General features: G+C 39.6%; 3 protein-coding genes across 4 annotated transcripts; 2 read left to right on the forward strand and 1 right to left on the reverse strand.

The window, feature by feature from the left end:
* The first annotated feature begins 11,860 nt into the window (after positions 1–11,860).
* On the forward strand, positions 11,861–76,360 carry nrde2 (NRDE-2, necessary for RNA interference, domain containing). Its single transcript, XM_039741070.1, has 14 exons — positions 11,861–11,972; positions 19,627–19,720; positions 25,179–25,394; positions 32,097–32,240; positions 35,706–36,183; positions 38,799–39,204; positions 50,173–50,306; positions 55,348–55,471; positions 59,961–60,139; positions 61,383–61,769; positions 64,877–65,808; positions 65,989–66,127; positions 66,897–66,968; positions 75,610–76,360. The coding sequence occupies exons 1-14, from the start codon at positions 11,903–11,905 to the stop codon at positions 75,733–75,735; spliced, it is 3,501 nt and encodes a 1,166-aa protein (XP_039597004.1). The 5' UTR covers positions 11,861–11,902; the 3' UTR covers positions 75,736–76,360.
* A 3,729-nt stretch (positions 76,361–80,089) lies between these two features.
* On the forward strand, positions 80,090–100,056 carry LOC120518379 (epithelial cell adhesion molecule-like). Of its 2 annotated transcripts, none has more exons than XM_039741161.1 (9): positions 80,090–80,197; positions 83,163–83,333; positions 84,562–84,805; positions 87,789–87,860; positions 90,767–90,830; positions 92,174–92,272; positions 92,867–93,049; positions 97,345–97,404; positions 99,811–100,056. In XM_039741161.1, exons 1-9 carry the CDS (start codon positions 80,173–80,175, stop codon positions 99,868–99,870), a joined length of 978 nt encoding a protein of 325 aa, XP_039597095.1. In that variant the 5' UTR covers positions 80,090–80,172; the 3' UTR covers positions 99,871–100,056. The 2 variants fall into 2 exon arrangements, with proteins under 2 accessions (XP_039597095.1, XP_039597094.1); XM_039741160.1 differs by lacking the exon at positions 80,090–80,197 and adding an exon at positions 80,261–80,340.
* A 954-nt stretch (positions 100,057–101,010) lies between these two features.
* On the reverse strand, positions 101,011–116,728 carry LOC120518378 (26S proteasome regulatory subunit 4). Its single transcript, XM_039741159.1, has 11 exons — positions 116,643–116,728; positions 115,335–115,388; positions 114,993–115,089; positions 110,974–111,098; positions 110,698–110,883; positions 107,671–107,799; positions 106,010–106,106; positions 105,671–105,860; positions 103,384–103,535; positions 103,144–103,298; positions 101,011–101,355 (listed from the first exon to the last, which is right to left on the reverse strand). Exons 1-11 carry the CDS (start codon positions 116,643–116,645, stop codon positions 101,221–101,223), a joined length of 1,323 nt encoding a protein of 440 aa, XP_039597093.1. The 5' UTR covers positions 116,646–116,728; the 3' UTR covers positions 101,011–101,220.
* Positions 116,729–144,179: the final 27,451 nt, after the last annotated feature.

The following is a 144,179-nucleotide window of genomic DNA, read 5'->3' on the forward strand; positions in this document are numbered from 1 at the left end:
ATTTATAATTTTCTTGGGTTCAGTTTAATAACATTCTGTGTGGGAAATACAAGTCAAAACAATTTTTATGTTGAAATAGACTTGTTCGCTTATTATATATTATTATATATATTGCCCAATAAAGCAGGAAAGTATTTGGTACTGGTTGTACAAGGTAGGAACTCATTCCTTAAAGGGAATAAAATTACAAATGAACTTTAAAAAGCAACTGAAAGGCAAAATCTACTGGTGCCATCTTACATGTGTTTGATTGACACAGCCTATATTTGGCTGGTTATAGTGCAATCCTGCAGTGTTGCGTTGTGCAGGATGAAGGTCTGTTTGCTGTAATCTGTTACTTATGCAGTCTGAGGCGTGTTGTGAATTGAAAATAATGTGGGCTTTATTTGTATAGAAAAATAGTATCAACCACCAACCATGTAAACCTAGTGCCACCTTGCTAAATTTGTCCTAGTGCCAACTTTACTTTGCAGTCATTTCCATACTGTAATTTTCACAGCCACTGTTAATTGGAGCCAGGATGTCAAAAAAGTCCTGTTTGCAGCATATTTGTACTTTATTAATTAACTTAAAAATACTAATGCAATTCAAAATGTAATTCTTTCCTGCAGTGCATATCAGATAATAAGGGTTTCAAGTAACATAGTATCTTGAACTCTGACTGAATGTTAAGTAGGCAAAGTCAGAGCTGAAATTACAACTGTTAGTGCTTTAGAGTGTATCTAATGTGTATAGTCTGTAATATTTGTCCAATTATTAGGTACATCTACGTAGAGAAAAGGGTAAAAATAGGCACATAAAAACAGAAATGCAACATCTGATTTCTAGGTGATCCCAAACTTTTCCCTGTTTTGACTGTTTTTGTCTTAAGGTGCTTGTTTCTCAGACTACACACCCATCCATCCATTTTCCAACCCGCTGAATCCGAACACAGGGTCACGGGGGGTCTGCTGGAGCCAATCCCAGCCAACACAGGGCACAAGGCAGGAACCAATCCTGGGCAGGGTGCCAACCCACCGCAGGACACACACAAACACACCCACACACCAAGTGTCCTTATCCTGTTATGGAGTTGTACGTCTAGGCCTTCCTTTTCTTTTTCTATGCTGGTTACATCGAGTTTGTTCTCTTCTCTCAAGACAGGAATAGACACCTCTGTATTAAATCTTCGGTTTCTTGGTATGGAATAACCTTTATATTGCAAAACAACAATAGACTGACATGTCTGAGAGAACTGTTTTCATTTTGGCATTTATTTTAACCAAGAAGTGAACTTTAGGAATGCCAGTATCTTGCAACCCAAGGAAAGACAGTGCACTTTATTGAACAGAATATCAAGTTTCAGCAGTGCTAACATAATTACAAAGAAAGGTTCATTAATAACCACAGTTAGCCTTAACACATGACTGGTTGAGCTAAGAGAGTTTACCATTAAAACACTGGCTGCTGAAAAATGGGACTTTGCAGGCATATTTGAATAATAAATCAGCCATTTGCAACATTAGTAATGTGTCAATATTTTAAAATCAATTTAATGGTACCATGATAAAAAAAGTTTATTTTTTATTTGGATGTTATTTAATGAACTTAGCAATATACAGTGGTACCTCGGTATACGTCCTTAATCTGTTCCAGATCCTTTGACTTATACCAAACAGGACGTATACCAAACGAATTTTTCCCATAAGAAATAACAGGAAAATGATTAATCCGTTCCCATGAAAAAAAATCCTATTGTTATTGGCATATTATACATTAATGAGGTTGTATAAAATAATTTAAACACTGCTTAATACTAAAAATACATAAATACTAAAGCAATTAGATGAAATAAATGAAAATTTAACCTCACTTTACTTTTTAATAACGTCTTTGTTTTTCACAATCGTAGATACCGTCGTTCTCTGCATACGATATGCAGCAGCCAAGTCCCGGATACGCATGCCACCTTCATGCTTTTCAACAATCAATTCAAATTTATGCGAAAATACACAAAATCACGTGAAAATTCACAGAGAGTTATCGTGCGTACTGACGCTCATGGGCAGTCGTGGCTTTGTCTCAAGAGAGGTAAACAAGGGTAGCGCACGGTATTCTAGCATGCGAGTTGTATTCCATACAAAGGTCGTATACCAAGCAAAATTTTTCACGTCCAAACAGGACGTATACCAAGTTGGACTTATTCCAAAGCGGACGTATACCAAGGTACCACTGTAGTTCAAATTGTTGAAGTGAAATTAAAATAAAATAAGTTGTATACACAGTTGTGCCCATAGGTTTACATACCCTTACAGAATTTGTAAGGTGTGTATCATACTTTAAAGAAAAGATAACTGGCAAAAAGGGTTTCTTTTACATTTAATGGAATCCAACTTAAACTGTAAGGCATTACAGAATAGCACAACTATTAAACAAAACATAGTAATTAGGACAGTTATGAGATGGTCTCTGTTTAAACGTTTGCATACCCTTAGTTCTTAATAGTTTATTGCCCCTTTAATATCAATAATGGCCTGCCATCTTTTGCAATAGTTGTGGACGAGGCTCTTGATTTTCTCACGTGGCAGAGCTGCCCATTCTTCTTGGTGAAAAGCCTCCTGGCCCTGTAAATTCTTGGGTAGTCTTGCATGAACTGCACATTTAATATCTCCCCAAAGTAGCTGAATGAAATTGAGGTCAGGAGACTGATGGCCACTCCAGCACCTTCACACTTTTCTGCTGTAGCCACCAAAGGGTCAATTTGGCCTTGTGTTTTGGATCATTGTCATGTTGGAAGACTCAAGTGCATCCCATACGCAGCTTCTGGAGTGATGAATGCAAGTTGTCCTCCAATATTATCAGATAACTTGCCATCAGCTTTCACTAAGTTACCTGTGCCACTGTAGCTCACACACTCCCAGAACATTAGAGATCCACCTCCATGCTTAACAGTAGAGATGATGTACTTTTTGCCATGGGCCTTCTTGCATCCTCTCCAAACATGGCATTTATGGTCCATAAAGTTCAATTTTGGTCTCATCTTTGTTCCAGATCCAGTTTTGAGGCTTGTCTAGATGCTTTTTGGCATATGGTAAGTGGACTATTTTGTGGCATTGGCACAGTAAAGGCTTTTTTCTTGCAGTTCAACTGTGTAGCCCATTTTTGTTCTTGAAACAGCAATACACCTTGGTTGTAGAGAAGCCCATATTTCAGCCTAAGTGGTTTGTGGGTTTTTCTTAGTAGCTCGACAAATTATCCCGGCAGTTGTGGCTGAAATCTTGGTTGGTCTACCTGATCATGGCCTGTAACAACATAACTTGTGGTTCTTGCAGTTCCTTTGACAGTTCTTTTGCTTTCTCCATGGTTTGGTATCCAGCAAAGTCAATGCAACTCTGCATGAATTTAAATTTGACTATTTATACACAGATATTACAATCAAAGAGGTTACAGGTGTGGATACTCTCCCTTAATTTGAACCTGTGTGTGTCAACTTTTGTGTATATTATCAGCTCCAACATTCAAGGGTATGTAAACTTTTGATCCGGCCCATTATACCATTATGATTTAAAGAGGGCACACAAAAAAATTTTGTCCTAATAGATTGCTTCGCCTGAGCTCACTTCCTAATTAAAAGGAAATCTTTCTGCATGATTTTCCAAACAATGGGCAATATTTCGCAAATTCTGCAAGGGTATGTAAACTTATGAGTACAACTCTATATAACAAAAAACAAGTAAAAACTGAAAAGTTGAGAGTGTATATGTATTAAGGAATTGTTCTGTGTATTGTATTGTATTGACCCCCTACTTTTGACACCCACTGCACGCCCAACCTACCTGGAAAGGGGTCTCTCTTTGAACTGCCTTTCCCGAGGTTTCTTCCATTTTTCCCTACAAGGTTTTTATTGGGAGTTTTTCCTTGTCTTCTCAGAGAGTCAAGGCTGGGGGGCTGTCAAAAGGCAGGGCCTGTTAAAGCCCATTGCGGCACTTTCTGAGTGATTTTGGGCTATACAAAAATAAACTGTATTGTATTGTATTGTATTATTAATCCCCTTTGCTATGAAATACCCAAGTAAGATCTGGTCCAACAAATTAAATTCAGAAGTCACATAATTATTTGATTAGGGTCCACCTGTGTGCATTCAAAGTGTCACATGATGTCTGTATTCAGCCCTCTGACTCTGCAACACCAATAAGCAATTAACATGAAGACCACGGAGCACTTCAAACAGGTCAGAGACAAAGTTATGGAGAAATGTAGATCAGGGTTTGGGTTATAAAAAAAATCCCAAACTTTGAAAATCCCACACAGCACCATTAAATCCATTATAATAAAATGGAAAGAATATGGCACCACTACAACCTGACAAGAGAACTCACAAACCAGGCAAGGAGGACATTAATTTGAGAAGCAAAAACGACATCAAGGATAACACTGAAGGAGCTGCAAAGATCCACAGTGGAGACGGGAGTATCTGTCCGTAGGACCACTTTAAGCTGTACATTCCATAGAATGGGGCTATATGGAAGAGTGGCAAGAAAACTGGTCAAGACTGAAGGAGAAATGGATGGCACTAAACACAGGGTAATTCTAGAGGAACACCTGTTTCAATCTACCAGAGATTTGAGGCGAGGATGATGGTTCATCTTCCAACAGAACAATGACCCTAAATATACTGCTAAAGCTACAGTGGTTTAAAGGGAATCAATTAAATGTCTTGGAATGGCTGAGTCAAAACTCAGACCTCAGTCCAACTGAGAACCTGTAGCATAACCTAAAGATGGCTATACACCAACACAGCCCATCTAACTTGAAGGAACTGGAGCAGTCTGGCCTTGAGGAATCGGGGAAACTCCCAGTGGTGAGGTGTGCTAAGCTAAGAGAGACATTACACAAGAGTCATGCAGTTGAAATTGCAGTAAAAGGGGGCCCTACTAAGTATGACTTCAGGGGCGAGTACCTACACACACCCATGATTTCTTTTTTTTTATCATTGTTTGTGTCACAATAAAAAATATTTTGCGCCTTAAAAGTGGTAGTCATGTTGTGTGAATCAGTTTTAATTCCAGGTTGTAATGCAACAAAACAGCACAAACATTGAGAGGGATAAATACTTCACAAGGCACTGTATATGCAGAATGAAGAATCTAGTTGGTTATGAAAGAAGTAAAATCTGTTTACATCATCATTTAGTGCCTGGATGTTAGCCTTCCTTTTTTGTCTTTATTTCCACATTTAACATCCATTCATCCATTACCCAACCCGCTATATCCTAACTACAGGGTAACGGGGGTCTGCTAGAGCCAATCCCAGCCAACACAGGGCGCAAGGCAGGAAGCAAACCCCGGGCAGGGTGCCAGCCCACTGCAGGGCATGCGCACACACACACCCACCCACACACACACACAAACTAGGGACAAATTAGGATCGCCAATGCACCTAACCTGCATGTCTTTGAACTGTGGGAGGAAACCCACGCATACACGAGGAGAACATGCAAACTCCACGCAGTGGGAGCACTACCCACTGCGCCACCGTGCCGCCCCAACATTTAACAATACTGCAGTTATAGTCAGTAAAGCATGATGACAATATTCATAATCAGTTCATCCAGCCATCCATTCATTTTCTAACACTTTTAACCATATTTAGGGATTTAAGAAACTGGTGATTGCTTATCTGGGCGGTTTTGGGTACAAGACAGGAATTCATTTGAAAGGTACACTTAACTACACATGGCCAATAAACTTAACATGCATGTCAGGAAAATGAATTATTTGTAAAAAAATAAAAAAAAAAAAAGGCCAGCGCAGACATAGGGAGAATGTGCAAACACCATAGACAGGGTTTGAGACCAAATGTCAAACCTTGGATTTTTAAGTTGAGGCAGCAGCACTAACCACTGAGCCAGTATGAAAAGAATAATAAACATCTGGAATAGTCAGGATCATTTAACATTCTGTTGTCTTTTCTCTCCTTGGTGACTTTTATTCAATTTGTGTATGTATTTGTGTTAGTCAAGCATTATTTTATACTAGCCAACCCGCGGCGTACCATACACCGCATAATCAGGCCGGTATTTTAATGATTTTTAAGCACAGGGAGAAAAGTAACATTTGAAAAATCGGTAATGTAATAAATCAGCAAGAAAAGCAACATTGTAACAATGCATGGAACGAACCAACACACAATTGTCCGTGACTGAAAACTGGCAGACCGCCATCGCGCCTTCTCCTGCCAGATCAAAGGATGGGGGTGTACGGCGCTCAGTGTGGAACGGGAGGAGAGGAGAAGGACGTCCATTCAGCTCCCTCCGTCATGCTAGTCTGCTGATTTCTCGTTCAGTATGCACTGCCCGCTCATGTGCCCACCTCCAACTCGTCACTTGAGTCGTTGTCGTCTTTACACAGTCCAGATGCACCTGTGACTCACGTAGACGTCTCATTGCTCTGTGCGGTTTTGGCTGCTTTTCTATATATAATCCACCAAGACACCCGACCACGGTAGTAGCGAGGTGGGAGGGGGGTGTGCACAAAGGGTACGGACGCAACCATTGGGCGCGTATGAGTCACACTTAGTGGGAATTCCATGGTTTGCAGCCTGAATGGGGTTCAACGGCTTACACACGCTCAATCTCATGCATAATTACTTACTGAACGCAAAACACTTCTGGAAAGACATGGTTGTCTAAAACGGGTTGGTGTGAGAATACAACAGTAAGTGAATGAAAAGATGGAACTCTGGAGAGAGCAAAATACAACACAATAGTGAACCAGCGGCATAACAAACGCCGCATAATTATTTATTGATGGTTGAACACTCCTGGAAAGACACGGTTGTCTAAAAAGGGAGGGTTTGAGGATGCAACAGAAAGTGAATGAAAAGATGGAACTCTTTAGAGAGCAACATATAATTGTTCGTGAGTGAAGAAGACGCATGTTTGTCGCGGATGCGAATTGCTGTATGTAGCGTGTAAAACAGTTTGCTATGGTGCACGCGGTCGTAACCGTCATAGCCGAAAACTCGGTTTTTAAAGACTGCTTACTTCATTGTGTTTTAACGTCAGTTGTAAAGGATTGTTTTAAGGATCCCATGGGATACCCCTCGCAAACTGTTTTACACGCTGCATATGGCGACTCACCTCTATGCCTCTATGAACAGTCAACGTGGCTCGGAGGTGCATGAAGCCTCTACGACAGATGAATATAAATGACGCCGTTCTTTCTGTGTCGTCGAGTCCGAGTTGGTGGCCGTGGCTCTGCGAGTTGTCGTCGTATCCAATGGTCTTGGAGTTGGTGAACGTGGCTCCTCCCTGCGTGCGCCATAGGTGTCTTACTTGTTGGCAGCTTAATGAATCCACGCCCCTTCCAGCGTGCTTTCCATGGGTGTCTTGCCTTAGTGAATTATATATATATAGATAGATAGATAGTGCCCTTGAAAATGTAAAGAAACCAGTCAGCCTATGAAGCTACAAAAAACTGTGTGCATGAAGCTTTTAAGTTGGATGTCCACGCACCTCTCTTTATAATGCCCTGGTTTATTTATTTTTGATTATTATGGACAAATAAAAAATAAGAGCAACCTGCAGAGGCACAGTTCCTAAAGAAAAGACTGTTAAAAATGAGCTGCAAACTGTAAAAAAACTGTTAAAAAAAGACGTTTGTTTTATGGCATAAGTATTTTTCATGCTCAGAATATTTTGGACTGAAAAATGACAGTGTTCTTCATTCTTAACATTAGCTGAGGTGGAAACAACCCAAAATCAAGTATTTGCTACACGTTTTACTTTGATCAATGCAATGTCCCTCATGGCCTTCCAATGTCGCCACAACTGTGTGCCTGCCAGACACGCCTTGTGCTCACATGGCTGTTGTGTTATTGTCAGCCATGCTACGTGGCCGTGACACTGCTCACCGTGCCAATGGGCCAAAGCCCTATAACATGGCCAAGTTAGCCTGCATGCCCAATTCAAGGGTTGTGGTATACATATCACAGCATATGCTCCCGAATGAGACCAAGATCAAGGATCAAGGCCCAGTGGTTCATGAGTTTCTGCATAACAGACAACCCTTAGCATTTTATATATAAATATAGATAGACTGATGAATTTGGGGTTGCCAGATCTCCCTTATATACAGGACACGTCCCATCTTCTTATACTGTATAATACGCTATCGTGGCTGTTCGTTTGTCTGTCCAGGATTTTAAATCACCTGTAGCTCGCAAACCATTTCACCTATTGACCTGAAATTTGGTACACATATACTACGTGACATCTACTATCCGCTTTCAGGGTGATGATTGACCTCCAAGGTTATTCCTCTTTTTATTTCTATTTTATTGTATTGTAGAATCAACTCTCGGCGGCGCATGCGTACAGGCACCGTTCTCATTGCTACCACCTTCGCCATCACTTCCACTACCGCTTCATATCTTAAATCATTCTTGAGGCAGATTGAAGACTTAAGTGCCAGCAAAAGTGAAAAATAAAGAAAATACGTACTAAGTAATTGCAACACAAAAACTGACTTAATCAGTTTTAACGCAAAAAGATGCTGACAAAAGAAGAGAAGAAGCGGGCTGCTAGGGTGGAGAAAATGAGCTGCTCAGGAAGCAGCAAGCGCATCAACCTCTGAGCAAATGAATGCTAAACGTACAGAGAAAGAGGATGAAAACTATAAGTCAAGTGTATTCATTGTACGTTATCGTGCAGAATGCCGTTACTGGTATTTGATCATTTTGTCCTCTGTCCCGCACAGACCTTTCAGGGACACCCAAATGTCCCGTATTTAGTTCATTTTCAAATTTCGTAGTAAAAATATGTTTTTATTACCTTCTTACGGTACTTAGTTGTAACTTTATAAGTAATTATACTTTCCTTTTACAGATTCTCTTGATGAACATAACCCAAATGTAACGAGGAAACTCGTGTTTGCTGCCTATTTGCAATTTGTTCAGTTGCTCTGGTTGGCTGAGGACTGCGACACTCTTACCGTTCTGCTCTCCTTCTGTGCAGTTCTGAATCAGCATTGCAACATGCAGTGACTGTCAACAAAGTGTGTTGTTACTACTTTCCACAGCCCACTTTATTTCTAACTGTCTATATTAAATAATAATATTTCTTTGTTGTCTGCATAAATATTTTCAAATGGTTTCACTTTAAAAGAATTTTTATTTAGCTTGTATTAAATTATTTTCAAATGATTTACTTGTGTTTTCCTCATAACCCATTAAAATCCTTACTTTATGTTTTTAACTTATGTCTCTACTTTTATATAATATATTGGTCTGGGTGTGTAGGGGGCATGTATAAATTTATACACTGCATCTGGAAAGTATTCACAGCGCATCACTTTTTCCACATTTTGTTATGTTACAGCCTTATTCCAAAATGGATTAAATTCATTTTTTCATTCAGAATTCTACACACAACACCCCATAATGACAACGTGAAAAAAGTTTACTTGAGATTTTTGCAAATTTATTAAAAATAAAAAAATTGAGAAATCACATGTCCATAAGTATTCACAGCCTTTGCCATGAAGCTCCAAATTGAGCTCAGGTCCATCCTGTTTCTCCTTGAGATGTTTAATTGGAGTCCACCTGTGGTAAATTCAGTTGACTAGACATGATTTGGAAAGGCACACACCTGTCTATAGAAGGTCCCACAGTTGACAGTTCATGTCAGAGCACAAACCAAGCATGAAGTCAAAGGAATTGTCTGTAGACCTCCGAGACAGGATTGTCTCGAGGCACAAATCTGGGGACGGCTACAGAAAAATTTCTGCTGCTTTGAAGGTCCCAGTGAGCACAGTGGCCTCCATCATCCGTAAGTGGAAGAAGTTCGAAACCACCAGGACTCTTCCTAGAACTGGCCGGCCATCTAAACTGAGCGATCGGTGGAAAAGGGCCTTAGTCAGGGAGGTGACCAACAACCCAATGGTCACTCTGTCAGAGCTCCAGAGGTCCTCTGTGGAGAGAGGAGAACCTTCCAGAAGGACAACCATCTCTGCAGCAATCCACCAATCAGGCCAGACGGTAGCCTTTCCTTAGTAAAAGGCACATGGCAGTCCGCCTGGAGTTTGCAAAAAGGCACCTGAAGGACTCTCAGACCATTAAAAACAAAATTCTGTGGTCTGATGTGACAAAAATTTAAACTCTTTGTTGTGAATGCCAGGCGTCACGTTTGGAGGAAACCTGGTACCGCTCATCACCAGGCCAATACCATCCCTACAGTGAAGCATGGTGGTGGCAGCATCATTCTGTGGGGATGTTTTTAGCGGCAGGAACTGGGAGACTAGTCAGGATAAAGGGAAAGATGACTGCAGCAATATACAGAGACATCCTGGATGAAAACCTGCTCCAGAGCGCTCTTGACCTCAGACTGGGGTGATGGTTCATCTTTCAGCAGGACAACGACCCTAAGCACACAGCCAAGATATCAAAGGAGTGGCTTCAGGACAACTCTGTAAATGTCCTTGAGTGGCCCAGCCAGATCCCAGACTTGAATCTGATTGAACATCTCTGGAGAGATCTTAAAATGGCTGTGCACCGACGCTTCCCATCCAACCTGATGGAGCTTGAGAGGTGCTGCAAAGAGGAATGGGCGAAACTGGCCAAGGATAGGTGTGCCAAGCTTGTGGCATCATATTCAAAAAGACTTGAGGCTGGAATTGCTGCCAAAGGTGCATCGACAAAGTATTGAGCAAAGGCTGTGAATACTTATGTACATGTGATTTCTCAGTTTTTATTTTTTATAAATTTGCAAAAATCTCAAGTAAACTTTTTTCACGTTGTCATTATGGGGTGTTGTGTGTAGAATTCTGAGGAAAAAAATGAATGTAATCCATTTTGGAATAAGGCTGTAACATAACAAAATGTGGAAAAAGTGATGCGCTGTGAATACTTTCCAGATGCAGTGTGTATGTATATGTGTGTGTGTATATATATATAACATACTATATATATATATATATATATATATATATATATATATATTATATACATATATATATATCATAATGTTATATACTGTATATGTATATATATATATATATATATATATATATAGAGAGAGAGATTTTAAGAGTGTCCCTTATTTCCAAATTTCTAATCTGGCAACCCTTGCTGAAGTACTATTTGGGTTTCTGGTTTACTACATAAGTGTTTAAAGGCGGGACTATATTGTCAACTTATATTAATATTGGCCAAATATTATGTACATTTTCCATCATGAAAGCTCTTTTGCTCTGTTTTTGCCGAATATGCGAAATGTACGTGAAAAGGATAAGATTTTCCGCAAACAAAAAAGCCATAAAAACTTTATAAGTCTGTAGTGAATTCAAGGCATTTTATAATGTTTATATCTATTTGAAATTGGTATCTTGTTACGTTGTATCCCCCGGTAATTTGCTTTTTTACAGACATGCAGGTTCGGTGCATTGACGATTCTAAATTGTCCCGTGTGTGTGCTGGGTGTTTGTGTGTTTGCGTGCCCTGCGATGGGCTGGCACCCTGCCCGGGATTTGTTTCCTGCCTTGCGCCCTGTGTTGGCTGGGTTTGGCTCCAGCAGACCCCCGTAACCCTGTAGTTAGGATATAGCGGGTTGTATGATGGATGGATTTAAATTGTATTTGCAACTGTTTTGTTTTTTCTCACTATAAAAATAAAAAACAGAAAACACTGACTTGGACCCAAATCTCGTGTTTCTAAGGAAACCTCACTAAGCACCACCGCCTACGTATCTGTCAATTTACATTTCTAACGCCCTACTTTTTCAAGTCTTACATTTTTAAGTCATATTGTCCAAGCGATCCCTAAACTACAAAACCAAACTTCCGCCCCGACTCGAGAGCGTTCTTGTGGTCGCGGTATTATGACGTAATCGGCGTCGGCCGTGTCGCTGTTGGATGGAAAACACAACATGGCGCTGTTTCCAGCCTTTGCAACTGAAGCTTGTGATTCAAATGTCAGCAAAGAAATAGCCACGAAAGGTAAAACTCAGACACGTTTAAACATTGTTTTTAGAGGCTGTACATATTCGAGTTTGCAGAAAGATCGGCATGGCACAGACGTAGAAGTTTTTTTTTTTTAAATAAAAACGGTAAACGGAGCTCCCATTTTCTTAAAAGTGAAATTGAACAGTAAGCTTAGCACTTCGAATGGATTTTGTGCAATTCTTGCCATTTTAAGTATTTGCAACTTTTTTAAGCGATAGCTTCTATGGTTAAGACCTTGCAGTGCAGCGGAATCGTTATTTTTACTGACATGTTTTACTTTCAGTACATGTATTTATATCAAACACGCTCGCTCCTAAGTGTCTTGGTTATACATCTTAACGTTTAACGTTCTGTTTATAGGTTTGAACCGTCAAATTTGATCGCAACCTTGAAACAGTGAACAATCCAAATGTTACGTTTATCAGTTGCTTAGACATGAATAACCACATCCTCATGACTTTCCTCCTCAACCCAGGAGGATCCAGGCTCCTGTACGTTTGTATCGTGCTGTGCTCTAGTGGATATTACATTCGTTTATAGATGTGAAATGGTATTTCTCAGACGGTACCTTTTGGTATTGCAATCGTTTTAAATTCTCAAGTTTAGACAGATTAGTGTGGGTTTAAACATTTCGTTATGACATGTCTTAAACTGAATTCATCAGCTTTTCCTTAATTGTATATATTTTAGTTTTCATTATTTAAAATCTAGCTGGTTAAACTGTTGAAACTATGATAAGGAAAATTCAGAAACAGGGCATCCTCTGTTTTTGGCTTTCAGCAGCCCATACGTGTGTATAGTAGGCTTTCATGATGATACACAACCATTATTTCACTCCGGTCACTGCAAAAAAAAACTTCACACTGTTCATTCGAACTGGTGTGGTGCTGAGGTGTCAGCCGCTGCACGACTGCGCTCTGATCCTAAATTGGGGGACCCTGAGGTGGTTCGTCGTGTGACTTGATCCCAAGTAGTAAACAGCATCCCAAGTCATTTAAACAGGTGCGCAAATTTACAAACGTATTACGGTTAGAGCACTGTCTGGTTAAGTGACTTGCTCAGAATGACGCAATGAGTACAGGTGCCGGTCATAAAATTAGAATATCATGACAAAGTTGATTTATTTCAGTAATTCCATTCAAAAAGTGAAACTTGCACATTAGATTCATTCATTACACACAGACTGATGTATTTCAAATGTTTATTTCTTTTAATTTTGATGATTATAACTGACAACTAATGAAAGTCCCAAATTCAGTATCTCAGAAAATTAGAATATCAATTAAGACCAATGCAAAAAAAAGGATTTTTATAAATGTTGGCCAACTGAAAGGTATGAACATGAAAAGTATGAGCATGTACAGCACTCACTATTTAGTTGGGGCTCCTTTGGGCTGGATTACTGCAGCAATGCGCCGTGGCATGGAGTCGATCAGTCTGTGGCACTGCTCAGGTGTTATGAGAGCCCATGTTGCTCTGATAGTGGCCTTCAGCTCTTCTGAATTGTTGGGTCTGGCGTATTGCATCTTCCTCTTCACAATACCCCTTAGATTTTCTATGGGGTTAAGGTCAGGCGAGTTTGCTGGCCAATCAAGAACAGGGATACCATGGTCCTTAAACCAGGTACTGGTAGCTTTGGCACTTTGTGCAGGTGCCAGGTCCTGTTGGAAAATGAAATCTGCATCTCCATAAAGTTCTTCAGCAGCAGGAAGCATGAAGTGCTCTAAAACTTCCTGGTAGACGGCTGCGTCGACCTTGGACCTCAGAAAACACAATGGACCAACACCAGCAGATGACATGGCACCCCAAACCATCACTGACTGTGGAAACTTTACACTGGACCTCAAGCAACGTGGATTCTGTGCCTCTCCTCTCTTCCTCCAGACTCTGGGACCTTGATTTCCAAAGGAAATGCAAAATTTACTTTCATCAGAGAACATAACTTTGGACCACTCAGCAGCAGTCCAGTCCTTTTTGTCTTTAGCCCAGGCGAGACGCTTCTGACACTGTCTCTTGTTCAAGAGTGGCTTGACACAAGGAATGCGACAGCTGAAACCCATGTCTTGCATACGTCTGTGCGTGGTGGTTCTTGAAGCACTGACTCCAGCTGCAGTCCACTCTTTGTGAATCTCCCCCACAGTTTTGAATGGGTTTTGTTTCACAATCCTCTCCAGGGTGCGGTTATCCCTATTGCTTGTACACTTTTTTCTACCACATCTTGTCCTTCCCTTCGCCTCTCTATTAATGTGCTTGGACACAGAGCTCTGAACAGCCAGCCTCTTTAGCAATGACCTTTTGTGTCTTGCCCTCCTTGTTCAAGGTGTCAATGGTCGTCTTTTGGACAACTGTCAAGTCAGCAGTCTTCCCCATGATTGTGTAGCCTACAGAACTAGACTGAGAGACCATTTAAAGGCTTTTGCAGGTGTTTTGAGTTAATTACCTGATTAGAGTGAGTGTGGCACCAGGTGTCTTCAATATTGAACCTTTTCACAATATTTTAATTTTCCGAGATACTGAATTTGGGACTTTCATTAGTTATAATCATCAAAATTAAAAGAAATAAACATTTGAAATACATCAGTCTGTGTGTAATGAATGAATCTAATATACAAGTTTCACTTTTTGAATGGAATTACTGAAATAAATCAACTTTGTCATGATATTCTAATTTTATGACCGGCACCTGTAAGTGGTGGGCATGGAACCAGTAAATCCTGTGGCTTAAAGTTCATTTACTTAGGTATACCAAACTGCCTGTCTAACACGCTGCACAGAAACAGGAAAGTCATGCCTGAGTGCAGTCTACAATTTCATCAAATGGCATTTCCACCCAAGTGTAAATGGATATTTATTTTTCAAGTATATTGTATCTGTAAATGTTCGTGTTTTTCATTGATTCACTTTTGTGCTTAACTTTATGGAACCTGACTATATTTTGGCAACATGTATAGAACCTAATAAACCCAGTGTGAAGTTATGCTTAGAATTGTCATGGAAGCTCTGATATGAGAAAAATGTCAGTAGGCAAGCCACTCACATTACAGTGAAATATAGCTCAACCATAGCATTGTGAAGGACATCTCTGACCCCTCCATTGGTCTCTTTCTGTCCCAGTTTTATCTGGAAGAAGGTAATGTCACATCCAAGTCAGTTTTGCCAGGTTCAGCAACGGCTTCTTGGCCTTGACTGTCTATACCAGGGGTCCTCAATCACGGTCCTTGAGGGCTGCAGGTTTTTGCTCCAGCCCAATTGCTTAATAAGAAGCACATACTGCTCAAGTAACACTTCCACTTCACTTTAGTTGTCTCGCTCGTTAAGATTTTGAACCCTTATTGCTTATTTTAGTCTTAAACAGCTGTATTCTTGGTTTTTAATTGCTCCTAATTAGCAATAAGATGCAAATGACAAAAGAAACCATCATTTCTCCATTGAACTTGTTACCATTTACACCAGTGTGTATTTATCATGCACTATTGGGTTTAATGAAATACTTGGAAGGAAAGTGAAGAGAAAAAAAGTGAAGGACTTACTCATCCATTTTAGCCTTCAAATCATTTGGATGATATCCTTAAAAAGGAGAACAAAATCTAGGATATGAGAATGACCTGACATAGCAGAGTTAAAGCACTAACAAGCCATGCGATTAAAGTATCGGCAAGAATTGCTTTCTAATTAAGCAACCAGGTTAGAACAAAAACCTGCAGCCACTGCGGCCCTCCAGAACTGTGATTGAGGACCCCTGGTCTAGACTCCTGAGTTCTGTGCTTTGCTCAGATTTGCTCCTAGTAGCTTGTTTATATACATTTGTTACAATTGTTACTATTGTTGGTTTTATTATTAGCTGCTGTTATTATGCATTTATTGCCATCTTTCTCAAATTTATACTTTATCTGTTCACTTAATTATGTTTTTTTTTTTAATCTATTTATAGTATAGTACAGTTTTTTTTTTTTTTTACCTCTCTTGCACTTGTCCTCTGTTTACGTATCCTAGACCTGGGAAATGTGGTTTCATTTCACTGTGTGCTGCGATATTGTGTATGTATTTTAAGACAATAGAGCCACTTGACTTGACAATCTGTCCATCTTTGACACTACTGCTTCCAGTGTTAAAAGTACTCCAGCAGCTGCTTTTTGAAATCTTAAAATGACCACCATGTAGTCCATTCTTCACCACATTTCATCTGTACCACTCACTTTCAATCAGGAAATTCACATGAGGTTAAGCATGTTTGGGCCCAGCCTGTACTTAGATGGGAGACTATGTAGGAAAAACTTTAAGTCACTTCTGGAAGAGGTGTTGGCGAGGTCATCAGGGGGTGCTTACCCTGTTGTCTGTGCATGGATCCCAATTCCCCAGTGCAGTGATGGGAATGACTTTGCTGTAAAAACTGGCACTGGCCAGTGTCCTGACACTCTGTACTCAATAAAAGATTTCTGGGCATTAAAAAGATAAATAGGAGTTCGGTGACAGAATGTGAATACATTAGATAATAACCTAACTTAACTCAGAATTGGTTTAAGTGATTTCAAGAATATTTTATGTTACATCCATATAGCATAACATTCTTAAACCTGCTTAATTGAATTCAGGAGTAAGTACAAAGTCCATCCCGAAAAACCCATGGACAAAGTAATAGCCTATCACAGGACCAACGTTGACATGTACAGTATATGCATACTGAAACACAAAATAAGTTTAATTTTGAATCACCAATCAGCCTGCCAGGCACATCTTTGGGGATATGGGAGGAATTTCAATTAATGTAGACTTGAGCAGTACATATAAACTCAATAAGGACAATTAACTAGCACAGGATTCAAACCCAGCACTGTGTCAGTGAAGTGGCAGCACTAACCATGGCAGCAGCCATGCTTCTTTTCTCATGTACAGTATCTGTAATCTGTTTTGGTACAGTACTTTGGATTCAGATCCTCAACTGCTGAATGTTAATTTATCACTAAACGATGGGAGTTAAGATTAGAGTATATAAAGACAGAAAGTTGTTTGGTATCCTTTCTATTGAGAGCCATGTCAGTGTAGCTTTAGAACGTTTTAGCAACACTTTGCTTTCGAAGCAGATGTGCATGGTGAGTCAAACAAATCAACCAGAGTTATTTGTTGAGTAAGCAGGAAGGTTTTTATTGGGCCAGATTCCCAACAAACTCAAATTATTTGCAGGTACAGCATTCAGTGGACTACTCTGTAGAAAATCTCAATGGCCATTATTTATTGATGCTTCTGAGTTTAAAAAAAAAAACAAAATTCAAGCAAGGCATTTTGAGATGAACACAGTGGTACCATAGCTGTTTCACACTGCTTGTGTGAATAAATTACACTTGCTTTGCGTAATATGTATTTTTCTTGCTAACTTGTCAGTCCCCAACTCCTCCAAAATAGCATACCTGTACAGAAAATTAGCCTGGAGTTAAATTAACCAGCATCCTTTTCAGTTTTAATAATCCATGTCACATTCTTTTTTGGGCAGTGACAGAGATACTTAAGCCATTGATGGCACTGCTGCACACACTTATTTCCCTTATAGGAGAAGCTGTTCAGAGAGCACAACACTTTTTTCAAATGGAGTGTCTCACTGCTTGGATAAGGTGTTACAGCCAGTACCAGTGGCAGTATACCATTGACACTGGCTACAACAATATTTTTTTATCAGTATACATTTTCGAAATCTCATGTATTTTCTTCTTAGCTGTTTGAAAGGCTGCAGTCTTTTGCAAATGCTGAAAACTGTGAAATGATGTTTGCGGACACTGGTCAGCAGAAGCAGCAGCAGCAGCGGTGGTGATTGAATGATCCAAGCCGAAGTTTATCTTGTCACTCTTGTTTCCATTCATACATTCAGTCTGACTGCAGCAAAGTTGCTATTTTGGATGGAGGTGTCACAATTGCATTAGTACATCCTCTTCCTTGCTTGTGTCCTCTAAATGATATGTTGCAAAAACATTCTTCTGTAGGCCATCTACCACGTTGTACCCCACTACAGATGAGATTGTCAGGATGCTAATTTGCATTTTGTGAATTAAAATATGTTCCAATTTGTACATTTCTGCTACAGAAGCATTTAAACTTCTAGTGTGATTAAATTAAATGCGTTTACTGCCTATCCTTATACAATTGGAATACAAGTGTATAGCATGTTTACAATATGTTTGATTACTTGTTTCAAATCCTCGGCAAAGAAAAGTTAGCCTCCGATGTAAGTAATCGATCATTGACTGCCATTGATATCACTAATCAATACAAGCCTACTAGGTACTAAGGAAGAAACTGTTAGTCTTCTCCTGGTAAAATATCTCTTAACACAACAAAAGGCTTCAAAACAGCATTCATGGACTCAAAAACACTAATAACTTGCCATGTGAGAGTAGGTGTCCTTTTGCCATCAGATGTAACATGCCTGATGGCTGGTGCCTGTTCCACGGCACCTAAACATTTTATCCTAACATGAACTTGTCACTGTTAACGTCTCCAAAACTGAACAGTGACGTACCAGCTTGGCACTCCTTTTTCTTTTGGAGTCATTTCCTAGATCTGGAAATCATTTTTTTTTTTTCCTTAAGCATGTCCAAGAAAGCATTTGCAGATCATCGTCTGAAAGCAAAAATTATATTTTGGGTCTAGGGTAGAAGAATTGCCACGATGATATTGCCATATTGCTCAGGCCTACATAAAACATTGACATTGAATTGGATGTTTTAAGCACACAAAAGACCAAGTGAAAAAAATAATATGGTAAACCATGCACAGTTTCCAACTCTGCTGTGTTCTGTGCGTGGTGGACTCCTTTACTGAGCTCAGTAAGCATTTAAACTTACCAATGCATGGTGTTGCTCCTGGCTTGTGCTGCACCTAGGGCTTGAAGTAGGCTAATACGCTGTTTTTGGTTTGCTAACTGGAGCGTTAAGGCACATTGTGGTCTAACCTCCAAGTTGACACCCCAATTCTATACAATTTTGGGTGTATATCAACTCTAGGGCCTCTCAGTCACCCTGTTGTTCAAAGTACTGTATATAGGCAACATTAATAATCCAAGAGGGACAGCCAACCATTTATCCCTAAATACTGAAATACTAAAATGGCCTTTCCTAATGGATTCCTACTGTTTGGCTAGTGCTGACTAGCCCTTATTTATACTGTTTTCCAAGTATTTTCATGCAGAGGGTGTCATAGACTGTGTTATATTCCCTGTGGACATTCTCTCTGCAGTACAGTGAAAACCATTTATTGAGAGGCTTTTAACTGTAATGAACATTATTAGTTGCATATACATTTTACTAGTAGATATAACTTCAATGAAATTTTTCTGATAATGGTAAAAGTAGCTGGCATGGGTGCACACGGTATTTTTAATGCCTGATATTTATAAATCATTTATGTATCTTTGAAATTTTTATTTAACCTTTGTAGCTGTGTGAGCCTCCTGCAGTTTTAGAAAATTAGAAAGAAATTATACTTAGTATGAAGATGATCATGAGCTGTAAATTGGTTTCTTTAAATGTTTCAAGTGATTGTCATAGTAGTTTTAAGATGTGTTTTAATTTTTTTTTTGCTTTGTTTTAATCTTGTAAGTGGTTTAAATAGCCCACAGAGCTAATTGCTATTGATTTTATGCTCTTCCCTCTGCCTGCAGGGTTGGACTGGCTAAGCAATCAGAGTTTCCGCAATGAAGATCCTTTAACACTGCACCAACTAAGCATTAAAAAAGAGGAGCATGCTACACAGAGGTCAGTTCAGTCCATTTTGGTAAACAAGTACAGTAATTATTAACCCAGTTCTTGTTACAGTTCATTGTGATTAGAGAAGTACTGTAAGGGATTAAATAATATATTTTTTAAAACAATATTTTATTCTTAACACTAAAACCCAACTTGAGGTTCAGATAAATAAAACATATGTCACAGATTTGGGTTTATTTGTGAACACTACATGATCAGAATGATTACATTGAAACTGTAGTCTGCAAATGAAAGCATAAGATTGCTAAAATAAGATTTAAATATGCTTAATTAGGTATAATGTAAGATGTTGAGACAGATTGGATTTTCTTACTGTAAGTATGAGTGAGTGTACCTCTACCGCAGTTCTACTGAAAGGAAAGTAGTGAATCATCAAGTTACTGTGATGTAAATGCTGACTGCAGTATTCTTGACATTTATTTATTTAGTTTTTTCTCTGGACATTTTGCTAATGCTAGCATGGCAGTTAGCCTATCATGTACAAGAAAATCAACAAATGATAGTGCAGTATATACAGTTTGCATATTGTGCAAAATTATGTTTGCTTTTTTCAGTGAAGAAATTTGAGAATGGAAATGTCAGTTTTGAAAAATTTATTTTCAAATTTATTTATTAGTATTTTAAAAGTTTAATAATATGATTATAAGTAGTAGTATAAACATAGTAGAATAAAATTTTGATTAAATATGTGCTTATTGACCACACTTTCACCTTGGAACCTGGCTGCCAAAAAATTACTCAGATAATTAGTACTGTAAGCAGAGAAACATAAAATTCTTACTGCCTTACTCAGAATATTAAGAAAGTGCAATCACTTTCAAGAATTCAATTAAATGGAAGGCTGGATATAGTATACACAGAATTCAGACTCTGAAGAGGGAAGTAGTCTGTAAACCACATACAGTAGGAATACCAAAGTTGCTTTTTTCACTTAATTTTTTTATCGGTCTTTATGTGTGATAATTGTTATAAAATATATTCTGAATGTTTTGAAATAACAAAATTCATCTTTCTAAAAAGAGTTCCGCACATTGAGCATGGGAAAGGCACCAAATAAATAAAATTGATAATGATGATTATTAATATTATTATTATTATTATTTTAACAACCTGTATTAGCAGTTTAGTCAGTCGTAAACCCAACTTTCACTTAACCAAGTATATATGCACATGCAAAGTCATTCATGAAGGCAATGTTTGTAAACTTAATTTAGCTGACATTTATAAAGTATGATGAGGCATATTAAGAATAAAGTACCAGTAATTATTCTGTGGTAGTTATCTCAAGGAAAAAGAGAAGTAGCTGTTTCAACAAATTTATTCAGCCTTTTACTTGTTTGTCATAAGTGAGCATTTTGTATTGTACTTAAAGAAAATAATACAAGTTTAAGGTGAGCAACATTTTTCTTTTAAGCACATTTTATTTGCTTAGGTTTTTCCAACATGGTGACAACTGCAATCCATTGATACAAATGTAAAAGGTTTTTCTATGTGTTTAAACAATTCTGTATCTAAAAGTGCCTACATTATGTATTTAGTAATGTGTACATTTTTAATTGCATTTTACCTGTGAGCATATTGCAGCACTCTCAGTCTGTACTTGGTGAAGTCTGATATACAAAAATAAAATCAGAGTTGGTAGTGCATGTCAAGATAAGCAGTGACTTTCCAAAAATGGCTCTAACAATAAACATGGCCTAGCAGAGAGACCAAAAGCCATATAATCTAATCTGCTGTTCATCAGAAGTGTTAGCTATTGATGCCTCTCGGCACCCTGCCTGGCACATATTATTATTTCACTGTACATAATGTAGCATTCCTATTTCATTCAGTGCAATTCTTTGCATATCATTGTGTTTTACAATGCTTGTTTTGCTTACAGTTTTAGATTCCATAAGATGCAGATGGCATTCTATTGTTACCAAGACAGTTATCTGCTTCATATAAAGAATGTTGAAATTTAGCCTTTATATGATTTTTTTTAAACAAGTGTTTAGTCATATTTTCTTTGGGTGTTGTAAGTGCATAGAAATTAGTTATTTCCTCTGTAATATTAACATATGGTATAACATATGTTCTTATTTTATTAGAAGTTTATTTGCAGAGTTGGTCCTTTTAATAAAGGTCATAAAAAGGCATTTTATTTTTAATTTACTGATATTTGTCACGGAAGCAACATGATTAATTTAAAGGAATCATTTAAGTGCTATGTAAATTGATGAAGTGTGGTATTGAATTCATTTATCAGAATTATTAAAAACATCCAAATCCTAAATTTATAATAATAGAAAAAGCATTTCTTTCACTATCATACTCTGTACTGTCCTGTTGTAATTCTCTTTTTGTTTTATTTTCTTGTACAGTTGTTTAAATTTACTTTTAGTGTAAATATATTTCCTTGAGAAACGCCTCTTGAATCAGCTAAGATGGAGTGGTGCTATTTACATAATCCCAAAATATGAAAATGTTCAATAAGCATTTTCCTCCTTTGTAATGGAAACTTAGATATTTATGAAAGCAGGTGACGCTATTGCTTAATTTCTTTTTAAGAAAAGGGGGCAAAATGTTTTTACCAGAGAAAATATTAACTCTTTTATTGGTTGTTGGTTGAGTAAAAGTTCATAATGCAATTTTTTAGCATTCATATGTAATATTAAAACTAAGATATGTACTTTGCAACGTTATTTTTCCTTAGATAAGAAAATATTACCTTACTGCCGAGTCTGAGATTTGAGAAAACTGATGGCCAAAGTAGCACTTAACAAACATGGCCGAGTAAAACGTTGGTAGTACTAAAGAATTACTGATATGAATTATGTACGAGTTAGTGGTCTTTTAAATACCTTCTGATTTGAAAAATTCTTCAATTCAGTCCTCTTTTTTTATCAACTGTACATTGTATAATTTTAAATATCTGTTTTTTCAATCTTGGTAGCAGAATATTGCAATGTTTTGCACTATTTTCTCACAACTCCAGAGTGCTGAGTTAACATACACCTGGTCACCTTCTGTATGACGTATGCATTTTCACTCAATTTTTACATAGATTCTTTTACTACTGTGATTTTAATCTTGTGATTTAACTGCCTAATTGTTACTCAGGTTAATTGGCAACACTAAATTGAAATGCTGTATGGGTATGTGAGTAGGCCTTTGCCACATCATAATTTCTACTATAACACTGGTATAAATGTTTATGTGATAAAAAGTGTCATTTTATGATATCAATAATATAGTGACATGATGCATTTATATTCCCTAGCACGCACAACAACAATACAGGCCCAAGCATCTCCGAGAGCAGGAACGGCGTGTCAGCCTCTGATAATGATTTAGTATCTTAAAAGGGAGCTATTTCAATAGTATGGAAGTGGTTTGGCTACAAGAGGTCAGACCTCCAACAAAGCGCAATACTTTGCAAAATATGCAAGAAAACTATTTAGGCGTGGAAACGCAACAAACTTGTTTCACCACTTGAAGCAAAAACACACCGTCCAGTATGACCAGGCAGTGAAGGCATGTGAAGGAGACACTAGCAGCTGGTGTTGTGTGGCCAAAAAGTTTAAAAAAAAATGACTCAACTGAGAATTGCTGGAGCAATCACTAGTCAAGGCAGAGACTGAAGCAGTTATATACTTCTGGGCAGTGGGTGGTTTTCAAATGGTGTGAAGAGAGAGAGCGTGAGCAGAAAGAATGGAGCAAGGCCAGAGGATAATGTGAGAGGGCAGATGGTGTAGAGGGAGACAGTCCTCCAAGAACTCTGTCAAGATCACTTGCACAAAGTGCAGGGACTTGCAGGCAGATAAAGGTACATGGCTGAAAAGATGCGGGATAGATGGATGATGTTACCTTCCCGTAAGGAAGAAGAGGTAGTTACACCAGAGAGACACCATTTGTGCGTCTAGCGAGAGAGGGAAGACTCACAAGTGGATCAATTGAAGCTGGAGGACAAGAAGCGATGCCCAGGTCATCTTAATAACATGAGATACCCGGGAAGCGAAAGAGAACACTCACTCCACAAGGGAGAGATGCTAACAGGGACTTGCCAAGTTAGGAAGACTTCTGTTTGGGAACCAAGCGTTTGGCGAACAGAGTGTTTTAATGGGACAGTTGGAAGACGAATTATTGTGGTAACACAGCGTGCAGCTTGGACTTCGCACCACCAATATTTGTATCCTCTACTGTTATGTTTTAACAGACTTTAGAGTGTGAACTGTGTGGTCTTTTTGAAAAAGGGTTTCACTCCTGATACTTTTTTAGATTTATACTTACTTTTATCTTCTTGGTGGCTTTTGTATTGTTAGGTGTAATGCAAGCCACTGTTGTTTTTCCTGAAATTCCGGCAGTGTTTTTCAATTTAAATTTCAATTTAAAAAACCTTTGTACTATTACCTTTAAATTATAAAGGTTAAGATCTAGTTTAATCATTGTATTATTTACAGTATATTATTAAACTTTTTAGCCCTTTAAAATAAGTTCTAAAGTTCCCTGACTCTTAATAAAACTGGGTGGCGTAGCTGGAAATTTTAACTGTGTTTAGGTTAGTTTACCTATAAGTGTGACCTAGACACCCGTCACATAATCTAAAGCTCTGACTGTGATGTTTGTGTCAGCAGGATGACTAATTAACTCTTAAAATGTTTACTTGTACAGTTCCTCATTTCATGATATATCCATTTTGTGTTTACACAAGAAATTAGAGACAATGCAACAGTTCCAGCATTGATATTCTTCCTGAGGCCACTGTTAATTAAGTTTTGACAGAATTTTTACTGGTTTTATAAACCGTGAGTATCTACATTTTGACTGAAGGTTTGTTTGGATTGCTATGGTTTGTTTACATTTGATGTCAGTTGTGTTAGGTGACAGTATTGTGCAAACTCCTGAAGAGTTACAAGGTTAAGTTACTCTAGCTATTTTTATTATTAAACTAAAGTGTTAAGCAGTTATGTTATCAATTTACTTAAGATTTCGAGAGAAAACACTACCTAGGCTACGTTTGCACTTACATTTGACTTATGCTATGTCACTGCTATTGCACTATGATGCTGCTGGTACTTTGTAGCAGTAGATTCACACTTTGAATTAGGTAGTCTGTCATCAATGGAAAATGCCATTCATTTTGTTTGCATTATAAAATGCTGCTTCCTGGAAGCTGCAATCACCGGTAAAACATTGTTCAGTATTTTTTTTATATGGTCATAAATTTCCTTGAACTATTGTAATAAGATTTTGAGGTTATATTTCCCACCACTATATGTGAGGATGCCCTATAGCTGGCAAACTTTGAATGGCTGAATCTCATTGCTATCAAGCATGGACCCCTTAAGTTTGTATCTGGAAAATAAATGGACGTGTTTTCATTCTTGTATTGTGTGTTTATTGGGTTATTTACTGTAAATGCATATTAAATGGAGAGTGCAAACTCATCTATGTTTTATTGTAGTTTTTCTTTGGAGCAGCTGAAAGAAGAAAATAGTGAAGAAACCAAAATAAAATCAAAGAAGAAGAAAAAGGACAAAAAGAAGAAAGAGAAAAAAAAGTATAAGAAGAAAGCCCAAAGGCATTCAGATAGCAGCTGGTCAGATTCTGATTCTGCCGATCTCTCTGGTGATCATCTCAGCAATTATGCAAAGTGTAAGAAAGAGCTTGAAAGTGCAAGGTATGAAGTTTACTAATTAATACCTAACTACAGCGTAAATTATATAATACCTTCTAAAATTTTTCTTTTGCTCTTCATCAATATAGGTAAAATGATATTGAATTAACTAGCATTAAAAATAATTTAACAGAATTTGTAAATGTAAATTTGTAAAAAACACATCATTCTTTAAACTTGTTCAACAATTCTTTACTAATCAACATTGTGTATTGTACTTTTCATTGTGATATAACACTGAAACACAATGAACAACTATCTGAATTTGTATCCAGCATTTTTTTTTTTTTTTGCACAGTTCACGGAAGTTGGGACATAATGTTTTTTTTACTGGTGTTTGCATTAATTGCTTCTGTAGTTTTACAGGTGTCCAATTGCTAAACTTGGCAGAACTGTAGAGATTCAAGTGTAATCTGCTCTGCCCATGTTCTTTAAGAGTGTTTGATTCATTTGGTTTTTCACAGTGCTAAAGGGAAGATAGATCTTAAGATGCACGTAGTTTGCAAGCATTGTTATGAAAATCAACTACTCTAGCAAACTACAATCTAGGGTTGTCTCTCCCCTTCAGGTCTACTTTTTTCCTAATTGGGATAGACAGGTATGAGAACTTTGTGTAGACGAAACTTTGAGTGAAGTCACTCATCATTTTACAGTAATCCCTCGCTATATCGCCCTTCGACTTTCGCGGCTTCACTCTATTGCGGATTTTATATGTAAGCATATCTAAATATATAACGCAGATTTTTTGGTGCTTCGGGGGTTTCTGCGGAAAATTTACTTCTGGTACATGCTTCCTCAGTTGGTTTGCCCAGTTGATTTTATACAAGGGACGCTATTGGTGGATGGCTGAGAAACTTCCCAATCAGAGCACGCATTTAAGTTCCTGTGTGCTGACTGGCTCAGCACAGGAGCGCCGAATTTGATTCCACTGCATTAACCAGGAAGTCTCATCTCGCTCATTCAGCATCAACGTGTTTCGCTGTATAAAGAGTTAATTGTTGTGTTTATCTTTGTGCACAGTCAAGCCCTTCGTTATGGCTCCAAAACGATCTGCTCCTGCTACTGCTTCAGGAGCCGTGCCCAGGCGCCAACGGAAGATGCTAACAATTGCTGAAAAGGTAAAAGGTTTGGATATGTTGAAGTAAGGAAACAGCTACACTGCTGCAGGACGCCATTACGGCATCAATGAGTCCATGATTCTTTTTATTTAAAAAGGAGGAAAAGAATATAAGATCTACGCCCGCAGTGTCCTTTAACTTGGGCGCAAAACGAGTTGTAAGTGGATGTAATAAGGCGGTAGTCCGGAAGGAATCTGCTTTAGGGATTTGGATTGAAGACTGCCGGAAGAACAACAACGGCGGTACTACACAATCGCCTGAAGAGGCTCCTTTAGAAGAGCTGTAACGCTCTCCTTTGTTGTGCACTAAAATTAAACTCCTTGTTATCGGACAAGTCGTCATGTCATTGTCATGGTGAGTACCCATAACTAATTTTCTACGTACTTAGTACATGTACATATGTTTATTGTAACTGTACACACATTTTATACAATTTTTCTTGCATTGCAGGTATTTATTGCCGGTGACCTGTCTGTCTTAATGGCTGTAACATATGTGATATCGGAGATGCTCTACAGTATCTTTAAAATAACATTTTGGTTTTATGTACAGCATTTACATGTTATAGATTTTTCACTTATTTTTATATTACCTAATCAATTACAATATGTTTAAAACTGTATTACGTATTAAATAAAACTCCTCAATGATATACGATGACATATGTTTGTGAGTAGTATATAAACAGTGTGTACATACATAATTTCAACGAATCTTACCTAATAACTAAGAGAATATAAAGGGTTTATGCTGTATAACTGTGCAGGGAATATTTATAAACAGTGTGGGAGAGTTTAAAAGGGCTTAAAATGTATAAAAATAACCATACAAACATATGGTTTCTACTTCGCGGATTTTCACCTATCGCGGGGGGTTCTGGAACGCAACCCCCGCGATCGAGGAGGGATTACTGTGTTCTGTATGATTCACACATGTATTACATCCTGGAACAAATACTGAGAAGGCACATTAGTGGTCTAATAATATGTGCATCAGAAAGGAATTTGCATTTAAGTAGTCATATGAATTACAAATACACATTTGTATATGTTGAAATTGTATTTTTTAAATATTAAACATTCTAATCTCAGTTCTTGGAAGAAAGCCCAAGGAATCACACAGAACTATCATAGCCTGTGTTCCTGTTAAGTACCAAAACAGAATATTCTCCAGGTTACTGTGAAGACTGTTGAAATATTTGAAATCAAAATTAAAATGAAGATCTAAAAGAAAATTGGAGTCAGAATTTTTTCTTGTAATGTGAAAAAGGTTGCAACATTTTTTCCTACCATTTTATGATTTCATTGTTGCTTCAAGTCTGATTAAAAAAAGGAATAATAAAATTGTGGTATATTGTAGAACTGAACCTGCATACTTAATAAAATACAAAATATTAAAATTTATTATTGATATGTATCATGATAACATTGTACTGTTTTGTTCCTTGCAGTTTCTTCCCCTACTGTTTATTAATACTAGTTATTTATGTGTATTTTTTGTGTTTGGAGTACAATCAAGTTAAATGATATGTATTTTGCTGATTATGGCATAGTTTATTTGCCCTGGAAATTTATATTCTTAAGTGATGTATTATTTGTAAATTTAAAAAAAAAAAAAAAAGTGTCTCCCATTTCAGCTTACAACAGCTGTCAGTATTTCTGAGTGATTATTCACGTTTTGATGTTAAACATGTATCAGAAAAGTATCTACCAATTTTGGAAAAGTAAAACATATTTTTGTGCTTCTATCCACGGATTGTTGTTACTTGTTTTATGAATGGTGCATTTGTAAACTTATTTTGATAGAGATTCAAGCACTTAGGCTGTAATTTTCTCCACATGAATGTTAATCATTTTAGACATTTAGAAAAACTAGGGGGCTCTGCCCCCTGCTCGATTTGCTCGCCAACCCCTGTGCGGGCCCTATGCTTATTATTTCCTGGATCTGCCGCTTATGACGAATCGTGCTGTGCTTTTGGATAAACACGAATATCAACTCTGTCTTTGATATCTCCGTCTTTCAAAACTATTATCGCTGAAAATTCATCACATGTCGGTTTATTATATATGCGAGCGTGATCTTTCAGATTCATATAGAAATCCAAGAAAACATTCTTTGTCCATGTTTTTCTGATAAATTTCATGTAAAGTGCGATAATTTTGGATGTATGGATTTGTATCCATTATTGGCTGTAGAATTTCTAATACGGCTGATTTGATTCAATGTTGCATCACTTCTCCGTGATCATAAATATAAACCTGACCGAATTGTGGTTTCTTCGACATTAAATTTGTAGTAGCTTTAATTGTTGCACGACTACAGATTCTCATATATGGTCCTAAATTATGTAAAGCAACGTTTTGAGCATTGAGTGACGCAAATGCAAACAGATTATTGTAGATTTGAATATTTTGCCTGTAGTGTTTGTGGATTTCTCTTTCACCAAATAATACATCTTTTATTTCTCGTGGATACACCTCTTAATTGGGAAGAAACACTACTTTTCCCTGATGGAAACACGAATTAGGTGATCTACAAGTCTCCGACTTAAACTTTAAAGCCGAACAACACCTACATACTTTTGTCATATCACCTATGTCTATATATTCGATCTCTTTTAACTAATAATTTCTGTTTGTTAGCGCTAATGCGATCTTTACTATCAGTTTTTTGAGACGTTCAAATTTTAGTACTTAAATAATCTCAAACCTGCTCTGCATATGTATCATGCCAGCATTTTTGAATCTCTTTATGATGTTCTATTTTGTCTTCTACTCTTTGTCTTTTCTTCTTCTTCTCTTTGTCTTTTATTTCTGCCCCTGCTTAGACCTGTTAGGGTTTCAATTCCACTTGGTCTGGGCTGATTATAACTTTCCATATTTTCTGAATTTGCACTTAGATTATTATTATTCTTTTTTGAATTCTTTTCTCTCCAACGCTTTTAGGCCTCTTTTCGACGCACTGCCCTTTCTTCTTCGCTTAGTCGTTGATGTTTCATGTAGAACGTATAAAATTATTGTCCAGATAAAGACTACATCAAAGGAAATGAATAAATTGTATGTCTTGCATTAAAATGAGGAAAACATAAAAATGTATAAGAGCTGAGAGCACAGGAACTGTATCTGACAATAGTATTAACATGAATGAGTGATGAGTAGACTGTGGGCGTGGTTAAATCTCTTGGCACAAAGTCTCGTCTCGCTGGACTTGAATTATCTCTTTGAAAAAGTCTCGTCCCAAGATTTTTTTTATATAATAGAGAGATAAGCTATAATTTTATATCATTGATAAGTCCATATGAACCATTTTTGTTAAGCCCAATCTGTATAATAACAATATGATAGTGAAAATCTGCAGCAGATTAAAGATGTGTGAGAAACAATTGATACAGTGACAGGAAATTTACAGTGTGAAGCTTCAGTTAGGATAAGGGTTTGGTGGTACATATAGTTTTGTATAATGAAAAATAATCGCAAGTATAAACTAATGCCATAGCTGCAGGTAGTGTAATTAACACAGACATGTCTGGGATGAGTCTGTTTTGATGGCGATGATTTTGCAGCAATCATAATCAACAAAATTATACTGTACTGTACTTTTTTTTCTCAAATGTATGGGTTATTTATGATTTCTTTGAATATTTCAAGAAAGAAATTATTTTGTACTATTCTTGTGGGGTGAAAAAAGGGAAAGGTTGTCCACATATTACAAACTTAATTATATAACTATGTCCTCCTTAGAAATTTAAAAACATATTTATACCAGAAAATAGAGGTATATGTTTTGTCAATATAGCACACCCCCTAGTGTATGAAAGATACACTAGGGGTGTGCGATATTGACAAAAATGATATCTCTATATCCTGGTATTTTGTTTATTAATAAGTAGAGGATATTGCATCCTCCAGAACTGTGTTTGTAAAAGTCTTGTATTGTACTAGCTCTGGCTCACTCTTTCTAATAGGATTTTAACTGTTAAATACTAATGATTTTCATGTAAACAACATATTTAAAGAAATACTCCACCCAAAGGAATTTGTTTTAAATGCTACTTACCCCATATGATCTGTAGCGGTGGCCGAGAAAAAATTTTAATCTCATGCTTTTGTGAAGAAATTAAAGTCATCATTCCCACATCACTGTGATTTGAATTGTAAGAGCTGCCTTTCCTCCTCATTCACTGATGAAGAAAAATGTCTTTCATTTTTTAGTTTGAGAAATATCTTGTGGGCTTTCATGGATTCTCATTTATTAACATTAGATTGAGGAGCACACCTTGGTTGGAGTTGCATGTGTCTGTATTTACTAACAATAGATTCAATTGAAGAGTACAAGTGTTCAGTCCTCCAGATTTATTAACAATGGAGAACAGCATGGATCAGTGACATGCTCTGCCTGCCTGGGAATGTGCTGCTCTAAAAAAATGCCTTGCCTTGCCTGATTCTTGCAGACTATCAAAATTTTTTATGGGTCTTTGCCAGTCCAAGGACTGGCAGTTGGGAAACATTGCTATAGAGGAGTCCTTTCCTCTTAAGTGCACTCTCGCTCGTTACAGACAGTCTGCTTGTGTTTCTCTCCCATCGCAGCCTAGTCACTATTTCAGGGCAAGAAGGCACAATGGACATCTCTGGCATATTCTTCCCCCAGTTTCATAAAAGACATGTTCTTTTCCTAATTTAATCATGCTGTTCATATGGATATATAAAAGGGAGTGCACCTTGTGCAGCGTGTACTGAAGCAGGGAGTTTATTTTTGTCCCTTACATTTTCGCATCGCTTCCATCCTGCAGGGTGTTTCTGTTTTAAGTGCTGAACTAAACTGGATGTGCTGCCACTTTTATTGAGTATCAACTTTTTGCAAACTTTGCTTTTTATATGACTTTATTCAACATCCATTCTTGCATCTTCAAACCAATTTCAGACATCTGACTTAATATTACAACCCTTCTTTGGAACAAACTTATTCTAAGCAAAGCGTAGCTCATCATATTCTTTGCAGTAATATATTTTGATTCTACACATGTGACCAGCTGATCAAACTAAGGTTTGCTTGACCGTTTAACTGTACCAATTAAAAAAACATTATTTTCTTGTTGGATATCACTTTAAAACATTTATTTAAATTGAACAATTTAATAAAAAAAATCCCCAACCCTAGCTTGTGCCAATGATTTTTTCAGACTATTTTAAACATTTAAGTAAAATTAAACATTTTTAAATTAGGCCAAATACATGCCTAAATCCTTGGCAAGCATAACGTTAATCTTCATCTCAGGTGACTGCACTGTAAGTCATTAGAATGTCATCTTGACCTTCTGGCAGTTACCAATGGACTTGTGGTGTTACTAGCCAACAGATGGATAGACTAAGTTTAGCTTTTACTTCATAGATTTTTATTTATTTATTCTCATTCTTATATTGGTTGTTTGTTTGTGAAATAATTCTCTGTATTATTTTGTTCAAATTATGAGTTTTATTTATTATGCTTTTAAAATATATTTACGCAAATCACATGCATTTCAATACATGTTTCACTCATTACATGTTCCTATGTAGTGTTCTTATCTTCCTGTTCTCTTTATTTCAAGGAAACCTGAACCAAATGCCATTCAGAGTCACTTTCTTTGGCTTGATGACTTGCAGCAACCTACAGACCAATATTTCTGCATTGATAGGAAAGGAGATCCAGCCAACAGGGAATATGACTCCTTGTATAGAGGAGATATTGCCAGGTAAGTATTATGTGCAGTTTGGATATACTGTAGCTCAAGACTCTTTGTTATCTTCTGTAATGAAATCATTTATTATTTCCTTTGTAGAGAAAATAGTTTTACCTGGACTAAGTTTTCTAGTAAATATTTATTGCAATGGAATAGTAATAGATTATACTTTACTTTTTACACTATATAAAAATATCGTTTTAAACTTTTATTATTTGTTTTATTATGACTATGATATTTAACTTTTTTTTCTCTTCCTGTGTAAAACCTTTAAAGTACTTTTCTATTTACAGGTCCAGAGGGTAGCGCCACATGCTACAGTTTATGCTCATTATAAATTTACATATAATATAAAACTGAACAGATAGTGTCATCAATCTCCTGCACCAATAATGTAACCGTAACTATTTACATTATTTTAATTGGAGTTCTTTATAATGTCAATTTCCATCTGTCTGTCCATCTTAAACATATTCACATACAGAAGTCAATTCTGTCAGAAAAATATAATATTCCTTCAAATGTGATATTAAAGATTTATTGTGGTTCTCTTCATTTATGTAGACTGAGAACTTTCACTAACCAAGTAAAACATAGCACTTGAAGTTCATTAAAGATAGCAGAGAAATCAAAAAATGTTAATATCTGCAGATATTTTTATTTTCCTAAGTACAATGTATAGCCCAGATTGAGTGAAGATGCCAAACATGCAGTGCATTTTTATCCTTCTTAACTTTGAATTCTCTTATCTGTTAAGTAAATGTTCAAAGGTTATGACATGGTATTAGAGCGGAAACACTTGTATTCTTTTGATATTGTTTGTGTGCAGTGGTGTTAAGTGACTAGTGATTAGGCTGGTATCATTTTAATATTTAAGATTTACACAAATGACTTCTTTGGACATATGCTGACTAAATTTTAAAGTGATAAATAACAGTCTTTATGTTGATAAAAAGGACTTTTTTCAGTTGATATATCTATCATATGTAAATCACTGGACAGAGGCTATTGAAGTTGAATCAGTACCACTGATCTGACAGTTTACTAGATTCTTTATTCTGTTTATCCACTCCTATGAAACAAGTTAACCATTTTTAAGGAATTTATAGGAATCCCCAATATGAGGCTGAATCTTACAGATACAGCTACCTGGCTAATGGTCTTTGTTGCAATTTTGACCTTTGTAACAGAGATACAAATATAAAATTTGCTCTTCATGTTCAATATCATTTCCCTTTTGCATGGGATCTGACTCTAGCCCTAATGTGTTAATATCTTCCCCTCGGTGCAGGTCTACAAGAAGCCTAACTGGCTGGACAAAAGGATAACATGTTGAATCGGGTGGCTGGTATTGCTTTTATCAATGGTGCAGTCACAATACTTTGAACACTAATGAAATATTTAATACTGGACTGCTGGTAGGAGCTGATTCAAAGGTTTCTGTGAAATGGAATAACTGTGCTGCTGTGTTGTACCAGGAGGGTGCTGGATAAACACTGTGGGGTGTGAGACTGACAAATCAGTCCTCTTTAGTTTATAAGATGTAGTGGAGGGATTACTGAAAATTTTTAATACCGAGGCACAGTGAGCCATAACACATTAAGTAGAACGAGTAAGGATTTTTTAAAGTAATGCTGTTCATATTTGTTGTAAGGTTTTAAAATGCTTTTTGTCAATTATGTTTAAATTTATATCTTATGCTGTTTCCCACACAGATCTACATTTAAATTGTATTTCAGCATCCCTGAAATTGATCTTGTTTACCTGAGAAGTAAATGGAACACATATTTTATTGGGATCTGTTGGTTTAAATGCAGAATTGGTAGGGGACAGTGGAAAGTAATGGAATGAATTTGGGAGAAAGAGTGATCGAGGTCTGATTCCACAGATACATAGTTATTGTTCCAGCATGCAGTATAATTTTTATCTAACACTGATTAAGATAGCAGAGGATTGCAGTTATACAGATCAAAATCATGTCTTGGGCTGGCTTTTATTATCTAAAGCAGGGGTTCTTAAACTCGGTCCTGGGGAACTCCCATGGCTGCAGGTTTTTGTTCTCACCAGCCTCTGTTTTTAATTGGACACCTGGGCTAATTAAATGAACTGTTGTTTCCCACATTCCCTGTTTTGGGAACAATATACAAATTCTAAAACTAAGTTTGGTAAAAAAAAAAAAGTATTAAAATGTACTAAGCAGTTATATGTATTTTTTTAACAGTATTTTCATCTTGATTGTCATTCTACTTTTCTAGGTGTTCTAACTGTTTAATTAACCTGTCATTTACTACTTTGTGGGGCTGACGCTTAAGTAGGTGTAGCCTTTCACGACTGAGTGTTGTTTGCTTGGGTTTCTGCTTTGCTTGTTTTTAATTGTCATTATTAAGATTCAATGAAGGGAGCAAACTGCACAGAGAAAGGACGAAATATAATAAAAAGAGAGTTAAGCATTTAAATCCATAGCAAAAAAAGAAATATTTCCAAGTTTCTTATAAATGTAAAAATCATGCTGCTGTGCTTTTCTGAATGTAGAATAAAAGATAATACCAGCTAATTAAATGAGATCAGTGCTATCAGGTGTTGTCACTGATTAGGAATCCGGTTGGAACAAAAACCTGCAGCCACGGGGGTCTCCTAGGACCGAGTTTGAGAACCTCTGATCTAAAGAAAGTAATGAAATAAGTGGACACATGAGTAGAGGAGAGCAAGTGCCAAGGATTATACAGGTCGCCAAAGGTCGAATACACTCTGGGTTACCTTGAACATGAATAAAATAGATGGTAGGCAGTCCATTTTTTCCATATCATTGGAGCCAGAGCAGTAGTGACTGCTTTATCATTCATTTAGACATTAATGCCAGCACAGACTGGTGCACTGTCACAGTACACTGACATTTTTACTTTCATGCCTTACCAACATACCATGGGTAACCTTTTCTGCTGCCTTAATTAAGAAGAATAAGTTAAAATATATAACTCCATTTTATGATACAATGTGTTGTGGAGAAAGAATGAGAGCTTGTTTGTGTGTGTGTGTTTTTAAATAGTATTGTTCAGTTGATATTCAGTATAACATAGTTTAAAGATGTATCTTCTCTCTCCTTCTTGGTTGATGAAAAAGGATTTGAAGTGATATAAGGGCTCAGCAATAGGGAACCGTGGGTGTGACTTTGGAATTACAAAGTTTTTATAGAAGGTCACTGGTGGTCATTAAGTAGATGTAGTCACAAAAACCTTTGTTAGGTAAATCGGGACTGTAAGGGCTGTTATTTCCTTTCATAAGTAAATTTTAAATAAACTATCACCTAATAAAAATTGGTTTGACAGAAATGTTTGAAGGGTGCTATGATGCACACTTACTGAACAGGTGGACTGAATATTAAATGCTTGTTTTAAATGTTTTATGATGGTGGCATAGACATCTAAACATTAATATTTGTTGAGAAAATGACAGTTGTTTTTCCTTGGTACATTTTAGATACAAAAGGAAAGGGCAGTCTTGCCTTGGTCTAAACCCAAAGAAACAGTGTATAACATGGTCAGATTCTACATCTGTGAAGAAAAAAAATGAGAAAAAACCTGATCGATATTTCTCAAAGGCTGCCTCTCTAATTATCGGTACTGAGGGGGTTATGGTTAACTATAGCGGAAGTGTGCAAAGCAGTGACCCTACTGCATTCACCAGTGATTTCATGGAAGTTCCAGGTGTTAAAGAGGAGGACACTACAGCTTCTTGCGCTCCTTTATGGCTCAACCCCTTAGGAATTTATGATGCATCTACTACACTCTGGTTACAAGGGAAGGGGCAGCAAAAGAATGAGAACCAAAGTATTGGATCACAACAGAGTGGTGAAAAAATAAATACCGCTGTGGCTTCTAAAGTTGAAGAGTTCAACAAGAAGCTAAGAGAAAACCCAGAGGATATCCAGGCATGGCTGGAGTTTGTCAATTTTCAGGTACTGGGATTTGCATTTATATTGAAATAATCTTTGACTGATTGAAAATGTATTTCCTCTGTTCTGTGAGTGTTTTTGCATTATTTGCAGAGTCCTTTTACATCAGTTCTGCAACATTTATATTTTGCATTGTTGCTGTTGGAAGCAATTTGAGTTTGTGTTTGATTCTTTGTGCTTTTCCTGATAATTTACATGAAATCCTTCACAATGAGGTTCTTTTTAGGGGAAACTAGAATACAGTAAAGAATTGAAATGAATAAGTACAATGTAAAAACTAACACAAGTAAAAATAATTTTACAGTACTGGCATGCATTTACAAGAGCTTGGATTGTGTTTGTTGAAATGCATTTAAACTAGCAAAGCTTTTGTACAATAAACATTGTAAAGCTGATTTCACACAGTTATTTCTGGAAGAACAGATATAGAATGACAGACTGAAAATGGATTACTGTTTACAATTGGTATAGCAAAGCTAGAATGAGATTTGCATTTAAATTTTCACCTTTTATTGATATCTGTTTTCTGTTACTCTGTGTCTTATTAGCCAAATTAATTCAACTGTCATTCACTGTGGTGCATCAATAAAATGTGAAAACTTATAAGGGGGTGAATACTTTTTATAGACACCGTAGGTTTAACCAAGTATTTTGGATGCTAGTTTAGTACTTATCCCAAGATGGAAAATGTAGATATTTAGAGAGGCTCAATAAGTAAATACATACTGCAAATAATAAATATTATAACAAACAACAACCACCCCTCTCAAATACACACCTAAATTACTAAAAACAAAGAAAGTGTTTAACTTAGATAAAGATAAAAGGGCAGTGACAGTCACAGTGAAGCATTTTAAAGCTGTATTCCCATTAGGGATGAAGAAGCCCCAGTACTGTTTGTTAAAACGCTTCTGCTGAATAATTAGTCGGCTGAAAATACTAAGTGATAGTGAGCCAGAGAGAGGATATGCAGCTTTATAAGTTAGAAGCAGAGTTTTCATTTTTAACTTGAAGAAAGAACCATTGAAGTGAAGGATTTGCAGTAATCAAGACAAGAGATATTACCAGCAGTATATCAATTTGACCCAAAAGTTTCTGCCACATACAGCAACAACCACTGATGGGATACTTTGACAGTGTTTAACGAAGAGCGAACCTTTCTGAATTGTATTATTGCATATCCTGTAGAAAGCACGCGTGTAGCAATAATTTGAAGGAAAACTGCTTAATTTAAGTGCTGATTTCATGAAGGCAACAAGTGTGTTGAACTTGTTAATGGGTATTGTTCATTGGAGTGTGTTGTTTTTTTTAATGTGTATTCATTTGGGTGTCTTCATTGTATGCATGAAATCTGAAGTTGTATTGTCACTACTCATTCAAAGAAAATACTAATGCATTGGATTTTTCTGAATATTTGTTTTTAATAAATGTCACATCTCAGTAACCTATACTTATAAGCTTTATTTGGCTCCATGGTAGGCATTTGTTCAGTTAATTCAGCCATGATAATGTGTATACTGAAACTATATGAATGCAGTTGTCGTCACTGTATTGGAAAGAGGAGATGCAGGTTAGAAGATTTTAGGTTTTCTACACCTACCGAAGGTTTCAACCTAAGTGAAGATTTTTTTCTTTGTACTTGATTGAATATGTAGCAGTTTTTGATAAGTTCTTTTTTGCAAATGTTTTAGTCCAGTGTTTCCCAACCTCGGTCCTGTGGCCCCACTGTGGCTGCAGGTTTTTGTTCCAACCAGATTACTAATCAGTGACAACACCTGACAGCACTGAGCTCCTTAATTAGCTGGATTTTTTTTTTTCTTTTATTTGACATTCAGAAAAGCATAGCAGCATGATTTTTACATTTATAAGACATTTATAAATATTTCTGGCTTTTACTATAGATTGAAATGCTTAACTCTCTTTTGTTGATTTCATTATACTTTGCCCTTTATCTGTGCAGTTTTCCCCGTTTGTTGTATCTTAATAATGACAATTTAAAACGAGCAGAGCAGACACCCAGGCAAACAACACTAAATAATCAAAGGCTGCAGCTACTTTAGAGTCAACCCACTAGTTAGCAAATAATGGATTAATTAAACAATTAGAACACCTTGAAAAGTAGAATAGAAATCCAGATGAAAATACTGTTAAAAAGAAAAAAAATACATTATTCCTATATAACTGCTTGGTACATTTATATATATATATATATATATATATATATATATATATATATATATATATATATATATATATATATATATATATATATATATATTTAGCAAACTTAGTTTTCTAATTTCTATATTGTTCCCTAAACACAGAACTTGGGAAATATCAGTTCACTTAATTAGCCCAGGAGTTCAATTAAAAACAGAAGCTGGTTGGAACAAAAACCTGCAGCCACTGGGGGTCCCCAGGACCGAATTTGGAAAAACACTGTTTTAGTCTAAGGCTAAATTATAAAGTTTTAAATTTTTACATTTGGCGAATTACAATGTTTTGCAAGTTGACAAGCTTTTCAGGAACAATTTAACTTAACATTATGCTTAAAATATGCTACATTTAAATGATTGTAATAATTTTTTATTTGTTTTACAATCCTTTCAATTTAACAGGATAAACTGATGGCGGGACCTAGTCCATTCTGTGCTGCAGAGAGTGACTTAGAAGGGCGGAAGAAATCCCTAAAGTTCATTATTGAGAAGAAAATCTCTATGTTGGATCGAGCTATTGAGAGCAACCCAAGCAGTGTGGAGCTCAAGTTAGCCAGACTGGAGCTTTTCAAGGAATTATGGGAACCATCTGCTTTGCTCAAAGAGTGGCAGAAGCTTGTCTTCTTACACCCAAATAACACAGAATTATGGAAGAAATATTTGCTGTTCTGTCAAAGTCAGTTCAGCACCTTTACTGTGTCAAAAGTGAATAGCATATATGGAAAATGCCTCAAGACGCTTGCAGCAGTTCATGACGGTTGCATGGTGTCACATCCTGCATTACCAGATACAGAAGAAGCATTACTAGGTATGTCTATCTAAACAAAGTAAATATTAGTTTTGAATTTTATATTACTAGTACTAATGTAATAGTTCAGTTGAATTTAAAATGAGCATTAATGGAAATCTCAACACGTTTCTGTTGGTTTATTTGAAGTCATTAAAAAGTAACCTCTTTTTTCATTAGGATAATATCCAAATAGGATTGTTGTTTAACTCTTTGAGGGCTGAATATTTTTCCAAAAACTACATTTTCTGAAAAGCACACAAAGCACTAGTTTCACACATAAATCAACATAAAACGTCAGTCTGTTGCTACTTGCTGTGGCTGCTGTTGGTGCCTGTTTGGCATCTCTGGCAGCAGTTGCTCCACAGGGTTGGCTCGATGGTCAGCAAGAATGCATGGTGGGCTGGCTACCTCTCTATCTTCGCACAGCAGGTGGGCGGCGGTGGCAATCATAATGTGATGCAATATGATAAACAGCGTATCAGTTTTCCGCTTAATAAATTGGGATATCTTTTGCTATCGGATCCGTTTCTTCTTTGACAGAAGCCTGATAAACCACTTTAATCTGCAGTATACAAAAACTTTCCTTAAAAGAAAGTATAGAGCTGTTAGGTTTCTATTCACATTTATTCAAATGAATTGCAGAAACACATCATTCAATACTTGTCTACTAACAACAAAAAAACTTAGGGTCGAAAGGCATATACTATAAGAATATGCCACAAGTGAATGTCAATAAAGTGTTTTATTTTAAAATGTCATGCTGCTCTTCCAAAATAAATAAAGAAAAAATCATCACTCTTATGATGCTGTTTGAGAAGCACTTTAATATTTTTCAATAAGCACGTTTACCAAGTACTGCAAATGGATCATGAGGAGAATACTTGATGATGTTGCCTATTTATGAGTTAGAGTGTGCCTGTTTTCTCCCTTAAAAATAATAGCAGACATTTTTTAAAATGGAAAGAGCATTTCTGACTTTCCCCTTAACATAATGCTCTACCCAAAAATGAATTTGTTAATCACCTTGCATTATTTGTAATGATGGCTAAGAAACAAGCAGTGAAACATGCTGAAACAAGATTGAGCTTTGGAATTGAAGACTCATCTTTTTCCTCATTCATTGGTCATGATTTAAGCTTGCCTTTCGTCTACCTTCAAGATTTATGTGCTGTAAACAAAGCTCGAGGCTCAGATTAACAACTTTAATAAAGGAAATAATGACAGATTTCAACAGAGAAGAGCTAAAGCTGAATTTAACTTGTTTCAACACTGACGTTGCTGCTAAACGTTGCCTGCAAGAAAAACAGTATCATGAGTGGAGGAGAGTATCATGAGTGGAGGAGAGTATCTGGTGGTGTATATGTAGGAAATGTATAACTAATCGTCAGTTTTATGACTCTTTCCATCCGTGCTCTGCTATATTGATGTTATGTGAAGCAGTATTGTAGTCAAAGTAATGAGCTATTATTCAATAGGACACCTGACCTGTGAAGTGGGGACCTGGGGTTTGGGACTTTAATTGAAAATAAATGGATCTTGTTTTTTATACTACAGATTTGATATCAGTTTTTGCCATTTAGGCATATTTCATAAAATTTTTTGAAAGTAGTGTCTTGTTAATGCACTTATGTAAACAAGCATATTGCTGGTGCCTTTGTTCTCTTTTCTGTGATGCTGTTGTGTGAGGAAGACCTGAATTCTCTCTTCTATCCTGAATACAATGTGCATAACCATTCCCTTTGATTTATTTAATAATTTTCTTAACTAGGTAATTAATAAATTAATTGATTTATATCATAGAGAAATCAAGGGTTGATGTTATATAGATGTTTAAGAGGTATTTTTTTCTTTGATAATTGGATATTGGTTGGGGGTGTGGATGATCTGATATGTTTGGCATATGAGAGCGGATAATTTAGGGCCACAAAGGACAGGATCTTTGAGGTGAAGAGGCAGCATTGTTTCTTTTGACCCAGTTTGTCACCCCATGAAGACTTAAAAAGAATTAAAATAGGATCACCATCATCTCATTGGGTCATCATCTAATCTGCATATTATAAATGTTTGCTAAAGTAAGTTGGCATCAAGAAGGGCATCTGGGTATAAAATCTTTTTTCCTATATTCCTTTTTTTAGGGGCCTACTGGCCCACTTGAGTCAATTCGGAAAATGGCCGTTAAACTGGTAGAAAGAAAGGGAGACAGAATAGGAGCTGACCTTTAGCCACTTATGTACTGTAGAACGTGTCTTTCAGGTTCAGGCTGTAAACATCCTGATCACTTTTTGTGTGTTTATGAAATAGTTTTATTAATTACAACCGACATCTAGTCAGCAGCAGTGATTTTTGCAGGCTCAGAAGAATGCAATGATATAACAGCTATCTCAGATGTATGTGTCCAAGGAGAGCAAAAAGAAATTGTGACTTTTGTATGCAAAAATATATTGTCCAAATAATATTCATATTTTCCCATAGTAATTATCCACATAAGTCGTAAAAACCCTATTTGACAAGTGGATTACCATGTGAAGCTTTTTATTTGAAAACAAGAGTTGTCTTTTTAGCTAGGATATGATTTCACTGCGCACAGAACTTCAAATTGCAAGTTTTTATCTTGTTACAGAATACCATACAAATATATATATATATATATATATATATATATATATATATATATATATATATATATATATATATATATATACAGCTCAAAAGAATTAAAGGAACACTTTTAATCAGAGTATAGCATAAAGTCAATGAAACTTATGGGATATTAATCTGGTCAGTTAAGTAGCAGAGGGGTTGTTAATCAGTTTCAGCTGCTGTGGTGTTAATGAAATTAACAACAGATGCACTAGAGGGGCAACAATGAGATGACCCCAAAACAGGAATGGTTTAACAGGTGGAGGCCACTGACATTTTTCCCTCCTCATCTTTTCTGACTGTTTCTTCACTAGTTTTGCATTTGGCTACAGTCAGTGTCACTACTGGTAGCATGAGGCGATACCTGGACCCTACAGAGGTTGCACAGGTAGTCCAACTTCTCCAGGATGGCACATCAATACGTGTCATTGCCAGAAGGTTTGCTGTGTCTCCTGCACAGTCTCAAGGGCATGGAGGAGATTCTAGGAGACAAGCAGTTACTCTAGGAGAGCTGGAGAGGGCCATAGAAGGTCCATAACCCATCAGCAGGACCAGTATCTGCTCCTTTGGGCAAGGAGGAACAGGATGAGCACTGCCAGAGCCCTACAAAATGACCTCCAGCAGGCCACTGGTGTGAATGTCTCTGACCAAACAATCAGAAACAGACTTCATGAGGGTTGCCTGAGGGCCCAAATGTCTACTGCGCCTGTGCTCACTGCACAGCACCAGGGAGCTCAATTGGCATTTGCCATAGAATACCAGAATTGTCAGGTCCACCACTGGCATCCCGTGCTTTTAACAGATGAAAGCAGGTTCACCCTGAGTATTTGTGAAAGGCGGAAAGGGTCAGGAGAAGCCGTGGAGAATATTATGCTGCCTGTAACATCGTTTAGCATGACTGGTTTGGTGGTGGGTCAGTGATGATCTTGGAGGCATATCCATGGAGCGACTCACAGACCTCTACAGGCTAGACAGCGGCATCTTGACTGCCATTAGGTATCAGGATGAAATCCTTGGACCCATTGTCAGACCCTACGCTGGTGCAGTAGGTCCTGGTTTCCTCCTAATGCACGACAATGCCCGGCCTCATGTGGCAAGAGTATGCAGGCAGTACCTGGAGGATGAAGGAATTGAAACAATTGAATGGCCTTCACGATCCCCTGACTTAAACCCAATAGAACATCTGTGGGACATTATGTTTCGGTCCATTAGGCGCCAGGTTGCTCCTCAGACTGTACAACAGCTCAGGGATGCCCTCATACAGATCTGGGAGGAAATGCCACAAGACACCATCCGTCGTCTCATTAGGAGCATGCCCGACGTTGTCAAGCATGCATACAAGCTCGTGGGGCCACACAAGATACTGAAAAGCATTTTGAGTAGCAGAAATTAAGTTTTGAAAAATGGACTAGCCTGCCACATCTTCATTTCACTCTGATTTTAGGGTGTCTACACAATTGAGCCCTCTGTAGGCAGAAAACTTTTATTTCCATTAAAAGACTTGGCATCCTTTTGTTCCTAAGACATTGCCCTGTCATTATTTGTATAGATATCCAACTTCATATTGAGATCTGATGTATCTAATGTGTTTCTTTAAAGTGTTCCTTTAATTTTTGTGAGCAGTGTATATAGTATGTGTGTATTATGCTACATTCAGTGGACATTCAGCAGAATCTTTTCAAATGCCTTCACCAAAGCCTAGTTCTTAATTTAAAAATAAATTAAAAAAAAAAAAAAGAATCTGTTTTGTATCTTGATACAATTACTTTAACACTTCATTGTATTGTTTAAGCCATGGTATAAACTTTAAGGAGATTTTGTTTTTTGTTTGTTTTTTTTTAGCAATATTTCTTCAGCAATGCCACTTTCTTCGACAAGCCGGACATTCTGAAAGAGTTATTTCCCTTTTCAGGCTATGATTGAATTTACATTTTTTAAACCAGACAGTGTAAAGGATCTGCCAACCAAACAGCAGGTAATTTTATTCTTTTAAGAAATTTTCCATGTCTTTGTATATTTGCTGAGACAGTGTTAAAAATGTCAGTAACTATTTTGTAGTAGTTTCTTTGTGACAAACTGGATTTGATACATTATTTTCATAGTTTCAGATCCCACATCTAGTTTACTTGTGTATTTTTCACTGCAGTATGATATACGTTCTGGCCTTCAAACTATTTTCTCATTTTTTAGAAACTTTTGAAGTGTAGTTTTGAAAATTTAAGACTAGTGAACAGTTAATGCCTGTAAGTTAAGTTTTCATCAGATTTTTTTTCTTGGTTATATACATTAATCCTATACTATTAATTATTGTGAAATGTACTGTTTTCAAATAATTCATCCATCCATCCATTATCCAGCCCACTATATCCTAACTACAGGGTCACGGGGGTCTGCTGGAGCCAATCCCAGCCAACACAGGGTGCAAGGCAGGAAACAAACCCTGGGCATGGTGCCAGCTCACCGCAGGTTTTCAAATTATTGTATTATGCTAGGCTGACCGCCTTTTAAGGCACCGATTTTAAGTTGACCACTTCTTAAGGCAATTCAATATGTAGATCAATTTGATATTTTATACAAACTCATTCATTTGGTTATATTGCATTTGAGGGGTATTACTTTAATACTTATAGTTTCTGTTATTTTTGTGATGAAATTTAAACTTTTTTTCTATATTGAGGTCACCTTTTTGATCCTCCCTGATATTTACTACGCGGTGAGGCATTTGTACTCCATCAACATTAATTATTTCCAGAGACATAATTTTGTCTATTTTTCCAGCGCATTGCGCACAAAAGCAAGGAACGATGGGAGCACCAGAACTTTGCTCAAATCATGTCGCCTGCATCGCAAGCTGCAAGTAGTAAGTCTGTGATAAGCGGAATACGCTACGCTGTCCACTCACGGACGGAAAGACAGTCCCGACCGCTTTTATATAGTAAGAAGAAGAAGAAGAAAATAAAAGTCTAATTAAACAAGTGAGTAATTAAATAAAAATAATAATTGAATAAAATTGAAATAAAGCACTGAAAATAAAAGTAAAAAATTTTTTTTGCGTTACAAAAGAGATAATAGCTCTGTTGAAATGCATTTAAACTAGCAAAGCTTTTGTACAATAAACATTGTAAAGCTGATTTCACACAGTTATTTCTGGAAGAACAGATATAGAATGACAGACTGAAAATGGATTACTGTTTACAATTGGTATAGCAAAGCTAGAATGAGATTTGCATTTAAATTTTCACCTTTTATTGATATCTGTTTTCTGTTACTCTGTGTCTTATTAGCCAAATTAATTCAACTGTCATTCACTGTGGTGCATCAATAAAATGTGAAAACTTATAAGGGGGTGAATACTTTTTATAGACACCGTAGGTTTAACCAAGTATTTTGGATGCTAGTTTAGTACTTATCCCAAGATGGAAAATGTAGATATTTAGAGAGGCTCAATAAGTAAATACATACTGCAAATAATAAATATTATAACAAACAACAACCACCCCTCTCAAATACACACCTAAATTACTAAAAACAAAGAAAGTGTTTAACTTAGATAAAGATAAAAAGGGCAGTGACAGTCACAGTGAAGCATTTTAAAGCTGTATTCCCATTAGGGATGAAGAAGCCCCAGTACTGTTTGTTAAAACGCTTCTGCTGAATAATTAGTCGGCTGAAAATACTAAGTGATAGTGAGCCAGAGAGAGGATATGCAGCTTTATAAGTTAGAAGCAGAGTTTTCATTTTTAACTTGAAGAAAGAACCATTGAAGTGAAGGATTTGCAGTAATCAAGACAAGAGATATTACCAGCAGTATATCAATTTGACCCAAAAGTTTCTGCCACATACAGCAACAACCACTGATGGGATACTTTGACAGTGTTTAAGAAGAAGCTAACCTTTCTGAATTGCATTATTGCATATCCTGTAGAAAGCACGCGTGTAGCAATAATTTGAAGGAAAACTGCTTAATTTAAGTGCTGATTTCATGAAGGCAACAAGTGTGTTGAACTTGTTAATGGGTATTGTTCATTGGAGTGTGTTGTTTTTTTTAATGTGTATTCATTTGGGTGTCTTCATTGTATGCATGAAATCTGAAGTTGTATTGTCACTACTCATTCAAAGAAAATACTAATGCATTGGATTTTTCTGAATATTTGTTTTTAATAAATGTCACATCTCAGTAACCTATACTTATAAGCTTTATTTGGCTCCATGGTAGGCATTTGTTCAGTTAATTCAGCCATGATAATGTGTATACTGAAACTATATGAATGCAGTTGTCGTCACTGTATTGGAAAGAGGAGATGCAGGTTAGAAGATTTTAGGTTTTCTACACCTACGAAGGTTTCAACCTAAGTGAAGATTTTTTTCTTTGTACTTGATTGAATATGTAGCAGTTTTTGATAAGTTCTTTTTTGCAAATGTTTTAGTCCAGTGTTTCCCAACCTCGGTCCTGTGGCCCCACTGTGGCTGCAGGTTTTTGTTCCAACCAGATTACTAATCAGTGACAACACCTGACAGCACTGAGCTCCTTAATTAGCTGGATTTTTTTTTTTCTTTTATTTGACATTCAGAAAAGCATAGCAGCATGATTTTTACATTTATAAGACATTTATAAATATTTCTGGCTTTTACTATAGATTGAAATGCTTAACTCTCTTTTGTTGATTTCATTATACTTTGCCCTTTATCTGTGCAGTTTTCCCCGTTTGTTGTATCTTAATAATGACAATTTAAAACGAGCAGAGCAGACACCCAGGCAAACAACACTAAATAATCAAAGGCTGCAGCTACTTTAGAGTCAACCCCACTAGTTAGCAAATAATGGATTAATTAAACAATTAGAACACCTTGAAAAGTAGAATAGAAATCCAGATGAAAATACTGTTAAAAAGAAAAAAAATACATTATTCCTATATAACTGCTTGGTACATTTATATTATATATATATATATATATATATATATATATATATATATATATATATATATATATATATATATATATATAGCAAACTTAGTTTTCTAATTTCTATATTGTTCCCTAAACACAGAACTTGGGAAATATCAGTTCACTTAATTAGCCCAGGAGTTCAATTAAAAACAGAAGCTGGTTGGAACAAAACCTGCAGCCACTGGGGTCCCCTAGGACCCGAATTTGGAAAAACACTGTTTTAGTCTATACTAAATTATAAAGTTTTAAATTTTTACATTTGGCGAATTACAATGTTTTGCAAGTTGACAAGCTTTTCAGGAACAATTTAACTTAACATTATGCTTAAAATATGCTACATTTAAATGATTGTAATAATTTTTTATTTGTTTTACAATCCTTTCAATTTAACAGGATAAACTGATGATGGACCTAGTCCATTCTGTGCTGCAGAGAGTGACTTAGAAGGGCGGAAGAAATCCCTAAAGTTCATTATTGAGAAGAAAATCTCTATGTTGGATCGAGCTATTGAGAGCAACCCAAGCAGTGTGGAGCTCAAGTTAGCCAGACTGGAGCTTTTCAAGGAATTATGGGAACCATCTGCTTTGCTCAAAGAGTGGCAGAAGCTTGTCTTCTTACACCCAAATAACACAGAATTATGGAAGAAATATTTGCTGTTCTGTCAAAGTCAGTTCAGCACCTTTACTGTGTCAAAAGTGAATAGCATATATGGAAAATGCCTCAAGACGCTTGCAGCAGTTCATGACGGTTGCATGGTGTCACATCCTGCATTACCAGATACAGAAGAAGCATTACTAGGTATGTCTATCTAAACAAAGTAAATATTAGTTTTGAATTTTATATTACTAGTACTAATGTAATAGTTCAGTTGAATTTAAAATGAGCATTAATGGAAATCTCAACACGTTTCTGTTGGTTTATTTGAAGTCATTAAAAAGTAACCTCTTTTTTCATTAGGATAATATCCAAATAGGATTGTTGTTTAAATAAACAGCGTATCAGTTTTCCGCTTAATAAATTGGGATATCTTTTGCTATCGGATCCGTTTCTTCTTTGACAGAAGCCTGATAAACCACTTTAATCTGCAGTATACAAAAACTTTCCTTAAAAGAAAGTATAGAGCTGTTAGGTTTCTATTCACATTTATTCAAATGAATTGCAGAAACACATCATTCAATACTTGTCTACTAACAACAAAAAAACTTAGGGTCGAAAGGCATATACTATAAGAATATGCCACAAGTGAATGTCAATAAAGTGTTTTATTTTAAAATGTCATGCTGCTCTTCCAAAATAAATAAAGAAAAAAAATCATCACTCTTATGATGCTGTTTGAGAAGCACTTTAATATTTTTTCAATAAGCACGTTTACCAAGTACTGCAAATGGATCATGAGGAGAATACTTGATGATGTTGCCTATTTATGAGTTAGAGTGTGCCTGTTTTCTCCCTTAAAAAATAATAGCAGACATTTTTTAAAATGGAAAGAGCATTTCTGACTTTCCCCTTAACATAATGCTCTACCCAAAAATGAATTTGTTAATCACCTTGCATTATTTGTAATGATGGCTAAGAAACAAGCAGTGAAACATGCTGAAACAAGATTGAGCTTTGGAATTGAAGACTCATCTTTTTCCTCATTCATTGGTCATGATTTAAGCTTGCCTTTCGTCTACCTTCAAGATTTATGTGCTGTAAACAAAGCTCGAGGCTCAGATTAACAACTTTAATAAAGGAAATAATGACAGATTTCAACAGAGAAGAGCTAAAGCTGAATTTAACTTGTTTCAACACTGACGTTGCTGCTAAACGTTGCCTGCAAGAAAAACAGTATCATGAGTGGAGGAGAGTATCTGGTGGTGTATATGTAGGAAATGTATAACTAATCGTCAGTTTTATGACTCTTTCCATCCGTGCTCTGCTATATTGATGTTATGTGAAGCAGTATTGTAGTCAAAGTAATGAGCTATTATTCAATAGGACACCTGACCTGTGAAGTGGGGACCTGGGGTTTGGGACTTTAATTGAAAATAAATGGATCTTGTTTTTTTATACTACAGATTTGATATCAGTTTTTTGCCATTAGGCATATTTCACTTAAAATTTTTTGAAAGTAGTGTCTTGTGAATGCACTTATGTAAACAAGCATATTGCTGGTGCCTTTGTTCTCTTTTCTGTGATGCTGTTGTGTGAGGAAGACCTGAATTCTCTCTTCTATCCTGAATACAATGTGCATAACCATTCCCTTTGATGTATTTAATAATTTTCTTAACTAGGTAATTAATAAATTAATTGATTTATATCATAGAGAAATCAAGGGTTGATGTTATATAGATGTTTAAGAGGTATTTTTTTCTTTGATAATTGGATATTGGTTGGGGGTGTGGATGATCTGATATGTTTGGCATATGAGAGCGGATAATTTAGGGCCACAAAGGACAGGATCTTTGAGGTGAAGAGGCAGCATTGTTTCTTTTGACCCAGTTTGTCACCCCATGAAGACTTAAAAAGAATTAAAATAGGATCACCATCATCTCATTGGGTCATCATCTAATCTGCATATTATAAATGTTTGCTAAAGTAAGTTGGCATCAAGAAGGGCATCTGGGTATAAAATCTTTTTTCCTATATTCCTTTTTTTAGGGGCCTACTGGCCCACTTGAGTCAATTCGGAAAATGGCCGTTAAACTGGTAGAAAGAAAGGGAGACAGAATAGGAGCTGACCTTTAGCCACTTATGTACTGTAGAACGTGTCTTTCAGGTTCAGGCTGTAAACATCCTGATCACTTTTTGTGTGTTTATGAAATAGTTTTATTAATTACAACCGACATCTAGTCAGCAGCAGTGATTTTTGCAGGCTCAGAAGAATGCAATGATATAACAGCTATCTCAGATGTATGTGTCCAAGGAGAGCAAAAAGAAATTGTGACTTTTGTATGCAAAAATATATTGTCCAAATAATATTCATATTTTCCCATAGTAATTATCCACATAAGTCGTAAAAACCCCATTTGACAAGTGGATTACCATGTGAAGCTTTTTTATTTGAAAACAAGAGTAGTTTTTGTTTCTTTTTAGCTAGGATATGATTTCACTGCGCACAGAACTTCAAATTGCAAGTTTTTATCTTGTTACAGAATACCATACAAATATATATATATATATATATATATATATATATAGTATGTGTGTATTATGCTACATTCAGTGGACATTCAGCAGAATCTTTTCAAATGCCTTCACCAAAGCCTAGTTCTTAATTTAAAAATAAATTAAAAAAAAAAAAAAAAAGAATCTGTTTTGTATCTTGATACAATTACTTTAACACTTCATTGTATTGTTTAAGCCATGGTATAAACTTTAAGGAGATTTTGTTTTTTGTTTGTTTTTTTTTAGCAATATTTCTTCAGCAATGCCACTTTCTTCGACAAGCCGGACATTCTGAAAGAGTTATTTCCCTTTTTCAGGCTATGATTGAATTTACATTTTTTAAACCAGACAGTGTAAAGGATCTGCCAACCAAACAGCAGGTAATTTTATTCTTTTAAGAAATTTTCCATGTCTTTGTATATTTGCTGAGACAGTGTTAAAATGTCAGTAACTATTTTGTAGTAGTTTCTTTGTGACAAACTGGATTTGATACATTATTTTCATAGTTTCAGATCCCACATCTAGTTTACTTGTGTATTTTTCACTGCAGTATGATATACGTTCTGGCCTTCAAACTATTTTCTCATTTTTTAGAAACTTTTGAAGTGTAGTTTTGAAAATTTAAGACTAGTGAACAGTTAATGCCTGTAAGTTAAGTTTTCATCAGATTTTTTTTCTTGGTTATATACATTAATCCTATACTATTAATTATTGTGAAATGTACTGTTTTCAAATAATTCATCCATCCATCCATTATCCAGCCCACTATATCCTAACTACAGGGTCACGGGGGTCTGCTGGAGCCAATCCCAGCCAACACAGAGGGTGCAAGGCAGGAAACAAACCCTGGGCATGGTGCCAGCCCACTGCAGGTTTTCAAATTATTGTATTATGCTAGGCTGACCCGCCTTTTAAGGCAACCGACTTTTAAGTTGACCACTTCTTAAGGCAATTCAATATGTAGATCAATTTGATATTTTATACAAACTCATTCATTTGGTTATATTGCATTTGAGGGGTATTACTTTAATACTTATAGTTTCTGTTATTTTTGTGATGAAATTTAAACTTTTTTTCTATATTGAGGTCACCTTTTTGATCCTCCCTGATATTTACTACGCGGTGAGGCATTTGTACTCCATCAACATTAATTATTTCCAGAGACATAATTTTGTCTATTTTTCCAGCGCATTGCGCACAAAAGCAAGGGAACAATGGGAGCACCAGAACTTTGCTCAAATCATGTTGCTTGTATCGCAAGCTGCAAGTAGTAAGTATGTGATAAGCGGAATACCGCTACGCTGTCCACTCACGGGACGGAAAGACAGTCCCGACCGCTTTTATATAGTAAGAAAGAAGAAGAAGATATCGCACAGTCTGGAGTAGAAAATCATCTTTTACCTGGAAAAACGAAACTACAAATCCCATCGTGCATTGCAAAATGGACGGGGCGTGTGTGAAACTCCAAGCCTGCGTAGCACTCACGAGACGGAAGGACAATCCCGACCGCTTTTATATAGAAGGATTTTTGTAGCATTTCACATGACATAATTGTGGTGAATAATTTACTTTTTAGAGAAAAGTAAACTAAGTCAATATGATTCTCAGGTTGATTGGCCAAAGGTAAATGTAATCTACTGTAACACAGTGCAACTCTCTTCTGCACTTTATAATAAAATGTCAGTTATGTCTAGCATTTTACACTATTTGGTCAAAGTCAAATTGATGTGAACTGTTATGTGAAACATTTATATCTCCCTTATTAATAAGGTAAGAATAATGTGTGCTCAAAATTTACAAATAAAAGTCTAATTAAACAAGGAGGTCATTTAGTTGTAGATTATACATTGATTTATACTTTGTGACTGTAGCAGCCCTGGAAAAACATCCAAGTTTTATTAACAGCTTGCTCTATTTGACCTGCAGTTAAAAAAAAGAAAAAAAAAGAAAATAGCTCTGGGCATTGACTTTGGCATTAATGTGTTTCTTTATTGCTTGGAAGATCTTTGATTAAATGTATTTGGAAGGTAAAATTGATTTTAGAAATGAAATATTCATCCTTCTGGCTAAGGGTTTTACATTACTTAGACACTATCAAGGAGTTCACCAAAATACAGAATGCTTAACAGTCTTATTGTCAATAGATGCTTTTTTCTTATCTAAGCATCTTTTTGTTTAGAATAAAATTTAAGACTAAAACGTCCTTACTGTTTTATTGCTATTGTGAACTGAAAAAGTAACTCAAGTCAAATGTATGATTTCCAATGTGTTTCCTAAACAAAATTTCTACTGTAGCATTGATTCATATTATTGCATATAATGTATATTTTAAAATTGCTACAGTCAGTTCCAAGAATATAAATTATCATTATTTATTTAATGGATTGCTTGGTGGTAACAGTGGTAGTGCTGCTACCTCTCAGTAAGGAGTCCAGGATTTGTGTCCTGGGTCCTCCCTCTGTGGAGTTTGCATAAGTGACAAACTTTGGATTGTATGTTTTTACATGACGGAAGAAGTAGATTTAGAAACTAGAAGTATTTGTGGGTGTGCATAACCTTATCATGAGCTGTAAAATGTTTCTATTCAATAAAATAAGTCTATTCACTACTGTAAATAGTATTCCAGAGTTAATTTATTATTATCAGGGGTCATTTATTTCTGCTTCAGTTCCTACTCTTCCATATTAAATATCCTGTTTGGTTTAGCATTAGGTTTGTGATCTTGCATAGCATGACCTGTAATGAACACACTTTTTTCCTTCCAGGCATTCATGAGATAATGTGTGCATTTATTAACATTAACCTTCTGTTTTGTTTTGTTACTTCTCAGAAACTTCATTAAAAAAGCTCACTGTTTCTCACTTGCATTCAGATTAATGAGGCCCAAAGCTTGTGTTCTTCCCATTACTGGTGTTTAATTACTTGGCTCTGTCATAATCCTTTTTTTCTTTTTGCTATTATTGCATAATAATAATAATAATATTTATAATATTAGTAATTCTTTACATTTATATAGCAGGTTTCTCACTGTTCAAAGCGCTCAATAGTTCTCTAATCCAGTATCATATTCTAAAGATCAGTCATCTCTTAGTGAATGATAGTTTGCGCTATGTGACTCTCGTGCTGTGGCCTGTGCTGAACCTTGTCACTTGCTATTTCATTTAAGACAGCTATAGTTCGACTGGGTACGAGACATTGCTTCTGGCTTGATCATAGAGCAGGTGGGTCCATCTGACGTAGGACTCTGAGATGTTGTGTGACTGAAGGGCTTCTTGCCCTTTAAGGTCTTGGGGAACTTGGTCAAAGGCCTTCTCCATGTCGAGAAAAGCCATGTGCAGCAGTGCATTCTTTCTCCTGTCGCTTCTCCATAGAAGTTGGACACCATGTGTTGCATCCATCATACCCCGGCCACTGACAAACCCACACTGATCAGGAGTTATGGAGGCATATTCCGTATCCGTCTGTTCAATACTCACTTGATGATTGTTATGGTATGGCACAACAGATGGATTGGGCAGTAGTTTGTACATGCCTTTCCAGATTGGGATCGTGATGCTGGTGGTTCAGACTTTGGCTACCTTTACTTCTTCTATGATTCAATTGAAGAGCATTGTAAGTAGGTTGGCGCCATTCCCGCCAAAAATCTTCCACACCTCTTTTGTCACATCATCAGGCCCAGTTACTTTCCCCTTCTTTGTTCTCTGTACTGCATGTTTCACTTCTTTGATGGTTATTCGAGGGGCAGGGGCTTCGACAGGTTTGGCTTCTTGTAACAGTAGGTGGGCTAATTCTTCATTACAGACGTATTCACACCAGCACTTCAGGATCACAGCTGGGTATTGGAGGACTTGATGATTTTGCTTTCACCAATATCTTGTGTGAATTGGTGGCATGAACTGGCGAGGCGAATTTTATTGGCACCTCCGAGCTTGTCCATCTGATGGTACAGTTCCTCGTAGTGCTTGGCTTTTACATCAGCCACAGTCAATTTCTCTGCTGGTTTAAGTGCCTTATAATGCTGGTGGTCATCGTCTAGCACATTTTCTTCTCTTTGATTGCCGCTTGTACTTCCTCCCACCATGCTTGCTTGTTGATGAACCAACCGCCTGCCCAGCTTTGCTTTTTCCAGGGCCTTGGTGGCTAAGTCATCAGTCTGCCTCATAATGTCCGTCCAGAGGTCTTCAAATGGTTGTTCAAGATCCACCTGGATCTACCTAAGTACATCCTCAATTTGTCCTTTAATTTCCTGGAACTTCCAACATTTAATCAACTCTGCCCCAGTCATTTGTGATATTTCTAGCTTATCAAGCTTAAGCTTTAAGTCGAGGACAAAATAGCGGTGTTGTGGGGTGACATTGTCTAATAGGATCACTTTGGTATCCATCATCAACTTGTTGTCCTGACGTTGGACAAGGCAGTTGTTGATCTGGGTCGAGCGTACTCCACTGGTGCACATGACGAGGTGTGATGTTTGCTTTTTGTAGAACGTATTGACCACAATTAGGTTGTGGCCAACTGCTCAGTCTAATTTTCTGTGACTGTTGTCTTTCTGGGTGCTGAGTCCATGTCCGCCATGGTATTGCATGTAGTATTCCTTAGCCAGCTCCAAGTGCCCATTCAGATCGCCATCAAGTAATATGTCCTTGTTGACAGGTATTGATCTTAGGAGGGTAATGACACTGTCCTGAAGTTAATTTTTTTTGTCCTCTGAGCAGCAGTTCTGGGGCACATATGAAGAGATTGCTCAAAATGTTGTTGATCTACATTCGAACATGATGGTGATAAAGTGGTCTAAGATTCCTTACACAATCACAACATTGTGCCTGAGTCTTTCATTAATATCAATGGCCAAGCAATTTTGAGTGGCCATTTGGCCAAGGTAATAACTTACTTTTTTTAAAATAAAGTCATGTTTTTAGGAGAGCAAGGAGGATTTTGTTATATAAGGAATGAGGTGACAGTGTATGTCTATGTAGCACACTTGAAAATCATTGTTTGAAGCTGTCATACATCCAATATCCTGTACTTAAGTCCTGAGTTTGCAAGTTCTCCCCATGTCTGCATGGGTGATTCTCTAGCTACTCTACCTCCACTTTTAAAGGTATCCGCATCTCTTACAGTTATTTAGCTATTATTTGTGGTGTTTGTATTAGTGGGCCCTATGAAGGAGTGGCTGTCTCTCCAGGGTGGGTTTCTGTCTTACTCTCAATGTAACTGGGACCCTTAATTGGATGAAGTGTGTTTAAGGAATGTTATTTCTGAGGGCGAAGAGTGAAATATGCATCCTAATTCTTTTTTTTTCTTTCTCAGTACTTTAGTCTTTGATGGAGTTTTCTTAACAGGGCGATGTTTTTGTATTATATGCATTATATCACATTGAAACAGTAATTTTTCATTTTGTTCTTGTTTTGCTTTAAACAGGTTGAGTTTTTTGAACCATTTTGGGATAGTGGAGAGCCTCGCTTTGGAGAAACAGGTGCTAGAGGATGGCATGCATGGATGCACCAGCAAGAAAGGGGTGGGTGGATTATTCCAAATGAAACAGGTATAGTGTCTTTTTTTTTTTACTTCTGTTGATTTTTTTTTTTTAAATTTCAGAAAAAACGTTAGCAATTTTATGAACGTACTATTGGAATAGACTGCAGTGCCATTTTTGTTTTACTTTGTAAGTACAGTGAACCCTTGACTTACGAACTCGAATCGTTCTCAAAGGCTGGTTGTAAGTCAAGACTATTTTTCCCATAAGAAATAGTCGAAATACCCATAATGCGTTCCGAACCTCCCACAGCAACACTTACTTAACCTTTTCATAATAAAAAAGGATTGTATAATGTGCATAATTTACCAGAAACACCAATCATTTTTCTAATGTACTAACCAAAAAGTTATAAAAAGTGCCTAGCCTACCAGAAAAAACTATTTCATACTGTACTCATCATTTAAGTTGACATCTTTGGCTTGCAGGAAAGGAGGAGGAAGAGAATGAAATGAAAGATGGTTATTGTTTGGAAGGAGAGCTCCCTTCCATAAGATTTGAGTAACACCTTTAGCAACACTAGCTTCCTTATACAAATCTTTTCTTTGTAAAATTTTCGAGATGGTGGATTTCAACATGATGTACATATTGGCGAGATCGGTCACACGAACGCCATTCTCATATTTCGATTGTGATCACTTTCTTTACCTTCGTTACCTTCTCTTCCTTGCTTAGCTTCTTTTCTTGCTTTTTTGGGGCCATTTTGATAGCAATTATCGAAATAAATTATATAAATCACTTGACTGACTGAAATTACAGTGGTGTGAAAAACTATTTGCCCCTTCCTGATTTCTTATTCTTTTGCATGTTTATCACACAAAATGTTTCTGATCATCAAACACATTTAACCATTAGTCAAATATAACACAAGTAAACACAAAATGCAGTTTTTAAATGATGGTTTTTATTATTTAGGGAGAAAAAAATCCAAACCTACATGGCCCTGTGTGAAAAAGTAATTGCCCCCTTGTTAAAAAATCACCTAACTGTGGTGTATCACACCTGAGTTCAATTTCGTAGCCACCCCAGGCCTGATTACTGCCACACCTGTTTCAATCAAGAAATCACTTAAATAGGAGCTGCCTGACACAGAGAAGTAGACCAAAAGCACCTCAAAAGCTAGACATCATGCCAAGATCCAAAGAAATTCAGGAACAAATGAGAACAGAAGTAATTGAGATCTATCAGTCTGGTAAAGGTTATAAAGCCATTTCTAAAGCTTTGGGACTCCAGCGAACCACAGTGAGAGCCATTATCCACAAATGGCAAAAACATGGAACAGTGGTGAACCTTCCCAGGAGTGGCCGACCAAAATTACCCCAAGAGCTCAGAGACGACTCATCCGAGAGGTCACAAAGACCCCAGGACAACGTCTAAAGAACTGCAGGCCTCACTTGCCTCAATTAAGGTCAGCATTCACGACTCCACCATAAGAAAGAGACTGGGCAAAAACGGCCTGCATGGCAGATTTCCAAGACGCAAACCACTGTTAAGCAAAAAGAACATTAGGGTTCGTTTCAATTTTGCTAAGAAACATCTCAATGATTGCCAAGACTTTTGGGAAAATACCTTGTGGACTGATGAGACAAAAGTTGAACTTTTTGGAAGGCAAATGTCCTGTTACATCTGGCGTAAAAGGAACACAGCATTTCAGAAAAAGAACATCATACCAACAGTAAAATATGGTGGTGGTAGTGTGATGGTCTGGGGTTGTTTTGCTGCTTCAGGACCTGGAAGGGTTGCTGTGATAGATGGAACCATGAATTCTACTGTCTACCAAAAAATCCTGAAGGAGAATGTCCGGCCATCTGTTTGTCAACTCAAGCTGAAGCGATCTTGGATGCTGCAACAGGACAATGACCCAAAACACACCAGCAAATCCACCTCTGAATGGCTGAAGAAAAACAAAATGAAGACTTTGGAGTGGCCTAGTGAAAGTCCTGACCTGAATCCAATGGAGATGCTATGGCATGACTTTAAAAAGGCGGTTCATGCTAGAAAACCCTCAAATAAAGCTGAATTACAACAATTCTGCAAAGATGAGTGGGCCAAAATTCCTCCAGAGCGCTGTAAAAGACTCATTGCAAGTTATCGCATACGCTTGATTGCAGTTATGTCCACATTGAGCTCCGACTGACGCTTATGAACGCTCTCGGCTGTTTGTCTACAATTGCACAAGCGGATACACGTGACCGCATTCTGGTCGCAACTCGACATTGATTGTAATTCAAAACAAAAATTTTGGTCGTAAACCAAGTTGTTCGCATGTCAGGCTTGTCGTATATCAAGGGTCGACTGTAATAGCAACTGCTTAAAATGGAGGAGTAAAGAATAATAGAATTATTTACTTTTGATGAGTCTATTTTAGTACATCAGTGTGAGCATCTTAATACAGTATGTGCTGATGGAATATAATTAACAGCTACACTGTAAAAAATGTCAGTAAATTTTACGGTAAAAATACTGTAAATGGTGAAAGTGAAATACCTTTTCTGAAAAAGAGGAGTTACCTTATGTTCTACTGAAAATTACCTGTGTATCTTAAACAATACATTTCATTATTTTTTACAGCCAAGTTCTTTAAAATCAATATTTTTCTACTTTCAGAATATGTTACATGCCACGTTTACTGATAAATTATGGATACAATGAAAAAAATCGCTGTTAATTTGACAGTGTAAAACTGTTAAATAGCAAAGGTCAAAAACTGTAAAATGTAAAACAGTAAAGCATTGTTATAGTAACACCGAAGTTATGATATTTGAATAAGGAAATGCCCCTTTTTACCATATTATTCCTTGTGAACCACATACCTTTGCACAGTAGGGGGAAAAAAACTTAGTTAGCCAACTTATTTTTCCCTGAGTGTTAAAGGTTTTTTGAGGTTATGGAAGCTGATTTATGGTGGGTTATATTCAATAAGCTGGCACACCTATAGGGCACCATACACCACAAAAGCAGACTATACTTCTCCACCAAACAATGTGCCATAACTTCCTTAAACATTGAATTCTTTTCAATGTATATAATTAAATGATACAACATGTTTGCTATTACTTGTTGTTACTTTGCTGATGCAGACTGTGTACTGGTATTTGATCCTGACAACAATTTGTAATGGTTGAGTAACTGGCATGTTTATTACAGTGCATGGATTTTAGGTTATGGTTAAACCTTCACTTCAATTGTAATGTGTTGTAAAGAAAAAAGTTATTTATTATAAAGTTATACGGTAGACCAAAGTTATTGTCACTTTCTTTTTTACGGTAAAAGTCTGGCAATCACAGCTGCCAGTTTGTTACCATTAATTCAACATTTTTATTTTTTTTATACAGTGTACAGTAGTGCACGTAGGTCAGCTTTGTGTATAGGTTAAACTCTAGAGCAAGTGTACTTAACTCCAGTCTTGTAGGTCCGCAGAAGGAGCAGGTTTTTATTCTAACCAGTTTTGTAATTCAAATCCAGGCTTACTGTATCAGTTAATGAATATGCATTTAATCTTAAATCTTTATCACATTATAGTGTTTTTTGTTTTCTTAGAACATTATCCATATGTTTTGTGGTCCAGATCAGATTTGTACACCTTGGTCTTTCCCTTCTCTTTTATTTATTTCAAACATTCTATTAATACAGATACTTCATGATGAATATACATGAGTTTAAATGGAAGCATGTTAGCTGAAGAGCTGGTGATTCCTTTGTTATTTGCATCTCATTATTAAGTAACAGCTGGTTAAGAAAACAGGCAACAATTAAAACCTTTATGCAGCTATTTAAATCTAATATAGGTAATTAAGAGTTGTTAATCATAACAAACTTGTTAACTAAAATTAAGCCCAAAAGACTTCTAATATCCAGCTATAATTCAATATCTGTAGTTATGCAGTACACGCAGTCACATAGGGAAAACATGCACACTCCATAGAGACGCTGACCAGGCCAGTAATCAAATCTGAACTCATGGTACTTTGTTGTAGTAATAATAGTAATGATAATACATTTTATTTATATAGCACTTTTCAAATGCTTGGAACACTTCACAAATATTTAAAGGAATACAACAGAAGTAAAAGCAAACATGACATTAATAACATGGCGTGTCTTAGTCAGTTTAAAAGCTTGTGCATCTTAGTAAAGAGATCCCCTACGGACAGAACATATAGTTCACTATATTATTTCTTTTCACCTGATCTTATCTATACAGTACTTAAAATGTTAGTTCAGTTCATTGCATGGGCCACATAAATTTTCAGCCTATAAACATCAGTGCTGCATGGAATAAATTAAAGGAACCCACGATTCAGTGTATATTGCTTTTGATCTAAACTTCCAAAACTTTGTGACAGTACAACTTTCTTTAATATGTTAGCCAGTGTTTGATCCTTTCTGTATGGTTTGACTGGCTGTTTAATGCTAGAGATTATAGAGGATTTATTTTATTAAGCATATTCATAATGTGTATTTCTTCTATTTTTCTCCAATTATGTGATAACTGTAGCTGATGAAGATGCTAGTGGTGATGACGATGATGATAATGAACTAAAAGATAAGACATGGCCAAAGTGGAAAATCTGGCTTAATGTGGAATGTTCACGTGAAGTTAAACATTGGTTGCCATGGAAACCTGATAAATTAAAGGGACAGACTGAAGAGGATTGTGAGGACCCTGAAAGACAAGCAAGTATTTACTCTTAGAGCCCTTATACATGCTTATTCATCTAGTAGTATGGTTAATATATAGATGAAATATAACTGCCTTATGAAGAAACAAACACATCCTATCCTTTGTAGTCTGACATATAAAGCTTATATGTACATAACTCATAGTCTGAAATATATAGAGACAGTCTGTTTCAGTTAATTAAGTAACTCATGACTAGTAATGCTTATCTTTTAAAATATTCTGAAAGTAATTTCCTGAATTTAACTATAGATTATACTAATTCTCTGCATTCTTGGCATAAATACTTCTGTCTTGAGTCTGCTCCAGTTTCTCCATGATAATGCATCAGAATAGTAAAGGGATGCCTAGCGTGCCTGTTCTTACGCACTTCCCACTTTTGCTACTTTTAAATTATACTGCTTTCTTTAGAGCTCTTAATGCATTTGTATGTGTGTTTGTGTTTTTATACATTGTGCTACTGCGGTTTCATCCAGTGTGCTAAAGGCATATACAATATATTGGGATGAGTAATAACACCACATGAGTTGCATCAGTGAGTTATTGGTATGTTTTTGAGTGTGCTCTGCAATGGTTGTCACCAGTCTTGGATATGTTTTTGTCTTTTAGAATATTTTCTATATTTAAGTTAACATGCTCACATAGTAAATGAGTGTAGAGTTTGCCACGATTATATTGTTGAGTTGGCAAAGATGTAATATGTAGAAAGTCCTCGCAGCCAAATCTAAATTATATGCCAAAAATAAACTTGGCAGAAAGGTGGAATTTTCTATTTGTATTACTGTATATTTTTATTTGCTTTTGTTTGTACTGCTTAGTTGTAATTCCCATGACCAAGTCAGTGTCATATTTGGGGATAAAAAAAAAAATTGATCTTGACAGATAGTCTTTGCTATAGCCCTCCTTAGTTATGCAAGAACTTTAAAGCATTCTGAGTGAGAATCATAAGCAGATAGCATTATGATAAATAAATGTACACCCTCAAAAAACAAAGAAAAAAAAAGGAAAAATATTTCTTTTAATTATGATAACTCATGTTATTGACAACATTTAAGTCCAGTGGAGTTACAGGTTTTTCTTAAAAAAGCAATAGCTCTATCCTATTGCCTAAACATATTCTCCACTTCGCTGACAGTAATGCAGTAGATCATATTTCAGAGAGTGTTTTGAATTTGTGTCTAGTTTTGGGATATTGCCTGTTTAATTTAAACATTTTAAATGGCTTTTCTATTTTTACAGGTTTTGTTTGATGACATCGGACCTTCGATGATAAGGATATCAAAACCAGACCTTGTTTTTCAGATGGTAATTTCCTTTTTGCAGTTCATGGGCCTTCCATTGTGCTCTAATTTTTGCAGTCCATACTGGAGTATACTGTTGGATGAGATGTCGGCAGTTGGCTGTGGACTGGAGGAAAACAGTCCTTTGACTTCTATGGAAACACAGTGTAATGGCATTGGGTGTGTTGGAGACATACATACATTTAACAGTGTAAAGCAAGAAATCAGTCACCATAAATTTGGAGAGCAGTTTGTTCATAATGTTTTCCTCCAAGCTCTCCCCTTGTTTCCTAAGAAGGAGAAGTCACTTTTGTCACTTTATTGGCTGCAATATGAGAAATACAAGGTATGTTATTTTTACTCATAATTCATAGATAAATCATTGAATATTTAATGTACATTAACCATGGGAAGAAAATAGCTGTAATCTCTTTGTGTTTGAGATCAGTTTTTTAGGTGCGTTTAAATATAATGTGAGGCATACAATATGCTGTCATTGTCACTTTTGTCCATATTAGGAAAAAAGACTCCTTCAATAAATGTTGATGTTTCTTTTAGAAATCTTGAATATGGCACACTGTACAAATTCTGAAATTTTAAAAGCTTCAGTGAGCTTTCAGTTTCATCTGCCTAAAAAGAAATATTTTTATGGCTTAAATTATTGATTTTTTTATTTACCATTTCAAATTTCCTTTTAGAAATGTTTATGCAATTTTAATATTTTGTATATTTTCATCTTTTACTCATGCAATAGCCACTCCTGATAACAAAGCACTGACATACATGCAGAGTTTTTATTGGCTTCAAAGGCTTCTGCTTGATATGCTGCCTGTTGAATTGGCGCATGCGGCTGCATTAATCTCAGTCATAGCAGCTCAATTTTCCAGCTCTTTAAATCGTAGCTAGTAAGTTTCATATTATAAAAGTAAAAAATTTAATTATCCATAAATAAATAAAAGAGCAAGAGAGCTCCCTAGCCATGTTGGGTGGCATGCAGTGAATGAATGTGTTCTCAGGATTTCTGTTGCACTGAAAACAACCTCGTGGCTGCATTATCTGCACATTATAATGATAAAATATTTCTCTGACACTATAATTTATTAGCAAAGCACAGTGGATGCAGCCTAATTGTGACTTCAACAGAGATTTTAAAAATAAATAAGGTATTTTTTTATTTTATGTTTAAGAAATATGACCACAACCAACTAACAGCAGGGCATCAATTGATACAATTATTTCATTACTTGACTTGGAATCTGCGCTCAGTATTTAAACCCCCACAAACCTACTTGGGCTTTGTTTTCACCTGCATGATATTTGAACTTATCATCATCATTTTCAAATATGACTCGTCGTTACAAAAATAGTTGATAAACAAAATATGATCACTAACTTTTTGATGAAGTAACTAGAAAATTAAAAAATTCTCCAACCTTCAAATTGTTAAGTCTCCAAATGTACTAAAATGTTACACAACACATATCTTTTCTTGCCTATCAGTCTTGGTAGCTTTTACAGTCTTTCAGGAAGATCAGGGATAAATCTGTTTCTATTTTCCGCTTCCCTGCTCATCTCTTAGTATTTGTGTGGGACTTAATTATCCATTAAATTCCACTTTAGAATTATTGAGGTTATTTGAAAATGCTGGTACAATATATTTGCAGCTAGAAGTGTTCGAAAGCACACACGGAAAAATGAACAAGCTGAATGTTTCACTTAGTCTAAAAAAGATTGGAATCAGTATACAGCATTGGGAAACAACCCTTCAGAAAGGCTACAGAAAACTATGTCTACAGTCAAGCTGGAAAAATGTCCCATTTACATACATTTACACATCCTTATCTGTGCGGTCCTTTTTTGGAGGCATTAGGATGTTGATGTATAATTTGTACTTTTGAGGTTCGCTATCAGTTAAATCTACAAGAATGGCATTCTCACCATGTTGCTTGTTTCCCTCATTAAAACTGCAGTGAGGCTCAGAATATTCAGTTATTCCATGTACTGCACATCCTCAAAATGTTACGTATTGTTTACAGCTGCACAGAGTTTGTATTAAAAAAAAAAAAAAAAGTACCTGTGTCTTCTGTTATTATTGGTTGGTAAGTTACATGCAGCAGACATATTAGTTATCTCCCACAGTATTTTTGTAGTCCACAAAATATTAAACATACTGGAAAACAGATACAAAATAGTTTTTTGAAATGCAAGTAGTTAATAATCTGTTCTCTACATATAAAATCCTAAGCCTAAAAGTCTAACAATTTTATGTGACATTTTTATGTCACGTTTTTTGTCACGCTTTAAATTGGCTTATTTTAAAACCTACATATATATGTTTGGTGTCATTCTTTTCAGATTTGTCGAACTTTAATGTGATGTCGTTAGATTTTCAGATTCTTATTCCGTGTTTAAATTCTAAACTAAAAAATATCAAGAACTCGCGTCCCGTGAGACAAGGCTTTGTGCCAAGAGATTTAACCACGCCTGGGGCCGGCAATAAAAGATGAAGAGTAGGATAGCTGCTATGCAGGCGTTTAAATGTTGTAAGCGCCACACAAGATGCAGATCATGAGGCACAGCAGATCGAGCAAAGAGGAGGTAAAAAAAAAAACAAAAAAAAACTATTTGTTCCCCATTGTAACACCGCTTAAGAAGGGGTTTCGGAGGAGCGACCATGTCTCCTTGGGGTGTTTTCAGCCCCCCTCTTCACAATTCGAGCGACAGAGAAGCAAAGTAGCTGGCGCGTACCACAGGCTGGGGAGTTGGCGGCGGGGCTAACCCCTAGTGTATATACTGTATGTATATGTATATATATAGTGTATATACTGTATATATATATATATATATATATATATATAATTAAAGTGTAAATAGAAAACAGATCTGTTTTTCTTCCAAAATGTGTTAAAACATTTTGTGTCACAAGAACAATGCCTGAATATACCCTGGACAAATACACACTGTTATACTCCGGGTTCAACATTTCTGTCCTTCCTGTTGATCTGAATTAGATTTTCTCATTCATCCTCTGTGTGTAGCAAGCCCACTCTTACTCTGTCCACATAGTTTTTTTCTCCAGATGTTCAGGTTTCTTCTCTTTCTGCCAACATGTATATTGGGTAAATAAGAAACTCCAATGAGGTGAGGTAGTATGCTTGAAATTGTAGTGTGTAATGGTGATGTGATGTAATGTAAATGATCCCATCCATGGGTTTTCCTGACTTATTCCCTGTGCTGCTGAGATAAGCTTTGGGTTCTCTGTGATCATGAAATGGGAAAAGGAGATTCAGAAAATGAATGAATGCATTGATATACAGCACAGTGCGTTTTTATCTTTTGTTTTTCTGAATTTTGAACTCACTAATTTTTTTTGTTATTTATGAAACTGTACAGAGCTTTGTCTATGCCATTCTTGATGGTATTTAATATTTTCCTTTGTTTTATATTATTCAGATAATTCAGCATCTTCAGAAGCAAAATAAGAAGCAATTAAAATCTCAGGGAAAAAAAATCAAAAAACTAGCAAAAAACCTACTAAAGGAATCTGAAAATCGGAATAACTTGGCTCTTTGGAAGGAATATGCTCATTTGGAATGGTTACTTGGCAATAAAGAAGAGGCACGCAAAGTCTTTGATACATCAATTACAATGGCAATAAGTCGGGGTCTTGAGGACACAGATTTGTGTAGTCTGTGCTTATTATATGCTCAGTTAGAAGTGGAAGCATCAGAAGGTGATGTCATTGGAGTCACTAGCCAGGCACTTCATATTTTAACCAAGTTAACAGATGGTGGTCCCTATGTAACCTATAATGGACAAGTTGCTCCTGTTGCAATCCTTAAATCTCGAAAGGTTTATGAGCATGCTGTTCTTAGTAGTTTGACAAAAATTAGTTCCCAGAACACATCTACTTCTTCGTCTGATTTTAGACCTGACATGCTCACCAGCTTAATTGGTTGCTTTGCTTTGTTTCAGTATATAACCGTGGGTCTGGAAGCATCTGATAAAATCTTTGCACATGCTTTAGAAGTTCTCTCACATGTTCCCAGCCAGCTAAGTGTGGAAATCTCACCCAACAAATGGACTCAACCCAGTGAGATGGAAAAGCTCACATTGATGCGTGCCTTACATCTAAGATACCATATGAAGATCAGCAATTTCCCATTAAAAACTCTTCGAGAAATGCTCATAGATGCTTTGAAATTGTTTCCTGGAAATCACAGACTCTGGAAGTTGTATGTAGAGGTTGAAAATAAGTACCACAATGCAAGCAGATCCAGGAGGTTTTTTGATAATGTGGCAAAACACACAAAGTATATTACACCCTACCTCTTTGCTGTCTTTGCAGAGCAAAAGAGAAAAGAAATGATTGATCACGTGCAAAGGTAAAATAAGGAATTTTAATTATGAAGAAGTAAATATAGCTAATGTTGTTTTTTAAAATATGTTGTATTTTAGACAGTTGTAGCATTTAATAAACTTCAAAATATTACTAATTATTCCTCATTTTTACCAGATGAATACTTTAATCTAGTCTTCCACTGTGTTTTTCTTCTCTTGCTCAGGGTTGGTGATAGTGTCATTTACTTAACCGTTCCAGAAAATGGGCTGAGCAATAGAATAAGAGTGCTGTTTGAACATGCTGTTTGTAGTGAGAATGGTGCGCACTGCCCCTTGATGTGGAGAATGTACCTTTCCTTCATGGTAGGAGACAACAACTTTCCCTTGAATGTTTTTTTTTTCTTTTCAAATAAGTGTAGAAGAGTTGCCTTTGTTGCTTTAAACAGATAAAGTTAGTATTTACTCTAAGCCAGATCAGACCATTCTTACAACATAACATGTTAGTCGGAGAATTTTTGACCTGCTTTATAGAAAAGTAAAGAATATATGCCTCAGACTGACAGATGCCATTGTTTTACATTGGCAAAATACCACATGTTCTTCACTCTGCTTCATTTTTCATGTTCCATATTTTAAGTAGGTTTTTAAATTTATTTCAGCCGTCAGGCAATAGAATTTATTTAGTATGAACTTTCATCTGATACACCTGTGAGCCAAGTTAAAAAAAAAAAAATAAAGCAATAAACTCACAAACTGTATAATGAAGAACATACTTATAAACTCTGAAGGTTGTTTAGTCATTTTTAAGTTTTTGTTATGAGCAGTAACCCTCCCAGATTTGTATTAAGCACATACTTAGCACATTTTTTATAAATAGTTTCAGGGTAAGTCTGTTAAGTAGACATACTTGCTAACTGGATGCTGTACTTGCATTTGCAATATTGCTATTTCAACCTTCTGTAAGTATTTGGGCAAGAATAGATCATTTCACCCAACGTAGATTAACAAGAATATATGAAAAGGTTCATTTTCACATGCCACATTTGGTTTTAGATATAAAAACTGTTAAAGCCAGGGATAATGGACATTTTTTTTTAATTCTTCAATTTTTTTTTTACCCCCAAATTAACAGGTAGTGCAAGGTAATAAAGAGAGAAGCAGGGGTGTATTTTACAGAGCTCTGCAAAGCTGCCCCTGGACAAAGGTAAGCATTATCTTTAATTCAGAGTTGTAGCTCATGGTCCAATATTTGTTTGAACAAGTTGATTTTTATATGCATTAATAACTTTTTCTTGGTTCAAGGTACTTTAATTCATTCTTCTTTGCCATTGTAGGGAGTAACGTTCAAATAACTATGAAAAATATACAAATAAATATAGTAAACCACGGCAACTGAAAAACATATCAAAAGTAATGTTCATTTTTAAAATGAGCATTAAAGTTGTTGATGGCTTAAAATCAAGCTTAGAAAAAAAAAAGCAAAAGTGAAATGGATTAAGCATTGCATTTGGCATTAAAATAGTGAAGCTGCTTTACTTGTTTGCTGTTCCTCAGTTTGACCATACAATATCTGACAACTAGGTAAAATTCTGGTCATTAAGCACATAAGACAGGTAGTTAACAAATAATTAAAAGATAGTGTCACTCTGCTGGCAACAGGTAGCGCAAGATTGAGAGAACTGATGCCTTGAACCCACCTTCAAGCAGAAAATGGATGATGATTTGATTGGCTGGAGTTGCTAAATTTCCCACTGTGGTCCCCGGCCGGGACGCCCAGGAGGAGGAGAGGAGGGCTTGTGCCTCCTCCAGACCGCGAGGGGGCGTCCGTCTTGGTTGTGTAGGGGACCACGGGTACAGGGCTTGGAAGCCCAGCCCTGTAGGGACCCGTGGCCACCGCCAGGCGGCGCCCCGGTGCCTAATTATCCCGGGAGCCCGGCACTTCCGCCACACCAGGAAGTGCCGGGGGGAAGACTTTGGGTGGCGCCCGGAGAGCCGCCAGGAAAGCAGCCGACACTTCCGCCACGCTGGGGCGTGGCTAAAGAGAAGAGGCCGGAAACACCTGGGGCTCATCAGGGGCATTATTTAAGGGGCCGCCTCCCTCCAGTCATTTAGTGGATGTCGGGTGGAAGTGGACAGAGCTGGAGAGAGGACAGGAGGCGGCCAGGACAAAGGCACAGAGACTGTGGGCCCTGGACTTTGGGGGATTCAGTGCCAGCAGCACTGGGGTTGTGTGAGTGCACGTGACTTTTGTACAGAATAATAATTGTAAATAAACAGTGTGTTGGGCAAAATATGTCGTCCGTCTGTCTGTGCCGGGGCCAGCGTTCACACCACATTCTTATGCCAGAGTCCTCTCCAGACTGTAGTCTTGTATTAAATACATTGTTTGCTATGAAATAGTTTGTCACGCACAGATGGTATTTACAGTTTTGCCATGTTTACTTTACAACTTAATTAGATTCAATCACCCAAAACAAAAAGTTTGCCATACAATGCAAGAGTGCATTTATTTTAGCAAAGTATTGATAACAATGTGTAGTATTTGAAATTAAAACCTGTTGTTACTGAGACAAAAAGATAAAGAATTGTAATTATTTTCTAAAAAATAGCTTAGGAGATATTACAGGGTGCAAGCAAAAACAATAAATGACAAAGATCCATTCATTTTCTGAACCCACCTATTCTCTGCAGTAACACAGTGAGCTACAGTTGATCAGAGTTATGATAGGCAAATGAAGATTAATGACCCTGAACAGGACACACTCACACTGTGGCAAAGTAAAGTCACTATTTAACCTAACGAAGTTGTTAACCTTGCCACCTTAACATTCCCAGAACCCAGGGGTTGATTTTCATCATGGTCACTGTCTCTGTGGAATTTCAATATCCTTCCCATACTTATTTGTATATTAGGGTAAATGGTAGCTAAGAATGTTTCTCTTCTAAGAGTAAATGCATGCTTATGTGAATTAACTGTTCAGTTTGACTACCGTTTCTTCAAGTGCTTGATCTTACCTTGAATTCTGGAGCTACTACAATAAAGAGAAAAGTGGGTTGACACACAGTTTAATGCTTGATGCTAAAGGCATGTCTTTGGACACAAATCCTTGCAGAGACATGAAGAGGCATGATGTGACCTGTAGAGAGTGCTGCAGCCTCACAAACCTCAGGCAACACTACACAGTCATAGTGTTCCGGGTTCAAATAAATGACTCTTCAAAACACACAATTCCTCTTTTATTCGTCTTTTCCCTCTCCTCCACATCTCCAGGTAGGCTTTGTCCTCCTCCTTCCTCCCGATTCTGACTCTCCCGGATGTGGCAGGTGGTTCCTTTTATTTTGGACCTGGGAGTACTTCTGGTTCCAAGGTATAGCCCAGTGGAAGTAGTTTGAAGTCTATTGGAAGTCCCAGAGAGCAGAGATCACCTATCTGTCCTGGATCAGGGTATTGGTGAGCTCCTGGACAGTCAGTGACACTCTTGTGTTGAGCGCACCGATATATAACATCCCAGAGATTCTCAATTGTGGATTCAGGTCTGGGGAACATGAAGGCCAGTCAACAGCATCAAAGCCTTTTTCATCCAGGAACTGCCTACATACTTTGGCCACATGAGGCTTGGCTTTCTCCTGCACCATTAGGAACCCTGGGCCCACTACACCAGCATGAGGTCTGATACTGGCTCTGAGGATTTCATCCCGGCACCTAACAGCAGTCAGGGTGCTGTTGCCTAGCACATGGACGTCTTTACAAACCTCGATATGCCTGCTCAGACCGTCGCTGACCCACCACCAAACCGGTCATGCTGGATGATGTTGCAGGCTGTATAACATTCACCATGGCGTCTCCAGACTGTTTCACGTCTGTCACATGTACTCAATATAAACTTGCTCTCATCTGTGAAGAGAATGGGGTGTCAGTGGCAGAGCTGCCAATCTATCAAGCTGCATAGTGGTGGGCTGTGAGCACAGGTCCCATTAGAGGACATTGGGCCCTCATGCCACCCTCATGGATCCTGTTTCTGACAGTTTATCCAGAAACATGCACACCAGTTCTCCAGTTGGAGGTCATTTGTAGGGCTCTGCCAGTGCTCTTACTGTTCCTCCTGTCCCAAAGGATCAGATAGTGGTCCTGCAACTGAGTAGATGCCCATCTACCGTCCTGTCCAGAATTCCTTGTTTGATGGCCCGTCTCCTGGTACCTCCCCCATGCTCTTGAGAACTTCTTGTGATGGCACATATGGATGTGCCATCCTGGAGGAGCTGGACTATCTGTGCAAACTGAATTGACTGTAGGTACCGCCTCATGCTACCTATAGTGACAAGGACACTAGCAAAATGCAAAAGGATCGGGTTATGTAGGAAAAATGTTTTTTCACTTATGTCCACTGAGATTCAGGTCAACAATAATCTCTCTCTTATCGTAATGGTAATTCTAGAAGGAGTGGACTAAATGCTTCTTCACTTTTTGGGCCAAACTGTTTGAACTTTTTTTGTCTCCTTCCCAAACAGCTGCAAATTGAAAATTGTCGTAAAAATCCAGATATTTATGCTTCTTTCACATGTGATTACTTCGTATTGATCAAAGTATAAATGTGATTTAATACGTTGTCCAACATCATATGATTTTCATTTTATATCTGCAAATGTTATTTCTGCACATTTTGGTTTAATAGTCTATTAAAAGCCCATTATAGGTGAAAGTGAAAGCTGCTCAGGTAGTTAAAGCAAAGATGGGTCTCTTTATTGTTGTTGGCCTTTACTCCTGCCTTGTCCAAAATCCTGTAGGATAGTTTATGCCCACCCTGAAAACACAATCCTGAAATGTCTTAAACAGTTTAAAGAACCTTAAATTATGTAAAACCAAACAGAATGTTTGTGATACCATGTCTAAACAAATAAATAAAGCTGACCATCTGAAAACTTTAAACAAATAGCAAGTATATTCTGAAACTAACATTAAATAAGTAAAGAAAATACAACCCCATTTCCAAAAAGTAAATTAAAACAGAATGCGATCATTTGCAAACCATGAAAATCCTCATATTTAATTTAAAAGACAGCATATCGGATGTTGAAAGTCAGAAATGTAATAGTTTTTGAAAAATGTGCCCATTTTAAATTTGATTCTAGCCACTGTGTTGTATCACCTTGTCTTTTAACAAAACTGTAAACATTTGGCAATTGAGAAGATAGATAGATAGATACTTTATTAATCCCAAGGGGAAATTCACATACTCCAGCAGCAGCATACTGATAAAGAACAATATTAAATTAAAGAGTGATAAAAGTGCAGGTAAAACAGACAGTAACTTTGCAGGTGTAATTGAAGAGTCGCATAGTGTGGGGTCTCCTTTGTCTGTCAGTGGAGCCAGGGCGGTGACAGCAGTCTGTCGCTGAAGCTGCTCCTCTTGTCTGGAGATGATCCTGTTCAGTGGATGCAATGAATTCTCCATGATTGACAGGAGTCTGCTCGGCGCCCGTCGATCTGCCACAGATGTCAAACTGTCCAGCTCCGTGCCTACAATAGAGCCTGTCTTCCTCACCAGTTTGTCCAGGCGTGAGGCATCCCTCTTCATTATGCTGCCTCCCCAGCACACCACCACGTAGAAGAGGACTCTCACCACAACCGTCTGATAGAACATCTGCAGCATCTTATTGCAGATGTTGAAGGATGCCAACCTTATAAGGAAGTATATTCAGCTCTGACCTTTCTTACACAGAGCATCAGTATTGGCAGTCCAGTCCAATTTATCATCCAGCTGCACTCCCAGGTATTTATAGGTCTGTACCCTCTGCACACAGTCGCCTCATCATGTGGTCCAGGTGGGGCCTGGGTCTCCTAAAATCCACCACCAGCTCCTTGGTTTTGCTGGTGTTCAGGTGTAAGTGGTTTGAGTCGCACCATTTAATAAAGTCCTTGATTAGTTTCCTATACTTCTCCTCCTGCCCACTCCTGATGCAGCCCACGATAGCAGTGTCGTCAGTGAACTTTTGCACGTGGCAGGACTCCGAGCTGTATTGGAAGTCCGATGTACATAGGCTGAACAGGACCGGAGAAAGTACATTCCCCTGCGGCGTCTCCTGTGTTGCTGACCACAATGTCAGACCTGCAGTTCCCGAGACGCACATATTGAGGTCTGTCTGTAAGACAGTCCACGATCCATGCCACCAGGTATGAATCTACTAAGAAGGCCAATTACTGTAGTTTTAAAAGTGAAATGTTTTTCCATTCATGCCTGATATAGGATTTTAGTTCCTCACCAGCTGGGTGGGTCTCCTTTATCCTATTATTTGTTTTAAAACGTGCCAAATGTTTTCAGTGGGTGAAAGGTGTGGAATGCAGTCAGGCCAATTTAGCACCCAGACTCTTTTACTATGGAGCCATGCTGTTGTGATATGTGTAGAGTGTGGTTTAGCAATTTCTTGCTGAAGTAAGCAAGGTCTTCCTCAAAAAAAGACATCATCTGAATGGCAACATATATACTGTATGTCATACTGCATTAATGGTGCCTACCCAGGTGTGCAACCTACCTATGTCGTGCAATAATACACCCTTATACCATCATGGATGCTTTGCTGATGACAAGCAGGATGGTCCTTCTCCTCATTAAGTCAGTAGATGCACTGTCCATGATTTTCAAAAAGAATTTCATATTTTGATTCGTCAGACCACAGAATAGGTTGTCATTTCTACTCCAGACCCAGAGAAGACAGTGGTGTTCCAGTGGTGGAGCTGTGTGCACAGAAAATGGTTTTCAGAAGTGCTCCAGAGTCCAAGCAATGATTTCCATAGAATCAAGTGTCCTTTTTTAATGCAGTGCCGCCTGAAGATCATGGCTATCCAATACTGGTTTTTGGCCTTGTTTCTTTTGTACAGAGCTTCCTCCGAATTCTCGGAATCGTTTAATGGTCTTATTTACCATAGATGATGAAAATCCCAAATTGTTTGGAATCTTATGTTGAGGAACGTTATTCTCAAATGGTTGCACTCTTTGTCCATGCTGTCTTTCACAGAGTGGTGAACTCCTCCTCATCTTTACTTCTGAGAGACCCTATCTCTCGGATACTCTCTTTATAACCCAATCATGTTTTTACCAATTAAGAAATATTGCCAAAGTCGGTAAGATGCTGAACGGATTATTCGTGCCTTTATCACATCTTGATTATTGCACAGGTCTTCTCTTGCTTGGCTCCATGTTGTCCAGAACACTGCAACTGGACATCTTACTAGGAACAAATGCCATTATCCTGTTTCTCCCAATTTAGCACCACTTTACTGGCTTCCAATTCAATATCGAATTCATTTTTAAGTTTTATTGATCACTTTTAAGGCTTTGCATGGTTCTGCTCCGGATTATGTTACAGTGTTGCTGACACCCTATCAAACTATGAGACCATTACAGTTGTTAGACCAAGGCCTACTTGCTGTTTCAAAGTCTAGATTAAAGACTAAAGGTGACAAAGCATTTTATGGGATGGTCCCTGGACTTTGGAACAGCTTGCCTGCATTAAATCAGCTCATCCAGTCTTACTTTAAAAAAATTTTATCACATCGCACTTCTTAAAGTATATGCTTCTCAATTTTTATCTGATTGCTGGTTGACTTGTTAGTTTAGATTATTTTTGTTTGTAGTTTTATTATTTTTAACTAGCAAAATACCCACGCTTCGCAGCGGAGAAGTAGTGTGTTAAAGAAGTAATGAAAAAGAAAAGGAAATATTTTGAAAATAACGTAACATGATTGTCAATGTAATTGTTTTGTCACTGTTGTGAGTGATGAGTGTTGCTGTCATATATATATATATATATATATATATATATATATATATATATATATATATATATATATATATATATATATATATATATATATATATATATATATATATATATATATACACACACACACACATACTCAGTGCACCCTCTCTCGGGAATCGAACCTTGGTCGTCGGCATCTACCATTGTGCCACGGCGTGTGGTTTGTCTATTTGAGAGTATGTAGATCGGGGTATATATATACATATATATAAAAGGGAACATTTTAAAAATAACGTAACATGATTGTCAATATACAGTAAATGTTTTGTGAGTGTTGCTGTCATGAAGGATTTGATTATCATTATTTCTTTCAATCAGGTTCGTATTTGTAGGATGTGTTGTTCAAGTTACATTTCGTGTTTGTCAATCGTTGTAAAGATGACAGGTTTCATTCATCGATTCGTTTCTTACTGCATCAATAAACAGCTCGTCTTCTTCTTTATCTGAGACCTGACACACTGCATGCACGGGTTTTTTTTACACTGTCTTCCTTTAGCGGGACATTGACTTTTTCCACCGTGTGCTTTGTTTCCGCAGTAGCTGGATTTATGAATATGCTTGTATGTATCACACGCTTCATATTTTTTGCTGCCTTCTCAATTGTGTAATTCGGTTTTTGTTCAGCGCTCTTTGGAACTGTTGCTTTTTATCTGTGCACTGCGTCAGTTCACGTGAGTCGCTCGGTGTACATGCATCAAAGGTTCCCAGCTGTGCTGGTGCCATTCCGTGTGATGTCCATGGCTGTATGTAATGTTAGCTAAGACCCGGCACTTAAAAGTTTCTCTCGCAGTTTCGCTGACTTTGTGCCAAACACCACCCTGACCATCTCATTTTCCTCTGCATAAGCACAGTCCTTCACCCGTGAATATTTAGCGGCAGTGTTTCTATTGGATTACCACTGACGGACGGCCTTATATGGGCAGGCACTAAATTACGTGGGAGGCATAACTCCGCCCCCCATGGGCATCGAGCAGAAGTCTATTATAGTATATGGACGAAAAAATAGGTTCCAGTTATGACCATTACGCTTAGAATTTCGAAATGAAACCTGCTTAACTTTTGTAAGTAAGCTGTAAGGAATAAGCCTGCCAAATTTCAGCCTTCTAGCTACACGGGAAGTTGGAGAATTAGTGAGTCAGTGAGTCAGTCAGTCAGTGAGGGCTTTGCCTTTTATTAGTATAGACTATTTACCACCTTCTGCCATTTAATTCTATTTCTAACTTATTTCATTTTCTGGAGTTTTTATTTGTCCTAGATATTATTATTGATTTTATTATTTTTAACTCTTATATTTTATACCTAATACCTATTTTATGTTTTCCATGTGAAATACTTTCTACCACCTGGCTTAAAAAGTGTTACGCAAGTAAAATTATTATAAGTTAAGTTACAGCTGTCCCAACTTTTTGAAATGTGTTGCTGGCATCACATTTAAAATGAGGAGATATTTTTCAGAAAACAATAAAATTTTTCTGTTTCAACATTTCATATGTTGTCTTTATGATATTTTTAATTTAAATATGGGCTTAAATGATTTGCAAATAGTCACATTCTGAATTAATTTACATTTTAAACAGCATGCCATCATTTTTGGAAGTGGGGTTGTATTAAAATTCTGATAAGAGGTATGTGAGAGAGAGCAGTAACTTTCAAATTGTTAGTGTGAATGATATAGGTACATTGTGAGACCTGTTTGTGTTTTGTCTTATTGCTGATTGTAGGCTATAGTTATACAAGCTTGTACGTAAAAATAAAGCAGTTATTAAAACTGTTGCTACGATAACTTGAAATGTGAACTCAGTTACAAATAGTTTGTTTGGTAATACTGCATGGCCGCGACCTGTCAAAGTAGTAAACCATATAGACTGCAGCTTAATGTATATAAATGGAGTTTTCTCAGGAAAAACGAATTATTGAAGTTTGTAATTGTGCAATGAACCAGCAGTTAGTTCTGTGTAATTACTACAAGTTAATTTTGTGGATTTGACTCTTAACAAAACTGTGTATGTTTATTCCCCCCCCAGGCATTGTATTTAGATGCAATTGAATATTTCCCAGATCATTTCAATGAAGTTATTGATCTTATTGTCGAGAAAGAGCTGAGACTGCGGATACCGTTGGAAGAATTGGACCTTCTTCTTGAAGACTAAAATGTGATGTAATTGGTCTTCCAGTGGACTGTTAGGGAGGATCATGGGTAGGATTTATCAAACCACTTCATCACAGGTTCTCCAAAATGAAATTTGTTTCTCTGTTTTTCTTATGATGCAGAAAAGAATGAAAAGTGTTTGTAATTTGTAAATATGTTTGTATAAATGTGTTTTGTACAGTATATACATATATTAAAAGATTATTTTTGTCTTATTGACAAGTCATATTCCCTTTTCCTCATCTCATATATAACAGGATTCAAATAAAGGCAACAGAAATCTGTTTTAAACCTTTAATTTTATGTTTTTTGCAATCAGAAGTCAAAAGCTTGCATGCAATTGAATTATTAAATAATGTAAATGTTAATTTACTAGCAACAGCTCTTGATGTGTTTCACTGGATAGAACCATTCTAGGAATAAGATGATACATTTCAGTGACGGCAGTGCACATGTGGCCTTTCTGAAAGTGATGTTTAGAATGAAAGCAGACTTTTATCATTTTGTATTTACAGAGTAACCATTGCTGCTCATTTTACTTTCTGTATCTGTAATCTGAAAGCACTCTCTTTTTAAAGCCATGTTAAATGCGATTAAAATTATTTTCATCGATAAAATATCGGCATTACTGGCTGATACATCAGCTGGGGTGTGCTGTCCTCTGTGTGAAGGCCAAATATGTTTGTGTGTCAGTCGTCTCCCCTGCTGCACCCAAAGGACACTTTAGAGAACATGTTGTGTGTGTAACTGCAGCTTACCTTGAACTGACTGTGTTCAGATGTCGTTCCATCCTTTCTTCTAGACAATTATGAATGAATATTTTTATTCCAAGGTTTCTGCATTCTACATTTAGCAAAGATTCCTATCGATTCTGTCACTGAATTAGTTGTGAAAAATTTGTAATTGCACTCTGCAATCAATGCAGTGTTTAAATTGGCTCCCATAATCACTCGTCAACAGAGGATGACTTTGTATTGTGGGCAGTCTCCTTAAGAATGAAATCCACATCCCACTCATCGTCCTTTTCTACCTTAATGCCTCCTGTCTCTCCATCAGGTCACTTCCTCATTTTATAGGCCGATTCTTCCCACAGGGCCGAATGTGCTTATGATTTCCTTCTGTCATCCACTTGCCTGCCTTAGGCAGACTTGTTGTGCACAGAGTCACGTTGGCTGCTTAGTGTTGTTGAAATAAAGCTGTCATATCCCTTCAAAGTATGAACATTAAATAAACTGTAATATCTGGTCCCTCCAGAAAATTTCATATTACACAGGGAGCCGCCTACCAGTCCAAAATTCTAATTTAATGCATTTTTTTTTTTTTTATAAGAAGTGGCTTGCCATCTATATAGGTGAGTTGGCCTGCAGATCATTTAAGAAATCATGACTGAGCTGTTCACGTCAAGGATCATACTAACCTATGGGAGAACATTTCACATTACGTCATCACAGCCACCCCGGTGGTTTCAAAGACACAAGTGAAGAAAACCAGAAGAAGCTTGGCTCATTCTCACACTTTGGTTACCTATTTCTCTAGCACTAAGTGACTAACTAATCTTTTAATCTCCTCCTTGATCTTCTGTAAAGGCCACTTTCTTAGAATCCACTCCTTCATCTTCCCTGCCTTTACTACACAGGCACAAAAAGGGGAAAGTCCAGCACCAAAACAGCTTTGAATCTTCAGTAAACCAAAAGTGAATAAAGAGAGTAAGAAAAATATAGACTCAAGCTTTTCTAAAGATCTGTTATAAAGAAAACATATATTTACAAAACCTAAAAAAGAGCAGAAAGGGTAACAAAGCCAGTCGTAAATCCAATACATAAAAGCGCAGCCACCCAGAAGAAGGCGTCACTTCTTGACGGATCCCTCAATGAGATGGAGCTCCTTCTTAACCTGACCATTTTATTTTTAAGTAAACGGGAATGGTGTCACGAGCTGTCACTCCCTCAGGTAACAGAGTTCATAATAATTTGAACTGGTCTAGATTTGTCGGCTCATTTGGGGCAGTTGAATGTGCATTGTCTGTAATGTTACGTGTTTCTTATTCGTCATACATAATAACCATTTAGACTTGTTTTCAGTGATTGTTGTTAAGGGTGGGATGAGTTAATTTATTCATTAGACTTTTACCCCGTCCTAATTAGGTTGTTGAATTGTAGCTGGTCACGTCTTGAAATAAAAACATCAGAATAACACAATGTAAACCACACAGGAGTCCTGATATAGGATGCTCCAGAATAGGATATGCTGACCGTTCTACTGGTGTTCAGGACGCCAGCACATATCCTGCACTCCTGAGTGACTCTAGGAAGGATCACAACGACCAACACGATCACTAAAATATAGTGACACCCAACTCACAAACAAAATGGAGTCATCATAAGGTGTTACCAAAGTTCAACGTTTTCAATATTGTATAAGTCAAGAAATGGATGTGGAGATCATGTTCCTTGGGGTATGTAAGTTGATAAGTTAATGAATTTGGTGCACGGTGATGCAGCAGTAGTGGTCTGAGGGTCATTTCTCGTCTGCTCCATGTATGTGGAGTTTGCTCCGGTTTCCTCACACAGTCCAAAGACATGCAGGTTAGGTGAACTGGTGATGCTAAATCATCCCCTGATTTGTGTATTCACCCTGCAATGGGCTGGCACCTTGACCAGGGTCTGCTCCTGCCGATGCCTGTTGCTAGCTAGGATTGGCTCCAGTGAGCTTTCAGGATGGATGGACGGATCAATGAATATTGTAATCTCTCCTGAACAAAGCAAGTCTTCTTACATGTTGGCAATCCTTAAAAAAGATCGAGAAATACTCTGAACAATTTCACATGCAGGTCTGTTCACTGTTTCAGATTTGGCTTTCAACTTTTACATTTTGTCTACAGTATTTTCCTCTTGTGCATGCCCAATAGCCACTTGGTGTCGACAAACAGATCCCCGGTACTCCGTATAGGTGACTGAAATGGCAGTGAGCGCATTACTGTGACTTGTGGCTGTCTGTACAAAGAGCAGCGTGGTGAACTGAGCAAATCTCTAACACACATCACTCCATCACACTCACCCCAAGACAAAATATTTAAAACATGTGATATCTGTCTCTTCGATGAAGCAAATAAATAACAGAAACAGTCCAACTTTCAAATCAGTTAACTAAGTCAACCCAAATGTGTAAATTTTGTAACTTATTAAAATATACAAATGCTTGTTTAATGACACCAACAACTAGAATGCATAGACAATCAAGTTTCAACAAAAAGCAACATTTACTCTCATTTAAATATCGTTCACGGTATTTGTGTGTTTTTTCGTCATTCCATAGTTTAAAATGTGTAAATAAATGTAAGTGAGACTTCCTATTATAAGTGTATGTTCTGAACAACTTCCCATATTTGACATGGCATGTGATGTAAATACATGGCGGTACATTTGAGACTCTAAAGCACAGCCTCTTAAACTATGGGTTGCGTTGTCTGGATTGGGGTCATGATTCACAATACTACATAATGGGAAAGGGTCACACTCAGACGGTGGAGGGTCTCGTGATGGGTCGCTGCTGGAAATTTAAACAAGCGCCATTAATCCACCATGATCCGTGTCAACGATGCTGCAGGGATGACGACTGCTGGCAGTTCTCCAAATTGCCCCCTCTTCCAGTATGATGGCAATCCTCCAACAGGGGGTCAAGCACAGTCAGTGGTGATTCAGGGTCTGAAAGACACAAGTTTAAGATCCACGACTCTAAAGAATGTAATTGTCTTTTAACATAAGGTTCATCTAAGCCCCACCCCCTGGGCGTAAATGTCAGGCTCCACCCACTCTGAGGCCCTGTTTTGAGCTTTGAAGTGCTAAGCATTCAGAACAGATTTCAGTGTTCGACCAATGACAGAGCATTAATGGGACCCCCCAATTGCATGCGTTATTTCACATGTTGAAGAGAATATGCATGTTCCTCACAGACTGAGACCTGATTTAAAAACTAGGAAGCTGTGAGGCAGCAGCACCTCCAGAGGGCAGCCATTGCTGAAAGAAGCAGAAGTCCAGTTAGGGTGCAGTTTCGGAATGCCGTTAAGTCAATCTCAGGAAGGGTAAGTAGTTGGCGACATTTGGGCTGAAGAGATTAAAAACGGACATGTTCAGAGGGCCCATCTTTATACAAGCAATCAGCACAATCTGAATTCTTGAAAAGAAGGAAAGGGGTCGATTATGTGGCTCCCATTTCTGGCCATGTGTTGCTGCTTCCCCTTTTAATTACAGCATTTGTGTGTTTTCTAGTGTGCTAATGTATTATCAACAAGTCAATAATTAACTGTTGAAAGTGTCAGATAAAAATCCCAGTGGCTATTTTGGGCCCATGTGTGCCCGAGGCTCGGCTCTGTGAATATTTTTACCTTTACGACATAATGGCAAACTAAAGTGCTAATTGGCCGGAGCTGCTCGAGGTAATGCGGCCGGCTGCAATGGGTAAAGGTGAGTTTTCTGACAATAAGCGTCTCTTGTTTATTTAAGCCCCGGATTTAGTAAAAGAAAGCTTGCAAAGATGAAGATGAAAACTCTCTTTGTCATTTCGGCCTTAATTTTTGAAAGTACATTTGATGTGTCTGCTGTGCCAGGTGAGTTTCCAGGAAGGAATTCTAAGTTCTTGTTTAAAATGAAACACTTGATATATCTGAGGAGGACCATTAGACTGTAAAGTTAGAGAATGGACTGATGCATGGTCACACCAGAGTAGGAGAACTGAATCTCAGGCTGATGTCAATTGTTTGAGCCTCTGCCACTCTGTGATCCTCAGATTTGAAAATGTTGTGTTACATCCTCTTGGAGCTGCCTCTTTATTATATGCACTTGGTAGACATTTGAGGGAATCAACAGGCATAGCCTTTGGCTTAAAATTGCTAGAAATCCGCAATGCCTCCATTTTCAATAGAAAGTTAGTAACCCCTCTGAAAGACGGGTGTGTCGCATTTAATGCAATTCTGTGTCTGGGGCGAGCTCTGATGGCAGCCTAATGGATCGTGCATAGCAGGGATATGTGAACGTGGCGATTGTCTGCAGTCCTTTGTACGGCAAATATCTATCTATCTATCTATCTATCTATCTATCTATCTATCTATCTATCTATCTATCTATCTATCTATCTATCATATAGCACCTTATCTATCTATCTATCTATCTATCTATCTATCTATCTATCTATCTATCTATCTAATTTATATAGTGCCTTTCACATCTATCTATCTATCTATCTATCTATCTATCTATCTATCCTTTCTTTTATAATTGGGGGGGGGTAAATTTTTCTGATCTAGTGGCATGGTGGCGGTGCTGTTCCTTCACAGTAAGGGCTCGTGTGTGGGTCCTCCTCGTGTGAAGTTTCCTCGATCTCCCCATGCCTGCGAGGGTCTCCTCTGGTGCTCCAGTCACCTCCCCCCACTGTCCACAGGCACGCGGGTGTTAGGTGGATTGGCCCAGGTGTGTGTTTGGGGGTCTGTGTGTGTCTGTGTGTTCGCCCTGTGATGGGCTGGCGCCCTGTCTAGGGTTTGTTGCTGCCTGTGCCCGTTGCCTGCTGGGATAGGCCTCAGCTGCCCACTGTCATGGATAAGCAGGTTTAAATGATGGGCAGATCAATGAATGCTGTAATCCATCCTGCCCAGCGCAGCACTCACTTGCACATCGCCAGTCCTTGGAACAGATGGAGGAATATTCGGTGTAGTTTCAATCACGGGTTCAGTGGCGGTTTTTGATATGGGCGACATGGTGGTGGAGGTGGCATCTTGGGCATCGGCAAAAATTTTTTTTTTTGCGCGTGCCCATGCTGCCCCGACATCATGCCATCGCATTTTTGGGATTTCATGGGCACTGATCGGTTTTCTATTGCCCATTTGAGGGGCAAGAGGGGACTGGTCAGTCTAATGGTCTGGAATCCCTACAGATTTATTTTTTTCTCCAGCCGTCTGGAGTTTTTTTTTTGTTTTTTCTGTCCACCCTGGCCATTGGTCTTTACTCTTATTCTATGTTAATTAATGTTGACTTATTTTATTTTTCTTACTGTGTCTTTTATTTTTCTATTCTTCATTATGTAAAGCACTTTGAGCTACTGTTTTAATGAAAATGTGCTATAGAAATAAATGTCGTTGTTGTTGTATTTGCGGGGAGTAAGGGCGCCCTCCATTTGCAAGGTGTGCCTGCTTCTTGCTTCTTGCCACACAGGGAGGAGAGGGGCAGGGTGGCGGGGGATTCTCCTGTATGAAGCTGATGCCAGCTCAATGCCTGTGCTCTCTCTATTCTTTATCACAGGTTAGTACATTCACTATAATTGGAGTGCACATTACAGGCTTTAAAACGGTAAAATATCGTCAATGAGATCTTGAACATGTCGATAAAATGATTTGAGTTAGTACGAGTTTTTTTCTATGGATATATATGTTTGCGTGCTAACTTACTAATGCAAATGGCTTACGTAGTGGAGAGTGGTAGGCGGGGAAAGTGAACCCGAAATAATAAACTGACTGCAGCTCTAAAAGAGAAAAGGTTTCTGTAGTTGTTAGTGACCTGGTGAACTGATGACTGGAGATGGCACTAAAATGAAAATTCTTTACACTATCACAAAATATTTTGGTGCTGTATAAATGTAAAATGTGATTTTGTCTCTGTTAGACATTACATTTCCAAAAGTTTGTTTTATTGCACTGATTTTGTTCAGTGTCTATTAGAATGCTGGGGGGGGCACCAGAGGTGGTGTTTGCCCAGGGCACCAAACAGGCTTGGACCGGTTAATTCACTGTTTCAGACTTAGCTAGATGGAGGTCTCCTCGACTTGTCCACTCCATACCCAGGTCTGGATTTACAGTAAGTGGGTTAGAAAAGGACATGACGTGACTTTGCAGATTCACAAACGGGTGCTTCTTGTTACTGTTAGATGCAAAGGACATCAAAGAGCTGCAGTTTTCAGTGGCTTTTTTGACTTTTCCGAGACTCCACTAAACTCTTTGATGGATCCTTTCCTCGGTCCTCTGAAGGAGAACACCTTGAAGAGCACCGTGTTCAGTCCTGCACTTTGACTCCGACTGATGGAGAACTTGACCGCTGGGTCGTTCCATCGAGGGAGAGCTTTGTCGTATTTTACATTTGAACGTCACACAAGCCAAGACGTACTGTAAATATGCATCTTCTCTCTTTTCGCCTCACTTACTCTGCTGCATTTATGCACGTTGAGCGCGTTGGTCATCAGCGCGGTATTTTTCTTGTATGCATTTTGTAATTCTGCTCTGCCATTCATAATGTGCGATACTCTTGCACTTTTGTAAGGGCCTTCCCTTTAACGAGCTGCGTACAGTAAATGCAGATTTTAAACAGGCCTTTGCGTAACCCTGTGAAGTGTTGTTGTGGTACAGTATTTTGCACACATCAGATCTTGTCTTCTTCTGTTTTTTAGATGATGAATGCCCTGACGCCTTCCCAGCTCGAGAAAACTGTGAATTCGACGAGGTGTGTGAAGACTCCTTCTGTAAATACAACGAGTTTGTCACATGCCACTTAAACCGATGTGGCACCTGTGAAGCTGTCTTTCGTGGCCATGACAATCTCACCGTCAACTGTAACCAATGTACGTACAGTTCTTCTTCGATGGTTTTCCATGATCTAACTGTAATCAGATTTATAAATAAGGTTTCAAAACTGCATGTGGCACCCTGGGTTGGCTGCTGCTGCCGCCATAACGTCATTGAACCTGGGACATCGATACACATAACCGAGGATGGACTGGGCAATGAGGGCACATGCACAGCCAAGGGTGGTGCTTTTTATTTAACAAGCCAGTGTCCAAAATAAGTAAAGTACAGTGCACTTTAGAAAATAAAAGATTAAAGTGGAGATTCAGAGCAGTCGTCATAAATTAATAATCCATAACGGTTAAAAAATGTAGACAGGAATCGTTTCTTAAATGAGCCTCGGCACATCCCTCTGAAACTCGGCAAGGTCTTCTCAGCCATCAGAGACCCCCACCGCCAAGCGCAGTCAACCCTTAAACCGGCTTGTGGCCCTCGGCGACTGAAAAGATGGTCAGCAAGTGGGCCTTGGTGGCAAAACAGTTTTCTTTGTGAGAAGTGCGTTGTCACCTTTAGTCTTTTAAGGCCTACTTGCTGACCATCCCGACCAGGTCTTCATCGGCCTACAGCGGGAGCCCACTTGGAGCGGTCAGTCGCTCCTGCTTCTAGGACTCTCTGTGCCACTTCAGCGCCATCCTCTCCAGGGCCAATGCCTCCATCCTCTGCCTTTTCTTTCTTTCAATCTTCTGGCTCCTTTTTTTACGCATCAGTGGGCGCAGGCACCTAATCACTCACCTGAGAGCACCAATGAGAGAATCGGCTAAACTGCACGTGTCGGCACATGAATGCGGGATCCACCAATTCCCCCATCTAGATGCCTTGCTTGTCTGTTTCCCAACGAACTGGAGCGCACTGTTTTTAACTCAAAACTCCCACTGCCCCGAACCCCGAAATGCTTCTTAAACACGCTGCACCTGCTTTGGTGATTTTGTAGTTGACAATGTGGTCACTCCACAATGTTAGTGCCGTGATTAAGAATAATTCTACAATTGTCCGCTCAATGTTTCTTAGTCACTTCTTTGATTTTTGGACAATGATCGTCATATAAATTGAGTAGTGAATGCCACCAAACGCCACAAAGGTTGCCTCGCATCACTGAATGTCTCACAGGCTCCGAAGCCCAGCGCTTTACTCTGCTGTTATACTTCACTAGGTGATCCACCACTGCCAATTGCACATCAACATCTCCTCGTTTTACGAGCAACTGCTTTTCCGTTCTACTTCTAGTGACCCCAAAGTGCCGACTGATGCACCTGGAGATGCTGGACAAGAGTAAGATCGGTCGAGGTCACCCTGGAGGCCGCCTTGATATGGATAGCGTGTACGATCCAGAGTGCGAGAAGAATGGCACGTTTAAGGCCAAGCAGTGCGATGATGACTCCAACTTGTGCTGGTGTGTGGACAGCGCAGGGGTCCGAGTCACCGACAAGACCGGCGATGACCCCAAATGTGACAGACTGGTGCGGGTTCAGTAAGTAAAATCTTTGGACAATGTTAGTTAAAAAGTAGGATTTGGGAGGTCAGGTGCTAACAGATCTTGGCATTCCTACCTGTGGCTCCAGTGTGTTCGGACCCTTTTAGGGTGCTGGTTAAATGACTCAATTAAACTTGAGGTGATTAGACAGCAGCCATGAAGTCTGCTGCTTTGCACAATGGAGATTTGAACTCAGTGGACCACACAGATGGCCACCATCCAATGCAAGCTGGCAAGTAGAAGACCATCCTTAAACTCAATTAGAAAGTCATGGAGACCTAATTACAGTTTGTTATTATTATTTAGGTGTTCCACTGGTGAGAATGCATCTGCATTGTTATAAAATAGTGCAGCCAATCAGTGCTTTAGTACAGTGGAGCCAAAACCCCAGAAAGAAAAAGACATCTTTGTACGCAGACTAGGCCAGAGTTCAGGGTCCGTGGGACTGTCGTGCCTTCTGGTTTTATGTTTTGATGTGAGATTTAATTATTAATTGAAATACTTCTTAGATATTAACACTTTTAAAAGTCTTAACATTATTCAGCATTTGTATTCTGAAGTCCTGTGTTGAGCCCACCACCATGTCATGGATCTGTAAGGTCAACAGCCTGGCACAGAATCCTCGATTTGTCCGCTCGTGCTCAATGTCTCATTTTCTAACTCAGAGCTTGTGAAGCAGGTGAGGATGGAGATTTAGACTGACGTGCCATCTTCACTACCATGGTGTGATGCACTGGTTTCTCATTCAGTCCCACCATCCCCGTCTGTCCTCGCTCAGTTACAAGACCCTGAGGTACCTGAACTCCTCCACTTGGGACCACAGCTAATTCTGATCCCAGCCACATCACATTTAGCAGCAAACCATTCCCATGTGCACCAGAGATCTGTCTGATGGGGCCAAGAGGACAACACCACCTGCAAAGAGCAGAGATGAAGTCCTTTGGGTCCCAAACAGGAAGCCATCAACACTTTGGCTATACCTCGATGTCCTGATCAGAAAAACTATGAACAAGGAAGGGGGCAAGACCCACCAAACCTGACTTAACGTCAGACATTCAAACACAACTCTCTGTTTGCAAATGAAGGGACCAAGTGACATGCACCAGCAGTGGATCAGGGCTTCACAGTCCAACAGCACCTCACACAATATACAATACAATACAATACAGTTTATTTGTTGTATAGCCCAAAACCGCACAGGAAGTGCCGCAATGGGCTTTAACAGACCCTGCCTTTTGACAGCCCCCCAGCCTTGACTCTCTAAGAAGACAAGGAAAAACTCCCAAAAAAAAACCTTGTAGGGAAAAATGGAAGAAACCTCGGGAAAGGCAGTTCAAAGAGAGACCCCTTTACAGATAGGTTGGGCGTGCAGTGGGTGTCAAAAGAAGGGGGTCAATACAATACAATACACAGAACAGAACAAATCCTTAATACAGCATAGAAATAAGAAATTTTAGAAGTACGGAGCAGAAGTTAACAGCAATATACTATGAAGCAGATGGTCATGAGCCTTTTTCAGCTCCACAGACCCCTCAAGTATAGCATCTACAAGGACATAATGGTGCTCTGCTATTCCATGGCCAGAAAAGAATCCGTACTGCTCAACTATTGGATGGAGTGTCCATTCCAGTAGCCCAGTGTAGGCTTTCATAGGGAGACCGAGGAGTTTGATCTTTTGATAGTTGAACCACATGCTTTTTTGCAAACATTTCAGAAATGGTGGCCATTGATCCAATTATGTTGAAAGATCAAATTAAACAAAATGTTAAATAAATATATTCAGTGTTTGCAACACTTTTGATTGGCTCTAATTGACTTCTGTGGCCTTACCAGTTCTGGTGTAGAGGTGGGCCCAATAGCAGAAGTACCTTCTTCAAGGATGGAGCATCCACCATTTAAAAGTGCTCCTTCCACATCTTGACATTATCCCCATTTGAGCCTAATATTTTCGGAACAGTTTGGGTGATGCCACACCTAGGACCTTCCATAGTTTTTGAATGATTTGCCAGAAACTGCCTAAGGCTGTCTGAGGGCCTCACCAAACTCCACCATACACATCCTTTCACTTCAGCCACTGTTGTCTTTTTGTCTGACCAATACCTATCAGGCTCATCTGGAGACCCTCCTGGCAACATTGCACAGAAGGTCTCTTTCTTCATATAGATAGCTTCACGTACTGATGGTGTCTATCAATGACTGTAACTGGAGCCTGGCGACCTTCTGGCCACAACTACTTCTATCTACTGTGTGTCCTCCACTGCAATCTTCAGCAGGATCCATCCAGTCTTTGATTCTGATGTCCCCTCGACATACAGAAGACGTTCTTCTGGAGGAGAACATTGAATTCATCCCAAATACTGGCATCCTATACCATCTCCCAGTACACCATCACTACCCCTTCCCACAAATCCTACATTGAAGATAACGTGTGTAAAGACTTGGAATGCATCCGGCTGTAAGCAGGCATCTCTCTGTCGGGTTTTCTTGCTTTAGTTTTCTTTTGAACCTTTGCTATGTCGCCTGTCACTTTCAATGAAGTTACACATGGTCACAAACGCCAGGCGCATGTGACAATGAAACCCATGAGCCACTGCAGTTCTTCAGAAACAATGCTGCAAATCCTTAATCTATTGATGTATAATCTGGTGTTTGCATGCAGTGAAGCACCATCTTTGTGAGATTCAGTGTATTAGAATGATAGGATGTTCTATACTGCAGTGGGCTGGCGCCCTGTCTGGGGTTTGTTTCCTGCCTTGCACCCTGTGTTGGCTGGGATTGGCTCCAGCAGACCCCCATGACCTTGTAGTTAGGATAGAGCGGGTTTGTTGATGGATGGATGGATGTTCTAAAGCATGAAGGAGCATGGAGGGCGTAGTTGTGGAGAGCCAACAGTCTCGTTTCCTGACTTCTTACAACTGACTGTACAGATGTTGGTGAAGAGTAACTGATTCTAATTCTGATTTATCTCTACTGCCTGCAGCCTCATCCAGATCTTGTTTATATTCAATTCTGAGTTTACGTTTCACACAGGAACTGAAGAAGAGGTGCGGAGGTGAGAAGAGACCTTTTGTACAATCTCTTTGGTTTGTTAATCCTTTCTTTTATGGGTATCAACATGCCAATGCACTTTACTGTCCAGATATTTTCAAAATGATAGGCTTGGAGTTTATGCTGTTTGACGTTTCCTGATAAAGATTAAGCAAAGAGTTAGAAATTGACACCAAGGCTAATGGCTAATGTTTAGATTTGAAGAATCGCTATTGTGAATTTTTCATTTCCTTTACTCATGACTTTGAGTGCAGTCTGAGCAGGTTTACTTCAAGGCCCTCTTTGTATTCGGTTACATTCATCCTTCCCTTAATTGTGTCCATTATTGTCCCCAATAGCATGAGGCTGCCACCACCGTGCTTCACCCTAGGGAGTGAATCAGGCGGGTGATGAGTAGTACCGAGTCTTTGCCAGGCATATCGCTTGGAGTTCTGCCCAAAGAGTTCAGTTTTTGTCTCATCAGACCAGTGATTGTCTCTCCTAGTGGTCTCAGAATCCATTAATTGCCATTTGGCGAACGGCACGAGAGAACTGGCCTAATTCTCTAAAATGAATGTCTGATTGATGGAGTCCTGCTGAGATGGACATCCTTCCAACAGGTTCTCCCATCTCAGCAGAGGACGTCTAAGCAGCCATTGGGTCATCACGCTGATCAAGGCCTTTTCTTATTCAGTTTGGCCGTGAAGAGTGCTGGTGATTCTAAACTTCTTCCATTTAATTCTGGAAAGTTGATTCTGTTCATCTGGACATAGTTTTTTTTTCCTGATATGTTTCATCACTAATCCAAGTGACTTCCTCGGTCTCAGTTGACTGCAGGTTTCTCCAACCTTATAAACAGTATCTTGGCCTAATGACCGAACTAGCACCATTGACTAACAATGAGCCGTGTGATCAATGATATGCAAATTGTGCATTGAATAATGGCCATGAGAGTTGTGGAATGGCTGCAATCACCGCATTGTAAGACGGTGAGAGATGTACCCTTAGGCCCTCTCCTCGGTTCAGAGATGGTCGTTCCTTTTCCACATAAATGGCCTCCTTGACTCCTCGCACAAACCACCGTTCCTCCCTGTCCAGGATGTACACATCTTCATCACTATAAGAGTGACCACTGTCCTGTAGATGTAAATAGACTCGCGGAGTCCTGGCCTGACGAGGTAGCTCTTCTGTGTTGTGCCATCCGCTTCACCAGTGGTTGGTTTGGTTTCCCCGATGTATGATTCACGGCAATCCTCTTGGCACTTAACTGCGTAATCTATATTAACTCTGTCTGTGCCGGGGCACCCGAAGTCAGTAGAATTTCCTTACCTGGATTATTGAGCATGCATCGAGACCTTCCTCCATTTAACAGTTCTTGAGGCTGCTGTGCTCCTGAGACCACTCAAAGCTTCAGAAATGGTTCGGCCCCCCTTGTCCTGATCAATGCCTCTCCACAAGTTGATTATGGAGGTCTACGGTACAGAGAGTTCCTTGGACTTCATGGCTTTGGTTTTTGTCCTGGCATGCAGTGTGAATTGTGGGACCTTTAATACACAGGTGTGTGCCTCCTCTAAGTGATGTCCAGTCAGTTCAATTTGATACGTCTCCAGGATGATTAACACAAACACGATACATCTGGGCACAATCTGGGGTGCCACAGCAAAGGGCCTGAATACGTATCTGAATGAGAGTTTCGTTTTTGATTTTTAATACATTTGCAAACTTTTCTGGAATGTTTTCACTTTGTCCTTATGGGTTATTAAGTATAGATTGAAGTATTGATTGATCCTTTGAAAATTAAATCTAAAAGTGTGCGGAGAGTGAGGGGTCTAAATACCGTACATAAAGGGGTTGGGTGGCTCTCTTAACACAGTGAAGTGGGCAGTTGAAGGGCAATCACGCCAACCCAGCCACTTACCATTCAAAAGTGTCTGACAACTGCATACATTTTTACAATGTTATGTGAGTGGCAGAGATGCCAATGTGTTTGGAGGGCATTTCCAAAAGAACGGTCAGACAAATAGGGGTCAGAACGAAAGCTGGAAATCAAAGTTAAAAAATTCAGAAGCCCCAAATTCTTTAAGCATGTTGTATGTCCATATTTGTGACAGTCTTCTCCTTCAAGATTCGATGTTTGGGCAGTTTAGTAAGCATCGTTTATGGGGTGCTGCGATGACATCACAGGTTAGGAATCACGTGACACATTTAATGGAGGTCATACAAAGAACTCCCAGCATGGCCGTACTAAGGGGATTACGTATCGGAATTTTTGGACTATTGACTGAGGTGAAAAGTGTTATGATTGGGTGTTGTTTCTAATTTTTACCTCATTTTCTTAAAATATTTCTGCACCTAAAACTATGGCTATTACGTTTTTTCTAGGGTTGCTGTGATTTGGTTTGATTTTTGTTTAGTTTAAAAATACTTGTCTTTTGCTGATGCCATCTTGGTTCTTCACAGCTGCTGCCATTTCGTGGTGCGGTTACCACTACGTTTCTAATGTTCATAAGTCACCATCACAGCAACATAAAAGACCAATCTTAAGAGTTCTGCATCACCCGAGATTTGAATATGCCAGTGAAAGTAGCCACTGCGTTTTGATTTCGATTCCGATGTCTAGTTCAAACGTCTTCACTTTTACAAGTTTTGTTATGTTGCAGCCTTGTGCTAAAATCATCTAATTCGTTTTTTTCCTCATCAAACAACACTCAAAACACTTGAATGATGGAACAAAAACAGGATTTTAGAAAATTTTGCAAATTTATTAAAAATAAAAAACTAGAATATCCCATGGACACAAGCATTCAGACCCTTTACACACAGCACTATGGCTGTGCTACGTGTGAACGAGCATCTGTAAGGCTTGAGAGATGCACAGTGTGATGGGAATGACCTGCTGACTAAACTGAAACCTTCTTGTCCATTTTTCAGGAAGCTGGCCATCAAACTTGTCAAGCAGTACACGCTGAAGGCAACTCAGATTCTGGAAATAAGTGTAGGTACAGTGGGCCGAGATCTCGTAAAAACGGCGGAACTGCTTAAATGTGCTCGCTCAGGAATAACTTGGGGGGCTGTCCTCATAGTTTTGACTAGATAAATAGATAGATATGAAAGGCACTATATAATAGATAGATAGATAAATAGATATGAAAGGCACTATATAATAGATAGATAGATAGATATGAAAGGCACTATATAATAGACAGATAGATAGATAGATAGATGTGAAAGGCACTATATAATAGACAGATAGATAGATAGATATGAAAGGCACTATATAATAGATAGATAGATAGATAGATGTGAAAGGCACTATATAATAGATAGATATGAAAGGCACTATATAATAGATAGATAGATAGATAGATATGAAAGGCACTATATAATAGATAGATAGATAGATAGATATGAAAGGCACTATATAATAGATAGATAGATAGATAGATATGAAAGGCACTATATAATAGACAGATAGATAGATAGATAGATGTGAAAGGCACTATGTAATAGATAGATATGAAAGGCACTATATAATAGATAGATAGATAGATAGATGTGAAAGGCACTATATAATAGATAGATAGATATAAAAGGTACTATATAAAAGATAGATAGATAGATAGATAGATAGATAGATAGATACTGTAGATCCCGTTGGTGGGTTTCCAGGTCAGTATATTCCCTCCACAGTTCTACTAAGACTGATGTGAAAGGCAGACCTGCTCTGGTCATTTTTGGATGTGTGCTGTGACACCGTGATGGTCCACCAACTCATCTCGGTCTCCTTGCTGGATTTCAGGTTCATAACATGTAAGGACCGACTGTGTAGATGCGCAGTAGCTATGCTATGGTAAGCAAAAAGCAGAATAATGGTGCATTAATCAATTAATCTAAAATATGCACACAGCACGTTGGCCCTTTTTCCACTGCTATGCATTCACTTGCCCTCCTTTACGTAAGAATGCATGACAGCCGCCCAGTACATGAAAGCGTTTTGTGGCAGACACTCAAGTGTCTCCATCGTGAACGTTTTGAAAGCAGTTTGCATACACCGTAGAAAGCAATTAGTACTCGAGGCTTTGTAATTGGAGCCCACGCAGGACTGCCACTTCAATAAGGCGTTCAGCTCAGAACAAAAGAAGATATCTGTGGGGGATTGAAATGCCTCCATCACCCGCTCAAAGAAAACCCGTGACAATGTCACCTTCGCAGGTGTGCGCAGCGTAATCCATAAATGAATGTATGCATTATTTTTGCTGTGAAGGGCATAAACTGACACTGGAAGTTGTCGCCTTATCTACAAGAAGACTCTCCTCACGCCAGTCCCTTGATTTGCAGATTCAGGAGCACTCCCATGAGGTGTCCATCCGGCTCAGCGAGAACGGCACCCAGGACCCTGTCGACGTGGCCACGGTGGCCTACTACATCGAGAGAGATGTAAGTGGTTTGCGCCCGTGCAGTATCACGTTAAAGCTTTCTAATTCTTTTTTGAAGCTGATTCCATGTGTTGACTGGCCCAAGAGAACCCCAAAACCAAAATCTTAGAAGGAGAGGATTTAATGCAGCAATAAAATGCAATAAAAAGACCCAGAAGGGAGCAGGTTAGTAAACATTGACAAAGAGGTGGGCTAGAAATAATACTAATATGCCCCAGCCCTTCCTGTCTGTATCTGTTGCTATGCAACAGTTATTGCACAGACGTCATGTGACGGCCATCAGACTCGTCTGTGTCTTGTCCAGATCCTTCTTAAAGGTTCTCAAGGTTTCTTCCTCAACCCCTTGGCTCAGTAGCTCATTTCAGACTTCACTTCCCCAAAGATCATAAGAAGCCCACGTGATAGCAATGACCTGATAATCCCGCGGTGGCTGTTTTCTATTCCTGCTGCCCACATCTTGGTGTCTCTCAGCCCTCCAACACTTTCTCGCTTCTTTCCTCCTTGTTATTTTGTTATCACTTTTGGATGAAGACACCCAATGCTGCCCCACCACTGCCTATCGCTGCTAACAAATGTCTGCCTTCCTTGCTTTCAGCTGAAGAAGAACAAATTTGATCTGGAAGTTGATGGCCGAAATCTGGAGGTGGAGGGAACGTCCATCAAAGTCCTGGTGTTCGACAACGAGCCTCCTCGTATTAACATGAAGACCATTTCGCCCGGCTTTGCTGCCATCATCATTGTCATCGCTTTGGTTATCCTGACGGGCATCGCCGTCTTTGTAAGTAAAGTGTGCAGGCTGTTCAAAGTGCGTGAAGTTCGACTTTAGTTCTCTAAAGCGTTACTGCGGACGTCAAGTTTGAATTTGTTAGTGTGGTGAAGTCAAATCCGCATTCAAAAAGGCTGCTTTTTAGTTTCGATTGTTGTTTGGGTTTTTTAAAATTGAAACTCCTGCCAGCGCCAGATTGGTTTAGTTTGCTAGCACAACAGAAAAGTAGGAGATGAGGGGGCGGCCCCCTGTTATGACTAGGAGGACTAAAAAACAAATGCCACTAGAGGGGGCTATACCACCAAAGCTCAGCTAAATAAACCCACAAACGTTACAAAAACGAAATGGATTTATTTCCAAGGAAGACCCTCTGCAATACCGGGAAGCTCCAAAGAGCACAACGGAAAAAAACCACAAAGCAGTCCAAGCAGACAAATCACAAATCCAAAGCCAGAACGCAAGAACAACAAAACTAAGAACTCCCCAGACTCCCAAGTGCATTCAGGAACTGTGGGAGACCCTCCGAATTAATAGGGTGGAGGGCCTAAATTGAAAGTGTACTCAAGTTATCGTATTTACACACACACACAGACAGACATCATTCCAAAAATGGTATTTTTGGACTCGGGGAGATCTAAAACATCGAGATTCATCAAAATCTCGAAATGGAATTTTTGGACGATTCCAATAGTCTCCCAATTCTTTGTATACGAGAAAGTCAGGGAGGTCTAAAATGTTGAGATTCATCAAAATCTCGACATTGAATTTTTGGACGATTCCAATAGTTTCCCAATTCTTTGTATACGAGAAAGTCATGGAGGTCTAAAACATCGAGATTCATCAAAATCTCGAAATGGAATTTTTGGACGATTCCAATAGTCTCCCAATTCTTTGTATACGAGAAAGTCAGGGAGGTCTAAAACGTTGAGATTCATCAAAATCTCGACATTGTTGGACGATTCCAATACTTCGTTTACGAAAAAGTAAAAACATGACGCCCAGGCAGGGAGGAACCCCGGCTGAGACATAAGAGCAACTGGCCTCGAGATTTTCAGTCCATTAGATAATCTTAGCGAGTTGGGAACATAAGAACTTCAGAAACATGGCCAACAAGAGCAGACCATTCAGTCCACCAAGTCTGTTTGTTTAGCTAGTAGCTAAGCTGTTCCGATGTCTCATCCTGGCTTCAGTCTTAAATGCACTTCCTTGTAATTTCCACCGATGTCCTCGAGTACCTGATTCACCCTTAAGCTGAAAGAACATCGCTGGATCTCCTTTATCGATGTCTTTGAGGATTTTAAACAGCTGGATTAGGTGCCCATGCCATCTCCTCTGCTCAAAACTAAACAGTGTAATTCTCTGAGTGTGTCACAGTAGGACACGCCCTTAGGTCCCATGATGCACTTGGTTGCTCTCCTCTGCACAGCTTCAAGTGCTGCTATGTCTTTCTTGTACTGAGGTGACCAGAACTTCACACAGGACTCCACATGCGCTCTTACTCGTGCATTATATAGTCTGAGTGTAACAAGCCTTGATTTACATTCAGCAGTTTTTATGATCTAACCTAACATTTTATTTGCCATTTTAATTGCTTCTGAACATTGCTTAGTCCGTGAAAATGTTGCATCATCCTTTTCAGAGGTCACTTCCTGTATGCCAGTGTCCCCCATCTTGTATTCATAACTGACGTCCCTGCCGCCCATGTCACATTTTTTTGACAGTTTGTGTTTGCTCAGGTCTGAAGCTTCTCAGGGTCTTTTTAAATATTTTTTTGCCCCCTCTGCAACGCCTGCCATTCCTCCGTTTTCAGTGCCATCAGATAGCCTCAGACTTTCACCAACGGCACCCAAATCAACGTCTTTAGTTTAAATTAGTAACAGTCCGAGGACAGACCCTTGAGGGGCTCCACTGATGACCCCTATTCTGTCCACTTGAGCTCCAGCTTTCTCAGTTGGTCTGGTGACGTGTGCCTGTGACGCCAGTCCTGCAGGGTTCAATGAAGAGTGGAGTGGGTGACAGGGCGAGACCACCAATGAACACACAGCTCCCACACAGAGCCTAGAAGGAGTCCTCACGTCGTCACCGTGGACTTCGTTTGGCTTTTTTTAACTCTGACCAACACAAAGAGACCCTGAAATGTCAAAGAGTTCTCTGCAGGGTGGTCCGCGTTAATTAAATATAAATACACAGTTACATGGACACAGTCCTGTGCAGTGGTCTTCAGCACTAGTGAAGAAAAGTGGGAATGCTCTACAAATCAGGCCAGGAAGTTTAGTTTTTAATAATCAATATGCCGACCAGCAAAAAATAAAGTTTAGGGGCTGCGAAAATGCGGCAATTAGTCATTTGATTTTTATTTTAGACCTTAACAAAGGCTTCTTGGGGTCTTCATATCGCTGTGCAGTGTGGAGTATTGATGTGATGATAAAAAGAGACTTGTTAGTATGAAGGATTCACAGGCCTTACACCAAATATGGAACATCAAGAGACTTGTGCCTCAGTTGAGCCCCCTCAGACCACTCCACAGCGACGTTTTGTTAGCAGGTCACATCGTAGAGATGGAGATACCCTTCACTGATGCTTTCTAAATGCTATGAAGTGTGTGTTCAGGTCTTATTACCCATAAGAGTAAACGAGTAATAGACACAAGTGTGCAGGACCTGAACTGACGTGTCAACCAAACATGACATGAATATCTGGCGGTGTGAAGGCTTCTCTGAGGTCCACCTGTACGCAGTTTCTGGAGGTCTGGCTCAGTGACGTTCAGACTGGGGGTCCTTGCAGGTCACAGCACCCCTGGTTCCTCTCTTCACGTTTCATCCACGTGTTTGGAATGAAGTGGGGACTCTGTGGTCGGACCCCAACCTGACGGATAAGAATCAGCCATGGACTCCTCCATCACTAAATGGGGGACCATCAAACTCTACTTGAGGAAATCCAGCGGACAGACCTCAAGTGAAGCCCCCACCGTGGTCCAGGGCAGGGCTGTCTTAATGCATGGAGACGTTGGTCAGTTGACCGGGGGCCTCCACGATCATAGGGCCCCCATGCTAATCTATGTATGTTGTGACTTGCTGAGTGGTAGTGTAGGTAGGGGTCTCAAGACGGCCCTGCTTCAGGGTCGCCCGGAGACAAGCGTCCGTGTCCCGTTCTCCAACCCCTCGGTAGAACAAACTGCCTACTATTCAGGCCACAAATTGGCTCCTCAGTCGAGAGGACCTGCTGCCAATCCTCGGGATTTCCAACATAGCCGAGTCACTTGGAGGAATGGTCACAAAGACCACGTCTGATCAGGCTTCTGTGTGCACCGGGGTACTGGTGGTCCAACACCACTCAAGACGTACCCCCGATGAGGTATTTCTTGTTTGCTGCACTCGTCTCCATGGCTGACCACTGCGATTCTGGTCATCAGCCTTGCTCTTTTGTTTGTGCTTCTGCCAAAGTACACAAACAGCAAATGTGGAGACCCCCGTCTGCTCGAGAGAGACCTTGATGATGGCGGATGAGCACGTCACTGTGTCTATCACAAGTCTATCACAGCCGCACCTTGTTTCTTTTTTGATGGCCACTTTTATTCTTCTTCACAGCTGCTCATCATTTTGGTCCATTCATTGATCGATCATTAGCCATGGGCTCCGGGCCGCAGACATTTCACGTTTGGTATACGTTATGTCAATGCCTCTCTTTAAAGATATTCAGGTATCTTATACTTTAAATACGCTCCTTTCTATTAAAACAAAAAACAATATTTCTGTCAACTGCTCAGAATTGCCCGAGTTGTCTGCACAGTACTGTCCAATACATGGCGTCCTGAGCCTGCATGTTGTAATATTTATTTGTTTCTCCAGCCGTCTGGTGTTTTTTGTTGTTTTTTCTGTCCCCCCTGGCCATTGGACCTTTCTCTTATTCGATGTTAATTATTGTTGACTTATTTTGTTTTTCTTATTGTGTCTTTTATTTTTCTATTCTTAATTATGTAAAGCACTTTGAGCTACTGTTTGTATGAAAATGTGCTATATTAATAAATGTTGTTGTTGTTGTAATACTGAGCCAGGAGGACGGCTTTCATACAGATGGCGCTTTTTCTCTCTCTGCGTTTCGTGTTATGTATTTTATTTATGTCCTTGTTCTTTTTTCCAAACTTCATTTTTATTTCTCCGGGATTGAATCAAAGCGCGTCATTGCCGCTCGCTATTCCGCAGGCGGCCACCGGGTGGCACCAAACCCGCGGCGCTCCGCCTGCCTGCCCGCGCCGGCTAAGTCCGCTTTGCCCGAAGTTCGCTTGTTGATCTCTCGAATGTTTGCAGGTCGTTGTGCGGAGACGAGCAGAACAAGAGAAGCAGAGGTTTCAGTTTGAGGTCATTGAGGTAACGTGCCTTTTCTTTACATTCTGATCTTTCCTTTATCGTGAAGTATGCTCGGCATGTTGCTTTCCAGCTCTCTTAGTTATTTATAAATATACAGCCATAGTTTTAGAAATGTTATATCACTTCATATATAGAAGGTGTCATGCCTGCCCTGCAGAGTGGTTTGCCAGTGCCCCGTCACCTGTCCGGTTTAATTTTGTGTTCATTTATTTGTTGAAAGTCCCAAATAAGGGAAGGGAGCAGGAGTGAGGTGGGCATCAGGAGTTAAATTACTCAGTTTACACCAAGGGGTCTCTTTGTCAAGGTCACCTGCTCATCCCACGTCACTGCCCAGTCAGTCAGGCACTTTGAGTCTGGTTAGCAGTGGGCGAGACAGAGGAGGCCTTAAAGGTGGCATGGTGGGCACAGACCGTCGCGATGAAACAACTGTACTGTATAGGAGATGAATATCTGGATGGATAGATAGATAGATAGATAGAGATGAGAGGCACTAAGTCATGGAGTGAGAATGACAGGAAACACATTACAGTATATAATAAAGACAAATCGTATATGATTCAGAGAGAGTGATGAAAGGCGCTATATGAGATACATAGGAATGAAAGAGACAATGAGAAGTGTATGTGATATGTACAAAAGGCACTATACACTCACCGGCCACTTTATTAGGTACACCCGTTCAACTGCTTGTTAACGCAAATGTCTAATCAAACAATCACTTGACAGCAACTCAGTGTATTTAGGCATGTAGACATTGTCAAGATGTCCTGCTGAAGTTCAAGCCAGGCCTCCAGGTGGGGAAGAAAGGTGATTTAAATGACTTTGAAGGTGGCATGGAGGTTGGTGCCAGATGGGTTGGTCTGAGTAATTCAGAAACTGCTGATTTTCACAGGTAACCATCTCTAGGTCTTACAGAGAATGGTATGAAAAAGTGGCTGGTAGTTCTCTTGTTGATGCCAGAGGAGATTGGCCAGACTGGTACAAGCTGATAGAAAGGCAACAACAACTCAAATAACCACTCGTTAAAACTGAGGTATGCAGAAGAGCATCTCTGAGCACGCAACACGTTGAACCTTGAAGCAAATGGGCTACAGCAGTAGGAGACCACACCGTGTGCCACTCCAGTCTGCTAAGAACAGGCAATTGCGGGCACAGTTCACACAGGCTCACCGGAATTAGACAACAGAAGACTGGAAAAACTGTTGCCTGGTCCAAGAAGTCTTTTGATTTCTGCTGCAACATTCAGATGTTGGGGTCAGAATTTGGTGTCGGCAACATGAAAGCATGAATCCATCCTGCCATGTATTCATAGTTCAGGCTGGTGATGGTGGTGGTGGTGCAATGGTGTGGTGGATATTTTGTTGACCCCTTAGTACCAAATGAATATCATTGAAATGCCACAGCCTACCTGAGTATTGTTGCTGACCTTCTCCATCCCTTTATAACCGCAGTGTCGCCATCTTCTGATGGCTCCTTCCAGCAGGATAACGCGCCATGTCACAAAGCTCACTCAAATCATCTCAAACTGGTGTCTTGAACATGACGATGAGTTCACAGGACTCAAATGGCCTCCACAGTCAGCAGATCTCAATCCACTAGAGCACCATTGGGATGTGGTGGAACGGGAGACTCGCATCACAGATGTGCAGTTGACAAATCTGCAGCAACAGCGCGATGCTCCTCGTGTCTCGATATGGACCAAAATCACTGACCAATGTTTCCAGAACCCTACTGAATCTACGCCATGAAGAATTACAGCAGTTCTGAAGGCAAAAGGGGGTCCAACCCGGGACTAGCAGGTGTACCTAATAAAGTGGCTGGTGAGTGTAATAAACTGATAGATATGGAAAGTACTGAATACAGGAGAGATGAGCAAGACACTGGCGAGCTAGCTAGCTAGGTAGGTACTGCAGATGCCAGGCACGTACGACACACGCAGCTGGACAAAATGAAAGGTGCTGCATGACGAGACATAAAGAGGGCACGAAAGGCACTATACAGGGTGGTCCACATACTGCAGAGAGATCACGTGTTGCTTTCAGTATCTGTGCTATGGCAGCAGGTGACTAACTCTCTAGAATGTGCCCAAAATGAGGAAAATGACCAAAGTGATTGGAAGGAGCACATCAGCCAGTCTTGAGGTCTTCGGTGTCACATGGTTGGGCTCATTCCCGTATCCCACAAGCCCTTGAACCGGCTCACCAGATTAAGGTGCTGACCTCCACGGTCAGATGAGTGGGCCACACGGCGGTGGACGTGGAGTGACCAGAAGCACGCAGACTCGCGCTCGCCTAAAGGGGAAATGGCGGGGTGTAGCCAATAAAACCAGTTTGTTTCTGTCAGTCAGTCAGTCAGTCTTCTGCGAGTGCTCGACTTGTGTGTGTTAACTGTTTTGCTCTTTTGCAGGGGCAAGAGCTGGACGATTATAATGTGGGTCAGAGAGAAATTATGGGATATTACTACTAAAACAACCACGTTACGGCAGTTTCATCGAGGAGGTCTTGTGTGAATCTGAGCAGACTGCCACTGAATGCTGCGGTGGTCTCGTACTGATGTAAATAGTTTAATATGTTATTGGCACAAGTAGCACACGTTGTTAATATGTAGATCTTGTTATACAGCTCAATAAACAGCCATTTCTTTTTCACATAATCGATATCTCAAGTACTTTTTTGAGAATCTCCAGTGGTTTTGGGGTCGAGACACAACGTGCAGCCCACTGCAGAGCCAAATGAAGTGTCAACATCACAGCCCTGGTGGTCTCGGTGGAGCGGACACCTCCTTGTTGAGGTCAGACAGGGCGCCGAGACCTCTTTTACTACCAATTAACTACATTTCCATTAGCGCCACCGTATTAGAAAACGTCCGATCCCACTTTTACTTCCCACCATCTTGTCAACCGTGGCTCGCGTTCATCAGTCATTCACCACACTTTCACTAGGCCTGCGACCGTAAAGTGAACTTCTGTAGGATTTACATTGAAGAGAAAAACCACATCCTGGTGGGCGGCACCGACATGCGTTAACGTTTCTCAATACCAGGCTGTGTGCCCACATTTCGGTGCAGCATCAAGCCCTCCGCACACCGGACTAGTGATAAGCTCGGAGAAGTCGGATCTGACGAGACGCTGTGACAAGCCACAGCTGCTGTCTCATCTCAGTAGAGATTCTCCGCCGGCTTTACCTCATAAACTCTGTCATTTGGGTGACAAAGCCATCAAACATTTTGCAAATGGACAAAACTCTCCTACACTTCTGAAGTTCTTTTTTTTTTTTTTTTAATTTATTTATTTGCTACGGTTCTACCAGGAGAGATTCTTTCCTTTCATGGACAGTTCAGATGGCTTCAAGTTGGCTCCCTAAGGCAACCCCACACTTTATGGGTGCAAACTCAATGCACAGGAAACCCTTGGCTGCCTTTGGTTCAAATGTTTATGGGCGACAGAACACAAAGCCATCTTAAGTAATGAACCACACGTTCTGACAACAATCCTAAGAGGACACGTCTAAAATAAAATACAAATTAAAAACCAGTAACCCCGTACCCATCTTCACTTTTTAATTCAAAGTGGACATGGCTATAAATCAAATGAGCATATCCACATGATTTCTGAAATGAAATATTTTATTGTCAAAATGAGGATTTACAAAGGAGGTGTAGCTCTGCTCCAGTAAAGACGCCACAATCACACCCACACATCTTAAAAAGATGGCTGCGCTTACCGACAAACACGTTTTCTTGTCCCACTTCATTACAGGGTTTAATACTAAAGCAGAAAGAAAGGAGTTTTGGACCTGTAAAGACATCTGTAAGAAGTTAAAGGTATAGTCCTTCCGGTGTGCCCTCTTGTTTCTTGTAAAGAACATTTTCTTTTGATTTTTTAAAGTCCTCATTTGTCACTTTCATTCTACGCTCTCGTAAAGCCATCAAGCCGGCTTCTGTACAGATAGCCTGAAATAAACGCAAAAAAACGTTGGTGAGACACAAATCGAGCTTCACATCGGAGTCATTTTATGGGCACCAGTCAGACACATGTGGCATTTATATCGAACAACAGAATAGAAGAATAATCACGACAATATCTTCTACAATTTGAATTTGTATAAAAGTTCAGCATTCCATATTTACTTGAGTTTAGCTGATTCAATACATTCATCTATTGTACCCAAGATATGAACGAAGTAAATAATAAAAGTTCACAAAATTCATTTTAAGCTACAAAACATATGATAGAATGTGTTACGTTTTGTAGCACCAAATAATTCCCTGGTGAAAATTCTAGAGAGTTTTGTAAAACTCAAGAGAGGCTTTTAGGAATTCTGTTACTATAATATTCACTGGATTAACTAATTTAAGGAGGAAAATCGCTAACATTTACATGAACTGAAAAAAAAAAAATGTATTTTTACGAAGAATGCAGGCATTTCTTTATGCGAAATATCAGATTAAGTGCTGATCCAATTGTGACAAACAACTTTAACTCTTTCAGGGCTGATGTTGACTGTAGGGATAGTAATCGGCTTTAAACTGTGAGAAAACACGCCCTTATGTTTTAGTTCGACTCTCTTTGCTAGAAGGAAAGTTAAGTAGCATCGCTGATTTAACCTCGATTCCCTGTGCATGCATGAGTAGCGAAGAGCAAACAGCCTCTTAAATGGCAGCGACATCTGGCGAGAGACTAATGCAAATGTGCAATTTAAAATACTCCATGGATGCTTCACATATTATCACTGAACCGGACTCTGACTTGTCGGACTTGAAATTTGATGCAAGTGATCTGGAGAACAAAAACGAAAGTGAGGTACCAGCATTGGCTGATCAGTCCCCAGCTGATCGTGGTGCTGAGACGCCCACAGCAGCATTCGCCTGGGTGACAAGAGATACAAACCATATTGTGTCACAATGCGACCGACACCACTGCGCACCTGCTGTTCGAAGACTGCCAGGTAGCCGGCCCATCATGCATTCCTGCTGGCCATCAAAGCGCCCCTGCGCAGCCACTGCTGCCAGAGATGACGAACTTGCACCAACAGCAGCAGTTTTATGTTGATTTATGTATGAAACCATTGCTTTGTGTGCTTTTCAGAAAACTGGGTTTTTTGGAAAAAATATTCAGCCCTCAAAGAGTTAAAATACTACATATATATACTAATAGTGATTATCTATCTCTCTCTCACACACACACACACACACACCACATTTAGGCCAAAAGCCGAGTACAAAAACATATATTCAGTCATCATCCAACCTGCTATATCCTAACACAGGGTCACGGGGGTCTGCTGGAGCCAATCCTAGCCAGCACAGGGCGCAAGGCAGGAACAAACCCCGGGCAGGGCGCCAACCCACCGCAGGGCACACACAGGACAATTAAGGTTCGCCAATGCACCTAACTTTCATGTCTTTGGACTGTGGGACGAAACCCACGCAGACATGGGGAGAACATGCAAACTCCACACAGGGAGGACCTGGGAAGCGAACCTGGGTCTCCTAACTGCGAGGCAGCAGTGCTACCCACTGTACCACTGTGCCACCCATACAAACATACATTTTACTAGTTCAATTGCCTGTTAGGTAATTCTTGTAGGTTTTCAGTAGCCACTCAAGTTTTGTAGTAGTGTCTTTAAAAGTCAGGCAGACTAAAATGATGATTGCATTAAATATAAATAGAGACAGACTAGTTATTGTATCAAATGTTAACAGAGTGTATAAAGTCCAGCCGTCTTCTTACACACGTACCTTGATATCTGCTCCAGACAGATCATCTTTTGCCAAAATTAAATCATCTAAAGTGACGTCATCAGCAAGAGTCATTCTGCTTGTGTGGATCTGAAAGATGCGCCTCTTTGTCTTTTCATCCGGCAAGGGGAACTCAATTTTTCTATCAATTCTCCCTATAAAATATAAATGTAATGGTATGAGGAGGAGAAAAACACAACCCAGCGTTCAGCATACAGAATCGGGCTGCGCCAGTCCTACCTGGCCTAATAAGGGCTGGGTCTAGAGTTTCTATCCTGTTCGTCGCCATAATAACCTTCACATCTCCACGAGAATCAAAGCCATCTAACTGGTTCAGAAGCTCCAACATGGTACGCTGAATTTCTCGTTCACCTCCAGAGTTTGAGTCATACCTTCAAAAAACAAAATAAAAGTGCTAGTGAAGTCTGCAGTAACATAAATGAAGTTGTATCAGTACATTACCAGAAGAGATCTGATTGAAAAAAGTAGAGATCAAGTCTGCTTGGAAACCTGACATATTGTTCTGTTAGAGACAAAAAAAGATTAAGAGCCACCCTTAGCAATGTCAAGTTACTTGACCTTATGTCAAAATTTTGAAACAATTGAACTCAAAGCTGAGACACACAGTCATTTCACCTTCACAATTCAACACCGATTTAAAGGCAACTTGTTTTCCGAGTTAACTTTCAACACCAGACTTTGTTACAAATAAATATCATACCACTAGCTAAAACCGAGGTGTCACAATCAGAAAGGCACGGAGCAAAAACGTTTATAAGATACAGAAAAAATGATTCCACTAATTAATGTTGCCTTGTGATTAACGATTATTTGTTGCCTTTGTGGTTATTTCAAGTAATTACTATGACTGCGTAAAATGTATTTGAGATGAATGAGCTAAAGGCGATACTGCAAAAATGAACAAGGAACCTACATTTTACCTCAGAAGTGTAAAAGAAAAAAAATAAAACGGGTGCTTATTACTTTATAATGTTCTACGAGTTTGTTGTGTGCAGTATTGTATCCTTGTTTTTACAGTGCTTACATCATTTGTATGAAAATGTGCTAAATAAATAAATGATGTTTTTGGGAAAGTGTGCACAAGTTAACTGAAATGTGTAATTAGAGCAACAAGCCGAGTGACTGGAAATGATCAAACGTCTGAGGCTCAGCTATAGGCAGGACAAGTCCTGAAAAGCTGGGCCCTAATCACTCAAGTACGCTCTATACAGAAGGCAGATTAATGAGAACTAAAACTCATCTCGTACTTAAAATCAGTGTTTTTTCAGCTCATCTCATATTTCCTTTCTTCTGCCTAATATTTTATATTATATGGCGACATACAAGGACTTGTATGTCAACATAAACTATTAAGTATACACTGATCATGATATTGACACATTTGCTCACGATAAATAAAGCCCAGGCACACTGTCAAATGGTGGGTAGCCTTCTACCTTTGTCTATCCAAATGCTCCCTGCTAAAAGGTGCATGGAGAGCCTTGCAAAGGTCCGAAACATTGCAGATTCCACAGGTATAAACAAAATGCACCACCTAAACTGGACTAAGCCAGTTTGAGAGTATTATGGCACAGAGTGGCACCTACTCAAATACCAGAATGTGCCCAGTAGGTGTAACTATCCGGTTCATGGACACCTCTACGCGCCAGTCCTGATATGGGCTAGCAAGTTAGGTTTCCAGTCACCACCTCCGGGATTCACTCCTGCCCCTGCAAACCCCAACTTGATGAAGTAGTGTTTAATAATTAAAAGAAGAACCTCGACATGCCCTTAAAACCAGGCAGGCTCTGGAAAAAGCTTAACAGTAACAACAACAGTACAGTATTTATGGATAATAGTGGGTGTAATCTGGAACTTCTACATTACAGTATTAACTAAAAAATAGCAAACATTTGTATTCAACACATCATTCTTTAAGCTGTGTAAATCTTTACAGCCTCTTCATGAACTAATTTAAATCAAGGTTTTACGGTTATGAAGTGTCAAGGGCCTATCCTACGAGCCACAGGCTGAAAGCTGGTATTAACCCTGTTTGGGACGCCAGTCCACCACATAGCACATTCACACATTTGACCATTTATCAAGCACATTTGTCTGATTTATGGAGGAATTCAGACATAGGAAAGGTGTTTCCAGCTGCACAGACAGAGACAGACTCTGGGGTTGAAGACTGAGGAGTTGTGAGGAAGAATTGCCAGCCAGGGCCCTCTGCTTTGAAACACTGGAATCTTACTGCAGCATTAAAATGTATTTGTATAAATGCTGTTAACTTTAGAAGATGCTGTATGTGGCCACTGCAGTTCTGATCTTCGTTATCTGCATTAAGGGCTTCCTCCTTGAGACCTTTAATAGCTTAAGATCTACTCCTTACACTGGACTAACCCAATCTTATCCATAAAGCCTGCTGTTTCATCAAAATATATAAAATGTTTACAAATTATACAACTGCAAAAAGCAGATGATCTTGCTTTTAAATACTGTTATCAAGAAGCTGCAGGATGCTTACCGTTTTGTACCAATGGCATCAATTTCATCAATGAATACAATTGAAGGAGCATGCTCTTCTGCCACTCTGAACAATTCTCGAACAAGTTTTGGTCCATCACCCAAGTACTTCTGAATCAACTCTGAGCCAACAACTCGAAGAAAGGTAGCTGATGTTTGGTTTGCTACTGCTTTGGCCAGAAGTGTTTTACCTTATAAAATGGAAGATTTGTGTTCATAAATATGTAAGAACAGTAACATTGCTTGAACAATCTTAAAATAGTGTTTCTAATTTATTTTCATCCTCAATGCAAGCCTTGTACGATGCACAATCCTTAAGAAGATGCTGATGTTGTTTTACCTGTTCCAGGAGGGCCATACAAAATGACTCCTTTGGGTGGTTTGATTCCCATTTCTTCGTAATACTCTGGATGGGTAAGGGGTAATTCAACAGATTCCTAAAACCAAAAAACAACTGGTCAAGAAGCAGTCCTCAAATAACCCTTCAACATTAATCCTTTTAATTACATTTTCATGATTTGACCAAATGACATTTGTTTAATTTTTTTGGGTTTGGTTGGGTCTAAAATAAAGCAGAAAGCAGGAATGAAATAAGATTTGTAAAATTAAAATTTGAATTATTCTTGGGAAAAGATCAAGCACAACTGCACAAAAACCTATTCAAAAAACACAAATAAAACCTCCACTGCATTAAATAACAGACATAAACAATTTTCACTTAGGCTGTGACTCCATGTAGTGTGAAAGCAACCCTACTTAACACCTGGGGACGATTCAGCAAAGGCACCAAAAAAGCAGCAGGTGTTACCATAACTAAGTTTAGAGGGAATCTGAACATTTTAAATGTTTAACTTCTATTTATTCCCATTTATTGTTAATAATTTATGTAACTGCTTCAGTTCCGATCCTGGCAGAATATTATGTGAAAAATTGCAGAAACAGATTGAAAACAATTGGTGAGGGTTAAATTAAAAATCCATCGTCCATTTTTTAGGCCAGTCATAAACTGAATTGTTTTTTATTGGATTACCTTACGTCAAACTGTGGCAATCATTATCATTAGCTGTTTCTAATCTCTTTGTCTCAGTATCCTCAGCATCAGACTAGTATTATATTATATGGACTAAAGTACTGTATATTCCAAGGTACTGCAAGATGCTTAGTGAGGGAAATGAACACTAGCTGGTCTAGGTCAGTCCACCTGCAAAATAACGTCACTAACCTTTTTGAGGACTTGAGACAGTAAAGAGGTTTATTTTCCAGAATGTTGTTGATCTGGGTTTTTGTTTTCCTCTTCTTTGTTGATAACTGGTTATATTTTGTCTTGGTGTGATTACTATCAGAATTACTATAAAAATTGTTCTACATAGTTTCTTTTTCTACAGTCAACAGAAGATGGGGATGGGATGCTGTATGTCTGTTCATTTAAACAAACTTGCAAGATTTTTGTACTTGTAAATCTAAAAAAGCAAACTGTTCCTATCTGTCGTCAGTAAAAAGCTCTAACAGTTAACATTCTGCTGGCTATGCATTTCTATTAGTTTACATATGCATTCTAAGTCAGTCCGATTCTCTGAGATCCAGCATACAACAAAATACCTACCAAAATTAAGTGTTTAGATAGTATAAAAGAAATACAAAATCACTGTCAGTAGTGCTAGTGTGAAACTAGTTTTAGTTCCAAGCCCTTTAATTTAAGTCTTCATGAATTTTATATATAAACTGTCTTTTTTAAAATGAGTATTATCTTGTCATCTAATTATTATGCATTTTCACCGAAATAAATCTGCACAAGCAACTAAACCTTAACTACTTTTCCAACTTGGAATATAAATATTTCTGACAATAAATGTGAATAGGTGGTGTTTTAGTAGTATTTACACATGAACTATGAAACAAAACGTTTAATAGCTTCAGAAACTTTAACTACCAGGAGAAAGCCCAGGGAGGTGATTTTCCAAAAATCACAGCCGCTTGTTAAGAGAATTACAAAGTTCTTACTTTGATTTCCTGGATCTGATTATCTAATCCTCCAATGTCTGCATACGTTTCCTGAGGAGCCTTTTCCACCTTCATGACTGTAACCAAGGGATCAGTGTCATCCATCAGAACTCCAATAACTGCATGAACCTAATTGGAAAAGTAGTTGGAAGTACACATTATGCTACAAGATTTTTCAAACAATTTAATGTGGAAAGAAAAAAAAAAAAAAAAAAGAAGATCCACTGATTAGTGTGTTTAAGTACAACATCCAACTGAAAAGTTCAAAAATTACATATATACAAAAAATTCATTGGAAATATAAAAGACTGGCAATTTTCAGCTAAATTACCCAAAGGCATTTTAGTTAATAAGACGCTACTACATACTGGTGCAACGGATCACTGTTGATCCGTGATCCAAACCGATTCATGTCCACGGTTCGGTACGCACGTGATCCGAAGATCCGAGAAAAAAAAACTTCCACTGTATTGTGCGCATGTCTCTCGCGCACTCTCTCAACCTCTCTCGCGCACTAACTCTGTGTCTCTCTCTCGCGCACTAACTCTTGTCTCTCTCTCTCTCTCTCTCTCTCTCGCACACTGAACTGCAATTAAACTTCTCTCAGGCACTCTCTCTCTCGCGCACTAACTCAACCTCTCTCACGCATTTTCGCTCGACTTCTGTCCAGTTTGCCGCTTCATACGCGTGATCATGGCCAGCGGTAGCAGTTTAAGCAGAGAAGCAGAGGGAGCTCGACAAACCTCCAGCATCATTTAAAAAAAGTTTTAATCAATGATGCAACTTTCCCTGCAGCATCAATATGCAGCACCAACAGGAACAGGCACATCTCCTCCTCAAAAGAAGTTGGCAATGGCAGAGCTTTTTGGCGAGACCTTTGCACAGAAGGACATGGTCAGCAAGGCTTTTGCTGACACCATCAAAGAGGAGGTGGTATCCTATGAGGCAGCAAGTGGCATTCCAGTCGATGGTGATCCACTGACTTGGTGGAAAAGCAACGAATGTAAATGCCCTAACCTTGCCACAATGGCAAGACACCATCTTGCTATGCCTAGCGAGAGGGTGTTCTCAACAGCAGGGGACATAGTTACAGCAAAGAGATCTACACTTTCCCCAGAAAATGTAGACATCCTCATGTTTTGGAAAAAAAAATGTGAAATTATAAGCTCAGGTCTGCTTTGCTTTCTTTCTTCTTTTTTGATGATGTGGACATAAGCTAGTTTTTATTTCTCTCTCCATGTTCAAAGTAAGAAGCAATGATGCCTTACATTGCATTGAAAGTTGTTTTTTGTTGTATCCACATTAAAGGAAATAGTTATCATGCCCTATATTGCACCTTAATTTGTATTTATATAATTGAGTGATATGAGTCTTGAGTTGAAATTTTTTTTAATGGGCAAAAAATACTTAACTAAATAAATGGAGAGTTAAATTTGTCGTCTTTTTTTTTTTGCTGATCCAAAAATTGATCCGATCCGTGACTTAAAACCGTGATCCGATCCGAACCGTGAGTTTTTTGATCTGTTGCACCACTACTACTACATAATATATTTCTTCCGATCCATGTATATACATACTAGAACTAAAAAATGTAGAGGCAGCCACAATATGTCAAAGATGACAACCATTACAGAAATATGGCCGACTATAAAAATAAGAACAAGTTGATCGGAATTACTTAGTCGTAACACCACGAATACCACTATAACCTAAAAGACTTCATTTTACCTATGTCTTTAATTATGCACATAAAAAGGAAAACTTTTCTAAATCACTGTGCTGCACAAAACCAAACGGAGATCTGTGGGAGGACTCAAATGTCTGTTGAGGGACACGTCAGATCAGTGCTATTTAACAAAAGTTAATTAACAGCTTTAAATTATCCCTGCAAGTGATGGAGTACACAAACATGTGACCTGTGATGCACTGCTGCTCTATTGAGACAACCTTGGCAATCTTTAAGAAGTATCTGGATGAGATATTGGGACAGCTTAGCTATTAGCTAAACAAACGAGCTTTACAGATTGAATGGTCTCCTCTCATTTGTCAAATTTCTTATGTTCTTATGCAAGAGTAGGTTTGGATTTACACAGGACACTGCCACAATAGATTCGATTGCCTCTTGGTCTAAGAATTTATGTTGGTTAGAAAATGGGTGGATGATTTTTATGTTAATGACGAGTACAAAAAGAACCCTCAGGGTGCTGATGTACAACAATGTGTGTGCAGACCACAAAGTCACCACAGACAAGAACAAAAAATTACTTAAGAAATACAAGGATTAACAATACATCTATAAAATACAGGGATACATATTTAGTACAGGCAGCTGGGCAAACCTGAAAGAACAGTTATTAGGAGTCATATATTGGCCATTGAGTACAATAAAAAAACAACTTCAAACTTTATGATTCAGAAATATACATAAACAGACAGATCACCAAGCAGATGTTGAATTTAATACAGTATATTCAAACGTATACTGTTCTGTGCCAATCTCAGGATTACCAGAAAGCTCTACAGCTATAAACATCCGGAACTGAAGCAATCAACAAAAGCAAAGCCAAAACTGTTTTCTGTGACATAAAAAACATAAAATTCCAATAAGTGCAGTTGGGTATGCTATAGAGCCGATAACAGTCCAGCATTTTACTTTTAGCACTGTTATAAATACATTCTAGAGGTGCATTCTGTCCATTCTCAGTTCCAGGACATACTGTTTGACTGCTATTTATTTACTCTCTTGATGATCTGGTTTGCTTGCTTGTGTGTGATTATAGGATTAAAAAGAAAAAAGAAAAAAAAAAAGCATCAGGCTTCTATTTTGTTCTCTAGTGCATATTCCAAAAACCCTATGGAGCTAATGTACACATTTCTCTGAAAATTACTCTCATTAATGAAAAGGCCCTGTCTTTGGAAAAACAAAAATAAATCACGTTAAGATTTCAAGCAAGTTACCCTAATTAATACCAAAAAAATGAATAAGATATTCTGTATGTACAAAGGGGAATAACCGAAGTATACTACCTTGTGGTTTAGTAGAACAGAACACCCGGGCTCCAGAAGATCTTTATCCACAAATGAAAGGATACTGACATAATGTTCGGATCCCACCGAGGTTGAAACAATAGCATGGTTATCATCAATAATTTCCTCCAAAGTTCCTACAGACATTGGTGTTCCTCTGAGATCATCTACTTTTGACCTCTCTTCCTATAGTTTACCATAGAAAGGAAAAAAAAAAAGTTAATAGTAAATAGCACATAACGGCATTTACTAAAGAGAAATGACCCTACTGATTACCTCCTGTTTCTCCTCTAGAGGTTTCATTTGTTCCTGGTTTCGGATAAATTCTTCTTCCATTAACAGATAGTCTTTAATTCTCTCCAGTTTAAGGAGCTTCAGTCTGCACTGTGTATGTGGTGTCACTGCAGCAAAGAAATGACACGCTGTCAAACATAAATAACTTTCTATTCTGTACAAAGACTGTGCTACAGCATACTGCATTTTCAATGAAGAAACATCCTGCTTGCTACATTTCAATGACAATGATAAATTTCACCAATTAAAAATTCTGTGTTTCACCTAAAACATTAATCTACATATTTTCATAAATCAATTACAATTCAGATTGCTGCTGTAAACAAAAATAAGTACTTTACTGATCACGCTCTATTGAAAACAGAGAGCACTGTAATTATCTGGTGTACTGCGTCCTCCTCTGAGCGTTTTCCTGCTGAAACAGACTCTAAATCCTACACTGGAAAACACAGGTTAAAAAAAAATGGATAAACAGAAGCACAAAATAATCAAAGCACCAAATCTGGGACCTTCCATGTAACTTCTTAAATTCCATTTCTCTTAAGTTTTACTCATTAACTTTCCAAACTGTTTATTCTACTACAAGGTTGCGAGGGGCCAGACTTGTAACCAAAATCATTATTCCCAAGACAGGAAACAGTCGTAGACTAGGTACGTGTTCAACACTTCATTTTAGAGATCAACTGACAGACATTGCCCACAGGCACAAAATAAATGCATTTAATATCAATTATTTCTGTAAAAAAAGTGTATAGACATTTGGTTGTTGACTCCAATCAGATTTTGCCGCCAACTGTAGTATAATAGGTAGACATCACATTACCTGAAACTCTCAAAATGCAGTAATAGGCAGCAAGCGAGAAGGTGATACATTTAAAAAGACAACAAGCAGTAAGAACATTACCCCAAAATAAAGCATTGCAAAGAAAGGAGATATGTTTAAAGGGGTCGATCATTTTCATTTTTTGTATTATTTATTGATAATTCTGGCCCTTGTCTAGACCAGGTGCATTTGTACCTACAACGCCTACAGTTTAATTCAATCTAATGTGCATGTGCATTATTTAGTGGAACACAGAATACAGAGGGGGCGCCAACACAAACATGGGGAGAATATTCAGACTTCCTGCCGACAAAGGCCAATCCAGCACTAGGACCCCACAAAACTATAAAAGATGTTTAAATTCTAAATAAAAAATGGGAGCATGTAATACAGTTTTTGTGTGCTATACCTCCACTCCCCCTACCCACCAGGAAGAAGTAGGACTCCTCTGTCTGCACTTTTCTCTTGCTCTCAGAGGTAATGCATCATTTAAGCCAACACCCAATTTCATCTCCCAAAATGAAAGCCTGTAGACCCTGTTTCATCTCATTCACTGGCAACTGGGCTTCAGATGTTAAAGTCATGCATAGTTCACCACTGGTATGATATGACAAATGTGATATGGTAAGGCAGGCATTGAAAACATGTGTCACTGTTTAATTCAGTACAGGAAAAATGGAAAATATCATATATATACTTCCTGATGAATTCAAACAGAAGCACTGCTTACTCATCTGCTCAACACTGCAAGGAGTAACAAAATAAGTGTGGTAGGTCGAGCTTTTAGTTTTAGGTCTGCAATGCAGTGGAAAGAGTTGCCTGCTAATATAAGAGATGCCCCTTCCTTCTCAGCTTTCAAATACAGCCTCAAGATGTTCTACTTTAGTCTAGCATACCCTGAGTAGAGCTGCTGATTAGCTGTGCATAGTTAATTTCTGTTTGTTAGTCATTTGTACATAAATACAAGTACCAAAATATTTTAAACCATTACTAACCCTCCTCTATTCCATCTCTCTTCTTGGTAACTGGATGTGGCACTTGATGTCACTACTCTACTCAGCATATGGAAAAGTCATCTCAGATAAAGGAGCGGAGGAGTCATCAGATGGAAGGATTTGCTAATCAAATTGTTCAGCCACCACAGACTCCACTACAGAAAACCCAGAAGGGGGTAGGCAGCTGGTTGGCAGGGGTCTCCGTGGATTTATTTATTTATTCTTTAACATTCTTAATCTCCACGGTTGTCATTTGGCCAAACTTATCAATTAATTAACTTGACAAATATTGTTGGTTTAAATTTATGTTTAATCAGTATAGACTTGGCCCTTTGTGTGTTTTATGTGTGTACTGGTTCTATATTTAATTATTAATGTACTCTTGTTCTAATTCCTGCTACAACATCACTCTTCGCCATTTCCAATAATGTGTCCTCAAGCTGTCTTGCATGACACAAGGTTTCTCATAAGACAGTAACCATCCATTATCAATCCATCCTAATTCATGTCAAGGTTGTGGGTCGCTGGTGTCCATCTTTGTAACCTCAGGTACAAGGCAATTCAGGGCACCATTTTATCACAGGGTACACTCATATGGACACACATCCATTTATGTGAAGTTGGAGTCACTACTCAACTCAACACACATCTGAGATGTCAGAGTAAAACTGGTGTGCAGAGAAAAAAATCAAAATAAACACAGAGGCAGTAACCAGATGAAGACTCAAAGTCTCCTGGAAGTGTGACTTGACTGTGCCATCTTGGAGTGTAACCAAAAAAATCTATTTAACAGGTCAGATAACGCATCTCAGCATTAGGTCCAAACTATCCATCCATCCATCCTCTTCCGCTTATCCGAGGTCGGTCGCGGGGGTAGCAGCTTGAGCAGAGATGCCCAGACCTCCCTCTCTCTGGCCACTTCTTCTAGCTCTTCTGGGAGAATCCCAAGGTGTTCCCAGGCCAGCCGGGAGACATAGTCCCTCCAGCGTGTCCTGGGTCTTCCCCGGGCCCTCCTCCCGGTTAGACATGCCAAGCATCCAGGAGGCATCCTGATCAGATGCCCGAGCCACCTCATCTAACTCCTCTCGATGCGGAGGAGCAGCGGATCTACTCTTAGTCCCTCCCGGATGACTGAACTTCTCACCCTATCTTTAAGGGAAAGCCCAGACACCCTTCAGAGGAAACTCATTTCAGCCGCTTGTATTCGCGATCTCGTTCTTTTGGTCACTACCCATAGCTAATGACCATAGGTGAGGGTAAGAGCGTAGATCGACTGGTAAATTGAGAGCCTTGCCTTACGGCTCAGCTCCTTTTTCACCACGACAGACTGATGCAGAGCTCGCATCACTGTGGACGCCACACCAATCCACCTGTCGATCTCACGCTCCATTCTTCCCTCAATCGTGAACAAGACCCCGAGATACTTGAACTCCTCCACTTGGGGCAGGATCTCACTCCCAACCCTGAGAGGGCACTCCACCCTTTTCCGGCTGAGGACCATGGTCTCGGATTTGGAGGTGCCGATTCTCATCCCAGCCGCTTCACACCGATCCAGAGAGAGTTGAAGATCACGGCCTGATGAAGCAAACAGGACAACATCATCTGCAAAAAGCAGTGACCCAATCCTGAGTCCACCAAAGCGGACCCCTTCAACACCCTGACTACACCTAGAAATTCTGTCCATAAAAGTTATGAACAGAATCGGTGACAAAGGGCAGCCCTGGCGGAGTCCAACTCTCACTGGAAACGGGTTTCGACTTACAGGCGGCAATGCGGACCAAGCTCCGACACTGGTTGTACAGGGACCGAACAGCAGTTATTGGGGGTCCGGTAGCCCATACTCCCAGAGCACCCCCCCTCACAGGATTCCCCGAGGGACACGGTCGAACGCCTTTTCCAAGTCCACAAAGCACATGTAGACTGGTTCGGCAAACACCCATGCACCCTCCTGGATTCTGCTAAGGGTGTAGAGTTGGTCCACTGTTCCGCGACCAGGACGAAAACCAGGTCCAAACTACCTAGTCTAAAATAACCAAGTCACAATGATGAACCTTAAACCAATACATGGAGCACACAGAATATCATAATAAAGTAGGTGATCAATGCTAATCTTCTGGAATATGTAATACTGTAATGTAAAAAAGAGTCTGATTACATATATATTAAAAAAAAAAAACTCATACCCAATGGGAGTTTGCTAGCAGCATCTGGTCCTTTGGATTTCTTCTTCTTTTTGCCCACTCTGGTGGGAATAGGTGGCTCATATTTCTTCTTCTTATCCTTAAGAATATTATGATTGTAACCAAATTAATAGATGTTTAAGACACCATTTACGCTTAAAAATGCAATAAAAAAATGACTGCACTAGCCCAGGAGAAGCTTTGTTATCAACACACTTCTGCTTCGTGTGAAAGCAAATTAGCAGAAATAAAAACAGAGAGACATAATATTCGAAAAAAACTTGCTTGGGATGCTATTTAGTTGGCATTTAGTATTACCATACAGGTAACAAACTGGTTGCTTACCTTGTCATCCTTCTTACCGCCTCCTGGCCCATGTCCGCCACTTTGACTCTGACCCTAAAATCACATAAACAAAAAAATTACTGTATCTTTGAGCTTAGTAATTACCAGAATATAAAAGCACATTTATTACTTAAATATTCCCCATTTGTTTTACGTTTGTATCCAATATTAACATAATGATCAATAAAATAACTAACATATTTAGTATATTCATGTGAAAAAAGTACTTCTTTGTGAATAAAATGGTGTTGAAACCCTCCTTCCTTCCTTCAAGTTTTTTTCTGGTATAAACAAAACAACGTAATCACATCCCAGCACAAGACTGCTGCGGCCTTTAGAGATGCGGGTGGCACTAATACAAAAAGTATCGTTACTGGGATACAGGTCTGGCTTTCACTATCACTATCAGTTTTAAATAAAAGCCACACACTCTTACAAACACTTTGCTTCACTTATTTTCAATGATCTTTTTTAAAAGAAACAAACATTTTATGTGTCTGATGAAGGCAGAGACCGATTTGTTAAATTGTAACGAAGTGTTCAACTCGCTAAAGCAAATGGGACAGCACTGGCGAATGCGGGTACGACTGTTTTCTATATTTTTAAATATACAGAAACTTTAAGTAGTCAGAGGCTGAACAGTACTCGCTGTATTCTTCTTCTGTACGGCCATCTCTGTCACAGATGTACAAAACTTCAGATGACCAGGCGAGGTTCCGATTGCTTAGTAAATACCGTTCCAGTTCCAGGGAGCAGATCAAATAGACTCATCTAATTAAAGGCTTTTAGTTTTTCATTACAGGAGGTGGTGTCCTGTGTGGTTTGTCTTTGTCATGTGTACATTTTACAGCTACGAGCGGACTCTGCAAATAGCCTAAAAACCACAATGTGGACTCAGATAATTCTCGTTACTTTTAAGCAGAAACAAAGCACACGTAAAGACTGCCGATGTTTTCTAGAGGTTTGCAGCGATTTATTGTACGTTTTGTCCCCAAGACCCATGTAGCCGTCTGCACGTTGTCTGTAATTCAGAGAAAACCGTCCCCCGACTGGCATCTGTTGATTCATTTTTAAGTTTTACGTTTAAAGCCACTGTCACAGTCGGCGTCTGGCCGGAGGGGGATGGTACGTGAGTTGACAGTTCAGCGGCTCAGCCCCGTCCTTTCCGCCAATATTTCATCGAGTCTACATTCCAAACTGTTATTTGGAAACTCCACACAACAGGCCACACATAACATCTCTCCAGCTGCTGACATCTCACGTATTAGAAACCCAAAAGCGCCCTTTCTTGCAATTTTGCTCACTCACCATTTGTCGCCTCTGTTGCCGAACTCACCGGAAGTGCGTAATCGTACGGCAAGCGCGCCAGGGACAAAAAGTACCGTCGGCCGTCAATGCGCCTTTTGAAAACGCGGAACTCGAGGCTCGTGCGTCTTCGTGCTCAGTGCGGAGTGGGCGGCGATGACGGAGGCGTTGAGGTGCTTTCTGTCGACTTCTTTAGATTCGTCTGAAGCGTGCGTTATGCGTTTTACTTTATGTACTTTTAGCAGTTTTCTTTTTCGTCGCCCGCCCAATCGGACAAAGAGTTTCGCAGACCTGGACTAGGATGACCGCAGCTGTCAATCTGGAGTGTCATGTCACCTAGTAATCAATGGCTTCCATCACCGTTTAGGCTGAGATGATTTTGTCATAAAATATGGGTCGTTAACTCCCCTTCGCTCTGCTGCTCAAAGGAGGAGCCATATATGAGAGCAATTGTGGGGGTCTGTGGCACTATTAAGGGGGCATGAGTGGGGAATAACTCTCAGGATGACAATTCGGGTCCTATTCAAAAAGCGGACGTCACTTAGATTGTCCTACCCCTACTACAGACCCTGAATTTAAGGTACGTGGGGGTAAGGCCAGATACACCAGGGTCCCTAATCTTAAAATTTAGATGAGGTGCCTAATCTTAAAGGTAACCCTGGTGCAGGGGTCCCCAACTCTGGTCCTGGAGGGCCTCAGTGGCTGCAGGTTTTCATTCTAACCTTTTTCTTAATTAATGACCTGTTTTTGTTACTTATTAACTTCTTTTGAATTAAATTTAATTGACTTGTTTTTTAAGATTTGTTCCTCTGAATTGTTTCATTTTTTTTCCTTAAATTGCACTCACAGGGAAATGAAATGTGAAGTGAGTGAGCCAACAGAAGACCAACTAAGTCAAGGCCTCAAACTCCAACCAATTTCACTCCAACCTTAATTAGGCGCTAATTTTTGTTGTTGATTAACCCGTTCTTTAATTCCATGGCTTGTTGCTGCTCTCATTGTGCAATAGCATATATAAATATGTTGATTTTCTCTTTTTTAACAGTGCTGTCAAAATGTTTTGGGGACCTGAGCAGATCAGCATTACTCAGGCCTTCACGTTTCTTTATTTTCGGATATTGTATGATCGACAGTGTTGGTCATGTTTTGCTGGTCACGTTTTGGTTCATTTTGTATCTCATTATTGTTTGGCTGCTAATTAAGGAAAAAGAAACAATTAATGGGTCTGAGTCTTCAAGAGCAAGTCAAATGAAATAAATTCAAAAGAAGTTCATTAGGAGCAAAAACAGGTTGGTAATTAAGAAAAAGGATAGAATGAAAACCTGCAGCCACAGGGGCCCTTCAGGACCGGAGTTGGGGACCCCTGCCCTGGTGTATACTTTTGCTTTTTGGCGACAACTCAGTAGGTGAATTTCACCACCCATTACAAAATTTCAGAAGCTACAGTTAATAATGTAAGGTGTCGGGTTCATGCGGTGACAGTTCCAGGCACAGTAACCAGACCATAATAGGCTGACCAGGTTTTCAAAGCCCCAAACCAGGACACTTGTAGGCTGAGAAGACAAACAGGACACAACTCTTCAATCCAGCGAGTGTGATAGACGCAAATAAAATGAAAGACGTATGAAGTATCTAGTAAAAATGTGCATGAAATCAAATTTCGGAGGTGGTCCTCCATGGAGTTTCATGCCCCTTGTAAAAATGTACATGAATGTGATGTCGGGGGATGATTTCGAACACCTAAAAACAGGACATTTTGTTCAGTTCTCTGATGCTACATGTAAAATGGAACACGATGCGTAAATGCATAGTCCATACCAGTCAAACCAGGACAGACGTCTGATTGCCCAGTTTCATAACCCGTCTCTCCCCACTCGGATTCTCCCGCGCTTCTCAAGCTGCCAATCATAACAGAGAAAATCTTCCCCCTTAAAGTAAATTGAGCCTGATTCATAAAACACAACTTTTAAAAGAACATTCAAGTTGTAATATGTATAAAAATGATTTGATTTAACTGTTCACCTTGGAAATATAATCTTACCCTCTCCCTCATGCTAAAGGAACATCCTTGTTTCTAACAACACAGAAAAGGAAGAAGCAAGAAGAGAACTCACAAAAAATTGGAAAAAAAAATTGATGCAAAGAAGTACTCCATTTGTCACTCTTCTCAATGCAGCACATAGTCTTTCAACTATTGGGGATGCTGAATTTGCCTCCGGCATTGGCGTTCTAAACAAGAACTTTGGTCTGAACACACACGTTGAGAAGCAGATGTTTGGTCTTCTAATGAAGCTCATATTCCTCATTTGGTCCTTTCGTAGATTTGAAAGGGTGGTCCTGATGAGGAAAATGTTTTCTGTGCTGTGGTTACTTGAGCTTTTCTTCATTCCTCTGGAGATGTTATAGGTTGATAGGGCAAGGCAACAGGTAATGTGGTCCAATATGAGGGTGATGACTGAATTTATATTTGACAATTGCAGTTATTCCTCTCCTCATGCCTATAGGTGCTTTTACCTTGCATGGTCTTAGTCGGTTATGGTGGACAGTCTGGGTTTTGTCTGACTGGTCCATCAAATAGTGAATTCTGTATATTAGAGCATGACCATCTTCTGAGGACACTCCTTTAGTTCAAATGGGCCTTTCAAGCGATGAGTACGTTTATGTTGGGTTACTTACCTGGCAGGACCATTTCCAGTCTTTTTGGAGTGTATTTATACTGGGCCCACACCTTGCACTTTACCCTTCTGCTATGTTAGGGTTGGGAACTTCTCCACCACACTGGCTGCAAGACCACAGGCAGTCACTTGGCTCGCTTGTGCCTAGAAAAGGCCCTGATACTGTATCTAGTCCAGATAAATTCTTTCATCAAAATGGTAAATCACATACTCGGAGACACCAGTGAAATTCATAGGGCAGTGCATTTAGGGCAGAATCAATCAATCAATCAACATTTATTTATATAGCACATATTCATACAAAAAAATGTAGCTCAAAGTGCTTTACAAAATGAATAGAAAAATAGAAGACACAATAAAAAATAAACATAAGTCAACATTAATTAACATAGAATAAGTAAGGTCTGATGGCCAGGATGGACAGAAAAAACAAAAAAAAAAACTCCAAAGGCTGGAGAAAAAAAAAAAAATCTGTAGGGGTTCCAGACCAAGAGACCGCCCAGTCCCCTCTGGGCAATCTACCTAACATAAGTCAAACAGTCCTCTTTGTATTTAGGGTTTTCATGGAAGGACCTGATGATGATGGTCACGTAGACTTCTGGCTTTCAGTCCATCAATGTTGGTGCATCATGATGCTTTGAGTAGGTGGTGGTGGCGCAGGCCGCCACCACAAAGAAACCGGAAAAAGAAACAGAAGAGAGAGTAGGAGCCACTGTGAATAGTTATTATGAAGTCAAGAAACAATTCTTTACTCAAATAATTGTGGAAACCTGGAACAAAATACTGACAACCTTTAAGAAGAATCTGTGTGAGCTATCGAGGCAGCATAGCTATGAGTTAAACTAACGCAGTTAATGGACTGAATGATATACTCTTGTTAGTGAAACATCTTATGAACATGTGTCATGGCAGGGTGGGGTTTTCTATTAGTACTGCAATTCTGTTGCAGTCTCTGCAGGTAATTTGATATCCTCCCATTAGTGCCCTATTTAATCTAGTTTTGGGTTACGGGGGGGTGGGAGCCTATCCTGGCAGCATCAGGTGCATAGCTGAAATCCCACTGTGGTCAGGGTGCCAGTACATCACACACACACACATACACCCAAGAAATATTGTATTGTAACAATCAGTGTGAATGTGTAATGTTATATACAGCATATGCTTTGTACACGCATGCACTTGGTAGGCAGTTTAAGGGCTCTGGTGATGGTAATTACGGGCTGGCGCTGTGTGTTAATGCCTTCTCTTTTCCTCCTTCTGCAGAATGGAAGAATGCTGGCCGTTTCATATCATTTCCGCTGTCCTCCCGCCTGGACCTGACCCTTCCTGCCTGGAACTCCTATGATCAGCAGTTTGGCCATCTTTGAGTCAGTTCAATATTGGACATTTTCCTTTTTGATTTAATTTTCATTATACAGGGTCACAGATGTGCCCCAAACCTTTTTACATGTCTGCCTCTTGTTTTACTGTATATATACACTATTGATCAAAAGTTTTAGAACACCTCAATTTTTCTTGTTTTTCTTCAAATTTAATCAGTTGAAATGCAATGAATGACCTAAAATGGTGAAAAGGCAAGCAATGAACTACCATAGGTTTAATTTTAAAGTATAGGGTTATCAAATACTCAAAAAAAGGAAATTTCAGAATATTAAAAATTGGCCTTCTTGGGGGAACATAAAATAGATTACAACCTACAGATGTTCTGCAGCAATTCATAAGACCCCCTTACCCAGTGTAAGGGCCTGGATGAATTACTGAGGCTAACCTACATATACCAAGCCGTACCTCTAACAAATATTTTCCCCTCAATCGACGGTTTAAACATAAACATACAAAAGCAGATATGTAAAATAGGTGTATACATACTGCGGTGGGTTGGCACCCTGCCCAGGATTGGTTCCTGCCTTGTGCCCTGTGTTGGCTGGGATTGGCTCCAGCAGACCCCCGTGACCCTGTATTCGGATTCAGCGGGTTAGAAAATGGATGGATGGATGGTGTATACATATATTAAATGAAACACAATGACAAAAAATGCAAATTCCACATGTAGAAAATGTATATATAGATATGTATATCTCTACACCAAAGCAGCAACGTGAAAACACCATATATATATAATAACAAGCCCTCCCTTGCCCCTGTAACGTATAACAAACACAAATAACAATAACGAATGAATACTGAAATGACAATGATTGTGAACTTGAGTCCGGGTATATTACTGTCCTGAATACGGGTGACTGATCAAGAAAAAATGGATGCGTTTGAATCTCCCGAATAAATGGAACAATCTCACCGTGTTTTCTTGGCGTATGGTGGATAATGAAGTTTCTGACGATGATTGAGCTGAAGTGAATCCAGCGAAATGAGAAACAAACTGGTGTCGGAAATGGCTGGGGTGGTGACCCGGCCGGGACGCCCAGGAGGACTGGAGGAGGGCTTGCGCCTTCCCCAAACCATGTGCATTGTGGGGTACAGCCTGGACACAGACAGGTAGACATGATGTTTTTAGCACCACCCACGTTTTTTTACAATATTTATAATATAATACAGTGCACAAACCGAGTGCCACAGCACCAATCACCCCTCAAGTCCAGGCCTTCTCACAATGCCTTTCTCTTTTGGCCGCCTCCACTCCTCTCCTCTCCTCCAAGACTTCATCCTTCTTCCACCCGACTCCAGCCCTCGTATGGAGTGTTCGATGTTAATTAATGTTGATTTATTTTGTTTTATAATTGTGTCTTTCATTTTTCTATTCTTTAATATGTAAAGCACTTTGAGCTACTGTTTGTATGAAAATGTCCTATATAAATAAATGTTGTTGTTGTTGTTGTTGTCAGGGATGCCAGGGGCAACAACCCGGCTGGGACGCCGTGAGGGACCGGAAGAGGGTCAAGGCCCACCCTGGATCACGTGGGGGCCGCCTTCCTGGTTGCTTTGGGGGCCACGGGTTAAGGGCATGGAAGCCCCACCCTGAAGGGGCTCGTAGTCACCGCCAGGAGGCGCCCCAATACCTTGGGGACCTGTTCCCTCAGCACTTCCGCCACACCAGGAAGTGCTGGGGGGAAGATTTAGAAGGGCACCCAGAGAGCTGCCGGGAGAACAGCCGGCACTTCCACCATGCTGGGGCGTGGCCAACGAGGGAATGCCGGGAGCCACCTGGAGCTCGTCTGGGAGAGGATAAAAGGGGCCATCTCCCTTCATTCAAGGCTAGAGTCGGGTGGAAGCAGGACGAGGCACGAGAGGAGAGTGGAGGCGGCCTGAAGAAGAGGCTCTAATGCCAGGAGTGAGAGTTGGGGTTTGTGCACTAATGAACTGGGTCTGAGTGACCATATTTGTGTAAATAATTGTGTAAATAAACGTGTGGTGGTGAACTACAACATGTCCGCCTGTCTGTGTCCGGGTCGGCTCCACAGGAGGGAGGCGGCCCCTTTTACTAGTTACAATGCGCAATGTGAAAAATAGCAGGAATTGATGATCTGTTGTCATTAAATGAAATCTCTGTCTTTCTCCTTCCTCCTCTTTTCTTTCCCTCCTGATCATTTAAATAGTAAAGAGCCGGATGTAACTGAATGTGAACAGTTGCTTTCCGTCCTGGGGCTGTGGTCTCACTCCCTCATCTGTCCCCTCTGCACTTACGGGGCCAACATTCACTGACGTACACATAACAAACAGTAAACGGGACGATGGAAATAACACGTACTCGGCACACACATCAAATATATTACTACTATGTAGCCCCGCTACAAATTAAGCCTTGCAAGTTGAAGCAAACAATTTACACAAGTGTCCCAACTTCTGTCGATTACTTAACTTCTATCTGTCTTAAAGCAGAGTTGGAACAGACTGTTTTACTACACCCTCTGAAGTACTTCTTGGATAATATTCCAGTGATGATGGCAAGAAAATGACAATAAATTAAATGAGACAGAACACTATTACCCTTAGAAGTGTAGGTTTAATAGAGCGAGTGGCAGGAAAAAAAACATTTCTTAAAGGACAAAATAGGGCCTTGAAATACCGGTTGTGGACTATTGCATACTGGACAAAGTCTCCTCTTCACAGCAGAAACTGAGACTTGCTTTTTTCGAGCATTGTAAGCAGTGCCAGTTCATTGCAGTGTGCCCCCTAGTCACACCATCTCTGAACAGCCCGATTTAGTGCCAGTTATTATAGGATTTCATTTCAGCAGGTGCTGCTTGGCTCCTTGTTAAACAATTGCCATTTTGTTTGCATGCGTAATGGTCTGCAACCAGTAGATGAAGGGTGTTGCCACAGCTAAGTGTCCAAATCTGCTGCTCCCTGGAGGAGAGTTCCTATAGCACAGCAGTAGACATGACAGCTTCTGATCCCAACAGCCAAAGTTCTCATCCCACATCTGCTGACTCAGGGAGGATGACTAAAGAGAGAGTGACGGGAAGTGATTTCTCGCCGGTGACTTCTTCAGATAGATAGATAGATACTTTATTAATCCCCAAGGGGAAATTCACATACTCCAGCAGCAGCAGACTGATAAAAACAATATTAAATTAAAGAGCGATAAAAAATGCAGTGCAAGTTAAAAAATGCAAGGTGGAGAGTGAGAGGCAGGTATAACAGTCTATAATCTTGTGTAGTGTTAAAGTTTACCCCCCCGGGTGGAATTGAAGAGTCGCATAGTGTGGGGTCTCCTCAGTCTGTCAGTGGAGCAGGATGGTGACAGCAGTCTGTCGCTGAAGCTGCTCCTCTATCTGGAGATGATCCTGTTCAGTGGATGCAGTGGATTCTCCATGATTGACAGGAGTCTGCTCAGCGCCCGTCGCTCTGCCACGGATGTCAAACTGTCCAGCTCTGTGCCTACAATAGAGCCTGCCTTCCTCACCAGTTTGTCCAGGTCTGAGGCATCCCTCTTCTTTATGCTGCCTCCCCAGCACACCACCGCATAGAAGAGGGCGCTCGCCACAACCGTCTGATAGAACATCTGCAGCATTTATTTCAGATGTTGAAAGACACCAGAAGACTTAGAAGACTAAGGAAGTATAGTCGGCTCTGTCCTTTCTTACACAGAGCATCAGTGTTGGCAGTCCAGTCCAATTTATCATCCAGCTGCACTCCCAGGTATTTCTAGGTCTTCAGACTTCTCTTACACCTCTGCCATCTTACACCTCCTCTGGCCACTACTCAATACTTTTTTTATTTCATTGTACACTAGCAGAATACCCGCGCTTCGCAGCGGAGAAGTAGTGAGTTAAAGAAGTAATGAAAAAGAAAAGGAAAAATTTTGAAAATAATGTAACATGATTGTCAATGTAATTGTTTTGTCATTGGTATGAGTGTTGCTCTCATATCTATCTATCTATATATATATATATATATACTGTATATATATTATATCTATATATATCTCTATCTATATCTATATATATATATATATATATATATATATAGCAAAATACCTTCGCTTGGCAGCAGAGAAGTAGTGTTTTAAAGAAGGAAAGAGAAACAAAAGGAAACATTCTGAAAATAACGTAACATGATTGTCAATGTAATTGTTTTGTCACTGTTATGAGTGTCGCTGTGATATATATATATATTTCAAAATACCCGCTTAGCGATGTCGTGTGTTAAAGAAGTTATGAAAAGAAAAGGAAACATTTTAAAAATAACGTAACATGATTGTCAAAGTAATTGTTTTGTGTATTTGGCCGCAGCGTCATGAAGTTGTTTCCGTCTAGCTGCATCAGAAAATGTACCACGACGTCTGACACACCTGCTTTTTAGTGTTTTCTCACAGCTTGGATTGCTGCTGTCATAATGGGTTTGAGTCTACATATATATATATATATACAGTATATATATATATACAGTATATACATACATATATACATATATATACAGATACATATCTTCATATCTATATACATATCTACATATACATATATATATACATACCTATCTACATCATATATACACACACATACATACATACACACACACAAATTATATATATATGTGTATGTATGTATGTATGTATGTATGTGTGTGTGTGTGTGTATATATATATATACACATACATACAAACATACACACAGGTATATATATGTGTATACAGTATATATGTATGTGTCTATATGTGTGTGTATAGCTTTGGTCACTGAGTGCAAGGGAAAAATAATAAAATATAGTCTATAAGTTATTAAACAGTAAAACATTAACGTTTTAAGAAGTACAGGTACATTGAGCACTACTGGAGTGGTTGCGGGTAAACTACATTTTAAAGACTGTGTAACACAACAGGTAAGTAACTAACAGCAGCTAAAATGTATATGGATCATCTCTCGGTAGTAGATCCCTTTTGAAAGGCGCTACACGACGGCTGTGGTATAGAAATTACATTCTCTATGTGAACGTTCAAATTTCTGCCTCTGGTAATGTGCCTTACCGGCATTTAAAGAAAATTAGTTTTGTGTCCTCTGCAGCGTTAAGAGAGAAAGGCTTTGGTTTGGGATAAAAGGAAAAAAGGCGTAAAGAAAGGAAAGTTGCCTTTTTCTTTTATATAGTATAGAGAGATGTGTTCGCTGACGTTATGATCGCCTTTTGGGGACAGTCGCGGTGGGTCTTGTGTAGACTGGTGAGACGTCCCCGCCATTAATCGGCTGTGATGGCACTGTGAGTCCTCCACTCGTGTGCGTGTTTTCATAATCCGAGGTGAGGACCTCATAATCGTAGACGTGCAAAAGAAAGTGTGAATCGCCTTAATATTAGTTTGCCGCGGTGTAGAAAAGGGGTCCCGTGTTTGCACTTGTCTGGGCTATAGCGCAAGGGGAGGATGAAAAAAATTAAAAGTGTTCACTTTGACTTAAGGCAGAAGCGCAGTCAGCGTCTCAAAGGCCGGCACAGCTATGCGCGCGCGCCGGCTGCTCGACTTTTGCTGGGCAGGAGACCCCAGTTTTTGCAGACACGTTCACGATATCAAAAGTCTTAGTGCTCTTTGGAGGTCATTCATATATATATATATAGCAAAATACCCGCGCCTCACAGCGGAGAAGTAGTGTGTTAAAGAAGTAATGAAAAAGAAAAGGAAACATTTTAATGATAACGTAACATGATTGACATTGTCATGAGTGTTGCTGTCATATATATGCCTGCCTAAATAAGTCACCCTCGCTTCGCTGTTACTTTTTTATCGTTCATTTAATCATGGCTAGTGGTGGAAAAATTATAAAATGGAAGGAGGATTACACTGAGTATGGCTTTACCAAAACAATTATTGATGGCGAATCGATTATTCATAAAGCTTGAATTGGTGATCTGTTTTTCTGTGTTAACCTCATATTTTTTCATACTTCTTCTCAAACCAAGGTGGTGCGACGGTAAAATGAATCGAAGCGCTGATCAATGTAATCGTTGTACCAGGAAATCATGCATTGACAGAAGTTCCCCTTTGCTTGTAATGCAAACTGTGATTAAATGCGTGATTTTTTAACGCGTTATGGAGCACATGCATCGAAGCTTCTCAGCTGTGCTTATGCTAAGAAAAGGAAACATTTTAAAAATAACGTAACACGATTGTCAATGTAACCTTTTGTAAGTAGTACCTGGAGGATTCAGTGTGGAGAAACTGTAGAGACAGCGTTTGTATTAATTTGTGGATTTTCCTGTGAGTATTTGGTGGCAGCGTCACAAAGTCGCTTCCGTAACACTGTGTTAGCTGTGGAGCTCAGCTCACAGCGAAATGACGTGAATGGGAGGGGAGATGATGACGTGACTCCCCCACCCGCCTTAACTGTCAATCCCCCACAAACACAGTCTCTCGGAATTTGCATAAGCACACCCCTTCACCTACAATTTTAACTTAGTTACAAAGTGATCAAAACTCTCGTTTATATCCTGCGTCCTCTCATTAAACTTGTATCTTGCATTACCCGTGGGCATGACAAACGGCAGCGGCAGCCTGTCTAAGAAATTAATTTAAACTTTAGGTTTACACCGTGCTTTGTTTCCGAAGTAGCAGCACTCATGAATATGGTAGTATATTGTTTCGCTGCCTTCTCAATTATATAATGCATGTTTTCTTCAGCGCTTTTTTAAACTCTTCCTGGTTTTCTACGCACTGCGTTGACAGTCAGTTCACGTGATTACGTGGGAGGCGTGATGATGTCACACGAAACTCAGCCCCCCGCGGCTTTCCAGCTCAACTCCATTACAGTATATGGAGAAAAATAGCTTCAAGTTATGACCATTACGCGTAGAATTTCGAAATGAAACCTGCCCAACTTTTGTAAGTAAGCTGTAAGGAATGAGCCTGACAAATTTCACCTTTCTACCTACATGAGAACTTGGAGAATTAGTGGTGAGTCAGTGAGTGAGTCAGTCAGTCAGTGAGGGCTTTGCCTTTTATTAGTATAGATGAATTCAGCAATCATTCTACCAAGTTCTGAGGTTAATGGCACCCTAAGTCCACAAACCCTTCCGCTACATTACAGTCTAAGGCCTTCTGTGCAGTTTGTACCTTTGCTCCATGCTGTTATTTTAACCAGGGGTGTTAAACTGCCATCCCAGAGGGTCACTATGGCTCCAGGTATTCATTCTACTTACTTTTCTTATTTAGTAGTTAATCACAGCTGCTAATGAATCAATCTTGTTTTCATTGATTTTAATTGAGTTGCTTTTTCACATTCAGAGCTCTTAATCATTTCTTTTTTACTTAACCAGAAGCCAAACAGAAAGATGCAAAGCAAGCCAACAGAACTCAGACTCCATTATTGGAAAGCCACTGCTTTCTGTCCAGCTAATCTCTTAATTAAATGCTTATCTCTTACTGTCAATGAAAACATTTTATTAAATTCTGTGGCTTCTTAATGCTGTCAATATGGAAACGTATTCAAGCCACTGGAAAGAAATAAAAATTGTTGGGTTATTTTACAACAATATTGCCTTTTATCAGTGGTGTCATTGTGCATATGTGTGCTCTGGTCGGTTAGTGACAGCTGGTGAAGGACAGGCTAAGCACACACGTAGCATGTGTGGCAAGTGGCTGGGGGTGGCACCCAGCCGGGATGCCTAGACCATGAGGGGGCAACCACCCTGGTGGCTTTGGGGACCACAGGAACTGAGCTTGGAAGCTCAACCCTATAGGGGCCCGTGGTCACCGCCAGGGGGTGCCTCAATGCCTGGAGAGCCCTGGTCCTCAGCACTTCCATCACACCCAAAAGTGCTGGAGGGGAAGAAGACCAGGGACACCCGGAGTGCTTCCGGGTGCACAGCCGGTACTTCCGGCACACTGGGGAATGCCGGTGGAAGATTATCGGGAGGCACATGGAGCACGTCCAGGTGATTATAAAAGGGGCTGCCTCCCTCCATTCGATGGCTTGAGCCGGAAGAAGAGAAGGACGGAGCTCGGGAGGAGAGGAAAGGAGGCGGCCTGAAAAGAGAGGCATCATTTTGGTAGAGGCATGGACTTTGGGGGAGTTTGGGGTTGTGCTTCACTGTATATAGTATTTATAAATAAAGCATGTGCTGGTTGACTTATAAAGATGTCCACCTGTCTGTGTTTGGGCTGCTTTCCACACATGCAATTAAGTGTCAAGAATTCAACAGACGCCATAGGCACGTTCTGTACATTTAATCCAACATGTGCTGAGGGTTGTATTTAATCCACACAGTTTAAGGGCAAAGGGAGACAGCAATCATCGCAACAACACTGGGTGTAAAGCTAGAATCAAACATGGTGGACAATACGCCAGTCCTTTGTAGAGCTCAATCACTCAGGCAAGCAGTGAGTGTGAACAAAGTGTGAGCTGCATGCAATGCAATTCAGTATCAGAAAGCTTTCAATAAAGTGTCAGTTTCAGTTTAATCCAGTTGTTTGCTGAAGATATTTTGAAAGAGCGTGATCCGATGCTCATACCTTGAGTTCAGGATGGAAACATTGAACGGGTGTTATTTACTTCACAGCACAATTGAGAAGTATTACTGACACATTTCTAAGCATTAACGGTAAAAGCAGCTAATTACACAAAGTTAAGCACACTCATTAATGCCAATCAATCTACAAATGTGTAGAGAAAATGTGCAAACCCGATGCAGACACTGGTGCCGTGAGTCAGGAATGCTAGCTCTGCGCTACCACTCTGCCTGCATGTTAAACATCTTATAAGAGAACAAAAGACAAGGTTGACCATAAAGATTTCAGGCTTTCTAAGATGAACCCCATATATTGTTAAAAAACACAAATGAGTTTAAAGCAATTCAAGAAATGTCTTTCCAGACTCAAATCCCAATGCAGACTGAAGTCAAGATGGCGGTGGAACCCTTTAAGAGGAAGCCAGGGTGGCAATAAAGGCCTGGAAGTGATATCAGATGTCTTCCTGTCACCTATTGTTGGGTCTGCCAGATAGAAAGGAAAAAAAAAACCATTAGGCAACAGTGCCAAACCTCAACTCACAGTGGAATTACCATTAAACGAACCCTGAAGTTTTGTCCCCCATGCTTCCATGAGTGGCAGTCTGTACTATCCATCCATCCATCCATCCATTATCCAACCCGCTATATCCTAACTACAGGGTCACGGGGGTCTGCTGGAGCCAATCCCAGCCAACACAGGGCACAAGTCAGGAAACAAACTCCGGGCAGGGCGCCAGCCCACCGCAGGGCACACACACCAACACACCAAGTACACACTAGGGCCAATTAAGGATCGCCAATGAACCTAACCTGCATGTCCTTGGACTGTGGGAGGAAACCAACGCAGACACGGGGAGAACAAGCAAACTCCTGGGGCTCCTAACTGCGAGGCAGCAGCACTACCACTGTGCCACCGTGCCGCCCAATCTGTACTAAACTTGCTAAGTTTTAACCTGAATAAAGCTAACTGGATATTTTGATCTTTTGCTCAGTTCCTCTTGCTTGCTTAACCTCGCCGGGAATTCCTGCAATAAGCTTGTGTGTTCTCATTCTCCCACATTCATGTTTCCAAAACTGTTGATTTTCATTTTTTCTGAAAGCTCTGACTAAATGATTTGTGGACCAGAGCCGAATATTTCTCACTCCTTTCTTTTCAAATATTTTATTGAGACAGGCAGCATGTGCCACAAACTGAATCAAATGAGCTGGGGCCTCATGTATAAACGGTGCGTACGCACAGAAACGTTGCGTAAGAACTTTTCCACGTTCAAATCGCGATGTATAAAACCTACACTTGGCGTAAATCCACGCACCTTTCCACGGTACCTCATACCTTGTCGTACGCAGGTTCTCCGCTCGGTTTTGCAGACTGGCGGCACCCAGCATCAAAGCAGTGCTACTGTTCCTGTGTGGTTACACCTTATTTTCCTGACGCGGCTTTATAAATACACCGAAACTAACCGCATATTGTTTATTAGTGTAATGCATCTGATTGTAATTAACTTGTAACAATATAATGGTCCAGGGAAGAGCCATAGTATTCCAAATACCATAACTGCTTTAGCGTTGTTACTCTCACTTCTTCTTCTTCTTCTTTCAGCTGCTCCCGTTAGGAGTTGCCACAGCGGATCATCTTTTTCCATATTACTCTCACAGCACGACTCAGAGTATTTATATCACTGTATCTGAGTGTGAATCACAGCAGCAGCTGATCGGAAAGAGAATTATCGGTATACAGCTTCAAGGACACGCTGTCTCAGCCACTGCAAAATGTTTTAAAGCCTTTCCTGTACGGACCTCGCGGTTCAGAAACAGAAACGATATCATTTATAAGGTGAAATTCAGCAAAATATGTTTATTAAATTATACAGATAAAACTTTAACTTCATTTAAATAATCTATATTCTTCACTGGGAGTGTCTTTAAGGATAGAATAATTAAACATGTACTACAAAGATATTTCAATGTTCTTTAAACGTTTTGAAGAATCGGCGCTAAGCTTACAGATGGCTTAACGTCTATTACAGAGCTGATTGTATGGCGATCGGTTACTTGGGGAAAGAAAAGCACTGACTGCAGTGACGGCTATGCCAATATATATTGAATATAAAACAGAAAGAGAAAATAACAACACAGCTCAAAACACAGCGACAAATTTCGGCAAAAGTTAAATGCTTGTGTCATGAGCACAGGCTATGCAGCCATCCACTGTGCATAAGCTACCTTACTGACGGGCGGGCGAAGGAGCCACCGATTCTTCCTCTGCCCAGTGCCACCACAAGCCTAGAGCCACCCCGATTGTACTTCTGCAATAAATTATTTCATCGAAGTAAAACACGTTTAATAATGTGCTTTAACTCCTATCATCATGAAAATGATATCACGTATACATCTCAGTATTTTAGTTATTCAGAGAACTGTAATATCACGAATGTAATGGATTCTGTGTCCAGTTGGAGGAAGAGAGCCGGTTTAAAAAGCAAGTAGTGATTCACACACATAGATCACATACGAGTAGAAGATCAAATACAAAACAAAGCATTTAACGTGCTACTTTAATTACAATGTGATTTGAGAAACTGGTTAATTAAATGATTTAAAGATGAAGTTTATAATGTTCTACTTTAATGACAAAATAAACTACGTGATTAAAGTGGAAATGTCGAGATTGAAGTGGACATTTCGTGCTTTTTCCCCACCGTGTGCCTTTTTTCTCTGTACCCTAATAAGCTTTCATATGACACTCAGACAGTGGGCTTACAACTCGGCTTTTCACGGTGACTTTGATATGTGACTTCTTTTTTATTTCCGGCGCTGTGCGATTTGTGAATGTGAGCTTTCAAGTTTCTCCAACACGCTATGTCACTCGATCAACTTCCTTTTGTTGATTATACCACGGTTTATTTGAACAAATAGTATGTTTTTCATTTGCCTCCACTTGGTATTCGCTGAAATTCTTATATTTTCCCCCGTGCTTTTCCCATTGTCTTTTCACAGAAGGCTGCGCTTAAGGGCGATTTATATTGATTTGCATATTCAAATAGGCGTAATTCTGGGAGGATTTGGGGCGTTACATAATGCGTGTGCACGAGCGTTAGTTTTCACGCTGATCGGGATTTATGTAGCGGAAGAACGTGGAAGTTGGAGTACGCACAGATTCCTGCATCTGGATTTTTCTGTGCGTAAACACATTTCGGCTTTTGTGCTTACGCCATGTTATAGTGCGAGTTCTACGCACGGCGTTATACATGAGGCCCCTGGTCATCTGTTAGCTCACTGAGCATCTCATTAATGTGTGGCTGCTAGTTAAGAGAAAAAAAAAAAGTAATAAGGGTTCTGAATTTTTAAAAAGCAATTCAGTTCAAATTAAGGCAAATGAAATCTGTTCCATTAGCAGCAGTAACTGGTTACCAATTAGGAAAGTGGCTGAACCAAAACCCTGAAGTCACTGAGACCCTCTGAGTTTGACAACCTTCTTTTAAACTGTCAGGTGAGTGTTGACGGGGTCCTCCATGAAGCTCACATCCCCTCGGAGGGGTGTCATGAAGAAGTGACGCTGTTTCTGTCTTGGTGCTGGCTGCATGTTTCCCACATGGACTTCTTGTGTTCCTGAGGTCGAGCTCCATATTATCCCCAACAATATCTCCGTCTATATTCTGCGTGCACCCTTTATGTCAGGTCAAAAACCCCACATGCAACTGATCTTTTAAGGGGAAAACTTCATGAAAGTACCTGTGCTGATGCAGGAAAGGAAAATGAATTTTAACTTGCCCACCCAGGGATAGTCTTAATAGTGTGGGAAGGAGGAGAGATTTAACTCGATGAATCCATTTTCAGTCTCATCTTAAGCAAAGCTGGCTATTGATTGAGTAATTCGGTAAGACTCTTACTTTATTTACCTGACCTTCCTCTGTTGTAGGAGGGGGGTCTCCAGACTTATATTAAGGTAACTCAAGCCCATTCAACTAAGAATCAGGATAATACAGTTTATTGATAAACACAGGGATTATGGAAATATGATAAATGCATATATACAGTACAGTATGTTGACTGTGAACTGGGACCCGGACACAGGCCGACGGACAACATAGTTCCACCACACACTATTTATTTACAGTAATATGTACAAATTCGTGCTCACAAACCCCAGTGCCTCTTGCACCGATTCCCCAAAGTCCAGGCCACACTCTCAGTCACTGCGCCTCTCTCTCGACCGCCTCCCGTCCTCTCTCCAGCTCTGTCCTCTTCCACCCGACATCCACTATCGACTGAAGGGAGGCGGCCCCTTATATGGGAACCTGGATGGGCTCCAGCTGCTTCCTGGCACTCCCTCTTGGACACACCCCTGTTTGGCGGAAGTGGCGGCTGTGCACCCAGAGACAGGGTGTCTCCTGTCTTCTTCTCCCCAGCACTTCCTGGTGTGGTGGAAGTGCTGGGCTCCAGGATTCCTCAGGCACCGGGGCGCCGCCTGGCGGTGGCCACGGGTCCCTACAGGGCTGGGCTTCCAAGCCCTCTACCCATGGCCCCCAATACAACCAGGGCGATCGCCCCCTTGCGGTCTGGAGGAGGCACAAGCCCTCCTCCTGTCCTCCTGATCGTCCCAGCCGGGCTCCAGCCCCGACCGGGTCCCACACGGGATACTCCGGCATCGGGGCGCCGCCTGGCAGTGGCCACGGGTCCCTACAGGGCTGGGCTTCCAAGCCCTTTACCCGAGGCCCCCTACATAACCAGAACGGACGCCCCCTCACGGTCTGGAGGAGGCACAAGCCCTCCTCTGGTCCTCCTGGGCGTCCCGGCCGGGGACCACATGACGTATATGACAGGATACAGACACACTAGACCAAGGGTCTCCAACCTTTTTTCCCCTGAGAGCTACTTTTACAAAATGAAAATGGCCGAGAGCTACTCATGTTTTCTAACGTTTATTCTCATAGCTTATTTCAACCCAAACAAACTGATTAAGCTTGTTTTGCCTGAACATTTACAAAATGTTGGTGTCCACAACTCGCATTTTGCATTAAAACATCACAAAAAAGGGCGGCATGGTGGCGCAGTGGGTTGCGCTGCTGCCTCGCAGTTAGGAGACCTGGGTTCACTTTGCATGTTTTCCCGTTTCTGCATGGGTTTCCTCCCAAAGACATGCAGGTTATGTGCATTGGCGATCCTAAATCGTCCTTGGTGGGTGTGTGTGTGTGCCCTGCCTGGGATTTGTTCCTGCCTTGTGCCCTGTATTGGCAGGGATTGGCTCCAGCAGACCCCGTGACCCTGTAGTTAGGATATAGCGGGTTGGATAATGACTGACTGACATCCCAAAAAAATATTTAGTTCACCTGCAAGTGCATTTTGTATGTCAGTGTGCATTTACTTGTGTATCTCACGCTACTGAATTAAAACATAAATGCTGTCAAAACAAAACAATGCAATTCTAAATACACAGATCTGACTTATTCATTTGTCCTTTTGTCACATGTCACTGTGTCACTTTATTCACAAGTCCAGTTGCATGTGTGATGTGTTTTTTAGTTAGCCAGATGACTGGCACTGTGGTGTCTGGTGGAGTGAAGCCACTGAGGTTCACTCTTCTGGAGTCCTTTAAATGTTCGTCTGTCAGTCTTGTTTTGAACTTTGATTTCATGAGATTCACGTCAGACTCACTGAGGTACGGAGACCCAAACAAAGCAGACATTTTCAGAGCTGCTTGGTGAAGATTCTTCTAGTGATCTGGCTCTACTAAGCTCCAGAAATGCTGAGAATGCTGTTGAGACTTTAACTGCGCATCATTTTGAAGGTTTACTAATATATAATATAGAAAATCCAATGTCTCTTTGTCTGTATGTCTGTCCGCTTTTCATGAGAGAACTTCTTAACAGATTTAGATCGGGTTTTCTTCTTTAATTTGCTTGAACACTCGGCTGATTTTGTGACATCTCTCATTTCACTATGTATCATAGTTCGCTTGTGGTATCAATTTATTAGCACAAATCTGAGAAACACGCAGCAGCTTCCTCACTCGCCAGCTTCGGGGCGTCTTCCTTAACTCCCCTTAGCTAGCGAACGAGAGAACAATTGAATTCAACTTTGTTTGATATTTAAAATAAAGTGTTACTTAGGTCTTGATGAGTTTGAGTCTATGCCACATTGAAAAGATAGATTGCAATTCAGATTGTGCATCGCAATTTGATTTTTTGGAAAGATCGCCCACCCCTAATTTGACTAATCAAGTTGTCAAATTTATGTGGGATTTATTCACCCTTTGGCGATCCACTTGGAAAGGGCTTGCAAGCTACCGGCAGCTCGGCGTGTTGGAGACCCCTGCACTAGACAAACATAACATAGAGAGGCTGGGTGTTTACTTGCTATTAAGGGTTCTAATTTATCTGGGCACAGTTTTACGATGCCAAGTCTTTAAAGGCCATGTCCGATGTTGTGTGGAGTTGTTGCTTTGTTGTTGCTCCGGGTTCAAGCAGAGGATTCTTCTTCAATTGGGGTTCACTCCTTCTCTTAGCTACAGTATGTGACCCCCATTTCCATTAAGCTCTTGCAGTCTCGTCTGCAACTTCATAGGGAAAAGCATAACTCTTTCTGGCTCAAGAGGTCAGATGCTGAAGTTTCCTTCTTGAAGTAATGGCTGCTTCAGTGGTGATTGGATCTTAGCTTTCAGCTTCTCATAGATGCAGTGGCTCCTCAGCTTTCTGGTTGCAGAGATTGAGATTGTTTCAGAGGTTTTTGGAGAGCGTGCTGAGGAGTGACGCTGGGCCGAGTGCCCCAGGGAGTCCCCTTGAGAGAGCCACCTGACAGAGAATCTTCAGCGAGTTTTCAAGGAATGTGTAACTGCTCCTGACTGGATTAAAGTCACGTCTAGTTACAAAATCAGTGTCTCATCATAGGTGAGTTCTTCTGTCCATTAGAGTTGTCATTCATTGATGTACAGCTCTTTGCTCTCGCATTTTGTGCCAATCTGCAGAGGGGCTTGTGGAGAGATGTCAGCTCAACCACTGATTTAGAGCTTTGTTATTAGATGAAGTCCGGCCAGATCCTGGTACAAGCTCGAGTCATTTAGCTTGGAATGCAAGTCGGGGGTTTGGCACAGCCAGGCCCGTCACGACAAGGCAGGCAAACCAAGCAATTGCTTGGGGCCCCGAGCTGGCCTGGGGCCCCAAGACAACGACTGGTTAAGAATAAAATGCAGCGACAAACTGTGTGAGCGCCCCATTGATAGTGAATGCAGTAAAGTGCAATGACACTGTTATCGGGATCCCCCTCAAGGGGGCCCCCCTCGCTGACAGCAGCCAGCCAACCACGCGATCTCTGCTGCCGGCAAAATACAAAACTTCCTCGGCAGTCATGAAGCGGAATTATGCTTCAGGAAGCCAAAAAAGAAAGAAGAGAAAGGAAGAGGAGGATAAGAAAAAACAAGACAGTGGTAAGTGATAAATTACACACATAAAATGGCTCTACTTGTCTTGTACAAATGGTGCAATTTTGCAGCAGGTAGGCTAGCAGAAATATGTTTATGTATCATACATAAATGACATGACATTGCTATAGCTTTGTAATAGGTTTTGATGAAAGTGGCATAGCATGCTATACTAACTATTCCACTGTGATAATCAATTTAGGAAAACCACACAATAAATTCTGTGCATCAAACATTAGCTTGGGATGTTTTTAAGCATTGGTAGTCGACTCAGAGCACTACTAATAATTAGTAAACATTTAATTATAATTTCATTGTTTAGCAGTAAAAAGTTTATTTATATAGCACATTTCATACACAATGGCAATTCAAAGTGCTTTACATAGAAGAAATTAAAATAATAAAAGAAATAAGAATAATTAAAACAGTTTAGAAAAATAAAATAAAATACAGTACAGTCGGACGAACAGCTGCACAGTGCTCATTCAGTAAATGCATAGCTAAAGACTAAAGATTAATTAACTGTCAATTTACCTTCTATTAATGATTGTTTATTTGTACAGTGGTGTTTTTTGCAAATGTTCAATTGTTGAAAATGTTCAAATTTTATGCACTTTATATGCAACAGCAGTATTTGCACTGTAAACCTTTTTTATTTATATAAAGTGTGAGTGAATTTAAACTGGATGGCTATGCTGTGGTTCCTTTGCGTGCGTGCGTGCGTGCGTGCGTGCGTGCGGGGGGCCTCCATGTCCATTTTGCTTGGGGCCCCCAAATTCCTTCAAACGGCCCTGGGCACAGCTGGGTGTTTGCTAAATCTGCTGCCTTGCAGGCCTGGTGTGCCACTAAAGCCTAGCAGAATGGGCAATGCCCACTTTGTCCCACACTGGCTGGCTTCAGTGCTAGTGTTTGACAGGGTATTGTACAAATAAAGTTATTGAAAGTGCCACTAAAACTTTTAATTCTGTCATTAGTAAAAGGTAATCAATCCCCTAGTGGGTCAGAGGCAATCATTGCTTCCATGTCCTAAGACAGGGGGAGAATGCAAATCAGAAAATAAAAATAGCTATCAGACCAGACTGTCTGAAGAAGGACATGTCTGTTTATTTTCCCGACCCGCAGCGCTCATTTTCCATAGTTAAAAAAGTCAATTATATTCTGTAAAGGTTTTCTAAATTTAGCTCCAATGTTTAGCCTACTTAGCACGTTCCTTCATTCTGTTCGTTCAATTTTATTTATCATGTCCATTTTTTTTTTTCTCAGATTGTGGCTAGTTTACAGTTGCTCATCTTTCCAGAGGCAGCAGAGAGAATTCTAAATGGGTCAAGCTGAAAATATGCGTTCAGTTCCCAAATAGCGCAGCTAATTCAATGCAGCATTAAAGGTTGAGCCCCCTGTGAGATAGCGAGACATTTGTTCAGCTCCTTTTTGTCTTAGGGATACAAAGGACGTATTGATTGTGCAATCAGAAGCTCAGGCGGCAGCGAGCTGTAAACCTCCAGTAGCCACTGGTGTCTCTGGCTCAGGCTGCTGCTAAGGGTTTGACTGGGCCTCTTGAGGTGGGCCATTTACAAGCAAGGGTGCGTTCTGTGATAGTGAGCAGGTCTCCTAACCTGCTGGAAATGAAAAAGAAACGTGTACACAGTCAGTTTAGGAGAATTTTGTATGAAAAGTGCTTTATGCAATAAAATTGTTCGAAATGATCAGCTTTGATACTGCACTCACAAATTCTTGAATGTACATTCGCCATCCCAAAAAATGAGCTCCATCAGTGACGTGATCCCAAAGTGGATGAATGAATGAATTAGAATTTTTTTTTTTTATAAAGCGTCTTTCATAATAAGCACCATTATAAAGCCTCCACAAGTCTCCAATATACTCAAAAGTGGCCAAATTCAGAGGAAATGAAGACAAGGCAGGTCAGAGAATTTTAGTCTAGCAACTACTGTGCTGCTACTGATGAGGAATCCATTCATTGTTCATTTGGGGGTGGTGAGTGGGGCGACCCCCCCAGGCCCCGTGCCAAAGGAGGCCCCACTTGTGTCCCGTTTGAGCAGATTTCTCAAGTTATATTCTCCAGTTATATTTTGATAAAGTCCGTGTGTTATCTTGCAAACATTTAGCTGAATACTGTGTGACAGATAGGGGGCGCTGTTGACCCCTGAACCCCACAGACAATACGTCCAGACACCAGGTAAAATAAAGAAATGGAATTTAATATTTCCAATAGTGTGCATAAAGCACCTCCACCACCACAATACTCAATAAATCAATACAATAATCACAGTAATAATCAATAAATCCTCCTCTCCTCCCAGCAGCTTCATCACCCTTCCTCCCAACTCGGCTCTCTCTGCTGGGGTTTCCCATCGGTTTCTCATATTCCCTGACCCGGAAGTGCTTCTTTCCCTCAGTCCATGTGATTTCATAGCACTTCCGGGTCAGATGAAAACTTCTTCTTCTTCCGTCCCCGTGATTAGGGAGTACTTCCGGGCTATAAAAATACTTGTGCTTCCCTGCAGCGTCCCTGGCGGCACTGACAGTATCCAGCAGGGCTGTGAAGTAAAACTCCAATGTCCAGGATGCCCTAATGGAATTCGGGGCCCCGCCATGTTGCAGGGAGGACTCCATCTAGCGGTGTGGGGGTATTGGCCGGGATAAACTGCCGGCCATGTATCACAACTGTAATGAGAAAATCCAGTGTATGTTAACATTATTTTCATTAAATTCAGTTTATACAGTCCATACATACCGGTAACGGCGTTTGACATAAACAGTGTGGTCCCCGGCCGGGACGCCCAGGAGGACCAGAGGAGGGCTTGTCCATCCTGGTTATGTTGGGGGCCGCAGGTACAGGGCTTGGAAGCCCAGCCCTGTAGGGACCCATGGCCACCGTCAGGCGGCGCACCAATGCCGGAATATCCCGTGTGGTCCCCGGCCGGGATGCCCAGGAGGACCAAAGGAGGGCTTGTGCCTCCTCCAGACCGCGAGGGGGTGTCCATCCTGGTTATACTGGGGTCCACGGGTAGAGGGCTTGGAAGCCCAACCCTGTAGGGGCCCGTGGCCACCGCCAGGCGGCGCCCAGGTGCCTGAGGAACCCTGGAGCCCAGCACTTCCGCCACACCAGGAAGTGCTGGGGGGTAGACGACAGGGGACACCCGGATGGCTTCCAGGTGCGCAGCTGGCACTTCCGCCACACTGGGGTGTGGCTAGGACTGATTGCCGGGAAGCAGCTGGAGCCCATCCGGGTTCACATAAAAGGGGCCGCCTCCCTCCAGTCAAGGCGGAAGTCGGGTGGAAGAAGGACGGAGCTGGAGAGAGGACTGGAGGCGGCCAGAAAGGCATTGTTTGACTGTAAGGCCTGGACTTTGGGGGGATCGGTGCTGGAGGCACTGGGGATTGGAGTGCACGGTAAATTTGTATATAGTGTAAATAAACAGTGTGTTGGGTGGACTATGTTGTCCGTCTATCTGTGTCCGGGTCCCGCATGGGGTTGGTCAGCACTAGGCCCCACACGCCCCTAAGGCCTGGTGAGTAGCACCTGGAAACGGTTCAGTATACAAAACATACTATTACAGTTCAGTAAGAGTGAAATCCACTGTTGAATGATGTAAGACTGATTGGCGGCTATGAAAAGAGGAGAGTGCACCAAGCTAATAAAGAGATACTCCCCCAGAAATGGCAGGTCTTTTTTATATTGCTTATGCCATGTAGTTTGTAGTGCTGGCTGAGGAAAACATTTTCTTGGGGAACAGAGATAAAAAATATTGTGACAGAATACGCATCTGTGGAGACCAGTGCTGAACAATGGCAAACAATATAAAAATATCCAGGAAAAAATGTCATGTTAATCCACACATCAAGTCAAGCAATCAGTCACATGCTTGCAACCTCTCAAACATGTCTATTTTTATTAAAATACTGTAAAATATGCTCTCTCTCACGTGTGTGCATGGGAGGTAGCTAAAGAGATCAAAGGAGGGTAATTCCATGCCAGACCAGGGGGAGGCAGAGTGCACTAACCCTTTCTTCTTTTCTCTTCAGACCTGTTACAGGAAATTCCGCCTGGACCCGATGACACCTCTTCCCAGTCATCAGGTCCCAGGCCTGATGACATCACTTCCAGTTCTTGGCCTAATGACATAATTTCCAGTTCCAGGCCTGATGACCTAATTTCCTCTGCCTGACCATAAACTCCGCCCAGAGTGTGTTGAGCAGATGGAAAGAGTATTTTGGGAGGCTGCTGAATGAAGAGAATGAGAGAGAGAGAAGGTTGGATGATGTGGAGATAGTGAGTCAGGAAGTGCAACAGATTAGCAAGGAGGAAGTAAGGACAACTAATGAAGAGGATGAAGAATGGAAAGGCCGTTGGTCCAGATGACATACCTGTGGAAGCTTGGAGGTGTTTAGGAGAGATGGCAGTGGAGTTTTTAGCCAGATTGTTTAATGGAATCTTAAAAAGTGAGAGGATGCCTGAGAAGTGGAGAATAAGTGTACTGGTGCTGATATTTAAGAATAAGGTAGATGTGCAGGACTGTAGTAACTACAGGGGGATAAAATTGATGAGCCACAGCATGAAGTTATGGGAAAGAGTAGTGGAAGCTCAATTAAGAAGCTCGGTGATGATTAGTGAGCAGCAGTATAGGTTCATGCCAAGAACGAGCACCACAGATGTGATGTTTGCTCTGAGGATGTCGATGGAGAAGTTTAGAGAGGACCAGAAGGAGTTGCATTGTGTCTTTGTGGACCTGGAGAAAGCATATGACAGGGTGCCTCGAGAGAAGTTGTGGTACAGGATATGTACGTGGGAAGTGTGACAGTGGTGAGGTCTGTGGTAGGAGTGACAGTGGGATTACATCAGGGATCGGCTCTGAGTCCTTTCTTATTTGCAATGGTGTTGGACAGGTTGACAGACGAGATTAGACTGGAGTCCCCGTGGACTATGATGTTTGCTGATGACATTGTGATCTGTAGAGATAGTAGGGAGCAGGTTGAGGAGACCCTGGAGAGGTGGAGATATGCTCTGGAGAGGAGAGGAATGAAGGTGAGTAGGAACAAGACAGACTACATGTGTGTAAATGAGAGCGAGGTCAGTGGAATGGTGAGGATGCAAGGAGTAGAGTTGGTGAAGGTGGAAGAGTTTAAATACTTGGGATCAACAGTACAGAGTAATGGGGATTGTGGAAGAAAAGTGGAAAAGAGAGTGCAGGCAGGGTGGAGAAGAGTGTCAGGAGTGATTTGAGACAGACGGGTATCAGCAAGAGTGAAAGGGAAGGTCTGCAGGATGGTAGTGAGACCAGCTATGTTATATAGGCTGGAGATGGTGGCACTGACCAGAAAGCAGGAGATAGAGCTGGAGGTGGCAGAGTTAAAGATTAGGATTAGGAATGAGGACATTAGAGGGTCAGCTCAAGTTGGGAGACAAAGTCAGAGAGACGAGATTGTGTTGGTTTGGACATGTGCAGAGAAGAGATGCTGGGTATATTGGGAGAAGGATGCTAAGGAAGAGGAAAAGAGGAAGGTCTAAAGAGAAGGGTTATGGATGTGCTGAGAGAGGACATGCAGGTGGTGGGTGTGACAGAACAAGATGACGAGAACAGGACAATATGGAAAAAGATGATCCGCTGTGGCAACCTATAACGGGAGCAGCTGAAAGAAGAAGAAGAAGAAATCAGTTCCATTTTGAACTCCAAAAAATGTGTTTCTTTGCCTTAACAGAACTACCTGCAATATACGGGGCAGCTACCCCAAACCTTTTTTGACTTCTTTTTTCTTTTGTTGGTGTGACAGCTTCTTATCATCAGAACAAATCCACTGAAGATGCATTCGCTCTGACACTGCACACCATCCTCTCCCAGAGACCCACACCCTACTTACAGAGGAATCGAATCATTACGCACATCCGAATCTGATTCATGGAGAGTGGCAGTCAGGACAGCTGAAGGAACAGTCCTTACTGATGACACTGCAGTTGTGACCCACTGGGCAAGCTGCCTTAAGCAGCTGTTTAAAGCTGATCCTCTGGTGAGGACATTGGGCATCTCTGGATCCCTGAGGCTGATCCTCCAATTAGTTGTGAACCACCCAATCTCACTTGTACAGGGTGGTCCAGATCTAATTATGCAGATCCAGATCGTCTGGATGACTTTGATTTATGTGGGGACGATTCCAGTTCGGTGCGAAGACGATTCTTCATGTCATCAGTTCGCACACTTCTCGATGGTCTGGGATTTTTCAGGTGATTTTCTATGTAATAAACTTAAGTTATAGCGTAATGAAAATTGCATAATTAGATCTGGACCACCTTATACTGTGAGTGCTGTGCAGAGTGGAGGCAGAACCTCTGCGTTTCTCCCAGTTGATTTTGGAGTTCGTCAGCAGTGTGTTCTTGCTCCTGCTCCCACTCTCTTCAATGCTTGGACTGGACTGGTGTTGGGCTGGGTTGTGGGGTCCAGCTGCCCAATCTTTCTGCAGTGCATTGCTTAACAAAAGATGCAGTCCCATAGCACAAAGTCCATGTTCATTTGATCTTGGCTGTGTGACAGATAGGGGGCGCTATCGCTCCCTTGAACCCTCCGATCAAATGTCAGACACCAAATAAATGTCCAATAATTGACTTTATTCTCACAGTACAGTACACAAAACACCCTCTCCTCCACAATACTCATAAATTGCTCACAAATACAATAATAATAAACTCTCCACCACTCCCAGACGCATTGCCCTCCTACCACCCAGCTCAGCTCAACGCTCTGGTATCTCTCTCAGTCTTTTATAGTCCTTGTCCCGGAAGTGTTTTGCCCTCTCTGTCCACGTGACTAGGAACACTTCCGGGTCAGATAAAAATCCTTCTGCTTTACCCCGGAAGCACGTCATTCCCCTTGTCCATGTGTACTTCCGGGTCGTAGGGAAAATAGCCACTGCTCCTCCCTGCAGTGCCTTCTAGTGGCCCCCATGGTATCCAGCAGGGCTGTAAAGGAAAACTCCAATGTCCATAATTCCCTGCTGGCATTCGGGGCACCGCCATGCTGCAGGGAGGGCTCCACCTGGCGGCCTGGGGGTATTGGCCGGGATAAACGGCCGGCCATCCATCACAGCTGCCACTACAGTAAGGCGAGGCACTGCACTGTGCTGTGTGTGTTCAAACTACCCATAAGCCATTGCTTCTGTCCATTTTGCCTATCTTGTAATTTGTAAATTGCCTTTACTTTTTAATTTCCCTTTGTCTATTAGGGGTCTGGATGACAGAAAGAAATGTCACATTACATGTGGTGACTGCGGAATTTTCAAATTGCTTTTACTTTTTGTATTTACCCTTATATCAGATACTTTGGTGTATTCTTTCTGATTGAAAACATGAGATTACGCATCATCATTGCTACAAAAGTACGCGTTGAGGTGTACAGATACCTTTTTGTGTGGAGTGGTATGGAAGTGAATATTCCACCTAGCATGAGAAGAAACTGTAAGGTTAGGCTCCTCCGCTGTCACACACATACAGGCCCACGGCCTGTGGATCAGTAGGGCCATGTGGAGCGAGTTTAGAAGCAGACAGGCCGC

This window comes from Polypterus senegalus, chromosome 18 (genome assembly GCF_016835505.1).
Source record: "Polypterus senegalus isolate Bchr_013 chromosome 18, ASM1683550v1, whole genome shotgun sequence".
Classification (NCBI taxonomy): domain Eukaryota; kingdom Metazoa; phylum Chordata; class Cladistia; order Polypteriformes; family Polypteridae; genus Polypterus; species Polypterus senegalus.

Bases quoted from the DNA above. Each gene is read 5' to 3' on its own strand.
- nrde2 (XM_039741070.1), top strand. From the start codon at position 11,903: ATGGCGCTGTTTCCAGCCTTTGCAACTGAAGCTTGTGATTCAAATGTC. The intron at 25,395-32,096 runs GTATGAAGTTTA...CTTTATTTCAAG, and splicing joins AAAGAGCTTGAAAGTGCAAG to GAAACCTGAACCAAATGCCA. The intron at 61,770-64,876 runs GTATGTTATTTT...TATATTATTCAG, and splicing joins TGCAATATGAGAAATACAAG to ATAATTCAGCATCTTCAGAA.
- LOC120518378 (XM_039741159.1), bottom strand. The intron at 111,099-114,992 runs GTATGAGTTTTT...TCTTTGCTGCAG, and splicing joins TGCTAGCAAACTCCCATTGG to TGACACCACATACACAGTGC. The intron at 101,356-103,143 runs GTACGTGTGTAA...CGTTTATTTCAG, and splicing joins TGTCTGGAGCAGATATCAAG to GCTATCTGTACAGAAGCCGG.
- LOC120518379 (XM_039741160.1), top strand. From the start codon at position 80,268: ATGAAGATGAAAACTCTCTTTGTCATTTCGGCCTTAATTTTTGAAAGT. The intron at 90,831-92,173 runs GTAGGTACAGTG...CTTGATTTGCAG, and splicing joins CTCAGATTCTGGAAATAAGT to ATTCAGGAGCACTCCCATGA. The intron at 97,405-99,810 runs GTAACGTGCCTT...GCTCTTTTGCAG, and splicing joins TTCAGTTTGAGGTCATTGAG to GGGCAAGAGCTGGACGATTA.